The sequence below is a fragment of the Emys orbicularis genome, chromosome 22 (assembly GCF_028017835.1).
Source record: "Emys orbicularis isolate rEmyOrb1 chromosome 22, rEmyOrb1.hap1, whole genome shotgun sequence".
NCBI lineage: Eukaryota > Metazoa > Chordata > Testudines > Emydidae > Emys > Emys orbicularis.
Genome location: NC_088704.1, coordinates 6,699,083 through 6,840,741, shown reverse-complemented (window position 1 = coordinate 6,840,741; position 141,659 = coordinate 6,699,083). Strand labels below are relative to the sequence as shown.

At 49.5% G+C, this 141,659-nt stretch overlaps 3 protein-coding genes across 3 annotated transcripts in view; all 3 read left to right on the top strand.

The window, feature by feature from the left end:
- LOC135893482 (protein-arginine deiminase type-2-like) overlaps positions 1 to 41,010 on the top strand; it is an 81,675-nt gene extending 40,665 nt beyond the window's left edge. The window contains exons 5-16 of the mRNA XM_065421310.1: positions 1,457 to 1,574; positions 3,026 to 3,151; positions 8,984 to 9,162; positions 12,782 to 12,885; positions 14,196 to 14,307; positions 16,059 to 16,166; positions 29,622 to 29,773; positions 30,633 to 30,777; positions 33,787 to 33,880; positions 37,075 to 37,160; positions 39,345 to 39,473; positions 40,777 to 41,010. Coding sequence (XP_065277382.1) covers positions 1,457 to 1,574; positions 3,026 to 3,151; positions 8,984 to 9,162; positions 12,782 to 12,885; positions 14,196 to 14,307; positions 16,059 to 16,166; positions 29,622 to 29,773; positions 30,633 to 30,777; positions 33,787 to 33,880; positions 37,075 to 37,160; positions 39,345 to 39,473; positions 40,777 to 41,010 — 1,587 coding nt within the window. The remainder of the gene's footprint in view (positions 1 to 1,456; positions 1,575 to 3,025; positions 3,152 to 8,983; positions 9,163 to 12,781; positions 12,886 to 14,195; positions 14,308 to 16,058; positions 16,167 to 29,621; positions 29,774 to 30,632; positions 30,778 to 33,786; positions 33,881 to 37,074; positions 37,161 to 39,344; positions 39,474 to 40,776) is intronic.
- Positions 41,011 to 54,641: 13,631 nt separating this feature from the next.
- Positions 54,642 to 70,712, top strand: SDHB (succinate dehydrogenase complex iron sulfur subunit B). Its single transcript, XM_065421185.1, has 8 exons — positions 54,642 to 54,792; positions 56,063 to 56,214; positions 57,894 to 57,979; positions 61,216 to 61,352; positions 61,733 to 61,849; positions 65,285 to 65,386; positions 66,860 to 66,982; positions 70,501 to 70,712. The coding sequence occupies exons 1-8, from the start codon at positions 54,718 to 54,720 to the stop codon at positions 70,576 to 70,578; spliced, it is 870 nt and encodes a 289-aa protein (XP_065277257.1). The 5' UTR covers positions 54,642 to 54,717; the 3' UTR covers positions 70,579 to 70,712.
- Positions 70,713 to 73,842: 3,130 nt separating this feature from the next.
- On the top strand, positions 73,843 to 141,292 carry ATP13A2 (ATPase cation transporting 13A2). The gene is made up of 29 exons (XM_065421129.1): positions 73,843 to 73,963; positions 94,946 to 95,016; positions 96,957 to 97,124; positions 98,241 to 98,299; positions 99,608 to 99,719; positions 99,806 to 99,885; positions 104,326 to 104,403; positions 106,047 to 106,116; positions 107,963 to 108,097; positions 109,210 to 109,276; positions 112,128 to 112,259; positions 113,324 to 113,491; positions 114,689 to 114,799; positions 114,903 to 114,949; positions 115,831 to 116,019; positions 116,122 to 116,328; positions 128,791 to 128,904; positions 129,999 to 130,155; positions 130,660 to 130,780; positions 131,398 to 131,522; positions 131,943 to 132,103; positions 132,880 to 132,990; positions 133,897 to 133,976; positions 137,064 to 137,216; positions 137,989 to 138,085; positions 139,171 to 139,394; positions 139,801 to 139,952; positions 140,079 to 140,251; positions 141,119 to 141,292. Exons 1-29 carry the CDS (start codon positions 73,843 to 73,845, stop codon positions 141,290 to 141,292), a joined length of 3,657 nt encoding a protein of 1,218 aa, XP_065277201.1.
- Positions 141,293 to 141,659: the final 367 nt, after the last annotated feature.

Sequence of the window (141,659 nt, the reverse complement as noted above, 5' to 3'; positions counted from 1 at the left end):
CTGCTAGAGTCAGCTGAAGCTGTGCGAGGAATTCACATAAAATCAATCATTTTACCTCCTTGGGAAAGACTGGGACATTCCGTGCCCACGGGGACCCCTCCATCACCTAATCCCCACCTCTCCCATACCTCCGACCTTCCCTGCTGAGTTATCCATCTGTTGCAGCAGTCGTCCAAGCTGTTGTTCATGGACTTACATCCTTGGTCAATATCTCTGCTGGGCTACAGTTTATCACTGGGTGGGGATTAGCAATGGGCTTCCACTGCAGAATTTGAATCTAGATTTTGGACACGTGAAAGTCCAGTGGTGCTTGAATCATGGACTTTTGGTTCTGGTCTGTCTCATGTGTTTAAGCCAGGGGTTAACTAACTCTCTCCGTTAAAATCCACACTCTAAAAGCGTAGGTATATTGGTTTTAAAAAAAATAATCTGTGGCCTGCAGAAGACTAGGCGGTGGTCCCTAGAATGATGCATCTTGAGAATGAAGCAGTAGGGGATCAGGGGGGATAATTCATAACAGGAAAAACAATCCATTGTGGCTAGTCGCTTCTAATGATCCACCACCATAGCATGTAAGCACAGAGCCCTTCCCGGCAGGTTGTTTGCAGCCCTCGTCTCGAAGTCATTGCATCGTGAGTGGCAGACAGTTGAGTAGATGTCACAGTCCCCCAGGAAATGTTTCCATAGCTACCTAGTAAAACAAATGCTAGAGCAGAGGAATAATGCAAACAGGTGTGTGTGTGGGGGGGTGTCTCTGTCCTTGTATCCCCCTCCATCTCACAGGAAGCTATGCTCACACACAAGTCACCATCGCAATGTACATGTCACGACAGAACAAGTATAGTGCAACCAAGTCAGCAAGGCAAATCCATTTCCTTATCAGCCGAATCAGAGCCGCTTTCTCTCTATTGCGAGAAGGCCTCCGCATGGTGCTATCAAGCCACTCGGTCTTGGGTTCAAAAAGCATTATATTCTTCCTAGGCAAGTTCTTCCTTGCGGTCTCCATGCAACGCATGTGTAGTTCTCCAACTTGTTCAGAGGGCACATCCTTTCATTAGCTAGAGATTCCCTTTCCCTCGCACACACCATTTTCCAGCATTGCAGAGCAGTTTAGGACCGGAAGGGATTATAAAGATAGATGACTGCGGTGGCTGGCGATCGTAGCATGGAGGAGAGAGTTTCTCTGCTCACCTAGGCTGCTATGGGTTTTTGGAGATGCTCTTACTAAAAGTGGCCTTCGATTTGTTTGGCACAAACTGGGGGCGCATGTGTGCAGACACCATTCTTATCAGTGAGGATTGAATGCACAGCCTCGAGCACTGAAACCACAGGCCTCCAACCCCGGGAGCTAAAGGAATTATTCTTTTCTATGAGTAACAGGCTTATAGTCACTGGGGTTGGCCACTAGAGGGAGACATGGGAGCACACACCCTAAGCCAGAGTGTTATATTTTCAGGGAACATGGACGTGGGGCCCAGACGGGCAAGGAGCCATCCTGCTGGTGAACTGCGACAAGGACAACCCATTTATCTCTGGACTGGATTGCGACGATGAAAAAATATTCAGCAAAGAAGGTATAAGCAGACCCCTGTCCTTTATAACTCACAGCTGGGTTAAAACTCTTTGGGGGGGTGTTGGTTTGTTTTTAAATGTCCTTTTCTTTGTTGCTAATAACAACGCAGGTTATCAAAGCAGGGAGAATTTTTAAAAGCTAATTTACCTTTCACTTTTCATGCTGCTGTCGCGTTAAAGTTTCTAGACACTAAACCTGCATTTGGGGCCAAATTTGACCCTTCAGTGTCCTCTTAAAGTGAGGTTCTATCCTGGAAAGCATTGACTCTGGACTCTGCATCCCACGTGTTTGAGGCAGGTCAGATCAGTTTAGGGCTGAGTAAGTTGTACTTTGTTTAACAACCCAGCTGTGAGTGAGTTGGCTTCTCTTCTAGCTCCTGCATCACAAACAGAATCCTTAACTCAGTTCCAAGGGCAGGACCAAATTCCCTTCTCGGTTTGTTACATCCGTGTGAGCCAGTTGCCTCGGTGAGGTTGCACAGGGGTAAGAGGGCAGCTCCTGAAGACAGTGGAAGTTACGCTGATACCACTATGGGCAGAATTTGGCCCGCAGAGTCTTTATGACACATGACGATGTGAGAAAAGGGAAGAACCTGGCCACACTTTCAGAGCCCAGGGGGAGTCTGCGTACAGAGCGCTCCCACCACAGTTCTGGTGATTGTTTCTCCAACATACGTGAAGATTCACAGGCCAGTAACACCAGGGAAGGGCAGCATCTCCCCTGCACAGCAACCAGAGAACTTGTGAAGAGCAGATGCAACTCACTGGTTCCACTTACTCCAGTAATAACTGGCTGGTGTAATCAAGGGGGAGACCACCCATTGCCTACCACCCGCTGTAGCCCACATGTTGACCTACCGCTCACTTGTGCCTCGTTACACTGGACAGATGTTACTGTTTTTATTTTACTGTACAGCAGGCTTCTCTGTGAGCGAGCTACTGGCAGTCTCCCTCTTATTACTGGCAGCTGTTTACATCAGCAATGCTGAATTACGACACTCAGGCAATGGAGCTGTTGCCCAGGCTAAAGAGATTGGTCTGCCCCTGTGTGGTTCTCATCCTTCGTTTGGGGGCTTCGCAGCAGGACGGCCGCGTGTGTGACCATGCGTCTCCAAACCAGGGATCGGATGCATACAGCAGCGTTGCCTACCTCAGCGCAGTAATGCTGTGATCGCCGGCTGCCTCTCCAGAGTCATCTGTGCAGAAGCAAGTGGTTTGTGAATCCTCTGAAGCTTTGGGGGTCTGCAACTGTCCTTTGCTATTGGTCTTTTCCTGGATCACCTCGGGAAGGTGCTCTGGTTTTCCCAGTCTGACCCAGGCACCCACCTCCGTATGTTTCTTGTTCATTAATGTGCCACACACGGTTGTTAGTCGATAACTTTAATAACCTCGGGAGCGGTGACAATGCTGGATCCAATGTCCTGCCTTCATTTGCCTTTGTTGTTGTTTTTAGATTTGCGGGACATGTCTCGGATGCTCTTGAGAACCGAAGGCCCCCAAAGACTGCCTGCTGGGTATGAAATGGTTCTCTACATTCCTATGTCTGACTCTGACAAAGTAGGAGTCTTTTACGTGGAGAGTAAGTGGTTCCTCTGTTCTTTTTCTTCTCCTTCCCCCTGTTTCATGATGCTTGTTATCCCTCTCTGGTGCTGCAAACTCTTCTTTTCCTTTTCTCTTGTTTCCTGTATGCACTTTGTTGAGGTTTTCCAGGCACACCCCTCCCACTAAAACAATCGACCCTTTGGGAATCACTCACCCAGCGGGCAGTAGTTCACTGCCCCAGCGCTTCTCTGGTGGCGCCATCATTTCCCTCAGAATTTAAAGTTTACTGTCTTGTAAAAGAATACCTGATTCTGACCTTGCTCAGGCTGGTATCAATCAGGAGTCCTTGGAGTTACACTAGTGACAGACTAGACTGCCGCCCTAGGCTTCTAGCATTATAGTTGCAAAGATAGCTTTCCCAATGGGGACCCTGAAGCCATGCTGTCTGTCCGATACTAGAGATGTGCCTGTCTCAAAGAGATGTGACAGAACCAACAGCTCTGGGAAGTGGGAACTGCCTCCCCCTTCCCAATGGGGTGTTAACTCTGAAGCGTTATGGTGAGCCAAGCAGTGCGGACGTTTACGTGTTTCACCGCTCGTTAATGTAGCAAAGCTATCCGACGTCTCTCAGTTTGTGGGTGGAGTTTGGGAACAGTCCCTTCCTTTCTCTGCCTCCATCGGACATATTGGGAGCAAAAGCAGCACAAGATGTTTTGTTTCCTGGGATCTCATGTCTGCTTTCCCTGAGGGTGGATTTCGCCCTCAACGAAAGTGAGGGCCTAGGGATAACACTGTTGGACACAGACATGGTGAAGGTCTGTGTAAGATTCCCCCCCACCCCACTGCTCGTACCCTGTAGTCTCAAGCTGTAGCACTGCTGTTGTCCCAGTCAGGGCTGGAATCCTCACCATGCCAAGTTAATCTACTAGACACTAGGGTTACTGTTATTTCACAAAAACAACAAGGAGTCCGGTGGCACCTTAAAGACTAACAGATTTATTTGGGCATAAGCTCTCGTGGGTAAAAAAACCTCACTTCTTCAGACTTTATTTCACACTTGTCTATGGTGTGCATGGTGCTTTACACGTGTGCATGGTGCTTTACACAGCAAGGAGACACACTGACCTTGTCCCAGTCTAAGCTGATCACAAGACAAACCATTGCGGGTAATAACAGGCAATGGGGATAGACAGATGGAGGAATGGACTCAGAATCAGGTTATGGGGTCCTTTGGGTGACCAGGTGTGTATTATGTTTATTCTTAGAGGGTTTTGTTTGTCTTCTAAGGCAAACGGTTGGTTCCTATTAAATAACCAGCATGCTTTGCTATAGCCCGGGGTGGCCAAACTGCAGCTCGCGAGCCACAGTTAAAGTGCGGCTTGCGGAGCCCCCAATACCAGCCTCGGTGGGGACTTGGAGCTTCTGCCGTACGGTGGTGGGGCTAGGAGCTTCTGCCCAATGGCGAGGGGGGTCTCGGCGCTTCCGCCCCACGGGAGGCACCTGCCGGGGCTTGGGGCAGAATCCCTAGCCCCACCACCCCACTGCAGGGCGAGAACCCAGGCAGGTGCACCCTACCAGTCTGAAGCCCCAGTAGGCACTCCTGGATCTTGAACTTCTGAAGATTATCATATGTAGCTCAGAAAGCTTGGCCACCCCTGCTATAGCCTTTGGGTGTTGCTGGGCCGTCTCCCATCTACTTGAACAACCAGGCTCTGTGCTGCTTAGCTTAGGAGAATTGAATGGATCTTAGCATAAGGCACCACCCACCCAGCTCACCCCCTTCACCTGTGCTAGCACCTTATCATTCGATGAGCAATCCTGTGGTGACATGAATGTATCTCCCACTGTCACACAGACGGGGCAATGCCCGCCGGGCATGCCAGGCTTAAAGCCGCCAACGACCTTCACTTCCTATTGGAGCTGGGAAATGGTGAGGCCTTTCCCCCCAGGGACGTATTCTGCCTTAGCTCAGTGCAATGCAGAGCCAGCGTCCACCAGGCCAACTACCTGCCCACCATTGAGAGCTGCCAGGGGAGTGAATGAATGAGTGATGAGTTGATCCCACTCCCTTGCCAAAATTCCACTCTGAGTCCCCTGCCAGCTCCCATTGATGTGAGCACTGGTGAGCACTATGTGTTCTCTCTCTGGACATTAATTAAACACGGCAGTGTTACAGAGAGCAGGGCCGTTAGCATCTCTGGCAAGTGCCTATGTCCTAATGTTTCTCCCAGAGCTGGCCGTTAATACCAGGGCAGTGCAGTCAGTTGCAGATGCCAGAGCATATTTGACTTGGGCTTTGGGCTGATTTAAAAAAAAAATCAGTGTCTGCATATGATTGGGTTCCAATTAAGAGCCAATGAGAGACTTATCTACCAGATCGTTAACTGCCACGAGCCTTATCACCCAGATGAAATTGTATTAGATTGGAAGAAATAATCTAGCAAAGAGGCTTTAAGAAAATCATTGCCAGGAAAACAACAAGGAGTCCGGTGGCACCTTAAAGACTAAAGATTTATTTGGGCATAAGCTTTCATGGGTAAAAAACCCACTTCTTCAGATGTTGTTTTTGTGGACAGAACAAGGAGTAATGGTCTCAAGTTGCAGTGGGGGAGGTCTAGGCTGGATATTAAGAAAAACTTTTTCACTAGGGGGGTGGTGAAGCACTGGAATGGGTTACCTAGGGAGGTGGTAGAATCTCCTTCCTTAGAGGTTTTTAAGGCCCAGCTTGACAAAGCCCTGGCTGGGATGATTTAGTTGGGGATTGGTCCTGCTTTGAGTAGGGGGTTGGACTAGATGACCTCCTGAGGTCCCTTCCAACCCTGATATTCTATGATTCTGTGATCCAGACTAACACGGCTAGCCCTGGTACTTGATTGTCAGGAAAAAGTCTCACCATGATAATCCCTTTTAGGTAGCACATTTTCATTCATAGATCTTAAAGTGCTTTACAAAGAAGGTCAGTATGAATATCACTCTTTTACAGATGGAGAAACTGAGGCACAGAGAGGGGACACAACATACAACAAGTCAGTGACAGAGCCAGGAGGCGAGCCCAGGTCTCCTGAGTGCTAGCCTCGTGCTCGAGCCACAAGGCCAGGCGGCTTCCTTCTCAGAGCTTTCGTTCATTGGGACCTTGCTAGAAAGCCAGCGCCTGTCCATTAAAACAGGACCCATGCATTCTGTTTGAAATGCTTGTCCTGGCTGACCTCAAATTCTCTGGTGCTTCTGAGTAGTTCAGACATGGAGTGAAGCTGGCACAGGTGTTTCGCAGGGTGTTGAGTTTCTTCCATGTGCATTAGAATCATTTCAAAACAATTGAATAATATAATACGTGAAAGGAAATCCACAGTGTTTTCAAGGCTGGCTCGTTGCTCTTAAACTTGCAGTTTTGAAGTGCCCTTTCTGGGACACGGGATTTACCCAATCTTTATTATCATTTTGATTTGCTTTAAGGTAAGGCCACAGTGCTGGGGCATACATGTAATGAGTTAGCCGCTGGCCCAAAAGAGAGGATTATCATTCCTATTTTAGCGATGGCGAACTGAGAGGTTAAGTGAGGCTTCCCAGGACACACAGTGAAGCTGTGGCAGAACTGAGATTTGATCTGAGTAGAGCTGGGCAAATCACTGATTTTTTGATTCGGTGGCCGAAACCAACCCCCTCCCCCAAAATTGTTTTGGGTTGAACAAAACATTTCATTTCAGCCTAGGGTGTTTGTCCTCCTTTTCTGTGTTTGTTCATTAAATCTAGCTGCCTTTCTAAATGCAATGTGGTGTTGTAATGTATCGTTTTGAAAACAAAATGTTTCGAGGTGCCTTTTTTGGTGAATAATGTATTCACCGGAAAAAAATCCACCCAACTCTAGGGCCAGTGCCTTAACCACAGGGCCATGCTTCCTCTCTCTACGGCTCGGTCCAAGATTCCATAACTGGCTCACCGTGGTTGGCTTCCATGTCCGGTTGCTGGGTGGGGCTGATGGCCTGTAATATACAGGACAGACCAGCTGATCTGGCAGTCCCTTCTGGCCTTAAACTCAGTGATGCTATAAGAGTATTATCCTAAATACCTGAAAGGATAAAATGCACGCCCTGGTCGCAGCGAATTAAGGAGTAGCCACAGTGGCTTCTCTTGGGCAGAGAATCATAGAAGATCAGGGTTGGAAGGGATCTCAGGAGGTCATCTACTCCAACCCCCTGCTCAAAGCAGGACCAACGCCAACCAAATCAGAGGAGGTTCTAAAGCTGAATTTGGTGGTGTCATCTGGGACCAAGCCTGAAACGTCGCTGGGATGCGGCTTTGATCCTGCCTTCGAGAGGCCACAGAGCACAATCAAAACCCTGGAACACAAAGTGCCTCTAAAACCTGGCAGTCGCAATGCTGAAAGAACAGTTAAAACAGAGACGGGGTTTTAACTCTGCAGCTTGTAGGAAAACGTCTGTATGAGGCTGGGGCGTATCAGCACATGAGCAAACCACAGCTCTCAAGGGTGCGGAGAGCCCTGCCTCTCTGGGACTGAAATCGAAGAACTTGTCTTGGCAAGATTGCGTGGAGCCATTCCCTTAGCTCAAATGACAGTGCACTGGCCTGGAGTGCTGGATACTTGGGCTCCTAACCCCTCCACTTAATTAACTTATATTAACTGGCTATTTAAAAGACAAGCGACGGTCTCTGGTTGTATCTGTGGAGCACAGGGATTTATTCCTGGGGGAATTCTGCGCCACAAAATTAAAAATTCTGCGCACAATATTTTAAAATGCTGCATATTTTATTTGTCAAAATAACACAATATAATCACGCCAGTTTCAATTATTTCAAAATACCTGTCAGCAAGTATGTCTGTAACAATACAGACAAAAAAAAATTCAGGAAATGTTTTTGGACAAATAGCTTTCTTACTAGGCATATTAATACAGAACTTTGAGTTCATTTAAACTACAATACAGAAATGTATTTCCTGCACCCCTCAGAAGCAGTGCAAAGGCTTGGGGGAGTCAGGGGTAATGGAGGAGCTGAGGGAGAAGGAAGTAATTACTGGGAAGAAGCCTGAGAGTGAACCAGGAGGGTTGTTGGGTGTGGGTGGGAGAAGTATGGAACAGCGGGTTTTTTTGGGGGGGGGGGATTGTTAGGGAGGTGAGGAGCCTCCCCCATGCAGACCCTGGCAGACCCCTAGCCTCTCCCATTCACTATGGCACATCTGCCCTTGTCCTCATGTGGTCCTGCATCCCCACTCCCCTGTCCCCATGTGGCCCTGCAGCCCCGTCTCTACCCCATCCCCTTGTATCCCTGCACCCCCCTGTCCCCATGTGGCTCTGCAGCCCCCCTCCCATTCAGCCCCTGGCTCAATGCTGTCACCTCAATAGCTCTTGAGCCCGCACCCCAGTGTGTCCCCCCACTAGCCCTTCTGAACCCCATTCTGTGTTCCCCCCGCAACCCCGTGTGCCCCACTCTGTCTGTCCCATGCCTCCTCACCTGGCCCCACTGTGAGGACTGCAGCCTCTCTGCTGGCTGGCTGCCCTCTCTTCTGGCACCACAGCAGCCTCTGCTGGGCAAAAGGTGTAACTGCAGCATCTCTCCAGTAGAATCTATATTCTGCGGAGAAAAAAAAATCTGTGGGGGACATGAATTCTTTGTGTCTGCAGTGGTGCAGAATTCATTCAGGAGTAGCAATTGGTCTCAAATTATGGCCTGGAGCCACCAGCGATCCCCAGAGTGTTGCCATGCGGGTCATAGAACTAAAGATGCAAGCATGGACCTCTTAATGGTGAGAGGGGAAGGGAGCCCCACAAAATTACATAGCTGGAGAGAATGTGCTACAGGAAAGTCCCATTTTTCTAAACATTCCTTCTCCCCCACACCCTTTTTCTTCTAGATCCTTTCTTTGGTCAGCGTTACATCCATGTCCTGGGTAGGAGAAAGCTGTATCATGTGGTGAAATACACAGGTGGATCTGCTGAGCTGGAGTTCTTCGTGGAGGGTCTCCGCTTCCCAGATGACACCTTCCCTGGGCTGGTCTCCATCAACATCAGCCTTCTAGAGTCATTAACTGAGGTTGTTGGGCATGGTGTGGGGGGGGCATAATGTCACCTGGGAACAGGATGTTTAATTGCATGGGTTTAGCAACACTGCAGACATAGCAAGCTGTGAAATATCAGTTGACTGGCATGATGCATCCTTAGGTAACTCAGTTGACATCAGGGAGATTAATTTATTTCAGTAACCATTGGAAGCCCAAGAACAGGTCAAATGTGCTAAACCCAGGGATGTTTGTGAATTACATTTTCTTCCAGATGCACTCTTGTGCCACTCTTGTCTTACAATAATCATTGCATGGGGACTGGATGTCTCAAGGAATCAGTAATGGGATATTGAGTCTTTAGCCTGTAGGTTGCTTCTTCAAATCCAGTCCAAGTTGGTAGGGCCTGAAAGGTGTTACGCAGACTTTTCAGAGTCCCATATGAAGTGAGTTTGGTGTGGGTCTCAGTTCAGTTTTTCATGAATAGACTCCATATCACATATGTCACCATAGTTGGCACTGGTTGGCTCCCTCACTGGCAGCCTCACCAGAGAGGCCAAGGAGTGACTGGGCCCTAGACATTAAGTCGCTGTTATCCCAGCCTTGAAGTGATCATTCCAACTGAGCTTTAATGCAGTGGTTCTCAAACTAGGGCCACTGCTTGTTCAGGGAAAGGCCCTGGTGGGCCGGGCCGGTTTGTTTACCTGCCGCGTCCGCAGGTTCGGCCGATCGCGGCTCCCACTGGCCGCGGTTTGCCGCTCCAGGCCAATGGGGGCTGCAGGAAGCAGCGCGGGCCGAGGGATGTGCTGGCCGCCCTTCCTGCAGCCCCCATTGGCCTGGAGCGGCGAACCGCGGCCAGAGGGAGCCGCGATAGGCTGAACCTGCGGACGCGGCAGGTAAACAAACCGGCCCGGCCCCCAGGGTGCTTTCCCTGAACAAGCGGCGTCCCTAGTTTGAGAACCACTGCGTTAAAGCACATTGGGTGGACAGCTTGTGGATATCACTTTAGACCACGGCCTTGCACCGTGTGTCATCATTTATCCCCCAGATAAAGCAGACGCAAAATGCTACCAAATCAGGGTTTGATTCTGACCACTGCCCCCCCGGGTAAATCAGGAGCACTTCCACTGGAGTCTTGCCCTTGCAAAACTGGCGTGAGGGAGATCAGAATCAGCCCCCAAGAATTCTCTGCACCCACGGCCGGCTTTAGCAGGTGCGGGGCCCCACGCCGGGGTGCGAATTGTCTCGCGCCCCCCCCTGCCCTGACTCCGCCCCCTCCCTGCCCCATTGGATCCCTCCCCAAATCCCCGCCCTGGCCCCGCCCCCAGCCCCGCCCCCTCCCTGCCCCATTGGATCCCTCCCCAAATCCCCGCCCTGGCCCCGCGTCTTCCCCAAGCACGCTGCATTCCTCCTCCTCACCCCTCCCTCCCAGGCTTGCGCTGATCAACTGTATGGCGGCGCAAGCGCTGGAGGGACGGGGGAGAAGCAGGACACAGCTTTTTTTTTTTTTTCTCTACGCCGGCAACCCCGGACGTTGCGGGGCCCTCTTAGGCGCGGGGCCCCATTCCGGGGTATCGGCCGAATTGGCTTAAAGCCGGCCCTGTCTGCACCCTCACACCAGCGGCAGAGTTCTGCAGTCACTTTGCATAAGGCGGGGACGAATCAGGTTTTCAGGCTCCAAGGCTGCTGTGTCCTTCAGCACTAAAATCTCACCTGGGCAAAGCAGATAATGTCTCTGCAAAGCAAAGGGCTAAATGTGTAAATGTAACGTCATGAAATCTGTGGTGGGAAGGGGAGCCTGCACTGGTTCTTAACGCTCTGCTGTAGGAGTGTTTCTATTTTAGAGGGAATGATGATCCATGCCAAGACCACAAGGGATTTAATGTTCCATGTCTCAGTGGGGTTGCGACAGGAGCGGAGGGAGATATATAACCTCTCTCTCCAGGGGCTGCACCCCAGTAGTAAACTCCTCCTCCCACCCTCCCTTTGAGACTTACAGGCATTCAGGTTAATTTGGGGTCTTCCCCAGCTGGGTTCATCTAGACGCTGGTGCGAGCCATCGTCTTCCCCAATAGAGCTGTTATGTAACAGAAGAAGGAGCTGGTGATGTTAAAGCTCAACACGTCACTTAGCACATCTAATGTGCCAGCTCTAAATTGGCCCGGGCCTGAGAGATTTATTTCAAAGTCCCTTTTTTTTGTTTTAAGTTGTCAGTGTCTTTTTGGAGCATGCTGCACCTGCTTTCCAGTTATTTCGAGTGAGCTGAATTTTATGGAGACACAGACCATCTAATGAAACTTTACCTACCGCCAACAGGCTCAGCCTTTCTCGGAGATCAGAGTGTGCCGCTGCATGTAATATGACATGCATAGGGGGTTGGCTCTGTGATCTCCCTGCTAGGACCTGGCTGTGATGATTTAGTTGGGGTTGGTCCTGCTTTGAGCAGGGGGTTGGACTAGATGACCTCCTGAGGTCCCTTCCAGCCCTAATTTTCTATGATTCTATGACCTCACAGCTCACAGAATTGGGTTTACAGAACACAGCAATCATGGGTGTCTTTCTGCCAGGAGGTTAGTAGAGAAGCATGAGGTTAATTCCACTAGGGATGTAAAATGTTAACTGATTAACCTGTTAACAGGTAAGCATTAGTTTTACCGGTTAACCTGCCTTAACTGTTAACCTCTGGGCCGGCCAGCCTGCCAACCCTGCGCCAGCTGGAGCAGCCCCAGCCGCACCTGCCGGCCGGATCGGCCCCAGCCCGAGCTGCGCCAGCTGGCCCTTTAATCGCTTAGCTATTTAACTAAAATATTTTTAATCGTTTAAATGGTTAACTTTTTAAACAATATCTACATCCTAAATTCCACTGCCCACATTCCAATTTGGGCAAATCTGAGGTGCCACAAGCCAGCTGGACCTGGGAAATCTCTCCCTAGGAATGTGCGCTTCCCCGGAATCTCAGTACCCAGACAATATCAGTGCAGAGCGTACTGTAGCTGCATAACACAAATAAGCAGCCGCCTGTGGGTTAAGGAATTCCTAGAGTGCAACGTAAGATCCCAAATTAAAAGGGTACCCATGACATCCCTGCATCTCTTCGCCTCACAGCACATCTATTGTCCTCATCTCGGTCATTCAGCTTTCCACCGTTTTTGCTTTATGGCTGCATTGATCCGTCCAACTTCCGGGTTACATTAGGACATTTTCCCACAGTTATTCCATGGTTCCTGGAGATAGGGTCCAAAGGAGCCGTGGAGAACGGTCTGAGATAGTTCTAAGGCCAGATCTGCAGCTCAGGTAAATCAGTGTAGCCCTGTGGAAGCCAATAGAGCTACACCAATTTACACCAGCTGCGGATCTGGCCCGTTGACTCCTCAGGGCTGGAAGTGGGCCTCATCTCGCTGTACCGAGGTGGGGTTGAGTGAATTACTCTGAAGCTATCCCTAGCAGATGTCTCTCAACTCTGGGAGTAAGAGTTCAGCACTCAGCAAATCTTGGTTGACCTGTTCAACTGCCTGTTTCAGCCGCGGCTGTAGGGACGCCGGCCTATGCATCCATTGTCTACCCTTTCTGTTCACCCACCCATGCATTGTTACTGTTGAGCTTTGCAGCCCTATGAACGTGCTGATCATGTACAATGTTCTGCTTCCCCTCCAGGGGATTCCACGAGCTCCGATTTTCACAGACACGGTAGTTTTCCGAGTTGCTCCGTGGATAATGACTCCAAACACCTTGGCACCGGTCAACGTTTTTGTATGCAGGTAAAGAGCCAGTTAAGACGCCTCCCTATACACGTGCCAGCTTGTTGCCGGCATGACCACGCATGTCTTGGAACACGAATGATTGCAAGGCATGGTGCAGGTGCAGGCACCATGCCAACAGATTTTGTTGCTCTATGCCTGTCTATATACCCTATTAGAAACCCAACCTTCTAAAGACTTCAGCTGAGAGCAGTCCCATTGTTTTGTTAATCTATTAAGTACTGAGAATCAGGATGGCCAGACTCAACCAGCTGATTCAAAGTTAAGGATGATGGGAGCTCCAATACAAAGTTAAGGAACACTCATGATGGGAGTTCCAGTGCAAAATATTGCATAGCACTTTTCTTATTATGAGGATCTATCCACTAAGGCAAAGCTACTGGACTTCATTCATTCCTAGTTTTTGCAACATTTCCTGCTGCAATTCCACTGAAGTTGAGTTACACCAGGGATGATCCACTCAATTGGCTATATAAAGTCAAAGGAAGTTAGAAATACTGGCGTGGTTGGTCCATAAACCTACTGTCGTGTCCAACTGGTAAGGAATCTGTGCATGGTTATTACTGGAGCTGTGCAAATATCATCCAAAATGTTCTGAAATGTTCCAGGGCCATTCCCAGCCCAGAACTGTTTGTTCGTGGCATTTTTGGTGACAATAACCATAGTCCCATTCAAAAATGTGTGAGATTTCAAACATCATGTGTTTTCAGTGGGAAATGAATTTTCATCTGAAAGCAACTTGAAATCTTGAAATCTTGATGTGTCCTCTCTCAAGAACAGGTCTATGTAGGAGTGAAATCTAGACAAGAAAAGGTATAACACAATCCAGTGGCTGAAAGCTGAATGATTGTGATCAGCTAGTAGTACTCGTAGATCAAGAAGTCACCCCCTTAATCTTCTCTTTGTTACGCTAAATAGAGCTCTTTGAATCGATCACTTTAAAGCAGGTTTTCTCATCCTGGAGATTGTCCCAGTATGGCAGAGTTCCCAGCCCAAAATCTAAACCCATCCATCGGAACCCAGCTCGGCAATATGCTGCCAACAGCAGTCTGCTGCTTCAGCAGCCTAGCCCTATAGCTGTGGCCAGATCCATACACGTCACCTCTACAGCCTTACCACCAACAGCATTTAACTCCCTGCTTCCATGCCCTTCCCAGTAAGAGTTTGGAAGGGTTTATTTGCCAGGGACAATTCACTTTCGAAGGCCTGGGAAGAGGAATGTAATTTTCGGCCCCCTCTCCTTTCTGTGAGCTTCCCCCCCTTCCCCGCCTCCTCTTCCAATCTCTTCCCCTTTCCCTTTGTTTTCACAGTGTGAAGGATAATTATCTTTTCCTGAAGGAGGTGAAGAGCTTAGTGAGCAAAGCCAGTTGCGACCTGAAGGTCTGCTTTGGGTACGTGAATCGTGGAGACCGCTGGATGCAGGTGAGGTGGCGTGGGAGATGGCGGCCGATACAAAGACTTTTCCTTCCTTTAGTACGTTAAACAATTCCAGTGTTAAAACCTGCCAGCCATAAGCCGTTGTTAAATGAGGTTGGTTTGTGTTAGTCTACATGGCAGGGCTTGCCCAGTCTGGCTTCAGACACTGCCTCAGTTTCCCCTTCCTCAGAGCTCTCCCTCCAGGCTCAATCCTTTGCAGCCCTCCTAGCTGGGGCTTCTCTCCTCCTGCTCCTTGCAGGTCTCTCTCTCCCAGGCCTTCGACCTGGGAGCTCCAGAGAGTTCTCATCTGCTCTCTTCCCAGCAGCCTCATCGTCTCCTTGGCCTCACCCCCCTTCCTAAAGGCCGGCTGCCCTTATTCCTCCCAGCAGGCCTAGTTCACTCACATGACATCCTTGTCATGTGATCCCCTAAACTCGTACCCATCACCTGGGGAGCTGTGCAAAGCCTGGCACGGATGCAGCTTAGCCCCCACCCCTTAAAGGGCCAGCTCACCAGAGACGGAATCGTATAAACTACAAAGCTTCTCTTGATGATGGTCAGTTCCTTATTGGCTTGACTGTAGCCTCTGGGAGCCCTGCTGATGGACAGGGCCCCGTTGTGCTAGTGGTGTACAAACACTGAACACAAAGTGGGTCCCTGCCCCAGAGAGCTTACTGGGATCATCTCTGCTTTGGGGAGGGCTCTCTGGGGATGGGGGGAGGGGGCTCTGAATCCTAACCGAGGTTTGCTGGCAGGGCTGGATTGAGGGGCACTGTCCAAGTGGGGAGGAAGGCTTGCACAAGACACCTGGCTGGAACTGGGGGCGCCCCGCTTCTGAAAGCCAGACACTCGTTGTCTCCACGCGTCGAGGCCCCCCCAAATGAGCGGACGCTTGTGAAAATGTAACTCTTCCCCTCTCTGCGCCCCCCTCCCCATCTGTGAAATGGAGCCGATAGTCGCCAACCGGAGCTTGGGTGAAAGGCCCACATCCTCCACAGTAACTAGCTGCCTAATTCCTATTGAAATCGGTGGAAGTTGGGTGCCTAAATACCTTTGAGGATCTGGGCCTCAGTCAGTGCTGAGTGTAGGGTGCCCACCCATCCCATATTGGGTGGGACAGTCCTGAAATGCAGCGTTCTAGTCCCGGTCCCGGGCTGAATGACTCCAGGACAGCATTTGTCCCAGATTCCCTGCGGCGCCGCTCCGCGCCTGCCCATGGCTCAGTGGCAGTGCCAGCCTCATCCTGGTCGGGGGGAGGACTGAGGTGGGCCTTAGTTCCCCGTCACCACGAGGCCCCGCCCCCTTCTTCTCCTCTTCCCCTCCCCCCACAAGGCCCCACCCCTGGCCAGGCCAGAAGCCGGAGCCAGGCAGTAGTAAGAGCTGCCCAGGGAACCCAGGCCACTGTGGGGAGCCCCGGGGGGTGGAGACACAGGCTGGGGGCTGCTGTCGAGCACCCCGGCCCCCTGCCCAGGGCAGGTGGAGAGTCTGGGACTTCAGGGCTCCCCACATCAGCCCGTGCTCCCTGGGAGACTCTTACACTACCTGGTTCCAGCTTCTGGCCTGGCCAGGGGGTGGGGCCTCAGGGGAAGAGGAGGAGTGGGGGGCGGGGCCATGGAGGGGGGCGGGGCACCTGCATGTGTCCTGCTTTTGCCTTTTGAAAAGGTGGCCACCCTAGCTGAGTATGAGTGTGTTACTAGAGAGGGATAATGCTTCTCCATCGGCCTGTATGTAATAGATGGCTTTTCTCACTTGGACAGGATGAAATCGAGTTTGGCTACATACATGCTCCTCACAAATGCTTCCCTGTGGTTCTGGACTCTCCCAGAGATGGGGGCCTGAAAGAGTTTCCCATCAAAGAGATTCTGGTAAGAGCAGCCTATCTGTTTTGCAAACACGTTTGGTCTCTCTCGTACTGTCTCCTGGCAGAGGGAGAGGCTTGTGGTTATCAATGAGCATCTTCTAGGCCAGCTGACAAAAGAATAGGAGCCAAATACTGAGGCCCGCTATACAGGCAAACTAAGACCACAGGAATTTGCCTGAGTGGGACTGGGATCTGCCTAGCCTAGAATCCCATGGACGTCAGGGGTCTGTGTCATGGATCCTGAAGCAGGACTGGGCCCTGTGAAAGCACTTGGTGATTTCCCCTCCAGTCTGGTGGTGTGTTGTGCTTTATTGCTACAAACAGGAATCTGATGCCTAACCCAGTTCTGGGTTTAAGATCTGTTTAGACCTTTCTCCAAAGGCTGCCCCCAGCTCAATTTCCCAGTGCGAAAGGACATAATTCTGTAAGGGTAGCTCACGTGGTGTCAACATTTCCTGCTTTCCCGGGGACCAGGAAACCTGTCTGATGGTTTCCAAGCCTCAATCTCAAATAGCTCTTTATGCTAAATCTATATTGATATAATTAGATTCTCGGATTTTAATGTATTTCATGTTGATAATGACAAAACATATTATAATATAAAATATTAAATGTATAAATCTTAAATATATGTGATATTAAATATAATCTTGTAAATATAACATATCATAATCAATGTTTTATAATATAAAAGTCAAAGAGAACTGAAACAAGAAAGGCCGAATGAAAGACTCCATTTCAATTTTGAATTGTTTCAGTGGAAAATTCATTGAAATCGACACGTTCCCATGAAACATTTTGATTTTGCTGAAACAGCTTTTTCCGCCGGAAAACAGTTTCTGTCTAAAAATTTTTTTGCTAAGAACCAAGAGCCAAATTCTCCTCTGCACTGTGACCGTGCAGCCGCGTTGATTTCACTGGGCTCCCGAAAGCATAACAGAGAATGTGGCCCCAGTATTTACCGTTTCAAAGAACTAGAGGAAATGGGTAAAAGAGAAACCGTGGAGGCTGGCAGGGAGACTCTGGAACAAGTTGCTACAAGATGAGTTTTTAATGCCATTTATTCGCTGTGCCGGTGACCGAGAGCGGTAACTATCCCCGTCTGTCCACTTCCAGCTTGCTGAGGCTTTTAAGTCATAGGTCATAGTTTAGTAAAGAATCATAGAATTGTAGGACTGGAAGGGACCTCGAGAAGTCATCTAATCCAATCCCCTGCACTTATGGCAGGACCAAGCCATCAAGGGAGATGTCCCATGTCCCATCACCCTTTCTGCTAAATCCTTCCTGGTCCAGGGACCAGCTACTCTTCTGCTTCACGGAAACATTCTGATTTCTCTCAGCTGACCTTGAACCCAGAAGGGGAGGGAACATCCCCAGTTCGCCTGCCCAGGCATCCCAGATCGAGGTGGTCATGGGATAGCCCTAATATCTATTTAAATTGAGGTGCCACAGTCATGTTTTCTTGCCACTGTTCCAGGGCAAGGTGGATTCCTTGATCCTGCTTATTTGAGGCCAAGGGCTTTTTTGTGCCCCTGTGAATGTGTGGCATCCCCTTCATAAGGAGAGGAAAGGAAAACCTACTAGGAGTCACTTACTCACTGGATCGGGCGGCAGTGGGGGGTGGGGAGGGAGGATGCAGCCAGCTGCCACGTGGTTGTTTTCAGGGCTTATCACCAGGGCTGGCTCTGGCTTTTTTGCCGCCCCAAGCAAAAAAAATGTGCAGGGTGGCCGGAGCGGCGAAGAAAAAAAAAACAAAAAAAAAATCCAGGGTGCAAAATTTCGATGCCACTTACTTGGCGGCTCGCGGCTGCCTCCCCCTGCCACGCTGGCGAGCCTCTGGGCGGGCGGCAGCTGCACTCTGGCTAGCGGGACTCCCTGCGCTGCATATGTGCCCCAGGCAGCGGAGTGCGCGCCCCAGCTAGCGGGGGGGAGGGGGAGGGAACGGGGGGGAGAGAGAGAAGGGGGGCTGCCAGGGCTTCCTTCAGCTGGGGCGCTCGCCACTCGGGCCCTCCTGCTGCACCGCCTGCCGGGAGAGCTCTGCGCCGCTCCCGCCTGCAGGTGAATTGAAGGTCGGCGGGAAGGGAAGGACGCGGGCTGCCGGGCTTGCTGCAGACCTGGCACTGGCGGGGGCAGACGGAGCCCACAGTCCGCTCCCAGCGGGGCGCTCCCCTCCTCCGCACCGCCGCCCCCTACAGGGCGGCCAGAGCGGCGAACCAAAAAGAAAAAGAAAAAAAAGGGCGGCCGTGCCCCCCTAGGATTGGACGGAATGCCGCCCCTTAGAATCTGCCGCCCCAAGCGCGAGCTTGCTCGGCTGGTGCCTGGAGCCGGCCCTGCTTATCACTGCTGAATGTAAAGGGCCAGCTCTCAGGAAGATAGGCTGGGAAAGGTTCCCATCAAAGCAGGGACTCTAGCCTGGGGAGCTAGAGTAGAGAAGAGGCAGCTGTGTGTGCAGAGACGGGCTTGAATGCAAGGCATCTGGTTGAGAGACACCCCCAGGCTTTACATGCTGGAGCCCGGTGTCTTTTTTTTATTCAGATGGGTATTCTGGTTCTGTTATAAAAACTGTAACCCCCCTGCCTCTCAGTGCATCTCCTGAGCAGCTCTGAACCCTCTGACCCACCACCCACAGCCAGATCCATCCAGAGATTGCAACAGACAGCTCCAGCCGAGGGCTGGCAAAATCCTTGTCGGCATCTAGCAATGCTATGGCATGGGGGGGTCAAGCAGGGAGCTTTCCACAGCCATTCATTCTTGCTCGGTGGTTGGATTCCTATTTGTTCTATAGAAGGTGCCCAGATCTGAATTCGTGGGGGGCGGTTTGGATCCCAAGCCAATCGCAGCAGGCCCATCTCTCGGGGCAGCTGGTAACCGGAGAAGAGAGCAAGGCACCACAGAACGAACACAAGCGGCTCCCTTCGCTATGGGTCCACTCTGAGAAGGTTAATCGCTTTTAAATGCATTGAACTATATCATTTACTGTGCCTCCAATGAGTACAAAGTCCTGGAGTCATCATGCAGGATGGGAATAGCACATTGACCATCTTCTTTGCAAATAACCCAGGCCACTACTTATCTCTGCCCCCCTGGATAAATTCTTTCCTTAGTATTTAGAGAAGCAATTTCAGCCTTGGGAGCAGCTAACATATTATATTCCCATCTTGTGCTTTGAAGCCTCACCTAATCCCCCTTCTATCTCTCCAATCTCATTTTCCAGCTGGCACGATTTAGCCCCACACACTTTCCCCCCCGCCCAGCGAGGCGTGTGCCTTGCCGTGAGCCTTCGGGGACCCACACCACGAAAAAGAGATGAGAGGGAATTAGCCTCTCGGAGTGAAACTGAGCTTTGCTGGAGCTGATAGGGCTTGAATGCTCCCGGGGCAGTGGGGATGAAATGGCCGTGGGGAGGAGAACGATGGTGTACCGGAGATTGGAGCCTTGCGGGCAGCATCCCTTTCCACTGGGCAGTAAAACAAAGAGGGTTAGCACCTCTTACAGACCCAGTCCCTTCCCGCAATAACTGAGCAATTTCATCGGGATGAGAGAGGATGGCCAAAGCCACAGAGCAGGAGTTGAGCCGCCCCAGAGTCACTTCTCCAATCTAGGATCTGGGGGGAGACACACACACACACACACACACACACTAATGAGCTCCCCTTTGGCAGGGAGGGAAGAACTGAATGAGCTACCTGGTGGTGGATCATCTGCCCTGGCCATCCCCAAACAAACAGAGTACAGGCAGCCCCAACCCCTGTCCCTTCCCACCACCCCCACAAAGCAGATCTGTGCTGGTTCTGCTGCAGGTGGGGCCCTCTGAACCCGTTGTATTAGCCCCCGAGTCTCTTGTGCCATTTTAACCCACAGCTGAGAATCACACACGAGTGATAGGTTTCAGAGGGGTAGCCGTGTTAGTCTGTATCAGCGAAAAGAACGAGGAGTCCTTGTGGCACCTTAGAGACTAACACATTTATTTGGGCATAAGCTTTCATGGGCTAAAACCCACTGCATCAGATGCATGCAGTGGAAAATACAGTAGGACGTTATATATACACAGAGAACATGAAAAAATGGGTGTTGCCATATCAACTATAACGAGAGTAATCAATTAAGGTGGGCTATTATCAGCAGGAGAAAAAAAACGTTTGTAGTGATAATCAGGATGGCCCATTTCCAACAGTTGACAAGAAGGTGTGAGTAACCGTAGGGGGGGAAAAATTAGCATGGGGAAATAGTTTTTACTTTGTGTAATGACCCATCCACTCCCAGTCTTCATTCAAGCCTAATTTAATGGTGTCCAATTTGCAAATTAATTCCAATTTTGCAGTTTCTCGTTGGAGTCTGTTTTTGAAGTTTTTTTGTTGGAGTATTGCGACTTTGAGGTCTGTAATTGAGTGACCAGGGAGGTTGAAGTGTTCTCCGACTGGTTTTTGAACGTTATAATTCTTGACGTCTGATTTGTGTCCATTTATTCTTTTGCGTAGAGACTGTCCGGTTTGGCCAATGTACATGGCAGAGGGGCACTGCTGGCACTGGGGGGAAATACCCAGGACACAGCTGAACGCAAATGGCCTTATTAGTCTTGCCTTTCGTTCGTTGAAAACCCACTTCCTCCCCCTGCCAAAATCAGCGGCTGACTCCTTTGATCGGACCCGTTGTGAAACAAAATGGATGTGCAGGTGATGGAGAACAGTGACCGTGCCCCACACAAGGCATTTTTTCCAAGCAGACACATCCAGGGCATATTTTTTCTCCACTGTTTATATTTTAGAATTAGATTTTCACTCGGCAATCTTATAACATGCCACGTACAGTGATCGCCAACATGCTAGAGCCATATGCCTGTGGGCTCTTTGCAAGCCAGCGCCTATAGGATCAGCTCTGATCAGAGACAGAAATGCCATACGGCACCTCTGCCGTTTTCCAGCTGCTGGGATAAACCACTAATGGGATTTCAAGACCGTTCTATCTCCGGAAGTTTGAATAGCATAGCTGAGATTTCAGCAAAGCTTAGCTCCCTTTTATAGACCCCATGAGAGACCTTGATCCACTAACCTCAGTCAAGCAATATCCATTACTGGGGCCATCAATGAGCCTTCTGCAGCTCCCCCTCAAAAATGCAAATCTAAGTGAGGTTGTAAAGAAGGATCTGGCAATGACCAGTGCTTAGAGCACAGGGCTGGGAGCAAGGACTTTGAGGTTCTATTCCCAGTTCGGCCCTTTACTCATTTGGGATAAAACGTTCAAGTGGCTGCTGATTTTGGCTGCCTTGTTATTTGTCTGCCCAACTTGAGACCTCCAGGGTCTGATTTTCAGAGACACTGAGCCCCAGCACTTCCCACTGATTCCATTTGGAGCTAGGTGCACTCACAAGCTTTGAAAAGCAGGCACTGGGGACCAGATAGTCCAAAGAACTTAGCTCCCATTTAGGGGCCTAAATAAAGAGGTGAGATTTTCAGAAACACTCAGCCCCCTGCGGCTCCCTTTGAGAACAACAAGAGGTACCAGGTGCCAGGCAGTTATGAAAATCAGGCTGCTTAGGGTACGTCCACACTACCCGCCGGATTGGCGGGTAGCGATCGATCTTTCGGGGATCGATTTATCGCGTCTCGTCTAGACGCGATAAATCGATCCCCGTCGACTCCGGAACTCCACCAGGGCGAGAGGCGGAAGCGGAGTCGACGGGGGAGCCGCGGCCGTCGATCCCGCGCCGTAAGGACGGGAGGTAAGTCGAAATAAGATACGTCGACTTCAGCTACGCTATTCTCGCCCACAGTGTAGACCAGCCATTGTAGGCACCTAAATGGGAACTGAGCTCTTTTGGAAATCTGGCTCTAGGCGTCTCGAGTTGGGGAACCAAAACCTTGTGGCATCTCAAACCAATAGCCCCTTTGGCAAATGTTGGTCTTAACTCCTCGGTGTCTCAGTTCCCCCATGCATAAACTATATCATTTCCCCACCTTGGTAAATCGCCTTGAGATCCTCAAATGAAAGGAATGGTTGGTGCCAGGTGTTATACAAAGCAGCGGAAAGGCTAGCTGAGCAGGTTATGAGACCATGGTTCAGACCAGTGATCTCAGTGGTTCAGGAGCCAAATTAGCGACCGATATGACCCAAAAGAGCCCCAGTAGTGTGAATTCATTGTTTCATTTACTATAGTACTGTTCATATTTCCTCTCCATGGATCACCACCTTGTACTGGTGGAGAGGCTTGCGTGTCTCAATGACCCCAAGAGCGATGCTGCCTGGAGTCATGTACTCCCTTAGGGCTACCCATGGCAGAACGGTCAAGGGCGAGGTACCAGACAAAGTGTGATCCAAGAAGTCCCTAACGGCAGAGCAGAGGGAGGATAACTGCACAGTGGAGGTGAAACTGTTGTGTAATGTTACAACGGCTGTGAAGGTGGATGAAGGCTGCAGCAGATAGAGGATCTCCAATCATCATGGTGTCCATGCCATTGGTTTCAAGTCCTCTATCTGTCAAGGGTAGTGTGGTGCCTGTTGTGCACCAGTCTCCCCACTTTAAAAGAAGTCCCTCACAGGCATCTTCCAGTTTTTGGGGAAATAACATTTGCACAAGTCAAAAGTCTGGTGGCGATCGGCGAGTGGCGACGGGAACAGGACAGTGAAATCCGGAAGTTCCTAGTTACAGACCGACACACAGGTGGTGTGTGTGTGATACAGTCGTCTTGCTCGAGGATTGAGGCAGGTCGGTTTAACATCGATATTGCTGCTTTGTCCGAAACTAGAAGAGCTGATGAAGGACAGGTGAGGGAGGAGAAAGAAGGATACACCTACTTCTGGAAGGGAAAATCAGTGGTTTGAGCATTGGCCTGCTAAACCCACGGTTGTGAGTTCAATCCTTGAGGGGGCCACTTAGGGATCTGGGGCAAAATCAGTACTTGGTCCTGCTAGTGAAGGCAGGGGGCTGGACTCGATGACCTTTCAAGGTCCCTTCCAGTTCTAGGAGATGGGATATCTCCATTAATTAATTAATTAATTAATTTATTTATTTATAACCCCCGATTGCATGGAGTGGGCTTTGCTATAAAGAACAGGCTTGTAAGGTGCCTCTCTGAGGTACCAGTTGGCATCAATGAGCGGTTTATGACACTCCGATTGAGGCTCACCAAAAATCAACAGGCAACTATTGTGAGCGTCTATGCACCAACACTGGATGCCGATAAGAATGTAAAGGAAGATTTTTATTCTCAGTTGGAAACCATTTTATAAGATCAGCCTTCTGGGGGATTTCAATGCACGTGTTGGATGAGACTCAGATCTGTGGAAAGGAACAATCGGGAAAGAAGGAGTTGGCAAAAGCAATTCAAATGGAATTCTGCTCCTGACCAAGTGTGCTGAACATGAACTTATTATTATGAACACTCTTTTCTGACAAAAGGAAAAGTTCAAAACATCTTGGAGACACCCACGGTCAAAGCACTGGCATCTCCTCGACTACGTCATAGTTCGTGCCCGATATCGTAGTGATGTACTTCTCACAAGAGCAATGACAAGTGCTGATGACTGTTGGACTGATCATCGCCTTATTCGATATACAATGAAAATTAAGATCGCTCCCAAATGGAGGCTGCAAAAGAAGCAGGTCAGGCGCAAGTTGAAGGTTCAAGATTTGAAGGACCCTATTTAGCGTGACCACTTCCAAGCCATCTTAGAAGAAAAGCTCCCATCAGAGTTTCCAGAAGAAATTGAGGAACACTGGAGCCAGATGAAAGCAGTAATCATCAATGTCTGTGAAGAAACCATAGGCTACCAACCAGAAAACATCAGGACTGGTTTGACAAGAATGATGCTGAAACTGAGCAACTCATCAATGAGAAGAGAATGGCATTTCGTGCTTGGCAGAATGACATAAATTGTAATATAAAGAGAGAAGCCTGTGCCAAGGCGAGGGCGGAAGGCCAACGTAAAACCAGAGAACTCAAGAATAAATGGTGGACTGAGAAAGCGCAAGAACTCCAACTTCTCACGGATATCCACAATACATGTGATTTCTTTAGTGCCACCGAGGCTATTTATGGGCCAGTTTGCCATGGTCTGAATCCTCTTCGCGCTAAGGACGGAACCACACTTTTGAAGGACGACAAAGCCATCAATTCTCGCTGAAAAGAACATTTTGAAGATCTCCTTAACCGTAATTCTATGGTTGCAGATGAAGTCCTTGAGCAAATCCCTCAAGGACTATTTAGGGATGAGCTCGGAGACCCTCCTAATTTGTATCATAGAATCATAGAATATCAGGTTTGGAAGGGACCTCAGGAGGTCATCTAGTCCAACCCCCTGCTCAAAGCAGGACCAATCCCCCTTGGTGGCATTGTGTATGAGGTACACAATGCCACCAAGCAGATGAAGAACAACAAGGCAGCAGGTCTAGATAGGATCACCACTGAAATCTTTAAAGATGGTGGACCAGAGCTAATTTGGCAGCTTTACCTGCTTACCCTTAAAATCTGGATAAAGGAGGCGATACCCAGTGAAATAAAGGATGCCCTGAATTGTCACCCTCTTCAAGAAAGGAGATAAAGTGGATTGTGGAAATTATTGTGGTATCTCCCTCCTAGCCATTGAAGGCAAAGTTCTGGCACGGATCCTTGCAACCCGCCTTCTGCCCCTGTCCGAAGAAATTTTACTGGAATCACAGAGTGGTTTCCGACTACATTGTAGAACTGCGGATATGATCTTCACAGCATGGCAGCTGCAAGAAAAGTGTCAGGAGCAAAACCGACCACTGTACATGGCTTCTATTGATCTAACTAAAGTCTTTGACTCAGTGAATCGCCGTGCCCTCTGGACTGATAAATACACCAATGTCCTAAAATTGCTTCATGCTAACATGAAAGCGACTGTTCTGAGCAGCACTGGCTCCCAGAGTGAACCTTTCAAAGTACAAACAGGAGTCAAACAGGGCTGTATCATGGCTCCAACCATGTTTGCGGATTTTATTGCCGTCATTCTTTACCTAATTGCTGGGAAGTTTATAGCTGGCGTTGAAATCATTTACTGAATGGACAGAAAGCTGTTCAGGTTTAGCAGGCTGAAAGCCAAGAGTAAGATTTCCACAACATCTGTTGTGGAACTTCAGTCTGCTGATGACAACGCAATCTTTGCCCACTCTGAGAAAGATCTTCAAACTATCTTGAACGTGTTTGCCGATGCTTACGCATGTCTTGGTTTCACTCTTAATATCAAGAAGACTAAAGTGCTCTATCAGCCCTCTCCAAATGAGGTATTACATGCCCCATCTATCAAAATCAATGGAGTGGCACTGGAGAATGTTGATCATTACTTCTACCTTGGAAGTCATCTTTCATCCAAGGCAGATATTGATGCAGAAATTCAACATCGCCTGAGCTGTGCCAGTGTAACTTTTTCTCATTTACGGCACAGGATTTTTGAAGATCACGACATTCAAACAGACACCAAGCTTCTTGTTTATCAAGCCGTCATTCTCCCCAACACTGTTGTATGGGTCCGAAACTTGGACAACCTATAGATACCACTTGAAAGTCCTTGAGAGGCACCATCAACGCTGCCTTTGTAAGATTCTGAAGATCAAATGGGAAGACAGGTGCACCAATATTAGTGTTCTGGAAGAGGCAAAGACCACCAGTATCGAGGCAATGATCATCCATCCGCAATTCCGCTGGACTGGTCACGTTGTCTGGTTGCCAGACCATCGCCTCCAAAAACAGGTCCTGTCCTCTCAGCTGAAAGAAGGGCACCGTATCGTGGGTGGACAACAGAAGCATTATAAGGACTTGCTGAAGGACAACCTAAAAAGGTGTAATGTTGACATTGACACTTGGGAGACACTTGCCCAGGATCGCTTAAAATGGAGTGAAGTCCTAGATGGTGGTCCCCTGCATTTTGAACTTGCTCGCCGACAAGCTGAAGAGGACAAGAGGCGCAGGAGGAAGGAGACTGGTTTCCAGTCATTGTCAACAGCCTCCTGCTGAGCCTGAAAACATCTGCCCTCATTGTAATAGAACTTGTGGTTCAAGGATTGGCCTCATTAGCCACCTGAGGACCCATAACTCCCATGGAAGATGATCATACTCGGTAACGAGCGATCGCTCATCATTCATATTTAAACAGTGTGACTGGGAAATATTTTAGTTTATATATTATTCTCACAGCAAATAAGTTAATAACTTAGTGCAAGTTGATAACTTCATTGGTTAATAACACAGGAAAAGCATCCTGATTGGTTAATAGTTAAATTACACTGTGTTTTAATATCATGTGCTGCAAAGAGCCGCAGGAGAGGCATTAAAGAGCCACTTGCGGCTCACGAACCATCTGAGTAGCACTGGTTCAGACGGTGCTTTAGAACCTGAACTGCTTAAGCAAAAATAAAGCCTGAGCTCCCGCAGGAAAACCCTGGCAGGGGAAGGATTTCAGGCCCTTTCAGAAAAAAAAAAGTCCAAACAACTAATCTCTGGAAGTCTGCGAGAGGCTGGAAAGAGAAAGTGAGAGTTTCCTCTTCCCTGTAGTATAAAAGCAGGCTCCCTTCTCATGCTTCTAGAGTTAAATGTGCCCAGAACGTTAGGAGGAGTAAGCAGAAACCGGCCTGTTAAACCGACACGTCCGCATTCTCGTGTAAATCATTTTGATGACCCCCCAGAAATGGGGCCTACGGTGCGCGTGAAGGGATCCCTTTTTGCCAAGCGTGTCTCCCGGGCATAGTGTAAACAAGCCTGTGACCGTTCCAGAAAAAGAAAGAGATCCCGGAGGCACATCTCCAAGTGCGTATCCCATTATAACCAGCACTGTCCAATGTGTCCTCGTCCGCTCATTCAGACAGAGGCTTCCAAACTTCCGACTGTGTCTCACATCCTTGCCGAGTGCCCACAGACTTATTTCAACGGCAGGCTACTGGCTCTCCACCTGGCTGATGACGACGCCATCAAACGGCTGGCACCTTGCACAGAGGCTGGTATGCAGTCGTGGCAGTGAATGCAGAGCACTCCTCCTGGTTTAATGTGAGTGTAGAATTCTGTATTGGCAGCATTTTGCACAGGTGTCAATGACTGCACAAGATGCAAAGTAGTGGAGAATCAGTCCCCCCTAGCTGCACTCAACTAAGTGGCCCAAATTTATCCCTGGCATAAGTATAGAATCATAGAATATCAGGGTTGGAAGGGACCTCAGGAGGTATCTAGTCCAACCCCCTGCTCAAAGCAGGACCAATTCCCAACTAAATCATCCCAGCCAGGGCTTTGTCAAGCCTGACCTTAAAAACCTCTAAGGAAGGAGATTCCACCACCTCCCTCGGTAACCCATTCTAGTGCTTCACCACCCTCCTAGTGAAAAAGTTTTTCCTAATATCCAACCTAAACCTCCCCCACTGCAACTTGAGACCATTACTCCTTGTTCTGTCATCTGCTACCACTGAGAACAATCTAGATCCATCCTCTTTGGAACCCCCTTTCAGGTAGTTGAAAGCAGCTATCAAATCCCCCCTCATTCTTCTCTTCTGCAGACTAAATAATCCCAGTTCCCTCAGCCTCTCCTCATAAATCATATGCTCCAGCCCCCTAATCATTTTTGTTGCCCTCCGCTGGACTCTTTCCAATTTTTCCACATCCTTCTTGTAGTGTGGGGCCCAAAACTGGACACAGTACTCCAGATGAGGCCTCACCAATGTTGAATAGAGGGGAATGATCACGTCCCTCAATCTGCTGGCAATGCCCCTACTTGTACAGCCCAAAATGCCGTTAGCCTTCTTGGCAACAAGGGCACACTGTTGACTCATATCCAGCTTCTCGTCCACTGTAACCTCTAGGTCCTTTTCTGCAGAACTGCTGCCTAGCCATTCGGTCCCTAGTCTGTAGCAGTGCATGGGATTCTTCCGTCCTAGGTGCAGGACTCTGCACTTGTCGTTGTTGAACCTCATCAGGTTTCTTTTGGCCCAGTCCTCTAATTTGTCTAGGTCCCTCTGTATCCTGTCCCTATCCTCCAGCGTATCTACCACTCCTCCCAGTTTAGTGTCATCTGCAAACTTGCTGAGGATGCAATCCACGCCATCCTCCAGATCATTAATGAAGATATTGAACAAAACTCGCCCCAGGACCGACCCTTGGGGCACTCCGCTTGATACCGGCTGCCAACTAGACATGGAACCATTGATCACTATCCGTTGAGCCCGACGATCTAGCCAGCTTTCTATCCACCTTCTAGTAGGCTGAAGTCAATGAAGTTCCACCATGGAGTTGCAGCCCATGTTTGCACAGCTGCCTGCCAATTCTGCAACACTGCACTGCAGTGCATTAGCCAGGGAAAATGTAACTTCTTTATACCTAAGCCCGAGCAGCCTCTTCCATTGTCAGCTTTTCCCTTTCCCCTAGAATTTAAACCGTAAAGTTGCAAATCAGATTGTTACTCACATATCACATCGATGCTGACTTAAATGTGTGAAAGCAACGTGTATGCATATCAACGGCTTCTTGTGTTGTCCTTCGTAAACCACTTGCCACACATTCTTACCATACCTCTGGAATAGCAGTGAATGATTTTACTGCACTGTTAGCATTTATTTCCCTTTTCAATACTGCCGTGTTTCCCTGGTGCATTTGACCCAAAATGTCAGCAAATTATTGCGGGCAATGCAGATAGTGTGAAATTCAACCCCTGCAGAGCGTCATCCCAAGGCCACTTAAGTGCCACTTCCAGTAAGCCCTCAAAACAAGATGTAAGTGGGGCATAGACCTTGGCATGACTCTCTGCACAAGCGTGAATTTCATCCTTCGTGACCACATTGTACCATGGACATTTGCCAGCTTTCATCAAGAACTGCTCATTCACAGGTTTTCATCTTCCCTCTGCTAACACTCTGGGTATTTTGACCATCTGGAAGTTGGAGCAGTGTTGAATTGAGCAGGAGGACCTTTTCCCCTCTGCATGTCTGATTTTTTACAGTAAACCATTTTTCTGTGAGCTACAGCTGATTTGGATAGTCAGTAAAGGAAATCACAGCCACATGTACAGTAGGGAGAGCCAGTCTGGTTGCACACCACCGCATGCCAAGTGTCTGGGCCACTTGTACTTCCTTCCATACCTAAACAGGTCTGCTCACTTGTGCGGAGAAGAGTGAGGGCATCACGTGGAGAGAAGAGGGTCCCTTGCCATGTAACCCCCTCATCATATATCCCTGAAGGTTTGATTGTGTCTGCCAGTGCATGATGTCAGGGAGGCAGTTAAGCCATTGTATCTATGAGCATTGTGTGCGTCAAATGCCAAAGACAGAGCAGGTCCACCATTAATCCCTAGTGCAACATTAGCCCAGTCTATGCCTACTGCTCTAATTTTGGTAAATTAATTTTATTCATCTATGCTGAGTTCAGGAACTTTAGGAGCAATGGGTGTGTCTGGTAAAGACCACATGGGGTTGGGGCAAGGAAAGAGAATTCACTATAAACACTTGTGCTGACTGCTGTGTTCCCAGGGCCCGGACTTTGGCTACGTGACTAGGGAGCCTCTGTTCGAGGTTGTCACCAGTCTCGACTCCTTCGGCAACCTGGAAGTCAGCCCTCCGGTGACCGTCAACGGGAAGGCGTATCCCCTGGGGAGGATCCTCATTGGAAGCAGCTTCCCCACGTAAGAAAGAGTTAGTAAGATGGCATGTTTCACAGCAACCGGGGGTAGTAAGGATACCACTGTTCTCTGCTAACTGCCCATCTGTCTCCACACAGCTGGGTATATGGTGTGGGTATTTCTAGCCTGGGTAGTTCTAGATCTGTCTTGTAGGGTGATCTGTTAACACCTCATCAACAGATTCGGGGAATTGGTTTGGCCCGTTATAATTTTCCATCACTGGCATTTTTAAAATAAAAAATGGATGTTTTTCTAAAACATCTGCTCTAGTTCAAACACAAATTAATTCAGGGAAGTCCTCCTGCCTGTTTTACACAGGTCATACTAGATGATCACGATGGTCCATTCTGGCCTTGTAATCTATAAATCTACAAAGCGATGTTTGCAAAATCCAATTTGCCATTGGGTTCAAATCGTCCCTCACAATCCCCTCCAAAGAGCAACAGTGTTCGGACGCCTCTCCAGTCGTCAGTGACTGTGGTTTAGCAAGGTCACAGGCTGACTTTTCTTAGATGTTTTGGCCTGGCAATCGTTAGTTTCCAAAATTTTGCTATGAAATTTTATCAGCATCACCTTGGGGATGGATGTGTTAAGTGGGGCTTGGGCCTTGGGCTGTCTGTCTGCACAGGAGCGGACTGACCCTCATGAACATATTTGTTGGTGTCTTTAGAAAACTCTATTAACAAAGGAATTGTTAGCATCACCACAATCTCTATCTCTGCCGGGCCGGATGGGGATCGACAGGGCAGTCACGTTTTTGATTGCATCACTTTTTTCTTCAAACCATCGTCATCGTCACTTTGTCTCCGTTCTGAAATATATTTTCTTTATTTTTTTTGCTCTTTGGACAATCAACCATTAGATCTGCTGGGAGGAGGATGACCAAGGTGGTGAGAGACTTCCTCTATGCTCAGCAAGTCCAGTCACCTGTGGAGCTCTACTCTGATTGGCTGACCGTGGGTCATGTGGATGAATTTGTGACCTTTGTGCCCCTTCCTGACAAAAAGGTGACCTACCAGGTGGCAATTTTTCAAAGGTTACGAGGGAAAGGAACAAGCTTCAAACCCGTTTTTGTTGGAAATTTATCAAGCTCTTTGGGCATAATGTTTGACCCATCTTTGAAAAAATAAAACTGAAATGGAAAACTGCCCCTATTGTCTCAGGGCAGGGAAGGATGCAGTTCGTTGATCTATTTGCTGTGAGTGGCATGGGCTGATCTTTTCAAAAGCACCAGTCAGAGTTGAGTGTCTAAAGCCATGCCTACTCTACAGGGCCCATATGGTACTGCTAGGCAGGCAGAGACCTCAAGTGGAGATGCACTGTAAGCCATCAGTAGACGTTCTGCCAGTGTAACTACACCACCTCCTGGAGGACATTAGCTTTGCCAACAGAAGCACTCTTCTCTCATCATGGTCACATCTACACTGGGGGTTTTGCCAGAATAGCTGTGTCGGCTAGGAGGTGTGATTTCCCCCCGCCCCATATTCCCAGCCGACATAGCTCTGCTTGCAAAACTTTGTAGTATAGACAAGGCCTTTGTCCACTAGATTCCTTTGATCATCCCAGGCATTGTTCAGTCTGTGAGGCGCTAAGTGATATAAGACAGATGCAAAAGAAAACTCAACCTACTCATTTTTGAATGAACGAGAAAGGTCTAAAATGTGGGAGACTAAAAGCAGCTAGTAGCTAAAGTGGCCTAGGATTAATTGAGCATTTCCTGTGGGCAAGATGGTTTCAGTGGGTGCTGCAGCTGCTCAGCACCTCTCAGGATGCAGCCCAGGAAGAGAATAGTTTGACTGCAGTGACATCCAAAGAACGAGCTCATTGACCGACCAAAACAGAAACAAGTCAGGCCAGAAACAAATGACCAGAAATGTTTGCATCTAGAAATGTGTTCGATTCTTCTGCATGTGAAGTGAGTGCACGAGTGGAGCGGGTTCGCTGAATTTCCCTTGCTCTAGGACTCATTGCACTATAGGCGCCGACTTCTGCTCCCGCCGGTGGGTGCTCGACCCCGCTCTGCCCCTAGCCCCGCCCCCACTCCACCCCTTCCCCCAAATCCCCACCCCCGCCCTGCCTCTTCCCTCCCCTGCTCCGCCTCCACCCCGCCCCCGTTCCACCCCCTTTCCCAAGTCCCCGCCCTGCCTCTTCCCACCCCTGCTCCGCCTCCACCCCGCCCCCATTCCACCCTTTCCCCAAATCCCCACCCCCGCCCTGCCTCTTCCCACCCCTGCTCCGCCTCCACCCCGCCCCCATTCCACCCCCTTGCCCAAGTCCCCGCCCCGCCTCTTCCCACCCCTGCTCCGCCTCCACCCCGCCCCCATTCCACCCTTTCCCCAAATCCCCACCCCCGCCCTGCCTCTTCCCATCCCTGCTCTGCCTCCACCCCACCCCCATTCCACCCCCTTCCCCAAGTCCCCGCCCCGCCTCTTCCCACCCCTGCTCTGCCTCCACCCCGCCCCCGTTCCACCCCCTTTCCCAAGTTCCCGCCCTGCCTCTTCCCACCCCTGCTCCGCCTCCACCCAGCCCCCACTCCACCCCTTCCCCCAAATCCCCACCCCCACCCCGCCTCCTCCCACCCCTGCTCTGCCTCCACCCTGCCCCCATTCCACCCCCTTGCCCAAGTCCCCGCCCCCTCTTCCCACCCCTGCTCCGCCTCCACCCCACCCCCATTCCACCCCCTTCCCCAAGTCCCCGCCCCGCCTCTTCCCACCCCTGCTCTGCCTCCACCCCTCCCCCGTTCCACCCCCTTTCCCAAGTTCCCGCCCTGCCTCTTCCCACCCCTGCTCCGCTTCCACCCAGCCCCCACTCCACCCCTTCCCCCAAATCCCCACCCCCGCCCCGCCTCTTCCCACCCCTGCTCTGCCTCCACCCTGCCCCCATTCCACCCCCTTGCCCAAGTCCCCGCCCCCTCTTCCCACCCCTGCTCCGCCTCCACCCCACCCCCATTCCACCCCCTTCCCCAAGTCCCCGCCCCGCCTCTTCCCACCCCTTCTCTGCCTCCACCCTACCCCATTCCACCCCCTTCTCCAAGTCCCCGCCCCCACCTCTTCCCACCCCTGCTCCGCCTCCACCCCACCCCCATTCCACCCCATCCCCAAGTCCCCGTCCTGCCTCTTCCCACCTCTGCTCTGCCTCCACCCGCCCCCATTCCACCCCCTTCCCCAAGTCCCCGCCCCCGCCCCGCCTCTTCCCTCCCCTGCTCCACCTCCACCCCGCCCCCATTCCACCCCCTTCCCCAAGTCCCCACCCCGCCTCTTCCCCGCCTCCTCCCTTGACCGCGCTGTGTCCCCGCTCCTCCCCCTCCCTCCCGGAGTGCCACCAAACAGCTGTTTGGCAGCAGGCAGAAGTGCTGGAAGGGAGGGGAGGAGTAGGAACACGGCGTGCTCAAGGGAGGAGGCCAGGGAAGCTTGGCTGCCGGTGGATGCGGAGCACCCGCTAATTTTTCCCCGTGGGTGCTCCAGCCCCGGAGCACCCACGCAGTCGGCACCTATGCATTGCACAGCCATTCTAATGGACAGTTCAGTCCTCTTTGCCACAGCTGCTAAGCAGACACCTCCTTAGTTCGTCTTTTGACAGAAGCGGCACGTTGGCCTTAAGAAGATTTAGCGCAGCTGGTCTTTACAGATGACTCTTGAGAGCTTTGTAACCGGTGTTAGCGATTCCAAGGCATGGGAGGAAGTGTATCGGGTTCAACGCAGGCTGAAAGGCTCTGGGTGCTTCTTAGCTTGGGAGGATCCGAGAAACGGCACCAGCGATCTGTGGGTGAGGTACAATAGGGAGGCTGTGCCCAGAGGGGTAAAGTAGAGGGAGTTAGAGTAACCTGGCTCTTTCCCATTAGCTCCCTTGGCTCTTAGGGGCAGTCCCTGACCAGGAGCAGTTTGTGTACGGTGTGGTGGACCGACTGCGTGTTTGTTACTGAGTTGTAAGTTATTATGGCTGCTCTTGAGTATAGTTATTTAGTGCTTTCCTCTTCGCGAGTCCCTTCCTCACCTTCCTCCCCGCCTTTCTCCCAGCAATTCCGGATGCTCATGGCCAGCACGTCGGCCTGCTACAAGCTCTTCCGAGAGAAGCAGAAGGAGGGCCACGGGGAAGCCACCATGTTCAAAGGTAAGTTACTACATACCTGCTTCCCGGCAAAAAGAGGCAGTCAGTAATGGAAGACAGTATGGCCTAGTGGGGAGAGCAAATAAGGGCGCTAGCAGACCTGAGTTCCATTCCCCACCCTACTACTGACTCACTGTGTGACCTAGTCACTTAGCTGCTCCCTGCCTCAGTTTCCCCAGCTGTAAAATGTGGCTACAGGTACTGGCCCTCAGTGACTGGTGCAGAGCCATATATTACTGCACACCCCCAGGCTCAGGAGACTCTGACTGTAACCCAAAACTGAAACATTGTGTCATCAGATAGGCCTTTCTGTCTGTGGAATAATTACTTTGAACGGCACATTCTATCGGAAGTGTTCCAAAGTATTTTTTTCCCTACAGATGCATCTTATTTCATGGGGGTAGGCAACCTATGGCACAGGTGCTGAAGGCGGCACGCAAGCTGATTTTCAGTGGCACTCACAGTGCCTGGGTACTGGCCACCGGTGCAGGGGGCTCTGCATTTTAATTTAATTTTAAATGAAGCTTCTTAAACATTTTTAAAACCTTATTTACTTTACATACAACAATAGCTTAGTTATATATTATAGACTTATAGAAAGAGACCTTCTAAAAAGGTTAAAATGTATTACTGGTACGCGAAACCTTAAATGAGAGTGAATAAATGAAGACTCGGCACACCACTTCTGAAAGGTTGCCGACCCCTGTTTCGTGTCTTTATTTTCTTTGTGCTTCAGGACAAGCTAAAGGAATTAGCACCCCTTTACAAAGAAGGGGATCTACAGAATGTTGATCTGGCACATAGAATGTACTTGTGTTTTTGTTTGAAATGTATCCAAAGTACTGTCGTTTTCATCAGATGAGAGAAATCAATTAGGTCTCCAAAAGGGGCATCTAAAGTGCTGGGGGGCGGGGGGGTTCCCCAAAGAGAGGAGAAGATTTGCCACACTGGATGAGGTGATTCAGTCCATCAAGACAGACATCCCGCCTCAAGATGCATCAGTGGGAAAAGCCCACGATGCACCTGGCCAATTCATCAATGATTTCCGAGGGGGAGTAGGAAAGGAATTCTTCCCTAATTCCGGAAGTGATTGTCTTACGCTTGTCAGCACGCATGCCGGTTGTTAATTACCATAAGTTATCCAGCCCCCGGTATTTGACTGTCTCTGACCTCTGCAGCAGCCGATCCCACAAGATAACCACCTGCTGAGGGTGGAATTCACAAATGTCCCACTCAAGCCCTATTTTGAGAAGTGGAGTGGGACTTCGGTGAGGCATATGGTTTGAGTTGGCCCTCTGCATGGGGTGATTTTCCCCCTGGGTGAAATGCCATTAAATCTCCGGATTACTGTGTAACATGGAGGCCCTGAGACAATGATATATGGACCCATGAACAGTAGATATTTTAATGCTTCTGCTGACCCAGCTCTTGAAACTTGGTCCATAGTTTGCAAACTGCAGATTTTTTTTGTCCAGCAGCTTTTCTCCCATATAGGGCCTGAAGTGCCTTGATTTATTTTGTGCCGGCTCTGCCAGGGACTTAATCTCTCATTTAAAATGAGGAAGATTACCGAGATGGTGCAGCTGTTGAATAATGTTCATGAGCAGTAAAGGCGTTAGATGGCTCATAACACACAAAGCAGCACTGACATTTCAGATTCTTTGGACTGAGCAGTTGGCTTGGACACCTTCTAATTATGAGTTCTTCCCTTAGGATGAAATTCACCCTACTGCCAGGGACAAATCAAGTGCACCACTTAAACTCTTCAACCCATCTCTGATGCAGGCCTAGGTACTGACACAGCTCCCATCACCATAGTTACTGAGCGTTTCATCCTCACAACACCCATGTGAGGTAGAGAAGTATCATTAGCCATGGGGGGAGGGATAGCTCAGTGGTTTGAGCATTGGCCTGCTTAAACACAGCATTGTGAGCTCAATCCTTGAGGGGGCCATTTAGGGATTTGGAGATTTAGTTAGGGATTGGTCCTGCTTTGAGCAGGGGATTGGACTAGATGACCGTCTGAGGTCCCTTCCAACCCTGATATTCTATGTGAGGCCCAGAGAAATTAAGGGCAACATTCTCAGGATGAGCACAGCTTTTAGGTGCCTCTGGTTTTGAGGACACAGCTTTAGACCCTGCTCACCTAATTTTTCACAATTGTTTAGCTCCTACAGCCCCAGACGAAGTCCACAAGAACCCTGGGTGCTCAGCACCCCTGAAAATGAGCATCTCCAGCCGGGCACCCAAAATCACTGGCCACGGTTGGGAACTTTGGCCTCGTGGGTTGTCTACATGGGGGGGAAAGCCCAGAGCCACCAGCGTGCGCTAATTCCCACGTGAACACTTCGGAAATATATTAAGCTAAAGTGCACAAAGAGTGTCCACACAGGGAGTTAATTCACAGTAGTTAATGTACTTTAAAGTCACACCCTATCTTACTCCACACTAACTTCCCTGTGTAGACAAGCCCTTGATGACTTGTCCCAGGTAACATAGTGAGGCAGTGACAAAGTGGTACCAGATGACAGAACAAGGAGCAGTGGTCTCAAGTTGCAGTGGGGGAGGTTTAGGTTGGATATTAGGGGGAAAAAATTCACTAGGAGGGTGGTGAAGCACTGGAATGGGTTACCTAGGGAGGTGGTGGAATCTCCTTCCTTAGAGGTTTTTAAGGTCAGGCTTGACAAAGCCCTGGCTGGGATGATTTAGTTGGAGATTGGTCCTGCTTTGAGCAGGGAGTTGGACTAGATGACCTCCTGAGGTCCCTTCCAACCCTGATATTCTATGATTCTATGAAAGTTAGAACTGACTCCCGATCTCCTGAGCTGCTGTGCAGTGCCTTGACCACTGGACTTTCCATCCTGATTCCAGAAACCTCTGCTTATATCAACTGTTGTAAAACAGAAGGCATGGCTCACCTGTCACTATGGGCCTGCTCCAAACCCATGGAAGATGGGGGCAGGGGGGAGTTGTTCTGTTGACTTCAGGATCAGGCCCTGTGTCCTTTATAATTATTGATGGACCTGAAATAAATTCCAAGTTCAGGGTGTTCTTATCCAGGGGGTTGGTTTGACTCAACTTTATTCATAATTTTAAATACCTTGATCAAGGCCCCTGAAACCATCATTCTATTATAGAGTGCTTGCTTTGGCTCTCATTTCATTAATCGGATGGCTGATTTTGTTTTCTCTCTATAGGTTATTCTGGGACAGACACAAAACGGGTCACCATTAACAAGGTCCTGTCCAATGAGGTCATGGTGCAGGAGAACCAATACGTACAGGTAAATAGCTACCGAGGGCTGACCATGGGGCTGTGGCATGTGGAGGACATCCCAAAAGGCACTTAGGTGCTGCTGGAGGGCAAGGGGAAAAAAGAGAGGTGATATTGTCCCATTGAGCAAATATAGATTCATAGATGCTAGGACTGGAAGGGAGCTCGAGTCCAGTCCCCTGCCCTCATGGCAGGACCAAATACTGTCTAAACCATCCCTGATAGACATTTATCTAACCTACTCTTAAATATCTCCAGAGATGGAGATTCCGCAACCTCCCTAGGCAATTTATTCCAGTGTTTAACCACCCTGACAGTTAGGAACTTTTTCCTAATGTCCAACCTAAACCTCCCTTGCTGCAGTTTAAGCCCATTGCTTCTTGTTCTATCCTTAAAGGCTAAGATGAACAAGTTTTCTCCCTCCTCCTTATGACACCCTTTTAGATACCTGAAAACTGCTATCATGTCCCCTCTCAAGAAACATAGCTGGCAAGGTTGAGCTAGTGGAAGCACAGGGTATCATTGCGGGAGTTTGCAGAGGCAGCATTTTCATTCCCTAGCGGGAGGACTGATGAAAGGAAACCTTCCTACTCTCTTGGCTGGCAGACAGTCACTGCAACGGGGTGAAACTGAATGTCCTGCAAAAGACAGGAGATCAGAATGGATGATTCATAGAATCATAGATTAGGGTTGGAAGAGACCTCAGGAAGTCATCTAGTCCAACCCCCTGCTCAAAGCAGGACCAACACCAACTAAATCATCCCAGCCAGGGCTTTGTCAAGCCTGACCTTAAAAACCTCTAAGGATGGAGAATCCACCACCTCCATAGGTAACCAATTCCAGTGCTTCACCACCCTCCTAGTGAAATAGTTTTTCCTAATATCCAACCTACACCTCCCCCACTACAGCTTGAGACCATTGCTTCTTGTTCTGTCATCTGGTACCACTGGTAATAGTCTAGCTTCATTATTTTTTTAAACCCCCCTTCAGTAGTTGAAGGCTGCTATCAAATCCCCCCTCACTCTTCTCTTTTGCATACTAAATAAGCCCAGTTCCCTCAGCCTCTCCTCATAAGTCATATGCCCCAGCCCCCTAATCATTTTTATTGCCCTCCGTTGGACTCTCGCCAATTTGTCCACATCCTTTCTACAGTGGGGGGCCCAAAGCTGGACACATTACTCCAGATGTGGCCTCCCCAGTGCCGAATAGAGGGGAACAATCACTTCCCTCGATCTGCTGGCAATGCTCCTACTAATGCAGCCCAATATGCCATTAGCCTTCTTGGCAACAAGGGCACACTGCTGACTCATAGATTCTAAAGCCAAAAGGGACCATTATGATCATCTAGTCTGACCCATGTATAACACAGGCCAGAGGACTGCCCCAACATAATTCCTAGAGCAGATCTTTTAGAAGAACATCCAATCTTGATTTTAAAATTGTGTGTGATGGAGGATCCACCATGACGCTTGAAAACTTGTTCTAATGGTTAGTTACTCACACCATTAAAAATTGACACCTTATTTCCAGTCTGAATTTGTCTAGCTTCAACTTCCAGCCATTCGATCAGGTTATATCTTTTTCTACTAGATTGAAGAGCCCGTTATTAAATATTTGTTCCCCATTTAAGTACCCTGGTAGGTCAAGTCACCCCTTAACCTTCTCTTTGATAAGCTAAATTAATTGAGCTCCTTTAGTCTATCACTGTAAGACATCTTTTCTAATGCTTTAAGCATTCTCGTGGGTCTTCTCTGATGTAATGAACCTTCTGGCCTTAAACACCAGGGACAAGGGAGTGAAATAAGCGAATCTTCAGGTCTCTAAGAGGGACCTGGGCAATAAGTCTCCAGGCTCTTTTGGGGTCTCCCTACCTGCTTCGAGAGTCGAGGCCGAAGATAAATGTGGTGATCCTGTGTGCCAGCTGTCTGGAAGTTTTCACGCTGCCTCATTCCTTGAATTTCTTGTGGGGATCTTGCACTGCTAATGCAACTGCACCTTAATCATGCTAGAGAAGCAAGCCGATTTCAGTAGAAGTTGAGGTCATCTAGTCCATCCCTCTGCACTGAGGCAGGACCAAGTACACCTAGACTATCCCATACTGCAGTTCCACTTGTTGGATCGACTTGTGCTTGCCCATATTAACCCTCTGATTATCCTTCTTCTCTTCCCCCCTTCCCTCCCCCCCCCACCCCAGCGCTGCATCGACTGGAACAGAGACATCCTCAAGAAAGAGCTGGGGCTGACTGAAAAAGACATCATAGACCTCCCGGCGCTCTTCAAGATAGACAAGATGGGCAAAGCCATGGCGTACTTCCCCAACATGGTGAGAGAGGCCCGTCCCCTGGTACCAGTTGGCTCAGTGCCCCACCCATTCTGTTTCAATGTGCATAGGGCGCCAGTCATGATTGCTGCAGAGGCACAGGCAATATAAATTCCACGATATGTGCAAAATGTCCACAGACGACACTGAAATGAACCACCAAACCCAAACCACCCTTCTCCTGAGAAGAAACCCTAGGGCCAACGTTTTCTAAAAGACTCCCTGGTTTCTGGGTGGCCAATTTGGGACTCTGTGGGTCTGATTTTCAGAGCTACTGAGTACCTGCAGCTCCCACTGACTTCATTAGGAGTCCCAGGTGCTCAGCCATTCTGAAAATGGAGCCCATGGTGTCTCCTGTTGGGCACCCAACAGTTAGTGATTTTTTTTTTTAATTTAGGCCTAAATAAATAGACTGACCTGGCCCCTTGCCCACAAACTCAGCAAACGAAGGGTCTTGCAGACCAAGGAAAGGGAAGCAAATCTCAGAGTTAAGAGCCCCCTGTTCAGAACACGTTAGCCTTAAACTCTGATGTTCAAACCCAACTTGAGTAGGCCAGTGATCAACTGTCAGGGTAAAGTGCAAAGGAAGGGACAGAGTAAAAGATACCATATCTGTGACCTGAACCATAAAGTGCTAGATTTATAGTGCTAGATCAAGACTATGTCTGGTTGGGAATTTTCCGATGGAAATTTTTAAAAATCAGAATTTAAAAATGGTCCATCGATTTGCTGAAACCAAAACTGTTTGTCGGAATGTAACAGTTTCTACTCAACTTTCATTGGGAAATGTTTCTCATGTCCAGAATGGAATTTCTGGTCAAAACCAGAGAGACAGCCGCATTACCAACTGGTTAGAACAGGGATTTTTCCCACATCCAGGTGAGTGCCATAGCCACCAGGCTATTCTGGTCTCTTTTGTTTTTTTGCAAACACTTCAAAAGGTCACAGTTTCATCCTGACCCTGAACAGGAAAAAAATTTAAATCGTAAACATTTTCGCAGGACGGGAAAACCGTTTCCCGCCCGTCTCTCATCAGCACCTTGCATTGCACCCGGAGGCCAATGGAAAGCAATGCAGTCTCCAAAGCACATGAGTCATGTGCTCTATGGATGTTTGTTTTGACCTGTAAGTTCCTCAGGGAAGTTATGGAGGGACAGCAAGACGTCAGTTTTACCTTTGCTTCCTACCTCGGTTACTAGCCTTTTTTATTCCATATGTTAAGGTGACATTTCAATCAAAACCCCACACATGCCTTGGCATTGGCTCACCTGAAATGCAACCCTTGATCTCCTCCCTCATTGCACAGGTGAACATGATTGTCCTATCTAGAGACCTGGGAATCCCAAAGCCATTCGGGCCAATCATCGAGGGAGATTGCTGCTTGGAAGCACATGTCCGCTCTCTGCTGGAACCACTCGGGCTGATGTGCAGCTTCATCGACGACATTTCGTCCTACCATAAGATGCTGGGAGAGGTCCATTGCGGCACCAATGTCCATCGCAAGCCCTTCTCCTTCAAGTGGTGGCACGTGATTCCCTAGCCGCCGAGCAGGTTGAGATTCCTGCAGTCGAAGCTCACTTGGACATTGCTTTTTTTATTGGTTGGTTAGTTGGTTGTTTGCTTGAGGTTGGTCAAGTTAATCGCTAGAACTTTGGTATGGAGTCTCGGTGCCTTGCTTTGGCGGCTCTGTGTGTGATGTGTTTCACCCATTAGATGGGAAGGTCCTCCAGCTACCCGCCATTCTAGTTTGCATGCTGCAGGTCCCAGCCCATTCCATCCTTGGTTTTTTCAAGCCCTTGGAGGTTATGGCAGCTGGAGGTTGCACTGATCAGGGGCATTATACCAAAAAAATATTTATAGAAACTATGGTAGCAAAAGCCATCTTCTGCTGAGTTCTGATGGCAATGATTTGTAATCATGATAATAAAATGGAAAAAGTGTGGAAATCTCTTGGTCTTGTCTTTAAATATGCACATCCTGGCTGCACTAGTTCTCTGCATTGCACCGTTCAAGGTGTGGTCTCTTCATTAGAGACACAAACCAAGACTTCTGCTACCGAAAGGTGCGAGTGCTGATCTAACGGGTATATTTCACAGCACACAAACAGAGAAGTGAGATCAAAACATAAAATGCTCTTGCTGGGAGGTTGCAATGTAACACGACTTTATTTCTGAGAATTCCGTATGCTAACACACAAGAATGCAAAAAACAGAGAAAGACAAAGCAGGCTGCTCCCTACGGCAGTGAGGCACAACTCATCCCGCCTTACTGTAGGCTGGCTAGCTGCAGAATGACTGCTGCTAGACCCAGCTCACATACTTCCCCACAGAACCCCCTAGCAAGGAGGACCAGGTACCCCTCCCTCCACTCTTAAAGTGATACCTTGCAATTCCAACACAGTCCACAATACACCACACTAATCATCACTTCTGTTAATTTGGAAAGCAAGGTGTAAAGGGAAGAGGAGTTAAAGGATGAAAGGAATGTAAATTCTTTTATAATCTGGCAATGGAATGTTACTTTTATTTAAACTTTAAACTGCCAGGGAACACACTAATACAGAGAAAACATGTTTGCTGCTGGCATTCAGCAGTATTCTTATGTCTGCGAAGGATGCTTAGGGCAAATGAGTTGATCTGTTTCCAGTTAAGGCTATAAGAAGTTCTGGCACAGCAGTTAACCAATAACCATTTATTTCAAAAGTCTAATTTCTTCCCTTTCTTGTTCCATGTAATCCAAGACATTGTTTTACTGGGTTTGAAAGTCTCACATCTGCTGCTGAAAATTAAGTATCAGTGGCCAAACTTATTCACGGAAGTCACTGGAATCACAGCAGGGGTGAATATGGTCTGGTTTTGTTCCAAAAGCAAAGTTTTGTTTATAAGCTTTCCTATGAGGAACCACCTCCCTCAAGGGCACCGCGGTCCCTCCTATTCTCTGTCTGTGGCACATAGTAGTTTAGTCTCCTGTGGGCTGTGATACTTTGGTCTGATTTTGGTTGTTGGGTTCACTGTGCAGATGCTGGGGGGTGTTGGTGGCCTATGATCTACAGGAGGTGAGTAGATGATCTGATGGTCCTTTCTGGATTTAAATTCTATGGCTCTATGTCTAAGTGGACAATTTAGGGATTACCTCCATGATCCAAAAAAACAGGACATTCCTGCATGTCAAGTGGATATGGAAGACATGCTTTGTTTACTCTCTGGAGTCAGAGTTCAACCCACGTGACGTGAACCCTCGATTAAGAGGAATGTCTTGTCCATGTATAAGGCTATCAAGCTGCCAGACTTGGACTGGACGTCAGACCAAAAGCTCTTGAGTCTCACACCTTTTGTTCCATGAATTAATAGAAATTAGAGTTAGAAAAGCCTAATAGATCATCCATTTAGTATATTCCCCTGCTACTGTAGTATTGTTTTCAGCATTATGTGTGGTAGTATTTTTGTCTAGTCTACTTTTAAATCCCATGAGATGTGGTTTCCATAATTTTCCTTGAGAGATTATTCCCTAGATCTCGCTGTGACGGGTTCCCCCCGGGGTGGCACCTGGAACTGGGGTATCACTGAGCCCCCTGCCCCACCAGCCTGGGCTCTTTCTCACACTGTGCTGCTGTGACAAGTTGACAAGCCCTACAAGCTTGCACTTCCACCAGCATTCACACAGGTCGGGACACACCCAGCTGCAGTCACATGCGGGCTCTCTGACCACCACCCTCCCAGCCTAGGACCCCAGAGCAGTACCGTCGTGCCCTGGTCAAATCTGGCCAGTATATGGGTTCAATACCCGGTCCGCCTCTTTCTCAGTGTGACGAGGACCATGCACGCTTGTGGTAACCAAGCTGAGATGTTCCCCAGACACCTTAGTCAAATGCACACAGGTTTGGATTAAAACATAAAATAAGTTTATCAAAAACAAAAAGATAGATTTTAAGTGATTATAAGTGATAGCAAACAGATCAAAGCAGATTACCTAGTACATAAACAAAACCGCAAACTGAGCTTAACATACTAGACAGGTAGGATATGAATTAGCAAATTCCCACCCAGAGTGATAAACAGGCTGGCAGATTCTTAAGGCACAAGCTGCCTTGGCTTTGCAGCTTGGGTTTCCCAGGTTTTCATACACAGGTTAGCAATCCCTTAGCCTGGGACCATCACTTCCTCCCTGTTCAGTCTTTATTCCTCAGATGTTTCCAGGTGTGTTGTTGTGGGGAGAGTGAGGACCGCCTATGATGTCATTTTCCCCCTTTTATATCTTCGTCCCACTTGCTGGAAAGCTCTTTTGCTGTGACCTGGGTCAAACAGTTCCCACGGTGTAGCGCTATCTCTGAGAAGTTTCTATTGTACACAGTTCCTGGGGTATTCTGTGAGTACCTTGGATTGTATATTAAATAATGCCTTTTTGTGCTTGAAACGTTACTTTTCTATGAGGTTAGATTTCACTACTGAAAACTCTTCCTTTTCTCTCCCTACACTATGCTCCATCCATCTCTCCAACCAGCATTTCTGCAGGTTTGAGTCCATTCTACTAATGTGTCTAAAATGCAGATTTTAGGGACCTCATTTTCCACTGCCTTGCACCTCGGGCAGTCATCCACGTTGATCCAAAGTGGGTAGAAAACTCCACTTTTCTGATCTGGTAGCACTTCTCCCTGGTGTAAATAATGCGTCGTGAAGAAGCTGGACTCTATAATAGAGGATGCAAACTGACGTATCGGCTGATTTCTCTGAAGCACTAAGCACAGTGCCCAAAATCAGACCTATGTCCTCTGAGGATCCCAGAGTTCAAATGCAAACGTTATCGCTTCTAATATTTTATTGTGAGTTCAGCAGCCTGCAACACCAAAAATAAAGCTGGAGATGAGAGCACGGCCTCCTCCAATCTATAGGCAGGCTTCAGTTACAAGCCAGTCCAGGCAGCAGAGTGGCCAGTGTTAGATGAGCGAGACAAGCAATGACCACACACAATACTATAAAAAGCAACACAGACTATTAGAAGACACAGGGTTCCTTCAATGGGGGCAAGGTCCCAAAACAGACCTCTTGTAAATGGCAGAATGCATTTTAACAAGAGGCTGCTCGGCCCTTTCCAGGCTAGTGCTCCGGAGAGGCAGAACAAGAAGCGTGCAAAGGATGAAAGGGTAGAAGCGCCATGAAAAGAGTCAGACGGCTACTCCCTGCTCCCCTCCCCTCCGAAATCCCAGTCATTGGGAGATTGTTTGGGGATTAGCATGTAGACAGGAGACAGCGTTATATAGCTGTCTGGGGGGATATTGTGAAAGCCGACCTCACAGAACCAAATCCTTCTCATCTATTATATGGAGTGTCAATGGCCTGCTGTAGCCACAGCGTCTTTGGCTTACATTTGATCGTCCAGTGAAGGTGGGACCCGCTCCCATCAGCAACGTGCAAGCTGATGCCTCAGTCAGACCCAAGCAGCTAGTTGTATGCCAATTCTTACACACCGTGAGACCCCGAGACAAGTGCCTTCCCTGCTCTGTGCCTCAGTTTCCCCATTTGAAAATTGGAAATAAGGCATGCCTAGGGGTGTAGTGAGGCTTGCCTCACCAGTGGTTGAAAAGTGCTTTGAGATCCATGGATAGAAGGCACAATGGGCCCAATCCTGTGAAGGGTTGAGTGCCCCCAACTCCCCATGCCTTTAGTGGCTTGACATTTTACAGGACCAAGCCCCCATATTGCCAATTACATACTAACTCTGAGCAGGAGAGTCTCCTACTAGCCGCGGAAACCAGGAACCAGTCCTCTTTTAGCACAGTTGCTGAAGGCAGAGCAAGGGGGCAGTTAACGACAATGGCAGAGGCAGCAGCTGGAGTTGGAATAGGGCTCCAACCAATCAAGCTGGTGACCCATAAGTTGCTTGCTTGGTGGGAGGAAGTTAAATTGAACAGCTTTTAGCTGTGTTCCTATGGAAGATGTTTACAGCATTAATTTGTTGGGGGCAGATTGTTCCCTACGCAGAAATAATCTGAGCTGGGGCTGGAGACCCCGTGAGGTTCCCCAGCATCATAGGAAGAAGTTGCCTCTCTGTGGAACTAGCAGGGAATTTGATCTCCCGTAGACCAACAGCTCCTTTGCTTCCATGGTGGCATCCAGCTCCCTCTGACGCCAGAATCCCCAGGCAAGGGGCCCAAATCATAAAAGCAGAGGGTGCATAAGTTACTACTGGCCCAGTTCTATGCCCTATTCTGCCATTGATTCCCTCTGTAACTTTGGGCAAATCAATCTGTGCCTCAGTTTCCCCAGCCAGGAGGCTAGCACTCACCAAGGTGGGGAAGTGCCTTGAGAGGCTCAAGTGAAAGGCACTATTTGCATGTTCAAAGCATTCTCAGCCTATTGGACTGAGCCCAGAGCCTCCAGCAAGGATATCGGGTTAGAAAAAGAGCCGTAGCAAGGTTCTGTGTGACAGGAGACGGCTGCAGTCCCCATAAAGCCGGGGCATTCGCTAAGACAGTGTCACCGCTGATGCTAATACCACCGCCACCCTGGCCCAAGATTAAATTTAGTCCCAAGTGGCTCAAAAGATAATCAGTGGCTCGTAGGGGGCGAGACTCCCAGTAAGGACAGGCCAGCCAGCCGGCTGCCAAGGAGGGCCATCTGATGACATCGCTGTCTCTTCTGAGAATCTGCCAGCTGGAGGAATGGAGCGTGGAGGCTGGAGAAAGATAGACAGCATAACTGGTGAGCTCCAAACCTGCCTGGCTTTGTTGTGATGCAGGATAGGGTTACCGTCCTGCTACAGTGTTTAGAACTTGCAGCAGCTGAAGTTCTAGCCTCCAACTATGTGAAATGCAACCCAGGCGAGGGGGTGCATGCCCTCTCGCTCCAAATGGGGCTGGGCCATCACCCTGCTACCGGGCGGCCCAGGTTGGGCATGCCTGTTGCCCCTTGTCCACCTGTCCTGGAAGATGGAGTCCACAGCTGAAGGAAGCTTTAGTCAGACATTCTTTCTCTCCCAAATGAAGGGTCTAATTATGCTCCTCAATTTGTGTGAAATGTTTTCGGAGGTCTTCGGCCAAAGCAAACAGGAGAAATAGCTGACTTGTGATGCAATGGCATTGCTGATTAGATGAGGACATCCACTTAATGAGCCCCGGTCAAATTTCCACTGTGTTTAGTAACAAGTGGCCGTAACATATACGTCTACATTTTTAACACCACGATTATTAGATTTTCCATCCGCAATGAATGCAGAGGCAGATCAGCTGCTAAGACTTCTCTCAGCCGAATAAACTCCTGAGTCTTTTGATGCTCTTCAGTGTCATCTCTGAGCAGAGAAATCAACTGGATTCTTTCTACACATTCAAGTCTTGGCATTGTTCTCCCACGCAGAGTTTGCCGCTGAGCAGGCCAAAGGACTTCTCCGTTCTGCTTGTAAGCGACAGTGGGCATATGACCCCCCAGCCCTGATTCTCTCCTCCTTTCCTCAGTGCTGTAAATCAGGAGTAACTCCATTTTCTTCTGCGGTGTTGCATAAGTGTGAGGAATGATTTTATTATGTATTTGTATGACAGCAGCACCTAGGGGCCCCCATCGTGCTAGGCACTGTATGTGCTCATAGTAAAAGACAGTCCCTGCCCTGAAAGACAGCCATAAGATGGAAGAAAGGACGTGTTACCTCTCTTTTACCCAAGAGGTTAGCCAAAATTCAGGGTGTTTTGCTTAGGAGGGAAAAACGGATGAGGGAGTCAGGTATTTCTTTGATGCATTCCTGTTTATTTACAAAGAACATACAAAGCCCTGTTTCCCTGAACACAGGAGGACGCAAACAGTAGGTGACAGTTTGTTTGCTCACAGTACCAAGCCGCTTTATAGCCAGTATTTAACCCCAAAGCTCTCTTTCTAGGCTGTCCTCAGTGGCATGTTCCCACTTGTTCTGGCTGTGTCTCCTGCTTCTCTCTCTCACACACAGGCACAAAGCTCTCCCGAAACTCCTCCACCCACAAAGCTGAGGTTTACATGTGTCTGTGTTTTGGGTGGAGGTTCCTATTGTTCTACAAAGGCGCTTAATTGTCGCTTACATTTATCCCAAATGAAGGGCGGCTGTCACTCCCACCAGTTGCAACAAGGTTTAACTCACCCCTAACCAAGGGCTTATTCTCATTTCACAGATGGGAAGTGAATCTCGGAGATTAAATGACTTGCCCAAGGAAGAGTGGCGGAGTCAGGAACCGAAGTCAGCTCTACCGCATCCCCGTCTAGGGCCGTGGCCACAAAGCCACCCTTACTCAGAACCAGCGCCTGTATGTATGCACCCCGGCACATCCAGCTTCATCCACATGCCATTGTTACCCCAGGTCCCTAGAGATGAATGGATCAGAAAAGACAATGGCATGTGGATGAAGCTGGATGTGCCGGGGTGCATACATACAGGCGCTGGTTCTGAGTAAGGGTGGCTTTGTGGCCACGGCCCTAGACGGGGATGCGGTAGAGCTGACTTCGGTTCCTGACGCTGCCACTCTTCCTTGGGCAAGTCATTTAATCTCCGTGTGACACCCAGTCAGGTGACGGATCCAATGGGAATGAATGAGGTTAAGAATGCCCAGGATTATAGCAGATGGACATTGATTTAATGCGTCCCCACCAGAGCTTTATAGAGTCTGATGAGCCCATGGGAATTACGACGTAGCCAGTCATGAGGGGAGCAGAGCTAGGGCCAGGTGAACTGTGCTGTCTAACATGGTGCCCTGCCCCAGAGGCTCCCTTGGCAGCAGAAGTCTGAGGGCAGGGAGCAGTGGCAAGAAAGAAAATGGTGGAAGAAGTGCTGAGCCACCTGCCCCTCCCCCTGCCGCCAGCAGGCGTTGTGAATCCCCTGCCTGTCTCAGCGTCAGGCCCTAAATCAGGAGATGGGAGGGGTGAGAATGGAGGTGAGCCACAGCTGATGAGCGACCAGAGCAACAGAAGATGGTGGGAGGGAAGACCAGGAGTTTCGTTGGCATGAACAAAATCGGTGACCCACCCCTCAAACGATCCTCACACCGGTGACCCTCCATAAGCCAGTGCTGGAGTGAAGGCAGCATTGCCGGCGACCAGCTCACATCTGTCATAACGAAAGGTCCGTTGACTATCCAACAGTGGATCTGCAGTCTCTACTGTGGCCTTGTGAGACCTATCCTGCCCCATCTGTTCTCCTGCCGGACGAGGCGTGTTTGTGTTCCATAGCATGATAACTAGTGACAAGACTGGCCTAATTTTCACAGCTAATGAGCAACCCCAGCTCCTAAGTAGGTCAATGTGCCTGCAAATGCTCTGCACCTTTGAACATCAGGCCAAAAGTGCCTGTACTGCTTTGAGATCAGTTTAGTTAGACCTTCCGATTGCTTCCTAGTGCTCCCTCTGCATCTGAGCTGCGTGGCCTCTGCAGTCTAGATTGTAGGCTCCTCGGGCAGGGACTGCCTCCTCTTCTCTGTTTCCTGTCACTCACATGGGATCAATAACTGATCATTCCAACAAGGCAAGAGATGAGGCAGCCCTGATGCCTATCATGACCTAGATCAATTAGCCTAGCAGACTATTAGCAATCCCAGGGGGTGATGTGTTAAGGGTAAATATTGCGGAAGAGGTTCTACAAGTAACGGCTGCCAATGCACACAACAGAGCCCCATGGCCCCTTGGCATTGCTTTCTCTGCCCGGAAGGAAACAGGGCGCGCCAGCTCCTGGTCACCTCTCTGTTATGCAAAGGGCACCTTGTGTTAGCGACCCTGGCTTGGGAGTGGGTATGTAACAGTGGGAATGGAGTGCTGTAATCTGCAGGCAGGGCAAAGGGTTTGAAGCCGAGTCACCGACAGTGCTCTGGGGCTGGAGTTGGGGCACAGCTGTGGAATGGGATGCGTCTTGGGACGAGGGAAACAGGAGCCCGATTGAAAAGGGAAAAGTGCCTGAAATGCCTCTGGAGGGCAGAGCTATGCGGAGAGCACAGAGCAGCAGGTCTCCCCCATCTGCCGTCTTGTGACCTCTCCCCCCATATCCTTTTACCCGTGGGACAGGTTCTAACACACCTGTCCACAGGGCCTGCAGGAGTGACTTTGAATTCTATCTGCCACTTAAAAGGGAGAACTCTCAAATTCAGCACATCTAAGGAGATGGGGCAATTCTGTCACCCCCGGAAGACGCACTGTTTAAGTGTTAATGTAGCCGCAGCTTCTCCAAGTTGGAAAGTGAAATATTAAGAAGCCAGGCAAAGTCATGGGGCCAGGTCTTTGCCTGGTGTAAATTGACAGAGGGTTAGATCCTCAGCTGGTGTCAATCAGTATCGCTTCAAAAGACAGGAGTCAGGTCTAAAATTCTAATATGGAAATAGTCTTAAGGAAAACCTGATGTGCAAGAGAGTGGGTCAGACGTAACCAAGAATTATAGCATGGCTAACATAGGTAAAGCTACTGAATGCCTTAAACAATGTTTCTTTCCTGTAACTAAAGTGAGAAACCCCTTGCAGGAATTTCCATACTAACCAATTCAGGCATGTAAAATTTAACAGAATATTTAATTTGCTGTTTTCTCGCCAGTAATCTTTATGATGAACATTGCTTTGACGTTACAGGTATTAACTCAACTGTCAGCATTCCAACCGTTTGGGTTTTATTATTTTTAATAGCATCAGTTTTCATTAAGATCACTGCGAAAAGCAGACCAGAAGATTTTGTGCCCGAGCAATTCTCCCGGATGCCTTTGCAAAGCTGTAATGGCAATTGCCACCCGGTTCACAGGTGGGGATATAGGACCTGAGCCAGTGCCCACTGAAATCCATTGAATGTTCCCCCCACATCGATTTAATGGGCTTTGGATTGGGCCCATAGGGCCAAACGCTGCTTTCACTTACGCTGATGCAATTGCACCCGGGTAACAGAGCAGAAAATGGTCCATGTGATCCGGGCCTGTCATTACTAGTCTTTAGTTCTGCAAATGGTCAGTAGAACAGACAAAGGTATTTATTGCCTAGTTGCTGATCTGACAGTGAAGGGATCAGGGAGGAACGACGCTATAAAAACTGGCCTTGCGCAGCCTAGGGGAGTCTAGGCACTGAAAGGGACCCAGACCAAAAGCAACCTAATGGCCCAATTCTTCTCCCATTGAAATCAATGACATAACTCCCATTGCCTTTAATAATCTTTAATACTTGACAAAGCTATTCTAATCTCTAGAGAAAAGGTGACCTTTACCTAGTGTAACAACTGGTTTTAAAGCTAACTGCAGAACAGAGGACGTACTTTTCAACATCTAAGAGCCCTTTGTCTGGTGATTAGGTTGCTCAATGTTTAAAGCAGAGGCATTCCGCTCCAACAACTTCAGTTCAAATGCTGTTTTAGATCAGCTCATAAGTGAAAATGAGTCACGTGGTTTCATCCGAGTCCTCAGTGGACATCTGCCCAGCTCCTAAAACAACCACACATTTTGGCACAATTGAGCACGATTGGCAAACTCATGAGAGGCCCAGGACTGAAATAGCAAGGGGTGCTCAGGTCAGGAGTGAGCTGCAGCTGCAGTACTGTGGGGGGGCCCAGGACAAGAATAGCAAGGGTTGCTACAGGTCAGGATAGAAATGAATTGTTTGAAGGTGTCATAAGGGTTTAAAAGGCCATTCCCCTCCCCACTGCACCTCCCAACACGGAGGGCAGGAATCTGCTCCTGTAGGTATGCGTTTGTAGTGAGGGGAGGACGATCACTGGCAAAGACTGACTTGCAAGCTGCAGGAGAGGGTCAGCTTGCTTAGCAGCCAAACAAAGTAATTCACCCATTCAGGTTTTTATTTGCTAGTCTTAAATATCATGTATCCTACCAAAAATACCCTTTGCTACCAACAGGTGTCAGCAAAGAGTGCAGCTGATCACACTGCTCAGTGTATGCAGATTTTCAGCATTGTTAAAACCGTGTATAGTAGAACCTCAGAGTTACGAACACCTTGGGAATGGAGATTGTTCAAAACGCTGAAATGGTCGTAACTCTAAACAAAACGTTATGGCTGTTCTTTCCAAAGTTTACAACTGAACATTGACTTAATACAGCTTTGAAACTTTACAGAAGAAAAATGCTGCTTTTAATCACCTTCATTCAAATGAAACAAGCATCGAAACAGTTTCCTTACCTTGTCAAATCTTTTTTTAAACGTTCCCTGTATTATTTTAGTAGTTTCTGTTTAACGCAGTACCTTACTGTATTTGCTTTTTTTTTTGGTCTCTGCGGCTTCCTGATTGTGTACTTCCGGTTCCAAATGAGGTGTGTGGTTGATTGGTCAGTTTGTAATTCTGGTCTCATAACTGTGAGGTTTTACTGTAATGCATAGGTTCAGGAGTGTGCTCTGTGCTGACACCTGTTGTTAACAATGATTCTTTCTGTAGTGGAGGCAAGCGTGCAGGGTGCCGAGTTATAAGCAAAGAAACAAATGAGAAAAACCCACTTTGGGTCCTACGCCAGCTTTTTGGCAACTGCGGGGTGAGTGAGTTCTACCTCTCTCTTTTGATGGTAGCTGTTTTAGTAGGGCTCATTTTATAGATGCTAACAGCACCCTGACACAGCAGGTGCGTATGAATGGCAACTTTCTCCATCTCATCCCAGTGTCTCCCTCTGTTTGATCATGCAGCAGAGTCAGAATCCATCAGTATTTAGCACATCTCAGCCTGATGGCTGCAGAAATGACTGATGGGCAGGAATGGTGTCCCTAGCCTCTGTTTGCCAGAAGCTGGGAATGGGCGACAGGGGATGGATCACTTGATGATTACCTGTTCCATTCATTCCCTCTGGGGCACCTGGCACTGGCCACTGTTGGAAGACAGGATACTGGGCCAGATGGATCTTTGGTCTGACCCAGTAGGGCCATTCTTATGTTCTTAAACTCAGTACTATGACGTTGCTGCTCCAGTATGTGGACTAGATGCAATGGAGGGAAGAACATGCCTTTATGAGCATGTGAACAGAATTTATCCTCAGCAACAAGTGCCAAGGAAAATTATAGAAAACGTCCAAGACAAAACACGTCCAAGTTTAAATCTGACGTTGTTGAAAGTTTTCTCCAGTGCAAATATCCTTTAAAGTATTAAAACAACCCCATAGTGTCCTAATCTTATCTTTTCTGTTCTAGTCTATATAGGTTCTTATACCACGCTCAACACCGTGGCATTTGATCACCTTCCAGCAGGGCATTAAGTAATCTGACTGACATCTGTCACGTTTGTTCTCTCTTTCTCTCCCCAGGGGGAGATGTATATACAGTGGAGTGTCTTGTTTTGGATTATTTTTTAATGTTGCTATATGTTTAAGTTAGAGAAGGCAGGTCAAAGACATGCCCCTGGCACATGGAGTGGGGAAGGTGATGGTTTTTAGTTCCTGGGGGATTTTATTCAAGTCTTGGACCAGCCCCAAAGAAAGTTCTGTCTCCCATACAGATGGGGTTTACCCTTATTGTAGATAGTTCCGTTGTGCCAGAGAAGTGAAGCTCTCACCCACAGTCTTCATCCTGGAGTCCTTTTCCAGTCTTCTGGAATGTCTCCCATCTTCCATGATTTTTCAAAGATAATTGCTAATGGCTCAGATATCTCCTCAGTCAGCTCCTTGAGTAATTACTTGGTCTATCCAGGGTATTTTCAGAATTCTTCTATAGCATGATAGCTCGAAGGATTGTAATGTCTGTATTATCAACTGTTTGAACGTCCATGTTTCACAGCTGTAATTCAACACAGAGCAAATGTACATTTTTAGGAGTCTGATTCAGATTTATTAGGGTTACCATATTTTAAAAAAACAAAAATAGGACACTCCACGGGGCCCCGGCCCCGCCCCAACTCCGCCCCTTCCCCGCCCCTTTCCCACCCTGGCTCCACCCCAACTCCGCCCCTTCCCCAACGTCCCCGCCCCAAATCCGCCCCCCCCCTGGACGCTCCACCCCCCTGCTCCTTCCCCTCCCCTGCTTCCCGCTAATCAAATGTTCGCGGGAAGCCTGAAACAGGCAGGCAGCAGGTAAGCTGGGGCTGGGGCGGTGGCGGGGGGGGCGCGAGGAGGCACGGCCCAGTCCGGCCCCCCCAGCCGAGTGGCTCTGGCCCCAGCGTCTCCGGCCCGGCTCGGGCCCTGGGGCGCCGGCCCCGGTTCCGGCCAAGCACGCCGGCCCCGGCGGCTCCAGCTCTGCTTGGGCCCTGGGGCACCAGCCCCGGCCGAGTGGCGCTGGCCGGCGGCCGAGCAGCCCCAGCCCCGGTCCCAGCGTCTCCAGCCCGGCTCGGCTCGGGCCCCGGCCCCAGCCGGCGGCCGAGCACCCCCAGCCCCGGTCCCAGCAGCTCCGGCCCGGCTCGGCTCGCGCCCCGGTTCCGGCCGAGCAGCTCCGGCCCGGCCCCGGCCCTGGGCGAGCGACGCCGGCCGGCGGCCGAGCACCCCAGCCCCGGTCCCAGCGGCTCCGGCCCAGCTTGGCTCGGGCCCCGGTTCCGGCCGAGCAGCTCCGGCCCAGCCCCGGCCGAGTGGCGCCAGCCCCAGCGGCTCCAGCCCGGATCCAAGCCCCACGACCCCTCCCTATTTTCCCGGACATGTCCGGCTTTTTGGAATTTCCTCCCGGATGGGGATTTGAGGACCAAAAAGCCGGACATGTCCGGGAAAAGCCGGACGTATGGCAACCCTAGATTTATGTACCGTCTCATCAGACGTTTATGCTTCCAGAATGTCTCTTTCGCTCTTGCTATTCCAGAGCTGGCTTCAGGATCCCGATCTTCCATGGGGATGCGCCCTAAGCAGCAATAATGTCTGATTACTGACCCGCCGTGTCGTTCACTGTGATCTTTTGTGGTTTCCCAGGATCCTTACAAACCAATTCTAGACCCTGTTCTGCCATTCTTAATCTTCTCCATTAACTTCATCACACCTTCTTCTGAGCCAGCCTCATCCGCCACTCCCAATATGGCCGCCTGTTGGCGCTATCTCTCCTGAGCCTCTCCCAATATGGCTTCCCATTGCGCCCCTCTGGCCTCAGTCACTCCCATTGGCACCATCTCTCCTCTCCACTCCCAATATGGCCTCCCATTGGCTCCTTCTGACCTCAGTCACTCCCAATCTGGCTTCCCATTGGCTCCATCTCACCTCAGCGGCTCTGCCACGCCCAATGTGCCCTTCAAGTATCTCCGTACTTAGCCACTCCCAGTATGGCCGCCCAGTCGCTGCTCTGTGGTCTTTAGGGAAAGTAGCGTCCTTTCCTGTTCCGTCGCGGTGGCCTGTGGGATAGCGGCGGCCCGTGTCGCCGTTGTTGTCAGCGCCCAAGATGGCAGCGGCCGTAGTCGGTGTCTCCTTGAAGCGCAGCGTCCCCGGGGTGACCCTCTGGGCGGCCGCGCGACAGGTGAGGGGGGGCCCGGCGGGCGGTTACATCAGTGAGGGGTCGGGGGCTGGGCCCGCGGGGGCGGCTTTGGGGAGGAGGTGGGGGAGCTGCCGGGGGGCTGTGGAGGGAAAGGGGGCGGGGGGGGTCTCTGAGTGGAGCAGGCCGGGGAGGGGCCCCCCTGGGCGGAGGGAATCTAGAGGTAAAGAGTCTCCTGGTGGTGCCCTGCTTGTCTCCTCCCAGCACCCTGCCCCCATCGCCCCACCGAGGGGTGGCTAGCGGGCCGGGGGGCGCCGCGTCCCCCGTCATCGCCCCACCGAGGGGTGGCTAGCGGGCCGGGGGGCGCCGCGTCCCCCGTCATCGCCCCACCGAGGGGTGGCTAGCGGGCCGGGGGGGCGCCGCGTCCCCCGTCATCGCCCCACCGAGGGGTGGCTAGCGGGCCGGGGGGGCGCCGCGTCCCCCGTCATCGCCCCACCGAGGGGTGGCTAGCGGGCCGGGGGGGCGCCGCGTCCCCCGTCATCGCCCCACCGAGGGGTGGCTAGCGGGCCGGGGGGCGCCGCGTCCCCCGTCATCGCCCCACCGAGGGGTGGCTAGCGGGCCGGGGGGCGCCGGGTCCCCCGTCATCGCCCCACCGAGGGGTGGCGATTTGGGGGGGGGCGCCAGCTCCCCCCTCATTGCCACTGATTTAGTGTCTGATCTTGGGCAAACCATTTTCCCTTTCAGTGCCTCAGTTTCTCTCTCTGTGAAATAGGGGTGGGTGTTGTGAGGCTGGATAGATTTGGGGGCCACTAGGGACACTTCGGTGTCTTAAAGTGACTTTGGTGACAGCTGTTCTGTTTGGCTTAAAATGAGTTTTTTGAGAGGCACGTGAATCATTTTGAAAGTCATCTAGAATTGGTCATGGTCCTCTCTACCTATTTATCCCAAAACATATGAGTAAGTAATGGAAATCTAGATAGGCTACACCCTGTAGACTTTCTATGTGGCGTTTACGCTAGCCAAAATTGGATCTGCAATTCTCCACTGATGTTAGCGGTGTTTGAAACTGTAGCAGGTATGTGGGAAGGGGTAAGTATTATCTCTGTTTGTTTGTTTAATTATAAAATTCAAATGCTGAGGTTGACGCTTGTTGAAGGCAACACAGTAAGTCAGTGGTAGATCCTGGACTCCTGACTCCAGATACCTTGCTTTAATCACTAGGCAACAAAATAAATCTCTTCCCAACCCTACACGTGTTGTCTAGAAAAATACACGAAGGAATCTAAGGGGCTGTGTTGTCATTGTTTGAACGTAGGCCTGCCGTGGAGCACAGACAGCAGCTGCAGCAGCAGCACCCGCTTCTCAAGCAGTAGCACCACGTATCAAGACATTTGCTATCTACAGATGGGATCCTGACAAGCCTGGGGACAAGCCGCACATGCAGACCTATGAAATTGATCTGAATAAGTGAGTATGCATGTAAAATTATACGCATGCTGACCCCAGAGAGCTGCTCCACAGAGATGCCTTTTCCTCTGTCAGCTTTGGACTGGCGTAAATCATTTAAGGTTCTGGATGTGGATTTAATTTAGCCACTCTGTAGCTGTTGTTTAAAGGTTGTAACCGCACTATTAGTTTTACATGATCATTCAAGCTATGTTAGGATGATCCATTATTGCACAGACGTGTCTCAGTCATGTTATAACAAGGCTTGGTTTTGCCAGCGTAGATGGGACCAGATCGTGTTATCACCAGGTAAAGGAAGCCTAGTACAACCATGTAGTACAATTCCTTTAGCCTGATGATAACACAGGGACAGAACATGACAAGTAGAACTGTGTCCGGGGGAGTCCAACACAGCTGTCTCTTAAGATGATTAAAAGGATAGTTCAATTTCAGAATGTACACGAGACCCTAAAATGTCCCCAAGCCATACTAGAAACACAAACACGTCCAAGGCTTTAGCATGTTTTGGAATACGTGATAAAGTTTCCATGTGCATTCCAAAGTGGAACCGTGCTGCATGTGCAGCTGGTGCTGGTATATCGAGAGAAGGATCCAGCAGAAATGATGGAGGTTACATCAGCTCCTCTCAAAGTGAGCGTCTGTGCCTGCCGTTTATCACTTGGGTTTGCAGCTTGGGGTCGTATTAGAGATGCTCAAGTGGTAGCTGTGGCCAAGAGCACTTTTCCCCTCTGCAGTTAGCAAGAAGTGTGCAACCTTTTCTTGGGGATGTAGGAAGGAACCTTGGTTCAAACCCTGTGCCTCTGTTTCCTCAGGATCCATTGCATGCTACTTGAGGTCCATCTTAAGTCTATTCTGAAATTTTAAATTAATGCAGAATGTAGCCACATGCTTAGTGAAAAACATCTTGCAGAGAGAGCTGACTGTATTGCTGCTCTGTAGTCTGCACTGGCTTCTGACTAGTTTCTGGGTGGAGTTTTGTTTCTTATCTATTACATAAACCTTGAATGATTTGAGACCTGGCTACCTGAGACTGCCTCTTTCCTTATGTATTATCGCCTCATTTATGATTAATGACGACACTCAAAACTCATAATGCCTTGATTTAAACGGGAGGAGCCTTGTAGCAAGATATTTACAATGAAAGCCTCCCCACTGTCCAACCCAGCCAGAGTTATTGATCTTTGGGGCACAGTGCAAAACTCATCTGGGTTTTTTGTGGGCTTTTTTCCCCCCTCGGGAATTTTGGTGGGGGTGTGAATTAAGGCACATGGGGTAATATCTGAGTTTTATTTGATTGGGTGATCTATATTTTGTCACTTGGGATTGGCTTAGATGGTCAAGCTATTGTATTTAGAATTTTTATCATTCATATAATTTGATAGGCACTTCCTAATAGAAATATGAAGAACAAAAATTCCAGTTTTTGTAAGATCTGTGTTCTGTAGCAACAGGCATATAGGCCGATAGCTGGGGGATGCAGATACTGCTCCTCAAATAAGGAAATGAATCACTTTAGAATTTCAGCAGGAGCAAAGGGGGAGTTGTTGTAAACAAGGTCAGACAGTAACTTTATTTCCAGAATCTAAGAGGGTTTCACAAATGCGTGAGAAGAGTGGACAGGAAATAGTTGGGCTGTGGGGAATATGCAGGCTTATTAAAGTGACCATTTTCCATTATAGGTGTGGGTCTATGGTACTTGATGCTCTGATCAAGATAAAAAATGAGATGGACTCCACTCTGACCTTCCGCAGATCATGTAGGGAAGGTGAGGTGCTCTTTTTTTTAAGTTAATTAATTAATCTGTTATTCTGAGGATCATTTGACACACTGAGTTCTGAGAAGATACTCATCTAAACCAAAGTAGATGATGAGAGTGAATATCCTATGTCCAGCAGAACATCTCAGGATAGACCTTGGTATACTATATTGCCTCTGACGCTATTAAGTACAGGGCACTTGACGTCTGTCAGGTTCAAGTGCTAGGCTCATTCACAGATCAGTTATCAAATAACTTTGTTTCAATCTCAGTACATCAGTCAAAATTATTGCTCCTGAGTTTTGTTTTGTTTTTGCTGGGAATGATTGAAGGATTTTTCAGTCTGTTTTCTCTTGACCAGGTTAAATGATTAGTGTTGGGGGGGGGGAATCAACCTTGGTGATTCTAAAAGCCACTTCTGTTGTGTACCTTTGTGTGTGCTAGAATGCAGGAGGGTAATTTGCAAAACCAGAAACAATTCTTGGCCAATATTTTATATACTAAAGGACGGCAGGGACCACTGTGTTCATCTAGCCTGACCTCTTTTAGAATACAAGCCATAGGACTTCCCTGAATTAATTCTTGTTAGAATTAGAGCAGATCTTTTAGAAAAACATCCAATCCTGATTTTTAAAATGTCCAGTGATGGAAAATCCACCATAACCCTTGGTAAATTGTTCCAGTGGCTAATTGCCCTCACTGTTCCATATTTGCAGATTATTTCTAGTCTGAATTGTCTAGCTTCAACTTCCGACCATTGTATCTTGTTATGTCTGTGTCTGCTAGATTGAAGAGCCATCCCTCTAATATCAAATTTCTGTTCCCCATGTAGGTAATTACAGACTTTAATCAAGTCATCCCTTAATCTACTCTTCGATAAATTAAGTAGATAGAAGTCTTTGAGTCTCACTATAAGGCTTTTCCCCCCCAATCTTTCAGTCATTTTTGCGGCTCTTCTCTGAACCCTCTCCAATTTTTCAATGTTCTTCTTGAAATGTGGACACCAGCACTGGACAGAGTATTCCAGGAGCAGTCACACCAGTGTAAAATACAGGGGTGATATAACCTCTCTACTTGTAGTTTTAATATTCTCCTGTTTATACATCCAAGGATTACAGTAACCCTTTTAATCACAGTGTTGCACTAGGAGATCATGTGCAGCTGATTATCCATCATGACCCCCTAGTCTTTTTCAAAGTCCCTGCTTCCCAGAGTAGCCCTTTAGCCTTTAAATGTGGCCTAGAGACTCTTGGTTCTTAGGTCATTGATCTGGCTGTATTGAAACACACACGTTGTTCTCCTGCGCCCAGCTTACCAAGTGATGCAGATCGCTCGATATCATTTACCTATTCTTGTCATTATTTACCATTCCACCAATCTTTGTGTAATCTACAAACTTTATTGGTTATCTCTTTTTCTTCCTGGTCTTTGATAAAAATATTGAATAGTATTGGGCCAAGAGACCGTCTCCTGTGGGACCCACTAGAAACACTCCCAGTCGATTGGTGATTTCCTATTCACAATTACTTTTTGAGACCTATCAGCTAGCCAGTTTTTAATCCATTTAATGAGTGCCATGTTGATTTTGTAGCTTGTCTGCTATCCAGCTTAGCTTCTCTTGCTCAGTCCCAGGGTGAGACGATAATTCTGTTGATAGTGTCAGTGTGCTGACTTGGGAACAGTTGTCCTATGATGGCACGGGACAGAAAGATGGGTTGAAAGGGGCAGAGTCCTCATTTTTAATTCATTATACAAGGTTGCAAATAAAAACCAGAAACATGGAAGGGGAATAGACTTCTGTTTAGTCTCAAGTACTAGAATCTTTTCCCCAGAACTGTCTGAAAGACATCTTGTTTTAAATGTTGTTGCCCATTATTGACTCTGGATATCACAAGGAGGAATTTCACACTGTGCAGTTGCTTTCAGAATCTGGTATTGAGGAAACAAATACCTGAGAAGTGGTGCTTACTCTCAGTTCAGTTCCCTATGCATTTGGAAATAGTTGCTTTGAATATTTTTCTTTAAAAGTGTAACAGTCACGTATCTTGTTGGGCTGACCTAATATATGTCCTCTTCTGCCACAGACATTGTTTGCTCTTCAGTCCCTATTGATAGCTTGCTGGGCTGTCAGAGGGAGTAGGAATTTCACACCAGATCCACCTAGTGGTCCAGCTAGTCCAGTACCCTGTCTAAAAGTGGCCAGTATCACATACTTCCACGGACAGTTCGAGAAACCCCATAATGGAATAAACAAAGGAAGCTCCTTAACCTGTTAGTTACTGGTTGGCTTATCCCCTAAAGCAGGGCTTTACGTCCCTTAAAATTTTTGTGTCCATATAAAAAGCGAATCCCTCTTTGGAATGCTAAATCTCTTCATCTCGGTGATAGTTGGGACAGGTTCCTGTTACCAGTGCAGAAAAGTGTTTCCTTTTGTTAGGCTTAAAATGGTTGCCTTTCCGTTTCATTGGCTTTCCCATTGTTCTTCAATTGTGGAAAGATAAATAGCAGCATCCAATATACCTTCTGTATACCATTCATTATCTTATAATCTTCTGTCATGTCTCTTCTCTAAGCTACGCCGTCCCAATTGGTTTCAATCTTCTCCTTTATGGAAGTTCACTGTGCCTTCAGTCATTTTTGGTTTTTGGGTCAGCCTTTCTATTTCTGCTACATCCCTTTAGGGATGAAGTGACCAGTTCTGAACACTGTATTCCAGCGAGGTTGTGTGATGGATTTTATATAAAGCTATTATAAACTTAATAGTTTCCATTCCATTCTTTGTAGAGCCTCAAATATCTTTTGCTTGCTTGAACACTACTCCACATTTCACAGAAACTTCCAGGGAGCTGTCCACAGTTACACCCAGATCTATTTCCTGCATGGCTGCAGCTTGGTAATTGGAAAGGGTAATCTGAACTACTCGTACACATGTGCATTACCTTTGTCAACCCTGAATTTGCCAGCTACTGCTGCAGACCCAACGTAGTCAACTCTTGATGGAAGTCTGATGGAGCCTGTTTCATTGTTAAACAGTGACACTTCTGGCTGGCACAAGAACTGCTTTGAACGAGATCCCAAGAGAATTCTGATCTTTCTTCTGGTAGAATAGTGATAACTACACTAGCTTTTAAGATGACATTATGGCTTGGGGGAAGGGGGTAGTTTGGGGCAATAAGGCCCCCCCTCCCCCAGGAGGGTGAAAGGATACAAGTCAGATGCTCCATTGTCTCTTCTCTCCTTCTCAGGCATTTGTGGCTCCTGCGCTATGAACATCAATGGCGGGAACACCCTGGCCTGTACCAAAAGAATTGACACCAACCTTAGCAAGGTCTCCAAAATCTACCCTCTCCCCCACATGTATGTGGTAAAGGATCTCGTTCCGGTGAGTTTCTGTCTCTGTTGGGGTTTGTGGGACTAAGGATGACAGTGTTTCAGACTATACCTTGGTTTTCAGGGACGGCGCAGCACCCAGCTGAGAGATCATTCCAAAATTCATACCTTTATATAATGTCTTTCTAAAAACTTTTGTGACAGAACAATGAGAGCTGGGGCAGAGAGAGCTGAGGAACTGATTCCTTATTCCTGTAGCTTCATAGCCAATGGTTACACCTGTTACTGTTAAATAGGAAGTGGGAGGTTAAAGGGGCAAATGCAACACTTTCTGCCTGAATGTGTGTGCAGAACGTCTGATCTCTTGCTAGTACAAACCCTAGTAAATAGTCAGTAAAATATTTTTTGTCTTTTTTGTTTGTTTAAACTCAGGACATGAGTAACTTCTACGCTCAGTACAAAGTCATTGAGCCTTACCTGAAGAAGAGGGATGAATCGAATCAGGGCAAAGAGCAGTATCTGCAGTCTATAGAAGATCGTGAGAAACTGGTTAATACTTATGTTTTATTCCAACCCCCCGCCCCCCGGTGCTTTAATTTCATCCATATAAGAATTAGGTTAGATATGTTAAAATATCTGTCATCACGCGTAAGTCAGGGCTGTTCCTTAGAGGTAGGTGCAGAGTGGAATGTGGAATCATTTCACCATCCCTGCTAGAATCCTTTCAGAGATTTCCCTTATGTGGTGGGAATTGATTGGCTGGAATGTGGTGTAATGTTCTGTGGGTTTGTCTGCATGGGGAAACTAACTACATGGTGTTAGGTTTCAGAGTAGCAGCTGTGTTAGTCTGTATCCACAAAAAGAATCGGAGTACTTGTGGCACCTTAGAGACTAACAAATTTATTTGAGCATAAGCTTTTGTGGGCTACAGCCCACTTCATCAGATGTAGCCCACGAAAGCTTATGCTCAAATAAATTTGTTAGTCTCTAAGGTGCCACAAGTACTCCTGTTCTTTTTACATGGTGTTCGTTACCACAACTCATGGGTTGTATTCTAACGTGATGGAAAACAAGCAATATAGACAGGGACTTAAACATCAGATCAGTTGTCTGCACTGAGGTTTTTGTCTTCACTGTCCAAGAAAAATGTTGTTCTTGTTTTTTATATCAAGATAACAACATGCATTAGAGCTCTGTGATTTTTACAGCGATAGGAGACAAGGCTTTGTAGTTACTACTTCGAATAGCTTGGTGAGGTCAACTCTATACTCCACCATCCAAGTTAGACCTCATCTGACTACATCATGGTAAAAACAACAGTGCCTTGTTTCCCCTCGGATTTTACAGGGAAATAACTAATGCACGTTAGCTAGCTCAGTGTGAAAACACACGTTTTTGGCATTGTGGACATCGCCATGGTGTTAAGCCACAGTTAATATTGTATAAGGTACCACGAGTCTTTGTTGGTGATGTTTTAACACACTGTTGTTTTCCCAGGTAAGTAAGCCCTTTGGGGGCTTTATACTGTTGACAGCTAGGATAGAAGACTGGAGGGCCTTTAAAGAGATTTGCCCACTGGAAGAGTTTTGAAGGGAAAAAGAAAACATTTTACATTGCCAGTAACTTTGTGTGTGTTCCCCTTTACACACACACCAACTGTAGCAAAATACAGGTTTTTCTCTTCACACCCCAGCCTGTCCAGATAGATCTTGCAGTCAAGTTATAGTTCTGTGCTAGGGACATTGGTCTCTTGCTATGGCCAAAACCATGGTGTTGCAAATGCAATATCATTGCAGTATCAAGGAGGAGCAGATGAGCTAGGTCGTCCAAAGGAATGAAAGAGGGCTTAGTTTGAACCGCAAACATGCTTTTTTTTTTTTTTTTTTTTTTTTTTAAATAAACAACCTAAGAAACTGTTTAAAAACGTGTGAGAAGTAACAGGATATAACTTTCTAAAGGAATAGCTGAAAATTTCCAGGGTGAGTCTCAATTTACAAAGTGTTTCTGATGTATGAAGGCATCATATGACTGCTAAAAATGTCAGTGGTGCCATAAAATACCAGTACAGTAACAGCTGTGTTATCCAGCCTTGTACCAACTGGAAAGCTCTGTAAACCGGCATTTCTAATCTTCATAGAAAGTCCGGTTTATAGTCCGGTTGGCGCAGGGCTGGCAGGCTCCCTACCTGGCTCCGTGTGGCTCCCCAGAAGCAGCGACATGTCCCTGCTGCTCCTAGGTGAAGGAACAGCCACAAGGGGTTCGGAGTGTGGGAAGGGGTGCAGGGCTGGGGGTTGGAGTGTGGGAGGGGATGCGGTTCCCAGCCAATGGGAGCTGCGGAGCCAGTATTCAGCGCAAGGCAGGGGCAGCACGCAGAGCCGCCTGCCGCGCCTCCACCTAAAGAGCAACACTGACAGGTCGCCGCTTGCGGGGAGCTGCCCAAGGTGGGTGCCCCCAGATCAGGCACCCCAAAACCCCTCCCGTGCCTCTCCCCCTCCTGCACCCAAACTCCCTCTCTTTTAGTTAACTGGAATTTTTCACTTACCGGCACCCCCCATTTCCCCAACATGCCGGATAAAAAAAGCTTTTACTGTACCTTTTTTTTTTTTAACAAAACCCCAGAATTTCCCATCCGATGGTCTGAAAGTCTGGATTAGGGTATGGAAAAGATGCAAAGGAGCTAAATGTATGTTGGATGATTATAAAAGGAAAACAGGACTTTAAATTAAAAGTGGCATCCATTTGAAATCTCATCTGTTTTTAAAAAAAAGAATTAAAAGTAGTTTCAGTTGCTATACAGTGCAGGAGTGTGATACTACCAATGTTTCTGATTTTGCTGTTTTCTAAAAAAATTCTTACCTTGCTTTATGAAAACCCACACAAAGTGAAACTGACCAGGCACAATGTGGTGTCAAATGCACAAAGTAAATTGAGAAAAAGGGTTTGTTTTTTTCAGATCTCTTATTTCTTGTAAGCTCAGGTATTACTACTAACTGGTAAAAGTTTTGAGATAGAAGCTAATTTCAGTTTGACTTTGTCCTTTTAAGTCTTCCAAAAATACATTGAAGCCTTTTCTCCTGTCATACAGCACTTTTGCCACAAACTCTGATTATCTTCTTAAAACTTAAGCTTCGATTTTTTTTTTTATTTTTTTTTTTTTTTTTTTTTTTAGGAAAATGTAGTTGAAGTATTGAAAGTGAGTTTCATATACTTTGTACATTTGGAAGGATTTCACTGCAGTACAACCCATCTCTTCTCCTGCAGATTTGTTTTATTGCTCCTTTTCGCTGACAAATTTCTTCTTGTATTTTAATTCAAAACCTTCAGAATTGCAGTCCTCTACAAATAGGGTTCATTCTTTAAAAGGGGAGCCTAGGTAGAGTGTATCTCCAAGAAGCAATACTCAGAAATGAAGCCTAAATCAAATCAGGCAACACCCTTTAACTTGGGGGGGGGGGGGGGGGGGGGGATGGGACATGGAGGACCCTCTTACCTTTTTTTTCCCTTACGTAACAGGGTCATTTTTGTATCAGAGGATGCGTTGTGACTTAACCGTGCTCATCCATAGTCTAATCTTGAGAGTTCTACTATGAAATAATGGACTACTGTTGATGCATCCATGCTTTTCCTTACAAGCCCACTGGGGCCTGCTTGAAACAAGCTCTTGGAATATAAGCATTGTTTTCTCATCCACTTCTCCTACTCCCCCAGTGTTTTCATTGCACCCTCCCTCCACAAAAAACCCTGTTACAGTACAGCCAGAAGTAAAGGATCCCTGGTTTCCTGTTTTAAAGCACCAACTGATGGGAATCTCTCTCTACAAGTGCAGAAACTGGTCCTTTAGCACACCTTGCATATGAACATATCGAAGTAGGAAGTCACAAGGGGGAAGAGGGTGGACAGGGAAGCACATGTCACCTTTCAGAAGAATTGTTTCCTAGATAATGTCTTGCATTGCTGGCTGTCCTCTCTCCCATTTGTATTCAGGATGGGCTCTATGAGTGCATTCTATGTGCCTGCTGTAGTACCAGCTGCCCCAGTTACTGGTGGAACGGAGACAAATACCTAGGCCCTGCGGTGCTTATGCAGGTAAGAAGACAGTAACTGCTGTGGGGGTGGGGGCACTGCAGTGTGATGATGTTTGATAAAACAGGATTGTTGAGTTACTTTCTGGCACTTCCCCTTTTTCTGAAGCCAGTGGAAATGTGCAGCGTGGCACTGTACATCCTTTTAAGGGGGTCTTGTTTACTCAGAGCTCAAGAGCAAGGGGGTTTAGTAATAACCTCAAATAGATTAAAATAAATAATTTTGAAAAGTCAGGAGCCCCACACAGGGATGCACCTCGCTCTAATCCTGTTTAATTCAGGGCTTTGGAGGGAAGCCCAGAGCTGGAGCACGGAGCAGCTCCGGAGCAGTGGAGCTGCAGGTTTTTGCCTGGAGCTGGAGTGGAGCCAGAGCACAGCTCCAAAGCCCTGGTTCAATTCCCCCCCAGTGAGTGTTGGTTATCCACTCTGAGCCCTGCTTGTTGTGGATAGTGTGGGCAGGGTGTAATACAGATGTTATGAAAGGCCTTGTGATACGACAGGGGTTAGGTAACAAGCGTTTTTCATTATCTAACAGCCTGAAAAGCAGTAAGGCACAAAAAGAAAGTATCCTGTTTTTCCACTGCTTACCAGAGACGGGCTTGCTCTTCTGGATGATACACATAGACTAATTGGGTCATGTTCTTTGCTGTCCTTTAGAGATTTTCCTTTTTTCTCACCCCAAAGAAGGGCACCAAACCCACTTCCTGGCTTGTTCCAAAAGATCAGTGGATCAATTTGTAGAGAGAGAGACTGAGCACAAGATAGAAAGTCAGGAATTCCTGAGTTCCAGTTCTGAGACGCTTCCTCTGTGACTATGGTCTTTTCTCTAATTTTTCTCCCTCAGTTTCCTTGCCTGTGGTATTAAAATGCAAATACTTGCCTACCTCACATGGGTGTTCTGAGCAAATAACACTTTTTAAAGTCCCTTTTTATTTTATTTATTAATAGGATATCTCTATCTCCTAGAACTGGAAGGGACCTTGAAAGGTCATTGAGTCCAGCCCCCTGCCTTCTCTAGCAGGACTAAGTACTGATTTTGCCCCAGCTCCCTAAGTGGCCCCCTCAAGGATTGAACTCACAACCGTGGGTTTAGCAGGCCAATGCTCAAACCACTGAGCTATCCCTCCCCCCTTGAAGATGAAAAGTACTAAATAGTTTTTATTGCATCTTACCTGTCATGCTAATGCATTGAGCATATTGCACTGGCAGAGGAAGCAAATTAATCACTGTTCCATTGATGAAAGATCACATTAGCTATTGCAACAATTTACAGATATTTTAACTAATTACTTGTAGTCACAGTTGCACTCAAGATTTTAAAGAAGTAGTTGGATTTTTGCAGCATATTAAAGGAAGTGATTTAGACTCTGCACTGAAAGCCTTAAGTTAAATCATGCTTTTGATATGTATCTTTAATCAAATGCTTTTTTTCAAGTATAGAAGGATACAGCATGCCCAGTAACACTCTGCTTTTCAGGCATATCGCTGGATGATTGACTCCAGAGATGACTACACAGAAGAACGTCTGGCACAGCTTGAGGACCCATTTTCCCTCTACCGCTGTCATACCATCATGAACTGCACAAAAACTTGCCCCAAGGTATGTATCCCTCTGTGACCGCGTGTACCCCTATGTTCACCCTTTTTTCAAGACTATGATAAATTTCGTACAAAGTATGCCCTGTGAGGTATCATTTGAAAACTCATAATTTACTGATCATTATTGTTCTGGTAAAATATGTGTGGTGATGTTGTATGTAAAGTTATAGGATTCTGCTGTATGATATTACCAAAGGAATGTTCCAAGTCTGGGGAAGAGTCACAGACCAGTTCCCCAGAGATACAAGTTTAGCCGATACCTCAGCCAGATGTCAGCAAGATCAAATGGACTATCACCTGGTTAAGTGGCCACCCTTTGGCAGGAAAGAGGATGTGGGTGAAAATCTACATCTTGACAAAGAAACAGCTGGGGGTTCTGTCCACACAGACTTTCCGTCTCCTGAACCTCAGCTGGAGATGATTCTCAAAGAGGAGAAAGAGCTATAAAAAGAGATAGGAGATGACCCAAATTATCTGTTCCTCCTTTCTCTCTCTCTCTACCCATGGTTTCCACAACACCTGAAGAACAAATGAAACAGCTCTGGACTGGGGGGAGGGATCCTGACTGAAAGATTCAGGCTTTGTCTACACTGACAAGTGAAGGACAAAACTTTTTGTCATTCAGAGGTGTTTAAAAAAAACACCACCACCCCCCGAAAGACACAAGTTTTGTTGACAACAAGCGCCAGTGTGAACAGCGCTTTGTCGGCAGGAGCGCTCTCCTGCCAAAAATGCTAACGCCACTCATTGCCGACAAAACTTCCACCCTCAATGAGTGGCGTTAGCATTTTTGGCAGGAGAGCGCTCCTGCCGACAAACAGCAGCTACACTGCGCGCCTTTTAGCAGCACGGCTGTAGCGGCACAGCTGTGTCGCTAAAAGCTACGTAGTGTAGACGTAGCTTCAGTCATTACCTTCTTTCTGTAGTTTAATAAACTTGTCGTATTGTTTTATCTAGACCGGTGGTTCTCAACCTTTCCAAACTACTGTTCCTCTTTTCAGGAGGCTCAAGCTCAAGCACCCTGCCTGGGGCTCAAGCATTATCTTAGCCTCGTGGGGCCCCCGGCAGCTGCCGTGCTTGGCTCGCACTAGTGCAGGCCCTGCACTTGCAACCCCCCCACCCCAACCTGTCATGTGTCCCCCAGGTTGAGAAACACTGATCTAAATGAATTGACATACCCCCTGGAAGACCTCGGTATACGCCCAGGAGTACACGTACTCCTGGTTGAGAACCACAGTGACTGGAGTCCCAGGGGAGCCAACCGAGGTCACTCAATCAGGGTGAACTGCAAAGAATGGGGCAGACCATCCCCAAAGCTGGTGGATATTCCAATACTTAGATTTACCAAGCCAGCACCAAACAGCTATATAACACCTCACTGGTTACCCAGAAGCCAACAACACAGTTCCCTTAAAGCGACCCAGCCTGAGGCCTCCACCCAGACACCCAAGTCAAATATGATAAGGATCACTGGAAATCTTATTCATCATATAAAAAAGTTCTACCAATCCCAAAGGATCAGACACATCACCTCCCAGGTTAATGAATATTCCAGTTCTTACCCAACTACACGCTTACAGCCAATCCTTATTAACTAAACTAAAATTTATTAAAAAATAAGAGTATTGAGTCCAGTCCCCTGCCTTCACTAGCAGGACCAAGTACTGATTTTTGCCCCAGCTCCCTAAATGGCCCCCTCAAGAATTGAACTCACAACCCTGGGTTTAGCAGGCCAATACTCAAACCACTGAGCTATCCCTCTCTCCCCACCTCTTTTTGAAAACAACAAAGAAATTGCTTCTAATCAGATCCTTTACAACTGAAAGCCCCCTGCCTAGTAGGCATGAGGCAAATGCCTGCTCCAGGAGTACATAACTCTTGGAAGTAAGATTCTCAGGGATCATCCATCTCTACAAGCGCAAATCACTAAAACTCAGTGCTTCTGTGCATATTAAATTGGGATTTCAAGTTACATTTATTGATGACTTCTACAGAATATAGGTAACCAGTTACATCTGGAGCTAGATCATCAGCTGATGTGAACTGATGTAGTTCCATTGAAGTCAGTGTTTATCTATACTGGAGAGAGGGAGAGAGAGAGGGAAAAAAAAAAAAAAAAAATTGTGTGGGCGTTATAATGAAGCAGCACATTATGGGTCTATGACTGATTAGTTAATAATCACCATGTTTCAACCCAGACACTATAATCCTGGGTCTTCCCTTGATCATATCTGAATTCTCCATGATTAGCTGTCTGGCAGGGTGCTTGTGATTTTTTTTTTTTTTCCCTTTTATGTTGAGATTAAGCATACTCATTAAGTTAGGCAGCACGACAGGATTATATAAAGGCCTTTCACAGCATGAATGGTGGCTGTACAATACAACAAAAAATCCTTTGGAAAACTGAAAAGCCAGAAGCATGATGTTGTGTTAGAATCATTTTTGTGTTGTAGCCTGAAGTGCTTTTGCTTTCTATCCCTCAGGTCCCATTTAAGACGCGGCTCTTGCTTTTCTCCGAGTTTTTAAATAAAACATTAGGTTTTGTATCTTGACTCCAATGAAACTTATACAATGGACCATCTGTATTAGGCAAGCTCCTGCCTTCGGAGCCCATGTGAAAATCCCTCCAAATGTGCTGAGTACAGCTCTGCTCCAACTTTATCAAGAGATCTTATCTCTGAGCAGTTAGGTTTGTTGTCAGTCCCTTGAGTGGCTGCTTGTCAGGTCTTGCCATATTCAGACCAAAAGATAAAAGAAATCTTTTCGTTTCTTAAAATGACACAGGCTGGTGCTAACAGATATATATATATTGTGGCCCAGGAAGGGGCTTCAAACATTTGAACAAGGGCCCTTTTTGAAGATTTTAGCGGGGTCAGAATTGGCCACCTGTTGCGGAGAGGCAGCTACCTGCTGGATGTGTCCCCACTCACCCCACCCTGACTTGCCTCTTCTCCCCCCCGACATTGTTCCACTCCTTCCCTTGAAAGATGGAATTGGGGGTGCAGTGACTTTGCATCTTCTCACATCATCGTATGCAGAGACATCCAGGACATTGCCTGTCTTAGATCATAACTGAGTGGCTCCCCTGTGCACCATATCATCCTATCCTATCTCCTAGAACTGGAAGGGACCTTGATAGGTCATCGAGTCCAGCCCCCTGCCTTCACTAGCAGGACCAAGTACTGATTTTGCCCCAGCTCCCTAAGTGGCCCCCTCAAGGATTGAACTCACAACCCTGGGTTTAGCAGGCCAATGCTCACACCACTTAGCTATCCCCCCCTAAGGATCATGCGAACAATCAAAAGGAGACCCCATACTGGGGCTTGCCATGGGAGCAGGTGGACACTATCTTTATTTTTCAGAATGAGAAGGGGTGGATTTTGCAGCCCACACTTTGCCAACGTGTGGGGCCGGCATGGCTGTGAGCTTACAGCACCGACCCACGTTAATGTAAAGGAAACTCTGTCAAGTGTAGTGTTAATTTCTCTGTCCGCTAACTGTTACACTTTGTCTTTGTAGGGATTGAACCCTGGAAAAGCAATTGCCGAAATCAAGAAAATGATGGCAACTTACAAAGAGAAGGCGGTCAGCGCATAATTCTGTTTCTTAATAATAGGTGTAAAACGCACATACTGTAGCTGAACGTAATTTATATCTGATTTAGAAAGAGGGTTCCAACAGGGACTCACGTTTTCCAGAGAGATGCATGTACAATAAATACTGTAAAGAACAAATAAGAGCTCCTACTTTATTAATATAATTGAACCAACTTCTCTCTCCCCTGTGCCTCCTGGATGAATTTGTAAATTCCAGCTGAAGTCTGAAATTGGTTGACCTCTGGTGTGTGCAGGTTACAGGACTGCTACACCTCAGACTTTACTCCAGGATTCTGGAACTGGATGTGGGGAAGTCGTCTGTTTCCACGTTGGCACTACAGCAAAGTAGTAACCCGAAGACAATAATTCATCTAATAGCGTTCATTCAAATATAGCCATAGCTGAGGTTAAAGGTATGGGAGAAGCTTTCAAGGAAGGTGTGTGGGTAGAAATTACATGTGATGTGGGAATCCTCGACCTGAAGAAATTTTGGGGGGTTTCATGGGAAGAACCTTGCCTGACAATGAAACTGTAACTACTTAAGAAAGTGCCATGATATCTCAGACCAGTGGTCTATACCCAGCCCTGGCCGGGGAACTTAATGATCCAACCAGCGCAACAAATTCAGCGATTGAATCCTGGTCACATGCTGCCTGAGGCACATTGCGCATGTGCTAAGAAGTCCATACCAGATGCTTCAGAGTGCAAGAAACCCTGTAATGCCAAACTGTGGAATAACCTACTTATACTGGAATGTTATTTATTCCCCTGCTACTTACTAGTTTGCCCTGAAGCATGAGGCATTACATCCCTCTTGAAGCATACTTATATCTAATGTAAACCTGGGTGTTCTTATCCATATAACTATCTGCTCCTTTTTTGAATACTTAGAACTCTGGGGTGCTCTCAGATCTTGTGGCAAGGAGTTCCATAGGTTGGCTATCGATTGTGCTTAAATCAATTTTCAATTTGCTTCCTTTTCGGTCTCATTGAGCGCCCCCATGTGCTACATATTTCACTCAGTTGCAGCTGACCTGTGGTTAATAGTTCTTGAAAGCCATCAGCACTGGTTAACACCATAATAGGATACAGATCCACAAGACTCCATGTGCAAATATTTTAATGGCTTTCAGCTAACTCCAGGCACATGTCCCTTTTAACTTATTGTAATAGAATACAGACATCTCATCTTCCCTTCTGCAAAATCTGATAATCTCTCCCATCTATGGGAAGAATTTAGTTTCCTTATGAATAATTTGATACCTTATAAAGATGCATTCTCTATGCTCCCTATATCTAAGAGGCAGAGCAGCGTCTGAGTAGTTGTTCATATCTTCATCCCATACTGTTCCTGGAGCCAAATGAATAATCTCATGTTAAATTCTGGTGAAATTTATCAGTTGGAAAGTTTAAAAGCCAACTAAGTATAGCTTGATTTAAACAACAAAGGGAAACTATAGAGTCCTAGAGTTTAAAACCCATCATCTACACTGACCTCCTGTGTATCACAGGCCACCCACCCACCCTGCACCCCACACTGAACCCAGCAACTGAAATTAGACCAAAGTATCACAGCCCACAGAAGACTAGACTGTTTTGTGCCACTGGCCGAGACTAGGAGGGACCAAGGTGCACCAGTGCCCAAGGCCCCTGTAGTGATGGGAAAATTATTAAGTGAGATACACCCAGGTAGTCCTAGCAAGTGACCTGCATCCATATGCTGCAGAGGAAGGTGAAAAATCTCTGAGGTCACTGGGGGAAATTCCTTCCTGCCCCCACCTATGGTGATCGATTAGATCCTGAGCACTTGAGCAAGAACCAGCCAGCCAAGCACCTGAGAGAGAAAATGCTGGGTGCCACCTCAGAGCCCTGCCCCATCCCATCCAATGTCCCATTTAAAGTCATGGCCATCCCTGATGCTTCAGAGGAAGGAGATTTAAAAAAATAACAGAATACTTGGGGGGGAATCCCTTCCTGACCCCTGTAGGTGGCCAGCTTCAACCCTGAAGCATGACCTTTTTGGATAATAAGGTATACACTAGAAATGAGCCTCATAGCTGGTGAGCCTGCCCCCTACCACCAGATATAACTAGAAGATGAGAAATAAAATCCCAGGGAGGGAGAGGAATTGTTTATGGTGCCCATGAGGTATAATTAGGATTAATTGCCCCACTGAGAAGGTCAGTTCGCATAAAGGATAGTCTACAAGGGGAGATGGTGGAAGCCTCAGTGAGTCATTTAAAACCAGGCTTCATGGCACACTGGGCAAACAGTGAGCGGAACCATCCTGCATTGGCTGAGCAGAATGGACTAGATCAGTGGTCTCCAAAGTGGGGTGCGCAAGAGGATCCTTCGGGGTGCACGGCAGGAGGAGCGCCGCCGGAGCAGCGCCGCTTCGGCAGTACGGGCAGCTTTTTGTTTGCTTGTTTTTTGCTTGGGGCGGCAAAAATGGTAGAGCCGGCCCTGCGGCGCGGCAGGGGGTGCATGCTCATAATTTTTTACTGATGGGGTGCGTGATCAAAAAAGTTTGGAGACCACTGGACTAGATAATAACCTACTAGGCCCTTTTCTCATTCAGAAGAGTGGCATGGTCAGCGTAAAAGGGCATCACAGAGACTAACTAGGTGGATCACAGAAGAGAAAGAGAGAGTGTGTTACATAGATACAGGGGTATAGATAGTGTGTGTATAAGGAGTGGAAGTCAGGAATTGACTTTGGCTCTGCCACAGAAGTGGGTTACACCCTGCGTAACCTTGGGCAAGCCCATTCCTCTGTGTGTGCCTCAGTTTCTCATCTGTAAACCGGGGTTGCTGGGGTGTGTGTGTAAGACCCTGGGAAACCCTCCCAGCGTTACCTGGGCAGTCCTGCCGCAGGCGGGCTCTTACCAGGGCTCAGAATTGGGGCTGGGACTGGGAGACCTTCCGCATGTCATGATCTGGGGGTGTCGTGACACCTGCCCGGGTGTCCTGGGTCAAGGCAGGGCCCTGGCACCAGAGGAAGCCGGGTTTGCTATGTACTCAGGAGCCCTCGGCTGGACACAGCCCCCCACTGCAGCTCCCCCTTGCCCTGCAGCGTGGGGAACTCAGCCCGGGCAGAGAGAAACTACAACTCCCAGCCGCCCCTGCGCGGCCGCGCCCCGCCCCGCTGACCCGCCCGCGGCGGCTCCTTTGTGTCTCCGAAGCAGAGAGCGAGGCTGGCCGCGGCCGGGGCGGCGCGCGCGAGTTCGGCTCCCGGGGGGCGCCGGGTGCTGCTGACGCGCGCAGCCATGAGCGCAGGTGAGCGGGAGCCCGGGTGTCCCTGCAAGCTGCGGGCCGTGCACGGGAACCCCCGAGGCCAGGCGGGGCTGCTGGAGGCAGCACTTCGCCCTGCCCGGCTCTCGCTGCAAGGCGGGAGCTCAGCCGCCGGGGAAGGAAGTTGCGCTGGCCCCAGCTAGGGTAAGAGCCGGCGCACCTGGCGGGGCTGTTCGGTGCATCCCTCTCGCGCTTCTGTTCCGGAGCTAAGGGCACTGCCTGCTCCCAAAGCCTGGGCTCTGCAGCCCTGCGCGACGCTGACAAGGATGCTGGAGCCAGCAAGCTCTTGGGGCGCAGCTGGTGGGATGCTCCTGGGGAGAGGGGGGGTAACATCCTACTGTGGGCATTGCGGGGCGGGGAAATGAATAACCTCCGAGTTATGCGAGGCCGTTCCGATTCTCTCCTCCCAGCCCTTCCTGCCCCACTGACTGGGGGGGTTGGCTGGGTTTGTTTGGTGGTGTTTGATGTGCAAACAGTTGGGAGCCTTTGGGAACAAGGTGTATCTCTACCCGCCAAAGAGGAGAATCCGTGTCATTCACACACACATGCCTTCCCCCCCCCCCCGCCCCCCCGCGGCTCTGGCAGTCTGTCCTTTGAATGATCTACTTGTCTGTCCTCTCCCCCCCCCCCCCCCCCGGCTTTCTTAAGTGATGTAATTTGGGCATGCCCGGGGTTAACACACCGGCCCTCTCAGGCGCGCAGGCTGCTTTGCGGGGCAGGAGGACTCATGCCACAGCGTTACCAAGTCCCGGAGATGGCACACACCTGCTTGGTTTGCGTTTCTGGGGCTGCTCCACTCAACAGCCCTCCCTTGCCAAACGGGGGAGCAGGGAACGGTCAGGTGTCTTGGGCTGAGCTGAGTCTCCCACACTTCTCTGAGCAGCAAAGTTATTTCCCAGGACTGTCTTGTCCCATCCCTTGCGTGTCTTAGAGCAGGGGTTGTCCAGCTTATGGCTTAGAGCCTTCCTATCCCCTTTACAATCACACACTGACCCTGGGGCTGCTACCGAAGTCACTTAGGCACCAAACTGACATTAGGATAGTCTTGATGTATTTTTAGCTGTGTTCGAATATGCGTTCCCGGCTCCTGGAGGGAAACGGTGGCCAGTCAGCCCGCCAGGGATCTAGAGAGCGTTCTGCAGCAGGTCCTTAGATGACAACCTAGGATCTTCCACCCTGGAGTCTCTCTTCTCGAGTTGGAAACTGCTACTGAGAGCAAAAGGGGAGGTGGCAGCTGAGTCCTAGAGCTGTGACCCTTGCTGGGTGGTTTAGCACTTACTGTTTAAACTAGTGGATCTCATGGCATGGAGGTGACCCCAGTGCACCGTTTGTGATCAGGCGCAGCACTGCTGGTGAGCTGCTGCCTCAGTTTCCCCTCACCCAGGGTATAAACAAGTCCAAGCAGTCCTTTCTAGTAGTAAAGAGCACCCTCTTTGGAAGGTGTTGTTTATTTAACCAAAAAGGACAACAGGAAAATGAACAAAAGCTTCAGTCAGCTACTCCATCAGGAATTCCCGGCCATTTGATCGGGGCGTGAGAGTGCTCCAGGGCTAGTGGGGTGAGATAAGACTGAATTCCCTGCCTGGAGCTTGGGCCTCTGCTGGGCGTCTTCCCCAGACCGTGCACTGCTGTTTACTGAGCTCCCCAGGACATCCCACACCCAGTTCATTCTCCTGGGCTGCTCCAGTGCCTTGCCTGGCAGCCCTGTGTTCTGGGCCTGTTCCTCTGTCTGTGACCCTCGCTCTCCGGGGAGATACCCCTGGGAGCAGCTGCAGGCTTCCAGCCTGAGCCCTCCTAAGCCTTTATTAGGCCCAGATGCTCATTACCTAATTAACTGCCACCCAGCTATGTAGGCAAGTAGCCCCAGGGGGATCTGGGTTGGCTCATTCTCCTAAGTGGAGTCTGTCGTATGTAGGCTGACCTCCCAACGCGCATGGCAGGAGGCAATCTAGCTATAACTGGTCCAGGAAGGTGGGTTCTAACACATGTACAGCTTAGTCTACACTTAAGTTTAGCTATTTCATTTGGGGTGTGACTTTTGTATCTCTGACGTAGCCGTACTGGTGTAAGCCCGAGTGTGAACATGGCAATGTTGGTATAACTGACATCGCTTGGGCCAGGTGTATGCAACAGACTCTTGCTAGAGTAAGTTCTTCTAGCAAACGTGCAGTTTTGTCAGCATGTGCTGCATCCACACTCTGCCGATACAGTATATTGGTATAGCTATACTGGCAAAGCCTTCCCCGTGCAGCCCTGGTTTTATGCCAGTCTCCCAAACTGGCATAAGCTGTACCAGTATAAGCGCTCATAACTATATAACTGCATCCTTGCTCGGAGGGGTTTGCTGGTTTAACGATTAACTATCCTGAGAGAATTATACTGGACAAAACCTTCCAAGTGTGGACAAGGCTTACCCAGTTGGATACACTGCAGCTGCAGGCTTTAGGAATGCTGAAGAAAACCAGATTTGGTTTTGTTGCTTTCAGTTTTAAAGGGCCACTGCCAACTTTATTATTTATTTTATTTATTTGCTAGTTTTTAAAAAATTCCAGTATCTGACAGAATCCTCCTATAAATAGTAAGTCCTGGAACTTTTTAAACATGCTCTTCAATGAGAGAGAAATTGTTCAGCCAAGGCCCTGATCCTGCAAAGACTTGCATGCTGGACCTTAAGCACCTGCATAAGGCTTTCCAGATGGTGGCCGGAGTAGACAGGAAGCAGTGAAACTGATGATAAAGTTCTGTTGAATGCACTGAGGTAACAGCCTGGAAACAAATCATATCAGTTTCATAGATTTTTTTTTTCTCATTATGATCTTGTAGTCTGACTTCCTCCATAACCTAGGCCAGAGAATTTACTCCGTGAAATTAAAGGTGTCCCCTTAAAATCTGAATTTTCTTATGCTAATCAGGGATGCAGTGATAATCTATGATAAATGACCTCTGGATCAGGGAGCCTTTTTACTTCTGTTACACTGGAAACATCCACTGCGTTTTACATAAATGTACAGAAAACAGGGTTCCTGCCCAAAGCGGAGCTGGTACCCAGGGTCAGATTGGATGCACCATTCTGCAAAAACTCCTACTTGGAAGTCATGAACCTCAGTCAGAATTTCCTCTTTGCAAGAGGAATCAAAACCAATAATGAACCTAAAGTTCCCTTTGGAGACGTTTCATGTGCTGCATAGAAAACAGCTGGTCAGGGTTATTCTTGGGTTCCGCCCGCCGCCCCACTCCTTATACCAACTGACTTTGGCAGAACTGAAATCTTGTAATGAGAGAGGAAATGGTCACCCAAAATGTACTACTTCTGTACTTCATAATGGGTTTCAGTTCTTAGCTTCCGCGTAGCACATCAGAACAATGATGTGAGAAGGTAAATGATTTGCATAGATGCCTGTAGTCTTTATGGTAACAGACTATGTGCATTAATATTGTTATAAGACAGGGACACCGTGAGCGGGAATTTGTCTTCTGCTGTTCTAAATGAGCCAGTCAAATGCGCTTTGAGTGAATAAACCACTAAGTGCTGGTGAGACCCCGAAGGTTCCCCACAATTACATTAATCCAGTCAAGACTGGTGAATCAAGGAATGTGCCTTGTAAGTGATTGGGATGAATTTGCTGCTCCTGGGAAAGAGGGAAGCTGATAGCAATGGCAGGGACCAGCCTTACTAATGACAGGTCCTCTATAAACTTCCCAAGTGGTGCTTGACCAGTGCATCTCAGTGCTGAGCGGCAGTGCCCAGTGTAGGATGTGAATACAGGGCGCTCTGGGTCGCAAGCGGGTATCAGCATGTTCTGAAAATCCAGGCCTCCTTCATGGTGTCTAAACTTGGGATCCAGAATTCTTAGTCTTGGAAATCTTGGCTGTAGACAAGTTGAGGTAGGGGCTGTTCTTGGATGTTTGCGTGTGTGTTACTCAGAACATCTGCAGTAGGGAACACGTGTATCTACAGCACAATCTCTAGTGCGTGGTCCAGCGGTTAGGGCAGTATTTGGGAGACCTGGATTCGAGTCCCTGCTCTGCCACAAACTATCTGGGTGACCTTGGGCAAGTCATTTAGTCTCTTTGTGGCTCAGTTCCCCGTCTGTGCAATGGGGATAATAACCGTGCGTTGCCTCACAGGGGTAGTGTGAAAACAAATATATTAAAGACTGAGGCACCCCCACATCCTGTGGTGAGGGGGGGTGCCTTATCCCTTAGATAGCTAGAACATGCTGGATCATTCTAATAGAGATGGGGAAAGGTCTTGTTTTAGCTGGTGAAACTGAGGGAGGAACCTAGGTTTCAGCTCAACCAGCCAAATTGAGGGATAACTCCAACTTGCCCTGTTTGCACTAAGATTCTACAGCGTGAGAGCAATCATGGTGCAACCCCCCTTACTTTCCCTAGGGTAGACCAGGCCATTGAGTTGTCTGTTTCAGAGGCAGGAAGCGACTGGTTCCTGCATGGCTCAGATGCAGGATCAGAGTCCTGGTATTGATGTCCTCCTATTCGAGCTGATGGCTGTGTGACGTACAACAAGACCGGCAGGTGTCTTTCTGCAGCAGATGCATGGATGTAGTGGGCCCCGGGGATGAAAGGAAACGGCTCATGGGTCGTCATTGTCCTTGTGTTCGTCCCGAATGTACGTGTTCTAAACAGCGTGGTGAATTTTGACCTCCGGCTCGATTGCTGTCGCTTTCTGTATCGAAGAGTGAAGCCAAATGGCCTGGGAAAAGCTTGAACTGGTACAAAGCTCAGCAGATCAGCTGGTTAACAGTGCTGTGAATTCATTTCCTACCCCCGCAGTGCTCTGCTTCTGCACTGACTGCCCGCTGTACACAGAGTCCAAGTCAGGGTCTTTGTCCTAATAGCCAAAGCCCTCCCTTGGGTCTGGCCAATGCACTCACTCTGCAACCAAGACACCCACGTTCCACTGGAACAATGAAACTGATTGTGGAGGTGCACGGGGCAGTACTTGCCCCTTGAAGCTATTGTTTCAGGCTCTCTCCAGACTCTGGCATCAGGTATGCTTGGTTTGTGTTTTCAAGGTTTTCTTCTCGCCATAAGGGTGAGAGTTGAGATTCTGGAGCACAAAGGAATGAAATACACAGGGTCCTGGCCTTGAGCATATGCAGTAGCCCCCAGATCTGTTGCAGAGGGGGAGGATAATGTTCAGTCTGCCCTGCAGGTAATGGTGGTGTTGATTCAGAAGGGGGCGCTCGTACCTCTGAATCAGTACTGAGCCAGTGCCTCAGTGCAGGGCTGGTGGGCTCTGCTGTAGGACCCATCTTCGGGATAATGCATAGACAAGGTCCCAACCACTTGTGTTTGTCTGAGATCCCACAGGCCTCTCCGCTCAAGAATTGGCTGAATTGCATCTCTGGTTACTGCATTCTGGGTGATGCCTAAACTTCCCCTTTAATTTTAGCCGGTTAAGATATTCCTCACTCCTCCCACAATGTATGTGGCTGGTTAAAACCAGGCCATGTTCCAGCTGTGAGCTGACATGATAGAGCTGCGTCTTGGGGTCTGGATCTTGCAAATACAGTAGAAGAGATTATCCCGACTTGACCAGCAGGAGAGAAATGGTCTTTAAGGCCGTGCCACCAGCCCCCCCATCTTGCCATGCCACCTAACCCAGTACTTCTGTTTGAATAACCCTTCCTATCACCCTACAGCTGAGGATCTCCAAACACTTGGCAAGCATGAATGGATTAAAGCCTCCCGCCTCCAAGACAAGTATTACCCTCCCCCCTTCTGTAAAATAGGGATATCTCTCAGTGCCTCGGAGGCATTAAAGGTCAGGCAGGAAGCTTGCGTTCGAGCTGGGAACAGAGCCCAGATCTCTTGATTTGCAGCCCTGGGGCTTTAACCACGCAGGCATTCGCCCTCCCTCCCTCCTCCCCGCTTATGAGAAGAGGCAGCTCTTCCCAGGGCTCTAGAGCTGGGTTGCCGTTGGAAAGCCCCAGGGCCGAGCCCCGCCCGAGGAGTGTGCTGAGCCTACAGCTGCAGGGCGCTCTGAGCTCGTGGCAGTGGGCATGCTCTGTTGGGACTTCCCTTCCGCAGTGGCACTGCAACTCCCACCCCCACCAAACAGGACCTGAACTGCCTCCTGTGTGCCAGCCCTGCCTATTGCCCCTCCTTTAATGGGCAATCGTCCGTCCCCCCCCTTCCTGCTAAACAACTCCCGGGTGCCTGACCCGCGCCCGGGTGCACTGCGTGGGCCACGCACGACCGGAGCCCCTGCCCTCAGGTGGGACTCGGCCAGTCTTAGCCCCGGCCCGCCTTTGGACAGGTCGTGGAAGAACAAGAGAGAAGCCCGAGAACTAAGCTGCCGAGGAGCAGGTTCTCTGGATCCAGCACCCCGTGTGCTCCTGCAGACATGCCTCCCCTGCCTGGCAGCTGTTTTGCAGGCCGTGCTACGTGGAAATCATGAGATCAGCAAACAAAATGACCCCGGTTTATTTTTAAGGAAGGCTTTAAAAAAAAAAAAGTCCAGTTGCAACGTCCCGAGTTTCCAGTATTGACCAACGCAGAACGGTGTCTCGGACACGCTCCGTACATTCTCCTGCTCAGTCCTTGATGCGAGAGCAAAAGGGAAGTAAGTTACAGGCAGGAGGTCACGTGTGGAAACCCCAAGCAACTGTGGGCCGTTTGTGAAACCTCCCTAAGTAACAGCAGCTGCTTCTGTTAAAGTGCCGGCTCCGTCCGCAGCTATTCTTGGGGCTGGCAGATGTGCGGTTCCTTGAGTCCGGGTCCATGTGACGCCTAACCAGTTATTCCTTCCAAAGGATCTAAATATCCTCAGTCAGCCTTGTCTGAGGCTCATTTGCTTGTGAAATATCTGTCGGGGAGGTTCCTGCAAAGTGTCTCTGGAGCCTTCAGAATCCTGGGCTATGTGTTACCGGACCCTGGCCACTCCGCTGCTTCCATCATTACCCATAAGCCTTTGCTCTGATCAGCTGATGCTAGTCTCCATGGCTTGCCTGTACCTAACTAAGGCCCACAGCCAGAGGCTTGGGGGTGTTGATCAAGGTGGAGGGCTCTAGGTTCTGGTGGTGGTAATTCAACACTTCCCTTTGCCTAGCATTGGGAAATCTGCTTTGAAGCGCCCCCTGCCCAGGAATCCGGAGTCCAGGACTTGCGGAGTTAAACCTTTTACCCTCATCTCCTGCACTAATTAACTCGAGGGGAGTTTCCCCTCACTCCAGGCCTGGCCCTGGTTGGTGACTAGGTTATCTAAAGAGCCACCCAGTGCGAACAAGAGCTCAAGGTGGGATGAGTCTGGCTCAATATCGTTAAGCTCCTGCAGCTATAACGAGTAGCTGGGCGATGCTCTGAGCCTTTCTAATCCAGAGGCACTAGACTGATTGTGCAGCTACACCAAGTCTGGAGGCATCATGGGGCCTAGTCTCCTTAAGACCGACGTGCTGTCCTTGACTGTAAGGATCTGTGGGACGATTGGGGTGAGACCCAGATACAGCATGGTCCTGTTTTATTGGTAGAGTTGGGTGCTGAACCAGGGCCAGGACAGCTGGGATTTCCAAAGGGATGTAGGGGAATTAGGCACCCAAGTCCTATTGCTTTCTTCTTCTGCCCAAGGCGTTGGCGCCGTTCGGGGACAGGGTTTAAAGTCGTGTCTGCGCAGCAAAGCAGAACTAACCAGCATGGCGAAGGTGGTGTTTTCAGCCTTGTCTGCGCTAGGGGATTCTTACAACAATTCCCCGCCGTCGTTATCTCAGAAGCTGCCGCAAGATAGGGTGCTCGTTGAGTAATACACGGCGTGGGCTTTTTTCATAGTCCAAGCTGCCCAGTAGAGGGCACCCTTCTGCTGAAACAGACGGGGGGGGGTTGGCTTCTCTGGTGCTTGGCTTCTCTGGTGCTTGTGGAAAGGGAGAAACCTTGGTTTAAAGTTCCACTGAGCCTCGGCAAGTAGGTTGGAAGGACTTGATTGTAATCAGAGGGCTCGTGCTGTGTGACCCACGAAAAGGAATGGGAGGGGGGCGAAAGAGCCTCTTTGCTCTCCAGGCAGGCTGCCCACGCTGGGTTACAAAGCGGGTAGGGAAAGCGGGCTGCCCCCAGCACAGGAGTAATGAGTGGATGGAGCCTTCGCTCCGCCTACTCCACATAGCAGTCCCTGCAGCAGAGCTGGTGTGGAGTGGGACGTGAGCAGTGCGGGGGAAAGGAGGGACACGGCTTAGTACCCCCCACTTCAGAGCAAGTGGAAAGCAGACACCGAACGATTATTTGTATTGCAGTAGGGCCCAGGAGCACTAGCCACGGAGCAGGCCCCCATTGTGCTAGGCGCTGTACGAACACAGAACAAAACGACGCTGCCTGCCCCAAAGAGCTGACCGGCTTGTGACCGAGTCTCCTGGGCCAGTCCAGCTGCATGCTGCCCTTTGTGCTGGGCAGATTGCAGCATTACTATCCCCAAACAATTGTCAGTAGCGGTCAGTTTATCCCTCCACCCATGGCGGCCAGGAACACCACTAAATTCCATGTTAAGTCAGACAGCGAAAGGGAGAGTTAAACATTTGCTGGGTTGCCCGTATCAGCCACAGCCATCCTCTTTGGACTGTTCCTTACCTGATAAGGAGACGGGAATGTGCTGAAGTAACTTTATTGCTTTTTATCTCTGCTCCTGCCTTGGTTAGGTTTGAAAACGAGGGAGTGTTTGGGCTTTATGAACTTCCTGCTAGCGCAAAGCTCTGTCCACTAGTCCCACCTGGGAAGTAAACAGCCGTGTCTGTAAGATGTTCCCATACCCTGGTTCCAGCCAAGGTGTCCAAATGTAGCTAGGAAGCAATTAGGCAACAGAGCTGAAATTGACAAGCCTGCTGGTAGAGAAATACTTCCCCACCACCACCCTGAAGTACTGCTGGAAATCACGGGCCCCCCGCGAGTGTCTGAGCACCTCGCCAGCCATCACTCTTATTCTTTTACACACACCCCCGCGTGAGATGGGAGTTTTATTATCCCCATTTTACAGAAATGGAGAGCATAGGGGCCAGATTTGTAAAGGTATTTAGGCGCCTAGTTCCCATTGATTTCCCTGGGCGTTAGGCAGGGCCGGCTCTAGCTTTTTTGCCGCCCCACGCAAAAAAGAAGAGTGCCCCCCCCCCCCGCGAGCGCCACGCCGCGCCGCCGTACCCCCCCAGTGACGCCGAAATCCCCGCCCCCCCAGCACCACGCCACCTGAATCCCCGCCCCCCAGAACGCCACGCCGCCCGAAGCCACGCCCCCTCCGAGCACCACGCCAACCCCCGCCCCTCCTCCAAGCGCCAGCCCCCGCCCGCCCAGCGCCGCACCGCGCCAACCCCCGCCCCCCCAGCGCCACGCCAGCCCCCGCCCAATAAATAAATAAATAAAAACCTGAGCGCCGCCCCGGCCCAAGGTGCCGCCCCAAGCACGTGCTTGGTCGGCTGGTGCCTGGAGCCAGCCCTGGCGTTAGGCGCCTCCGTATCTTTAAAAATTTGGCCCTCGGTGACTTGCCAGAGGTCACAGGGGAACTCAGTGGCAGAGCCGGGACCTGAATCCAGATCTCGCGTCCCGCCCCGCCCCCAGGTCTGGTGCTGTAACCCGACAGCCCCGCTTTCCTCCTTGTTCCTTTGACTCAGAAACACAGGCCTCTTCCAGCTATGCTAAGGCAGCGTTTCTGGTAAGTCTCATTGCGTGTGAACGTTCCGCCGGAGGAGAGCCTGATCTCTCGCATGCATTCATGTATCCCTCCTTTTCTCCCCCCATTCCCACTGCACCCTGGTTTCCCACCTCTCCGCGCACAGGGCATGGGGCGACCGAATCGGGGACACCCGAGAGAGCTTGCTGCATAAACAACCCGACCAGACAATGAGCATTGCTAACTTGCGGGGGTTGCTGCTCACCCTCCAGCTGAAATTTGTGCTTTTTTTCCCATCCCGGTAGCTCTCGTACCCTGTGTTCCCTTTGTGGTGGGGTGCCGCTGGTGTTTCGGTCGTCCCGACAACGCTGCGTTTTGTTTGGTCTCCCACAAACGAGGGCTGCTGATAGCAAGCCCAGCCCTTTAAATTCTCTCTTAAAAAGCAAGCGCTGGATGCATCTCGCATCTCCCGCCTACTCCTGGCTCTCCCCATCTTCTCCAGCAACAATTGGAAAGAGGGTCGTTCCCCTTGGGATACTTAAAACTCTGGGTGATCACATGGCAGCAGGTGCAATCACAGGTACAAGGACTTCCCGCTAAGCAAAGATCATCTGACCTGGATTGGGAGAGGAGAGGGAGCTTGAGAGTTAATAACTTAAAAAAAAAAAAAAAAAAAAAGAATAGGGTGACTCTTATTTTAAATTAGGGTGCTTTAAAAACCATTTAGCTGGAATGCCCACATGTGGAGGAAGGTGATGCCCGAGCCTAAAGGCTAATCTTGTGTTTAGAGCCTGGCGCTGGGAGTGGGGAGATCTGGATTCTTTTTCCAGCTGACGGTCACTTCCCTCTCTGTGCCTTAATTTCCCTGTCGGTAAAATCTATGTTAGGTCCCATGCAGCCTCCATTACCATCGAATCTGAGCATCTCATGATCTTGAATGGATTTATTCTCTCCAGCAGTGTCTTTGTAAAAGAGATGTTGTCATTTGACCGCAGGTTATTGGACTTGAGGCAGGAATCTCCTGGGTGGAATTCTCTGGCCTGGGCTATACAAGAGATCAGACTGGATGATCATAATGGTCCCCTCTGGCCTTTAAATCTAGGACTCCCTTAGACAACCCGCCCCCCCCCCCCCCCAGGCTTTTGTGTCTCCTTGCCCATGTGCTGCTAAGCCTTCCCTCCCTCTGTGTATATTTAGTCCTCACTGCTTTGAGCGGAAGAGTCTGAACGTGGCAGTTTAAGCTGCAGTGAACCTGCATTAGATTCCCTCTTGGACTAGTTTTTCCCGATAGTGTGCAGGAGTGACCCGTCTGGGCTGGCTTTTCTGCAGTTCGAAGGATATTCTTCCTGCAAAACAGGTTTCCTGAGGTGGAGCTGGTTCTGTCACCTGTAGAACCAATGCACCGACCTGAGCTGGTAGCAGAAGTAAGCTGTTATCTGCTACGTGGGTCCATTGCTAGGGAGAGATGGATCACACGCCTTGCAAGTGTTATATGTGCAAGGTTGCCAGTGTCCAAACTGTGGGCCCTGCCTTGTGCACACTGCTAGGGATGAGTCAGTGGGGCAAATTCCCGCTGGCTGGCACTAAACCCAGGAAGCCCCAGGGTTTGTATCCACTGACTGGTGATTTTGCACTTCCCTAGGAGAGCTGCTGCTGTAACTGGAACCAGTCTGGGTGCGCTCTGGTCGCTCAGTGCAGTGAAATGCTTGGGCTACCTGCAGCGGTTGCTTAGCGCAGCCAGTCACTTAATAAAGGAAGGGTCTTTAATGCATTTTCCCTGTATTCATAGAACCGTACGACTGGAAGGGTCTTCGAGAGGTCTTCTAGTCCAGTCCCCTGCACCCATGACAGGACTAAGTATTCTACCATCCCTGACAGGTGTTTGTCCAACCTGCTCTTAAAAATCTCCAATGATGGAGATTCCACAACCTCGCTAGGCAATTTATTCCAGTGCTTGACCACCCTGACAGTTAGGAAGTTTTTCCTAATGTCCAACCTAAACCGCCCTTGCTGCAATTTAAATTTCTTGTCCTATCCTCAGAGGTTAAGGAGAACAATTTTTCTCCCTCCTCCTTGTAACAACCTTTTATGTACTTGAAACTGTTCTCATGTCCCCTCTCAGTCTTCTCTTCTCCAGACTAAACAAACCCAATTTTTTCAATCTTCCCTCCTAGGTCATGTTTTCTAGACCTTTCATCGTTTTTGTTGCTCTTCTCTGGACTTTCTCCAATTTGTCCCCATCTTTCCTGAAATGTGGAGCCCAGAACTGGACACAATACTCCAGTTGAGGTCTAATCAGTGCAGAGTAGAGCGGAAGAATTATTTCTCGCGTCTTGCTTACAACACTCCTGCTCATAGGTGCTGACTCCATGGGTGCTCCACCTGGAGCACCCATGGAGAAAAATTAGCGGGTGCTTAGCACCCGCTGGCAGCCAAGCTTCCCCCTCTCTCCCCTCCCAGCGCCTCTCCCCTGCTGGCGGCCCTGTTGATCACTCTTCCCCCTGTCTCCCAGCTCCTCCCATCTGCCACAAACAGCTGTTTCGCGGCATGCAGGTTGGTTCCTGGAGGGACAGGGACGGGGCAGGAAGGGGTGGAGTGGGGCTGGGGCCTGGGGCAGAGAGGGCATCAAGCACCCCCTCACCCCACCCCTCGGTAGAGGGGATGTCCACGCCTATGCTCCTGCTAATACATCCCAGATGTTTGCCCCCTTTTTTTTTTTTTTTTTTTTTTTTTTTGCTACAGTGTTTTGCTGTTTATTCATATGTAGCTTGTGATCCACTCTGACCCCAGATCCCTTTCTGCAGCACTCCTTCCTAGGCAGTCCTATTGTAGAGAACAATCTCACGTTGGCAGGGAGATGCGCTAGATCTCTGATTCCGAGAGTGAAAACCCAACAAGCGTCTCTTCTGGAAGGGTCAGATTTCTAGCCTGAAATCAGTGCCTAGGTAGGGTATTGCTGCTGGACAGGCTTCTGCACACGCACAGCTGGGGCACTTTGCAGCTTCCCTGTGTATCACACCTTTGAGATCAAAGAGCCTCCTGTCTCCTTTCCCAGGCTGTAATTAGGCAGGCTGTCAATCACATGCCATTGTTCTGGGCTCCCCTGGCTGTAGCTAACTGAGAAGTTCTGATTATTAGATTATTATCCACAGCTACTTACATGGCTCTGTGAACACACAAATAACTGGCAAGGGTGGGGGAAAAAAAGAAGTGTTGACGTGGAAGGGGGTGAGAATCTTCCCCCCCTTCCCTTGGGCTGTGTTTGGGCAGTAGGTGTGGTTGCTTTGTTTCTTACTGGTAGTGCAGGCCTCTGAGGCGGAGCATTGTTATTACCCACCCCCATTCCTCCCCACCCCACCCCGAATGCCCAGCTATTACCTGTCCTACAGCAGACGTGTCCCTGTGAGGCAGGGCTGTGATTTACCTGCAAGAGAACAGGAAATACCTTGGAAAGGGGGAATCGCCACCTGCTTTGAAACAGGTAAGCAGCCAGGAAATCCTCTCTAGAATGCGCTTGTTGGAAGGCAGCTGGCGTGAGAGGGGGAGGTAAAAATGCAGGTGTGGTGGTTTAGCAGATAGCAATGACTTGAAGCTCTGTTACTCTAGACATGCAGCCAAATAAAAATCATCTGGCTGTGGACTTTTGCGGCCTGGATTTCTCGGTTCTGTGTAAACGAAAGGCCTAAAGGGACCCGGCAGGATACTGAAACAAAGCTCCTTCTCTTGCCAACACCATCTTTTTAAAAGGAAAAGACATTTTAAAATGCTAATGTTCTTCCTGGTGTTTATGTGGAGAGATACAGACAGCAAATTCATCACTTCCACATTCCTTTGGGTGGTCAGTTTCTAGTTAATTTCATTTGCGATTTCACATGCCTTAGCTGCAATATTTGGGTTGCAAAGGCAGCTAGGGAAGGCTTGTGTTTAAAAAAAAAAACCTCTTTCTCCCCCCGCCCCCCCTCCTTAAATGCCGACAATGTTTTTCTGTTGATCTTAGGTTTTCAGAATACAATCGTAGAACCAAAGGGTTAGAAGGGACCGCAAGGGTCATCCAGTCTAACCCCCTGCCAAGATGCAGGATTTGTTGTGTCTAAACCATACAAGACAGATGGTTTCAACCTTGTTTTCACCCAACTTGTATGCATAGCTGACCTCCCAAAAATGCACGTATGGCAGACCCGCTCGTTCCATGGCGTTTGGTTGATAACTAACAGATCTGGAGCATGCAGTTAACCCAGCTCTCTCCCCTGCTTTTCACAAACTTTCTGGAGTTCTGCCTGTGAGGTTTGACTTTATTTGATGAAACTGTTACTCAGACTTGTTCCCCGTGATTCGGCGACGTAGCCAGTAGGAGATGTTTGTAGTCAAACAACAGGAACAAACCCAACTGGGTTGTGTGAGTGGAGAAAGCGACCAGCTAGCTTTCCCCTTGGGAGGCCAGATCTTATCAAAGAGCTCAGGGCCAGATTTCCAAGTGCTTAGCACCCACAACTGGGGCTGGATCTTCAAGCATGCGCAGCGCCTAATGTGCACCCAGCACCCTGGGCTCTTTAGAAAATCGAGCCACTTATTGTGGTGCCTAAATGGGACTGAGCCCTGTTGTCAGATTTTTATCAGCTGCCCCTCTGAATTTTAATCAGGCTGCGTCTACACTAGAAACTTCAAAGCGCTGCCATGGGCATGCACCCAGCGCTCCTGGTAATCCACCTCCACAAGGGAAATAGCTCTGAGCGCTCCTGTCCACACTAGTGCTTTAAAGCGTTCAAACTTGCTGCACTCAAGGGGGTGCTTTTTCACACACACGCACCCCGAGCCAGCAAGTTAGAGTGCTATAAAATGTAAGTGTAGATGAGCCGTCCGTTGTAAGCTCCCTTAGAACAGACTTCTCGCCATGGGATGTGTGTGGCCTGTTTGCAGTTGGCTGCGACACCCCTTTGCTGTTGCTGGGGGGAGGGAGCTCAGTGGTTTGAGCATTGGCCTGCTAAACCCAGGGTTGTGAGTTCAATCCTTGAGGGGGCCACTTAGGGATCTGGGATAAAAATCTGTCTGGGGATTGGTCCTGCTTTGAACAGGGGGTTGGACTAGATGACCTCCTGAGGTCCCTTCCAACCCTAATCTTCTATGATTCTATGAGAAGGGAGAGGGGCACACAGTTTAAATGTGGGACCTGTTTGTGAGATGGTTCCACTTCAGATATTCAGCAGAACACCTTGAAAATCCGTGTCTGTTATCAAAGCTGACCCGTGGATTTAGCTTCCTGGCCGTCACTGACAGGAATGTGGGCTGTATGGCTCAGATCCCCTTGTCATCTCTGAGATGCTAAACTGTCCTTATCGCCATGTTAATCCCTAAACCTGAGCCAGGGTGAGTCTGTCTACCTGGGTTGAGAGGCTGGCCCCCAGCTAGAGGGGAGAGCTAGAGGGGAGACATACTCTTAGGGCCATTTTCCGATATCCTTTCTCATGCTGAATAGCACCATCCTTCCCGAACAGTTCACCTGAAATCAATGGGGCTGCTTTCGGAGCAAGGTACGGTTCTGTCGATCAGAGTCTGGCCCTTTAGTTCCCTTTCAGTTCTATCCGCCTTCCCCTCAAACTGGATCTCAATCTTCTAATGCACCAAAGACCCAAGCGCAATACGACAAATGAAACTTTGCGCCTGTGTAAGCTCAAGGATGAACATAAGAACGGCCCCGAACTGGGTCAGACCAAAGGTCCATCCAGCCCAGTATCCTGTCTGCAGACAGTGGCCAATGCCAGGTGCCCCAGAGGGAGTGAACCTAACAGGCAATGATCAAGTGATCTCTCTCCTGCCATCCATCTCCACCCTCTGACAAACCGAGTCTAGGGACCATTCCTTACCCATCCTGGCTAATAGCCGTTAATGGACTTAACCTCCATGAATTTATCTAGTTCTCTTTGCTTCTTAGTCTTTCCCTTCTGCCTTCTTCTGAGCCTGCTCCAGAATCAGCAACCTCACACTGGAGGTCCCCAGCACCCAACTTTCTTTCTATCTTCAAGGTGTATTGGTCTGTCCTGGGTACAAAAGGGGAAAGTGCCTCTCTGAGGGCCGTGCCGTGTAGCTAAACAAGGAAGCTAGAGTTCAAGGCTGCTGCCTCATGGCCTCCCCACATGCTCCATTTAAAGGTGGGTCTTAAAGCCAGGCGAGGGGGGGAAATCCCCTTCCAAACTGCTCAGCCTGCTAAACACCACAATGCGGGTCTTACCCTGTTCATGCAAAGAGAAGGGAGAGGGGCACACGCACACAGTCTAAATGTGGGACCTGTTTGGAAGATGGTTCCCACTTCAAAACTACAATGGATCACCCTCTCCCTTGAAACGCCCTTTTCCCCTCGCAGCTGCCGATGCTGTCTGGGGGTGTGTGAACACAATGAGCAAACAGCCGGCAGCAGGTACATCTTCAGGGAGGGCTCTGATGGCTCGCGTTTTGCAAATGACCGGTGGGATGGGTTTGAAAGCCATCCGCGTGTTCAGTGGAGAGCAGGTCGCAGCTGCCCCTTCCCTGACGGAGCCGCTGGGACCAGCATCGCTCTGTGGCTCGCAGGTGGATTGGGTTACTGCACTTGACACTTCTGGAGTCTGAGAACATCCAATCCAGCCTCTATCTGAGATCGATCCGTGGCTATCTGGGGCTGGCTGTCCGTCACCCTGGCTCCTTGTCCCTTTGTACATAACCCTCTAGATCAACCCCCCCCTCTTGTTTTACTCTGCCTCTCTGGGAGCTGTCCCCCATGCCCACGCTTAAAGGGACATACCAGCATGCCCTGTTTACCCTGGGGATTTGCCTAGGTTATGGCCAGCAGCAACCAGCCTCCGCTATAGCTGCACAATGCAAACCCCTGCTATAGACAGAGGAGACCCCTAGAAGTTGCCCCAGGACTGTTTATACCCATTTCAAGCAGGGGTAATCGGCACTGGTACATGTAGCAGCTTTGGTTGCCTGCACCAGCTCTGATACAGCTGGTGCCTAGGGCCTGGTCTAAGCGGCAAAAAAATCACACACTCCTCTAGCTATTCTGGCTATGCCAGCAAAGCCGCAGTGTAGACACAGCTTCCGTCGGCTTAGCTAATGTCGTCTGGGGAGGCAATGTGCCTACACGGACCAAAAAACTCCTCCTGTTGGCACACGCTGCATCTAAACTAGGGGCTCTGCCAGCCAAGGCTCTGTAATGTAGACATGGCTTTAGCCTGGCCTCCCCGTGTGCTGGCCTTTACACAGCACCGTCCTAGCACTATCTCCATGTGTTCAATTTCATGGTCCTGGGTGGTAACTCTATCCGCAGCTTTCCTGGCCCAAAGTGCCTTGTAAGAGACCCACAACCGTGCTGGAAACGTGTATCTGGACGGCTGTACGTTCTTTCTCATGCTAGTTACCCACTGAAAGCTGTTGCTCTAGGAGCTGTAAAGATAGCATGCTGGATTTCCTTGTTTTTGGGTGGAAGAGGCTAATCGCATCAGGAGGACACCAATGTATTAAAGGCTGCTGTGTCTTCATTCCTTCGGGGCTGGAATTCATGTCGGCCTCGTTCAGAAAAACTGTGACAAGCTGTGAAGACCTGGCACAGCCGTAAACAAGGAGAGAACAAGTGCAGAGATTTCATGCCGCTCGGAGGACACTGGATCCATTACTGAGCAGTCTTGAGAACTGATATGGCTGTTGAATCCTTGTGGTCTGACAGGCTTGGCTTGTGTGCTGTGCTCGTCTGTCACTGGGAGTACAGGAAGGGCAGGTGCTGGGAAGCACGACGCCGTTGTAGACACTGCTTTACAGTGTTACGTAGCTAGGTACAAATGCTCTTAGTGAGGCATCTTGTTCTTGTCAGAGTTGGGGAACTGGGATCCAGCTCCTGGGTGCCCAGTCCTGCTGTGCCACTGACTTCCTCTGGGACTTTGGGCAAGTCTCTTAGGCCTTCTGTGCCTCAGTTTCTCCATCTGTAGAAACTTTCCTGCCTCATGGTGCATCTGAGGAATGACTGTAAAGCTGTATATGGGCACTAGCTGTTAATAGTGTCTTGTCTCTGTGTGTGTGTGTGTGTGTGTGTAACTGAACATACACAATATGCAGCTGTGTTTATATAATATCTTCAATGCAAACTGTATCACTAAACACTTTATAAAGTTACATGGTCACAAATCGGAGAGAGCGGGTGTAAAAAGATGTGGAGCGTAGCAGGGGACTGAAACGGTTTGGAGCGTCGCTGGAGGCAGAGATGGCAGGAGATGCAGCGGAGAAAGCTCTTGCAATGAACGCGCTGAGAACGTGAGGGCAAAGAGTTGGAGGATAGTTTTTAAAGGCCATTTTGCCTTGAACCCTGAGATGAATGGGAAGCCAGTGCTGTTTGCATGGAGCTGATGAGCTAAATGCAGTACAGAAGAGCGGAGGGGTGGACATAGCAAGCGACTGAAGGCAGGTCTGCACTACAAATTCACACACGTAATGCGTCTGGTGACGACGCTCTCAGCCAATGGGAGAGAGCTCTGCTGTCGGCTGAATAACTCCACCTCTGTGAGAGGCAGTGACTGTGTCGGCGAGAGAAGCTCGCCTGTTGACCGAGCGTTGTCTGCACCGGAGGTGAGGTCGGTCTAACGACATCACTCAGGTGTGTGGATTTTTCACACCCCTCAGCAACGTCGTTACGCTGCAGTAAGTCCGTAGTGGAGACCAGCGGTTCTCAACCAGAGCTCCGCAAGCTGGTTTCAGGGGGCAGCGGGGCCCTGAGCCCGAAGTGTGGAGCCCCGAGCCCTGGCGCCTCCAGGAGCAGAGCCATGGGGAACCCCAAGACCTAGAGCTCTCCCACCCGGGTCTAAAGCCCTAAGCCCCAGCACCTCCTAAGGAGCTAACGTCCAGAATGGAACCATGGGGCTGAAGCCCCAAGCCCCGGCGCTCCCTCCAGGTCCAAAGCCCTGAGCCCCGGTGGCTCCTGTGGGGCTGAAGCCGGGAGCGGAGCTGCGGGGAGCCGTGGGGCTCCCCCAGGGTCTAAAGTCCTGAGCCCTGGTGCCCCTGCGGGGCTGAAGCTCTGAGCTCTCTTCACCCCATGGCTGAAGTCCCAGTCCCCTGCCTGGTGGCTGAAGTCCAGAGCCCTGAGGTCCCCCCGCTCGGAGCTGAAGCCCTGAGCCCCACAGGGCTAAAGCCCCATGGGCCCCCCCACACTCGGTGGCTGAAGCCAGGAGCCCTAAGGCCCCCCCCCCACCGCTGAGCCCTGGAGTTTTTATAGTATGTTGGGGGTCGTCAGAAAGAAAAAGGTTGAGAACCTCTGGTGTAGACCAAGCTTGAGTGAGAATATTGCCTCCGCCTGTGGTTAGAGACAGCCCTTGTGCAAACAGCGTCGCTCCTGAGCATACAGAGAAAACGGATGTAGTAGAAGAGAAATCCTGGCTTAGCCGGTGGTTTCAGCTAACTAGAGCTGTTTGGAAAATGCTCTGTATTGTACACGCACGAATCTCCTTTGAAAATTTTCATGGAAGTTTTTTGGTTTCTCAACAAAAGCAGGCGTGTGTGTGTGTGTTTCCCCTTTTTCTTTTCCTCTCCCCTTTTCCCCCCATCTCAGAAAAGGGGGAGGGGGAATGAAGTTTTCATTTTTGTTTTAAAAGCAAACAGAAAATTTCAACCAAAATGTTTTTTTTTTTTTCCAAAACAGTTTTTTTTCCTTTAAGTCAAAAAATGTTTTGAATGAAAAACGTTCTTCGGTAGCTGGGTTTATGTCCGGAGGCTGGCGTCTCGCTTTTCTGAATGAATCCCACTGCTGGCCCCCATAATCATCACCATCCCTACCCCACCGAGGGCAGAGTTTAATTCCCTGATATCTGAGAAGCTCTTTGAAGATCCTTGGCTGGCAGGTGTTAGAGAAACGCTAATGATTACTTTGCTGTTGCGCTAGGTTTTAATGCCGCTGTCTGCCTCTGTGCTAATGGCCGGTTTTATATGTCGTTTCTAAAGCCAGATGAGATCTCTGTGATCGTAGCCTGACCTCCTGTAGAACTCAGTCCAGAGAGCTTCCCTGAAATAATTCCTGTTTGAACTAGGAAAGCATCCAGCCTTGATTAAAAATGTTTTAAATGCTTTGTCGTCATTGCATTTGCTTTCATTGTGTGTTTGTCTCTGTGAAAAGTCCTTGCTGAATGCCCCTGCTGCTGTAAAAGGGAGGCACCGGGAATGAGAAGCTTGACAATGAATAAAACAATAAAGGAAAGTTGCTGATGGGCAAAGCTGAGGCAGCCAGGGGAGTGGTGACTAGAGAAGTAGCTTTGAAGTGAAACACCCCTTTGGACAGGTCTTGGCAAGGCCAGGAGCCCGGCCAAACCAGCAGATCCTGCTACCTTTCCCACATAGACATGAGATCGCCTTCCTGCCCAAAGGCAGGGGTACGTGGCCTTGCAGACTTGGTGAATCTGATGCTGTGTTGCTAGTCAGGGTCAGGTGAGGAGAGCTGACCCAATGGCACAGCGATGGATTCCTGGATGGTTTCTTGCATCCCAGTGCTGATTTGTTTCGGCATCATCGGGGGTTCGATTTTCATCTCTCTGGCTTGAGGGGTTGTATTACTGCGGTGATGGGCAGCATCTGAGCTCCTGCTATGTAAATCGAATAGTAATAGTGGACTGGGTAATCTCTGGCGCTTCTCCCCTTTCAGGGTCAAAACTGCTTGGAGTAGATTTTTTTTTTTTTTGGTGGGTTTGGGGTTGGTTTTTTAAAAGATTTTATTAATTTCCCTTTTTTTTTTTTTTTTTTTTTTTAAGAAGAAGTCAGTGATTCATCTGAAGTTTCTTGCTTGTTCCTCGCTTGTTACCCGTTTGTTAATATAGCTGTGTTGCTCCAATCAAGTTGCAGGAATAGTACCATGTGGCTACAGTATGGTCAGGTGGGATTGTAGCATGTGGCCAGACTCCAGCTAGCTTTAATCTACCTGCCTCGATTAACAAGAGCAGCGACGCTGCATCGGCACTGACTTCAGCACAGGCTGGCCTTCCGAGTCCGTCCCCAGGGTCCCGGGTGGGCTTGTACAGCCCGTGCTGTCCCGGCTTCGCTGCTGTTGGTACTTGTACCAGTTAGATCAACATGTGCTACAATCCCCTTTCCAGTTGCAGTGTGGACATACCCTTAGACAACCCATCGGAGAGTGAAAACAGTCTTCAAAGCTAACAGTTCTACCCATTTGTGGGCTGTAACTATTTGGCACAGCTGTTCCCTGGGTGCTGTGACTGCTGTCTGCCTCCATGGGGAGCCCCCTTGTGGTCACCGTTCCCCTCAGTCAGACCTGGGTACGTCCCAAGACCCCTCACATGGCTGGCCCTGGAGGCACCGGCTGAGAATCGCTGCTCTAAGCCATTAGCAGGATCACCAGTGCAGCTGTCGGGATCCACCGTGTGCTGGAGCTTTTTCCAATTCTGGGGAAACGGGGAAATACGACCAACCCGTCGAGTAACCTGGTGTTCCTCTGTTTGCATTCGCAGATAGCAAGTTGCTGGGAAACCATCCACCTGTCTACGGGACGCTTCTGCAGGGCCCTGGTAAATCCTGCATGGTACGTAGGAGGATTTGGGGCGGGGAAATACAAGGACATTTGCAGAACGGATCATGACAATATGTCCATGGTTATTTGCAATGCCAAAAATGAGAGGGGGTCTTTGCAAGCGAATGGCCATCGATGGGTTCTCTGTAGGGCTCTTTCTAGAGCTAGGCGTACAACTGTCCTAGGGGAGCTGGTTTCAGGCACAGAGGAGTTAATATTTTCCACTGCATTGTGCCATGCTCAGTGAAGGACTGTGTGTGTGACATTATGATACAGGCGTTGTGAAAGGAGACATCTGATTGGCTGGTGTGCGGTTCTGATGCTGCCTCACTCTCAGGCCGCTCTGCCTGCGCTGCATCTTCAATCCGATTGACCTGATTTATCCAGCCTCTTGCCGTCGTGCCCTGTGGAACGGTGCCATAGAGGCACGTGGTCCGCCACGCTCCACTGGTGTCTTGGGTCCTCACCAGCCTGTTAGCTGAGCGGACGTGAGGCCTGATCTTATGCCCAGTGACGTCAATGGCAAGGCTCCCCTTCTTTTCAGTGGATACTGTATCTGGGCAATGGTTTCCAAAACTTGGTCCTGGGATGTCTTTGTTTCCCGCCAAAGCAGCTTTGGTCTAGTTAACCCTGTTTTCAGTCCACCAGTGCCAGGAAGCTGAGTGACTTAAGGCTTTTATCAGGAGGGGTTGGATACTTTTTTAAGTAAAACAATATCCCACTAATGATGGAGTGAGCCCACCTCTGAGCAGCACACGGCACCAGCCTCCATCGCCCACTTGTTCAATTTTCAGACCGTTACCCATGTGGTTTGTCCCAGGCCGCCCCTCAGGCTAGGAAGCAGCTCCCCGTAAACATCTGCAAAGGTTCCTCTTCCTCCCAGCCCACCGTAAAACTCTCCTTTGCTGTGATGCCAGTGCAAAATACTTCAGTTAGGCAGCTGGTGTGCAGAGCCCACTGCCTGTCATGCTGACCAATATCGTCTCGTTCTTTCCTTTTACTCCCCTGTTGGTTGAGCTGTATCTATTGTCTCTTCTACTTAAACTGTCAGCCCTTTGGAGTAGGGGCAGTCTGTGTTTGTGCAGCGCCTTGCACGGCGGGGTTCTGGTCCGTGACTGGGGTTTCTACATGCTAAGGGGGAATACAATCATATAATAATTCATCTATTTCTATTTTAAAGTCCACTGGCCTAGTGTCTCTCATCTCTACCCTGTGATAGCTAGAGCAATTGACCTCTCTCCTATAGGTGTATAATTGGAGCAAAAGGTAGGAAGGAAGATCTGATGGTGGCTCACCATCACTTCACATCTTTAAATGAAAAGTGGATTCTTGCTAAAAGATCTGCTTTAGACCAGCCGGTTGTGGGGCTGATGCAGGAATCACTGGTTGAAGTTCTCTGGCCTGGGTTGCACTGTAGGTCCGGCTAGAGCAGGGTTCTCAACCTGTTTATCGTTGTGGGCCACACATGCGGCCCACAATGTGTTATGTGGGCCGCATCCAATACTACCTGTATGGCCCTGAGGATGTCACCTGAGCCACAGCTGTGTGCTGATTGCGCCGCGGGTTGAGAACCAGTGGGCTAGAGGAACAGAATGGTCCTTCTGGCCTTGGAACCTGTGCAAATCCCCCATCGCAGGGTAAACGGGTAGAATTGAGAGTACGATGGATGTGAGTTTTTCCCCATAAACTCTAAGCAGCAAGACCCGGGGATCAATGTTACGCGTGTCCAATGAGGCCGTTGTGTGGACTTGTCAGGGGTGGTGGGACCCATTAGCAGTTCTTTAGGTGACCCTTGGAACCCAGTGGAATCTTTGAGTCCGACACGCCTGGACTGGCAGGTTATAATGTCGGCTGCTGCCCGTTGCTGCAGCCGTCTCTTGCTCGCTACCCTTGAGAGCAGTGACTCGGTCTGGACTGAGCTCTGAACTCTCCCGCCTGTGCTCTCTTCCCAGGAGGTTAGCGGTTACCAAAGCAGAACATGGCGGATCATCCTTTGCTACATGTTCTCTGTGCTGACGGCAGGAATCCTGTTGATCGTCTTTCGCTGGAAACCGAGCCTGGAGGTCCGAGCAAAGTGCAGGCCGTGCGCCCTGCGGCACGCCGACTGGATCATCATCACCGTGAGTAAATGTGGAGAGGGAGGGCGGATCTGGTGGTGATAGGGTGACCAGACGTCCTGATTTTATCGGGACTGTCCCAATATTTACTTGTTTGTCCCCTGAACATCGGTCGGGATACAAATTGTCCCGATATTTTGCCCTCCGGCGCACAGGCGGTGGAGGCTCGTGCCCCCCGCCCCGGCCCTGCCCCTCCCCCCCATTGGATCCCTCCCCAAATTCCCACCCTTGTCCCGCCCCCAGCCCCGCCCCCTCACTGCCCCATTAGATCCCTCCCCAAATCCCCGCCCTGGCCCCGCCTCTTCCCCAAGCACGCCGTATTCCTCCTCCTCCCCCCTCCCTCCCAGGCTTGCGCTAATCAGCTGTATGATGGCGCAAGTGCTGGAGGGAGGGGGAGAAGCAGGACGCGGCAGGAGGCGGAGTGGAGGTGAGCTGGGGGGGCGGGGCATGGAGCTGCTGGTGAGTGCTCAGCCCCCACCAATTTTTCCTATGCTCCGGCGGCTCTTGGTTTTGTTTTTTTTTTTTTCCCTCCATCACCGGCTCTTGGGGGTATTTTTGCTTTTGTTTTTTCCTGGCTCTTGGTTTTTTGTTTTTTGTTTTTTTGCTCCGCCGGCACACTCCTTCCCTCCCGATATTTCACGTCTCTCATCTGGTCACCCTAGGTGGTGAAGACACTGGACTGGGAGTCGAGAGATCCGGGTTCAGTTCCTGGTTCTGCCACAGACTACCTGCATGACATCTGTAATTGGGCGTGATAATACGCCTTTATTCCCACCCTCTGCCTTGCTTAATTAAATGTATAAATTCTTCAGGGCAGACGCTCTCATCCAGGGCCTAGTGCGGTAGGGTCCTGATCTCCATGGCAGCTGCAGGTGCCACTGTGATCCATGTTATCAGCCAGTTACCAGAGACTCTGCAAAGCGTAGAAGCAGAACTCCCATAGCATGAAAAGTTAGGGGGAAAACTGAGGCACGAAGAGACTGAGTGACTTGCCCAAGGTCATACAGTGATTATGTGGCAGAACAGCGACTTGAGCCCTGCACTTATTTTTCCCCAGCAAGCCCCCGAAACCCAGGGCCAGCCTTTCTCAAGCACTTGTTTTGAAATTGTGTGTTCCAGGATCGGTTCGGGCAGTGCTTCGTTACCCAGGTGCAAACTGAACAGCTCGGCGAGGGCCGGTAAGTGGGGCCAGTGGATTCACTCCTTCCTGAGTGTTTGGGTCAGTGCTCAAATGATCCCATTGTGATTTTGCCAAGAGAGTGACTGATCCCTTCGGGGCTTGCTGTGTGTTCCGCTGTGGAATGAAACACAATGAAATTGACGTGAATGGAGCTGTGCAAAACTGAATCGCTTGAAGCCATGTAGCTTTTGTTCCATTTCACACACCCAGAGTGTTGATTTGCGTTTGGGGTAAGAACAAACTCACCATCCCACTGAAACTCAATTAAATCCACTGAATATACGATTGATTATTACTCCGATCTCTGTGGAGTCCAAAAGTCACCATCTGTTTGAAAGCCAATCAGCTCGGGAAAAATTGGATTGTTTTATTTTATAGTCCTAGCAAGCACCCAGTCACGGACCAGAACTCCATTGTGCAAGGCGCTGTACAAAAATAGCTTCAGATATTAGAGCAGCCCCTGAATCCATCTGACAAGTGTTTTACAATCACATTTTCCCGCTTTTCAAGGTTTTTTGTCTTCTCTCTCCCTTGTTGCTGTGTGAAAGACCCAAACAAACAAACGAAATGGGTAATACACAAAGCAAACAAACTGGAAAATAGGTTCCCCCCCCCCCCCCCCCGCTCTGATCTTTCAGTTATAGTGATCTTGGGTATAATAAATAACAATGGTAGGTTTCAAAAAAACAAAAACCCTTTCAGACAGAAGTATGATTAAGTTGAAGGTGCCACTTTAATCACTAGATTACCTGGGTGACATAATGTTGCATCCTGCAGGGCTAACAGGAGTGAAAAGCAGTAGAATACGTTTCTAGTTACTAAAGCAGGCAGACGTGATCCTGAATATGCACAGGGTGCAGATTGGCTGCATGAGAAGCTGCCATTTCTACATAGTCATTTTTCAGAACAGAACCACACTTTACACCTGTATAGCGTTCTGCATCCCCAGAGCACTTTATAACAGCTCACGAGTTCTCACCTGTGCAGGGATTGCTCTGGGAAGCCCTATAGATCATGGATAACCGGAAAAGACCTTGGTTTTATTTCAGATTACAATTGTTCAGCTGTTTATTTCTTAGTGGAGTCAGAGCCAGATTAACTCCCCATCCCATGGATTGCCTGCATGCGTCGTTGGCGTAAGAGGCGCTGCAAGATGGGCTTGCGTGTAGTTGCGATTTGAAAGGCTCTTGGAGTTCGCCAGGGTTCCCAAAGCCCTTGCATACTGAAGCTCTGTGCTCAGAGTAGCACCTAGAGGCCTTTATTCGGGAGCAGGGCTTTTTGACCTCTCGCTCTTCTTCCTGAGAAGCCTCGAGCATCATCCTGGGGCCAGAGCCGATGATGGGAGAACCAGCGTCGCCGTTGGAGTGTTGGACGAAGATGACAGCAGAGACACCGTCCGGCTTCACAGGAAGGAGGAGGTAACGTCCTCCCTTCTGCTTCCTGTTGGGTCCTGTCCTTGGGGCCATCAGAACCTCCCCCGTCACGTGTTTCTCTCTGTGTTTAGAAAAACGTCGTGCGCTACTATCTCTTTGAAGGGTCGCGCTACGTCTGGATTGAAAGACGGCAGGCGTACTGCAAGGTCAGGTACGGCATCCATCCTCTCGGCTGGAAGAACTTTTCCCTTCTGTGCTCTACTGACTGTTGTTGTCTGTGACCCTAAGTAACTTTATTTGCACGATAGTAGCATCTGGAGACCCCAGCAGAGATCAGGGCCCGCTGTGCTGGTGCTGTAGAGACACCCCAGGTCTGTCTTCACTGCAGAGTTAACTCAGGTGAGCACACCGGGTCGAAGCACCTAGGCTATCCTAGCTTGGGTGTGAGCAGCCAGATGGCAAAGCCCTGCCCGTCCTCACAAGTGTTACGCTCATGCATGTTTGTTGCTGGGACTTCTGGGGGCACACTCTGTCCCTGGTGCTTTTTGCTGTAGTGAGCTGAGCCGCTCTACAATTCTTTCCCAGTGAATTGTGGGAGAACTTGTCTGTCCTTGTGGGCACCCGGGGAATGGTGGGAAGGCACTGGAGGACTGTCAGCGCTCGAGGGATGCAGCCGGTGTTGTCACTGCAAAGCGAGCAGGCTACCTGCCCACATGGAAAGTGGCTCTTGATTTCTAATCCACGCCCCCAGCCAGGCCCACTAGCCTGGGACGAAAGCACCACCAAACTCGGGTGAGAGGGTTTTGTGTGTGGATGGGAGAGAGGCTGGGGGCAACAACTCAGTAAGAGCCCAAGTTAGCTCTGCAGTGAAGACCGACCTGCCCCCACCCCCAAGGAGCTTACAGGCTGAAGCCCTGATTCTGGAAAACATCCCCAGTCAGGACAACATCTAAGCCACTGGTGGGCAACCTACCGGCCCATCAGGGTAATCTGATTGTGGGCCACAAGACATTTTGCTGACGTTGACCGTCCGGAGGCTCGCCCCCCCCCCCCCCCCCCCCCCCCCCCCCCCCCCGCAGCTCCCAGTGGCCGCGGTTCGCCGTTCCCGGTCAATGAGAGCCGCAGGAGGCGGCAGGCCACAGAGACGTACTGGCCGCAGCTCCCATTGGCCAGGAACAGCCTGGATGGGGCTAAACTGACTTGCTCAATATGGGGTATGAACTCATCTTCTCCATCTCCTCACCTGGTTTGGTGATGCCACTGGGCAAATAAACTGTTGTTGACAATGGGCGTTAAGAGCAGGTCTCCCGTACCAAGGTGGGAAACGGTTTAGCAGCAAGTACCATTAGGATCAAGTTTTCTTCATTGTCCATTGCAGAAAGTGTCCCAGAGACTAGAGGTGACCAGTGCACCCCACCCCGCGTGTCTGTTTGTAAGACAAAGGAGGCTGGGGACTTCTAATAACAGCAGATCACTTTTCGTAGTGTAGATTCACCCTTAGCAAATGTCTTGTGGGTGCCGCTGTCCTTACTTAGGTCCATCCATTTAGTGGCAGAGGGTTCAGAGGAGAGGTGTGATTTGGTTTAGTCTAACGGCGATTGACTCTAGATTGTAATCTCCCTAGAGAAGGAATGATGGTATTTTCCCTCCTATCTGTTTCCATGGGGTTCTGATCCTGGATTGAGGTCTAAAGTGGTTATAAAGGGGGGGAGGGATAGCTCAGTGGTTTGAGCATTGGCCTGCTAAACCCAGGGTTGTGAGTTCAATACTTGAGGGGGCCATTTAGGGATCTGGGGCAAAAATCTGTCTGGGGATTGGTCCTCTTTGAGCAGGGGGTTGGACTAGATGACCTCCTGAGGTCCCTTCCAACCCTGAGATTCTATGATTCTATGATAGGTGAAACCAAACCAAGCCTACCGGAGCCGTGCCTAGGCAGAAAGAAAGCGAAGTGGCTTCTTGCATGCAGCTCTGCAATTCTGTGTGCTTATGTAACAGGAAGCCCTTATCGGGAGTATAGGGATTCGTCCTGGTCCAGCCCCCAGAACCAGGCCGCAAATCTGTAGAGCGTTCACGCTGCCATCTCAGATGTTGAGGCTCCCAGCTGGAGCGTGGAGAAGGAAATACATGTGGAGGGATAATTCTTGTTGACTCAAAGCTTTGTTTCCCCCCTTTGTGTCACGTATATTGAACTCGAAGCGGAGTTCTTCTCCGGACAGTAATGCCAACAAACTTGGCTGGCCTGTGCAATGCAGGAGGTCAGACTAGCTGATCGAATAGTTCCTTCTGGCCTTAAAAATCTTTAAGCTGTACTTTGGTTTGTTTGAAGTCCAAACATTTTGAAGCTATCGGACCGTGAAATAAGTCTCTGATGTAACCCCTGAGGCCAGGAGGTGAATGTTCTGGATCTGGGCACAGAAAAGCACATTGCTCCACCTCTCGGGGAGGCTTTCTGACTGATCCCCTGTTGGCACTTTTCGTGGTGTGAACTTTCAGAATACTTTTTTCCCAAGCTCACGTGGGTAGGGCTTCTATAGAGGCTGTTGTGCCCACAGATCAGTTGTGACAACACACCGATCACCCCTTCGCCCTTGTGATTCGAGGTTTCTCGTGATACTTCCTGACGATGAGATGAAAATCCTGAGCCAAGGGGTGCTATTAAAAAAAAAAAAAAATTCTTAATCTGGTTAAAATGATCAGAGAAAAATGAAACCATTTAGTTTTGCTAGACAGAATTTGTGAGCAGCCAAGCAGTACTATTTCTGTGTGAATGCTGGGTTCTGGTTTATTTTCTTACCGTAATAGAGTCTGTGTCGTCAATTGTGATTGTAGTTAGGTTTTATTGTTCTAGGTTCTTGATTGTACCTTCTGTAGTTAAGAATGGAAAATAATCCAGAGAAAAGTAGCGTAGCCCAGCGAAGAGATCACTAGACTGAGACCAAGGAGCCCTGGGTTCTATTCCTTCCTCTGCCACTGGCCTGCTGGGTGACCTTGGGCAAATCACCTCTTTGTGCCTCAGTTTCCCCATCTGTAAAATGGGGTAGTGATTCTGACCTACTTTGTGCAAAATATATAAATATCTTCAAGCAGAATCTGAGCATGGAAAATATCAGCCCCAAAGGTGAATGTTTCAGAAAAAAGTTGAAAATTTGATCAAAAGTCAAACTTTAGTGATCAGAACTTCAAAAATATTTGGAACATGGCACGACCATAGTCCTTTTGGGGTTATTGTCCTTGCTTGGTTTGGGGGCTGGGACAGAGGATTGGCTGCGATTTAGCACTGTTGCAGCCATGTGACAATTTGAGACTGCACGGTAGACCGTTCTTTTTAATCAATAGGTGCGCACTAAGAAAGATGTGTTCTTGTGCATTTATCTGAGTATATGCCTCGTGATTCAACAGCCTAGAAATTCTGGTAGCACTCCTCCGATATCTGTTTAAAAAACAAAAAGCCACACCCACCACTGTGGAAATTAAATGCAAAAAGCTACAGTGAATGCAACACGAAGATTGAGGTGGGGGTTCACAACTTCTTCAGGGTAATGGTTCTTCAGAAGACCTTTTCATTTGGTTACACGGCACATCTGTAGTGTTGGTTTGGGTGGCCTTTTTTAAAACTCCTTTTTCCTGTGTTGAATTAATGTTTTCCTCTCTCCAAATACATGCTATAAAATATGCAGCAAGCGCACAGTGCCAGAATTAATGTTGCCAGAGCTGCCTTAGGCCAGATTGTGAGCTTTCTACTCCAATCGGTGAACAGTTTCTTGATTTCTTACTGCTTGACCTTGTAACCGTAATGATGCACTTATGTTAGCGTTTAGCATTAGAGCTTTAATTCAGCTATATTTACCGGTTCGTCTGCTCTGTCAGATCAATTGATCTGAAAATGTATTATTTCAGTTATTGTACTGTTGAGATCTGCAGGTACTGACAAATGTTGAAGCTCAGTAAGAATCCGGGGGGGGGGGGGGGGGTGTGCGTGCGCTGCATAGGTCTATAACGTAGAAATGTAGGGCTGAAAAGGACCCCGAGCGGCTGTCTAGTCCAGACCCACCCCCCCAAGCCAGGACCAAGTATACTTAGACCATCCCTGAGAGGTGTTTGTCTAACCTGTTCTTTAAAATCTCCGGTGATGGGGATTCTACAGCCTCCCTTGAAAGCCTCTTCCAGAGCTTAACTATCCTTAGAGTTGAAAAGTTTTCCCCAATATCTAACCTAAATCCTCCCTTGCTGCAGATTAAGCCCATTACTTCTTGTCCTACCTTCAGTGGACATGGAGAACAGTTGGTCACCATCTTCTTTGTAACAGCCTGGACATATTTGAAGACTGTTCTCAGGTTCCCCTTCAGTCTTCTTGTAGATCTCATTGTAGGAGGCTAACAGTTACAACCATCTTTGCACAACTGATTGGTATGTAATGGCACCAGCTTAGTAGTGTTTGGATGGTTATTAAAACTAAGGGACAGGTTTACATGTTGGGCTCTTTCTTTTAAAATGAACCCTACCCCTCATAATGAAGGATGCTTGAGATAATATCCACATGCCCCTGAGTGCTGGTCGCCTTCGCTTCTATCCACGTACCCTCACCTGGATTTGGCTATTACTGGCCGTGTGTAAATCCAGGTGTCTTCTTTTTGGTGCATATATTTTTCAGTGTCTTAGATGACGGCTGGACCTGTGCAGACATCCATCTCTCCCGGTCAGGCCTCAGCCAGCAAGACCACAGCACCAGGCAAGTACGCCATGGCTTTGTTAATGATTGGGGATGGGTCTGGCTGCAGATTGGGCTGTTTCAGGGAGGGGCGAAGCTGGTTTGGACAAGCAAACGTAAAAAGCTTGGCGTGTAGTTAACCTGTGGGACGGGGAGCAGAGCGGTCTCAGATCAGTGCAGGATTTTAATCCCTCCATGCCAACAGTCTGTGCCTTGTGCATTGTGGCTTGCTTCGGCCTTCCTAAAGTCAAATGCAAAGCACGTGAATTTGGAACCTGGCTGATCAGCTCGGAAAGCCCACGCGGGTGTCAGTGCAGTGCAAGGGACAGAAAGGGAAATCTGAATATGGTCACACAAGGGCCCAGGTTTGTGCAAAGTCCCATGGACAAGTGTTCACGGCCCCTCTCAGGTCTTCTCCGAAAGATTTCACCTCCAGCAGGACGATGTCCCCAAATGCCCTGCCGGGGCTCTATCCTCCATTCACCACCTGCTGAATCACCAGCGCTAGCTTCGGAGGCTTTCCCTCCAATAGCAAACCAGGCACGACCCTATGAGATCACTGCCTGGTGCGACCACGTGCACCGTAGATCGGCTTTCGGGTGACTGATGGCACATGCGAGAACTAGCAGGTGGGCTCTGCAGTGTTTTTCTGCCGAGGCGGCACAGTTCTGAGCCGCAGCTCCTGCTATCCCAGCTTTGTGGATGCTGTCTCATGTAGACCCTGATCCTGCACCGTTAAAGTCAAGCAGGGGCTTTGTCGTTGACTTAAATGAGCACAGCATCCAGCCCTGATCCAGCTTTATTGTTACTTGTATGGTCCCCCAAAATGTGCCCAGGTACTTTAGCTGTCAATAGAAAAGCCACATTTCTTGCCCCGAAGAGCTCGCTACCTGCTACCTCGCTGTTACGACCAGCAACAAAACTTGGGTGGGGAGAAGGACGGTTATAAAAAATTAGGGGATGAGGCTATTTATGACTGTAGAGTACATGCCTTGATGACTGGCTAGCGATACAGATGTGTGTCTGGAGGGAGGGGTGGGAGATGTCTAAAATGTTCATTCAACTTTCACATAAGGGTTTGTTTTTTTTAAAAATGATGCAATAACTTGGGTGATGTGAATAAGAATTCCCTAGCTATTCTGTGGAGACCACAGTGTTAATTTCACTTGTATCCTAACCTACCCTGAGAGTGACCCCCCCCCGAGGTCAAAGGGCTAGTGACCACTCTATGTGCCCCTTTGCCCAGCCACCAATTGGCATCCATCTTAACAGCTGCCTGACTGATCTCCTGGCGCGATGTATTATGATGGCTCGGGGCCCCATTGTGCTGGTGTTCCCCAAAGATGTCAGATTCTCTTCTCACACCCAAAGAACTTATGACTTAATAACCAACTAGATGCCCTCATGAGTTTAACCAACAGTAGGAGGGGATGGGGGCCAGGGTTATAGTAAACACCAGGAGGTCGCTCAAGGCATGTGTGCACACAGCCAGCTGGTGAAGACACTTCCCTAATGGCGGTAGACCGACTCTCCTACGCTCCGCTTGAAATTTATACCGCGAGCCGGGGGTGAGGTCTGGGCAGTGTGTAGCTCATTTCACAGGCAAGTTTGAAATTCCAAGTCTTCACCTAAAACCTCTGGCTTCTGTTCTGTTTCCTGCACAGGAGAAAGGTGTATGGGCCAAACCTGATTGATGTGCCGGTCAAATCCTACCTCAGGCTGTTGGTGGACGAGGTACAAAGCGACACCATGTAACGTGGCTGTTGTCTTCTGCAGAAGGGAAGGAGCAGCTTTTCCCTACTCAGACCTGGCAGAAATAGACTCCGTGTCAGCCAGGCCTGGAGGGACCAGATGGGGCCCGTTGTGAAGCCCCTTGTTAGGGGAAAACCCTGCTAAATATGTGCTAGGGCACAGGGGCCTAGTGGTTAGGGCTCCGGACTAGCTGTTGTGAGTCCTGCGTTCTATTCCCATCTCTGGGTTGACCTTGGACGCGTTGCTTCCTGTGTCTGTCTTGTCTGGTTAGAGTCCCTGCTCCAAAGAGCTTACAAACTTCCTTACTGTGCGTTTGTCCAGCAGCCACGCAATGGAGTCCTGACCTCAGTCAGGGCCTCTAGGTGCTACTCTAATGCATTCTTCTTCCTATGTCCTTCCGCCACAATCCGAGGGTTTTCCAGCATTGGGCACGTTGATATGGCCCAGTCTGGAGCCCTGGCAAGATCTCCCTTGGTCCACGTTTCCTCCAGGAGCAGGCAGACGAACAGATGTTCTGTGGTTTGCGTTTCACCGTCTGCGAACCCAGCTGAGCACCTCCCCCTACTCTAAGACAGTGACACGTAATGTGGATTTTCAGAAAAGACCTTTGAAATACACCCGTCATTCTTCCCGTGTCTCCATTCAGTGGCTGGGCTGGGGTGGATCGGGTGAACTGTGTGGTGTTCTCACTCCCCACCCCCGCTCTTGGTTTGTAATGCATTGCCAGGTCAGGTCTTTGCTGTTTTCTTGGAAGACTGGGGAAGTCCCTTTCTGAACTCCGAAGGGGTGGGGATATTGACTCGCCAGCAGCAGGACGACGACCATTTTAGCAGATGTCGTTTGGCCAGACTTGCTGGGCGTGGGTGAGGCAGGGGAGCCAGGCCAGAGCTGGTTACGGTTAATGGCCGGCAGGCTGCAGTATCTGCCATGGACAAGGGCTGTAGCATCCCCTAGCCAGGGCCGGCTCCAGGCACCAGGCAACCAAGCTGGTGCTTGGGGCGGCACCTGGAGGGGGGCGGCGCGGCGCTCGGGCTGCCGGGGAGAGCGGGGCCACAGCCGGGCTCGCCGCCCTCCCCCCGGCGCTCTGGCCGCCCTCCCCCCCGCGCCCTCCCCCCGGCTGCCGGGGGGAGAGCCGAGCCCCCACCGGGGCTCGCCGCCCTGCCCCCGGCGCTCTGGCCGCCGGGGGGGGGGGAGAGCCGAGCCCCCGCCGGGGCTCGCCGCCCTCCTCCCAGGGCTCCGGCCGCCCTCCCCTCCGGCGCCCTGCCCCTGGCCGCCGGGGGGAGAGCGGAGCCCCCGCCGGGGCTCGCCACCCTCGCCCCGGGGCTCCAGCCGCCCTCCCCCCGGCGGGAGAGCGGAGCCCCCGCCGGGGCTCGCCGCCCTCCCCCCCCCGCGCCCTGCCCCCGGCCGCCGGGGGGAGAGCAGAGCCCCCGCCGGGGCTCGCCACCCTCGCCCCGGGGCTCCAGCCGCCCCCCCCCCCGGCTCCGCCCCCCCCCACGGGGGGGGGGGGCAGCCGGAGGCTTTTTTGCCTGGGGCGGCAAAAAAGCCAGAGCCGGCCCTGCCCCTAGCTCAGACCGGGCCACGCCCGTCAGTAGGTTGCGGGAGATTGTTTGAGCTCCTCAGGATGTGGAGCCCTGTGCGCCCCACCAGCAGGCGAAGACCCAAGGGCTGTGACATGCTCTGTCCACCAGCTTTCCCAGCACTGCCGGTAACCCCCTAATCTCCCTTGTCTTTCAACAAGCTGCCATGTACTGAGTCTGAGATGTTCTTTGTATACTGATTGCATCAGCCGCCGTGCCCTAAAGGCCCCCTGCTTTTTCTCTCTTTCCAGGTGTTGAATCCCTTCTACATCTTCCAGGTTTTCAGCATCATTTTGTGGCTCTGTGACACCTACTACTATTACGCTGCCTGCATATTCGTCATCTCTGCAATATCCATAGGGCTGTCGCTCTACGAGACTAGAAAGGTGGGTGTCGGGCCTCTTGGGAGGGGAGGGACACAGGGCTGCGTTCTGTTGTCCGCTCCGCATTGCAGGGTGACTCCGGAGATGCTGAGCGACTCCAGCTCTGTACCCGTGGAACAGAAGACCGGCCAGACTGGGTCGGACCAATGGTCCATCTAGCCCGGCAGCCTGTCTTCTGACAGCGGCCAGTGCCAGGTGCTTCGGAGGGAATGAACAGGACGGGCAATCGAGTGATCCGTCCCCTGTTGTTCGCTCCCAGCTCCTGGCAATCAGAGGCCAGGAACACCCAGAGCATAGGGCTGTGTTCCTGACCACCGTGGCTAAAAAACACTGGGAACAGTGGCTCGGGGACTAAGAGCTCTAGAGAAGTATTCCTTCCATTTGTCCCCATTCTTCCTGCAGGCTGGCAGTCTGCAGCATGTGCGCTGTTCACAAGGGCGTGGTTTGTTTGCATTCCTTGTGCAGGGGCGAGCCTTTTTCCAATAGCCTTTTCCTAGCCAGGAGGGACAGTGAGGGGTGGGATGGGCCGTCAGTTATCAGCGTGCAGCCAAATCGAGCTCTCACGTTTTCAGCCACAGCACAAGTGCATTTAAAGCGTGTGACGGCCTATTGCGTCCCCTGGCTCTTGTCCCGGCCGCACTGCCTGGAAATAACCAGGCCTAGCAATCCAAGGGTGCTTCGGGGGTTTGTATCCTCCTGGGCGCAGTGCATCTCTGCTCTGTACTGGAGGTCCTTGTGCCTTTATTGCATGAAAGAGAAAGGAGATGTTGAGGGGGGGGGGTGGTGAAAAAGGAAGAGGAGAGATGAAGGAACGAGACGAAGATGGTACAGAATAGAGTCAGATCTGGTGGATTCTCCAGCAGTGAAGTCTGGAAATCAGCACAGGGGGGCTTACTAAAAGATTCGCTCTAGCATAAGCAGAAGTTATGGGCTTGGTGCAGGCATCACAGGCCGGTGGAGGACTAGACTGTCCCTCCTGGCCTTAACATCTATGAATCCTGGGGGGGTGGGTCCCGTCATGTGGTGCCATTTCCATTCTGGACTAGCCCCTGCGAAGTGCTGGTGTCAAGCCCTCCCTGCCCTGCTAGCGGATAGCTCTGTTTGATTCCTTGCAGCAAAGCGTGACGCTGCAGAGCATGGTGAAGATGGCCATCGGCGTGAGAGTCCACCGAGCCACTGGAGGTGAGCAGCAGCAGTAGGTTGTAATTCTCCACTGCTGCCTGAAAGGCAAGGCAGACGCCACGCGCTTCTGCACCATCAGCGCCTAGGTAAATGGGCCTTTGTTGGCAGAGCTACGAGGGGGAAGATCACGCCGTGCCTGTGGTGCCATCGTCCTCGCTCTGAGCAGCCGGGTCAGTTGAGATGGCAGGGGTTGAGGGTAGCCTGGACTGGACGCTTCACAAGGGTATTTTTGCAGTTGTCAATCAACAAAAAGGCGGCTGGCTACACTCTTAGGCCCTGATCCTGGAAATGCTACCGGGCATGTATCCTTGCTCCTATGAGCGCTTCCAGTGGGAACGGTTGGAGTATTAAGATCCTTGCTCATAAGCTGAAATTCACCCATGCACGAGGTCCATGTGCCACTCCAGTCTCCCTGAAGCCTTTCAAATAAGATTCAAGTGACGCGCCAGCCTTGTGCTGGCTGCACGGCTGTGAACTTGACCCCGTCGGGCCTTGCACTCCCCCTGAGCTGACGACGTAGTGAAATCTCGCGTGTAAACTGCCAGGCTTGGTGAGGGTTAAGGCACTGTGAAAAAGTGCCATGTGTAAAGACGCTGTTAGATAGAACACACCATTTGCTCCCCCATGATTGTGGAGGCAGTGTGGTCTGGTGGCTAGAGTACAGGACTGGGACTCCGGAGACCTGGGTTCTATTCCCAGCTCTGCCACTCACCTGCTGGGTTTGTGCCTCAGTTTCCCCACCTGTAAAATGGGGGTGGTGATACTTTGTAAAGCACTTTGATTATAGAGCTTCAGCATTCCAATGAAAACAGCATTTGGCATTTTAACTTTTCCTTCCGACGGCACCAAGGCTGTGAACATTTAAGCGGGCTCCACCCACCTGAGCAGCTCCATTCATGTGAGGAAAGCCCATGCCCAGGTCTGTGGGATCAGAGCGTGTATGTTTGCAGTGCACATGGAAACGCCCTTGGCAAGGAGAAGGGGAACATATGAGTTTATCTTCATTGCCCAAAAGGAAGCAAACGGCAGAAAGTAACACCGTATAACTAGGGAAAGGAAAATCCAATTTTTGAAATGCTTTTCATTCTAGCACGCTAGGTGCTGTTGTGAGGCACTAGGGATGGTTATTATTATTTAGTATCTAGCGCTTTTCCATCAATAGATCTCAAAGTGCTTTACAAAGGAGGCCAGGATTATTATTCCCATTTCACAGATGGGGAAACTGAGGATGGGGCAGTGCAGTGAGTTGCCCAAGGTCACCCAGCAAGCTAGAGACAAAGCCAGGAATAGAAGCCAGGTCTCCTGCGTCCCAGGACAGCACTCTAGCCGCTAAGCCAGACTGCATTAGGCTTTGTAAAACCTCTAACACAACATCTAAACTTGGAACTGAGGCAGGTCGTTGCTGTCCCTTTCTAACATGAAACATGTACCTACTGTTTAAGAAATGTCGCATATGTGTTCTCTTGTAAATCAGCCCAGTTGAGCAGCTTAACCATGCTCCATTAAGCAGAATTTCTGACGACTGCCTCTCCGCTGAGCTCCAGTAAGCCACTTTATTAGTTAAAATTAAATTTTCTCAGCAGATAAAAGGCTGGCTTCTTTTTTTTCCCCTTTTCTAAGCAGCTGTTTGCCTGGGGTCTAGCACCCTGTGATCACAAGATTAAAGTTAAAAGGTTAAAAATTACATGAGACTTAAAGAACTGATTCTCTCCAGCCCCTGCTGACTTGTCTTTTTGTATCTAATCTTTGAAAGGTTCTCTCTCACACTGGCGGGGATTTAGTTTCGCTATCTACCCAACGCGGGATGGCGTCGCCTGCTGTGTGCGCCTATCAAGGCGATGCTAACGTTATATAAAATAATTGAGCAGCCCCTCGGCGCACAGATATTAAATGCACCACAGCACATCCTTTTAAGCCTTTAAAGTGGTAATTACGAACCAGTTAGCTCCAATTTCAGCCTTGATCCTAGGCAGAGCGATCCGCGTAAATTCTTTAGTGGGGATTTGGACTTTAATGCGTTAATGATTAAATGGAGGCTGATCCATTGCTTTAAAGCAGTGGTTCTCAACCAGGGGGTACGCAGAGATCTTCCAGGGGGCACGTGAACTCATCTAGATATTTGCCTAGTTTTACAACAGGCTACATGAAAAGCACAAGTGAAGTCAGTGCAAATTAAAATTTCATACAGACAATGACTTGTTTATACTGCTGTATATACTGTACACTGAAATGCAAGTACAATATTTATAGCAGTTGATTTATTTTATAATTATATGGTAAAAATGAGAAAGTCGGCAATTGTTCAGTATTATGTCTGATTTTGTCAGCAAGTTGTTTTTAAGTGAGGTGAAACTTGGGGGTACACAAGACAAATGGGACTCCTGCCAGGGGTACAGTCGTCTGGAAAGGTTGAGAGTCACTGCTTTAAAGTACCGCAGGGAAAAGTTGGAGGACCGAATCTAGAAGGGCTTATCCCCACGGTGTATGCCTGCAGTGGTATGGCCATGTTGTCTGTCAGTGAGCAGAGGAGGAAGGTACAAGACACACTCGCCCACATACACCCGAAGTGTATGTTGCTGCGGCGATATTTGCTCATGATCCATGGCCTATGTTGCGTTTCCTGGCTCCTAGTCCAAGGCCCTGGGTTCTGTTCCCTGCTCTGCTGCTGACCTGCTGCGTGATCTTGGGGGAGCCCCTTCCCTGGGCTTCGGGGTCCCCCCTCTGTTAAACGGCGGCAGTGCTATTTAACTCCTTTAGAAGCCGCTGCGAGATCGGCCGGTACCAAGCACCACATGCCTGCTTGTTACAGTGGGAGGAATCTGAGTGCGCTGTGGCTTGCCTGCCTTTGCAGAGGAGGCGGTGGTGAGCTCTCTGGACTTGGTGCCGGGTGACTGCATCAGTCTCCCCTCCGACGGGTTCGTCGTCCCCTGCGACGCCGCGCTGCTGACCGGCGAGTGCATGGTCAACGAGAGCATGCTGACAGGTGAGCAGGGGCGGGAGCGGGAGAGCGGTACGTTGTGGGAGGCAGAGATCGCCGCTTACCCAGGCCTGACTGTCCCCCTCCTGCCATTAGCCGTGCACACGCTGCTGGCGGGGGAGAGGAATCGGAGTTCAGCTGTCTGCCTGACCCTGTGTTCCCTGACGCCAGCAGGCCGGGCTGTGAGCTTCACAGCTCAGATAATAGCAGCGCAGGCTAGCCCCTGGAGTGTATACCCGGGGCCTGGGCGGGCTTGTCCAACCCATGGTGCCATGGCTTCCCTGCTGTTATTGGAGCCAGCTAGATCAAAGCTAGTTCAGGCAAGTCTACACGTGCTACGCTCACACCTCTGAGTGCGGTGTGGACGTACCCGAAGCCTCTTTTGGGATGAGAGGGGGAAGCTCTTTAGTGACCCCTTCTGGCCAGCCATTGGAACTGCAGGGACTGGCTCCACAAGGAGACTTGGTCCTGTGGTTAGGGCATGAGCCTGGGAGTGGGGAGATCTGTGTTCAATTCCTTGCTCTGCTACTGACTTCCTGCATGACCTTGAGCAAGTCACTTAGGGCCAGAAGTTTACAGGTATTTAGGCACATGAAGATGCAGGCACCTAGTTGGCCTCGGTGCCCAGCTCCCATTGATTTCAGTGCTTGATTTCAATGGGCGTTTGACACCCAGGTAGTCTGGAAGATCCCACTAGGCACTTGTCTGCATCTTTCGGCACTCAGATCCCTTAGTGTCTGTGCAATGAGGAGAACTGCCCTGCCCTGCCGCACAGGGGCACTGGGAGGATAAATCTACTTGTAAAAGATTGTGAGTTGCTCGGATACTCCAGTAATGGGCCCCAGATCAGAACACACAGCCCTCTGTGGCTGGAAGGGTGGATCCATCCAGCAAGGGGGCTTTTGAAGCATGCGTTGGGGAAACTAAGAGCGTGGATGGTGGATCCTGAAGGATTCCCTGTCTGCCCCACTCCTACGCGGAGAGAACTCAAACACTGGCTGAATATGAAGGCATGTTTGTACAAATCTGTCTGTCCATAACCTCACTCACTGGCTGATTTTCTCCTGTAGGGGAGAGCGTCCCAGTGATGAAGACGCCTTTACCCAGCGGACCCCAAGCTGCCAACATGATCTATTCCCCTGAGGAGCACAAACGGCACACGCTGTTCTGCGGGACTCAGGTCCTCCAAGCCAAATCCTACGTGGGCAAGGAGGTCCTGGCTGTGGTGACACGCACAGGTAGCTGCATCTGGAAGCAAACCCAGAGCCCCCGGTCCTTAGTTCCCAAGGCCAAGACTATAACAGGGTTCAAAAAAGAACTAGATACGTTCCTGGAGGACAGGTCCATCAATGGCTATTAGCCAAGATGGGCAGGGATGGTGTCCCTAGCCTCTGTTTGCCAGAAGTTAGGAGTGGATGACAGGGGATGTATCACTTGATGATTACCTGTTCTGTTCATTTCCTCTGAAGTACCTGGCATTGGCCACTGTCAGAAAACAGGATACAGGAGTAGATGGACCATTGGTCTGACCCAGTCTGGCCGTTCTTATGTTCAAGTATCATTCCTCCCTGCATGTGCCACATGGGGCTGGTTCTGTTTTATCCTGGCCAGATAAGAATTCTCCTTCCATCCAGATACACCTGTACTAGCAACTTCGCTGTTGGTTCAGCTCTGGTCCATTTAACAGAATGTTCTTAGAAGCCAAATTAAAGTGTATTGTCTCCTTGACTAGCCTGGCACCATGGCAGAGCCGTTCTCCTGCTGAAACCTGTAACGTTCCTAGGCTGCTGGCTACTCCTCGTTCTCTGTAGTTAGCCTGTTACCCCCTAGCGTTCTCTGCCGTGCCCTCCTTGGGGCCCTGCTGCTCTGCGGGGAGAGCCGTGTGGAGTGTAACGTGGTCACTGACCCTGCTCTCTCATGGCTCAGAGCACCCACCCAGCAGTGTGTTCCCAACGTGTTTCACTGCCCCGCAGGATGAGTGCAACCGGCGAACGCTGAGCGCTGCAGAAAGGGGATGGAAAACCTTCCCTCCTTTCTTTCAGGGCCAGTGGAATACCAGCTAACCTGGACGGACAGACAGACACGCACTCACACACCCCATGTGCACAGGCGCTATGGGGATCCCATTCGCACCGCGATTACGGCCTGTCCGTGTCGCTGCAGCCAGGCTCCTGACCAAGGGATGAGAGATGCTACATCTCCACAATCAGGAGCTCTGAGCTGATCCTGTTGGGTGTGGACACGCCCTGCTTTTGAATTCCGTGATCCAGCTGTGTTGGAAGCGCCTCCGCTCTGAGATGAGCGGTTACGTCAAAGGGAATCGCAGGACGGCTTCTCCAGTCCTCCCCCAAAGCTATGGCTTTTAATGGCCACAATTCACCGTGTGAGTTTCCAAGTCCCGTAAGCATCACTTTTCCTTTCGTCCCCTCCCCCAGGGTTCTGTACAGCCAAAGGGGACCTGATCAGCTCTATCCTCTACCCCAAGCCTGTGAGCTTCAGGTTCTACAGGGATGCGGTGAAGTTTGTCCTCTTCCTCGCAGTTCTGGGTACGTCTGAAAGCGGGTGGCATTGCAAGCAGCCGTCGTCTGGTGCTGAGTGTCTTATGAACTGACGAATTCCCTTTACAGCCGTCCCTTCTCTCTCTTGCAGCTCTTATCGGCACCACGTACAGCATTGTGATTTTGATTAGAAACCAGGTGAGCTGACAGTGATGGGAAAATCTCTCTCTCTCCTCCCAGCTCTCTCCCTTCTGCGCCCCTCCTTTGATTTGGATCCAGGGCTTAGAGCAGGAATGGTCCAGACAAGTTTGGTTCTGTTAAAGACGTTGGCGTGGGAGCAAACCTAGGCATTGCTGTGCCAACAGTTTTCTCTAATGGCCAGCACTGCAGACTCCACCTGGGATCTGCTCTGGGTTCCTTCTGGCTCTCTCCTCCCTACTAGTAACAAACATCCTGCAGCTGCGTTGGCTGACACAGAATAAACCCCCCAGTTCAACTCTCCTGGGCCCTGCAGGCTCAAGGCAGACACAGCTTGTCTTTGCTGAGGAAGGAAGCAGAGACAAGATTTTAAATTTAGAGAGAGAGCAGGGGGGAGACCTGCAGAAACGCTTGGGTGCAAATCATCAGGTATTTGATCATCTCATCGCACCTGCAATCGGTATGCTTGTGAAAATGCCAGGGCAAATCATGCTCCCCCAAAAGGGAGCTGGGGCTTCTGAAAACCTGGATCACATTCTAAGTTGTTTTCCCTTTCTGCGCTGTCTGGGGGTGCCGGGGGCATGGTGAGTTTGTGTGCGTCTCCGATAGGGAAAGATCTGGGAAATCCCAGGTGCTCTCAAACCCAGGCGAAGGCTGCCGGTGAAGAGCCGGTTTAGCTTTATTAAATACAGCTGTGCAGGTTGTTGTGGGCGTTTGTGCTCCATGGTCCAGCTCCCGGCGCTGCTCAGATGACCTGCGGATCCTGATGCTGCACGGTGGGTTCATGTGTCCTCCGCCCCGGAGACCCTACACCCAATTGAAGCTGAGCTCTCGTGTTCTCTCTCTCTCCTCCCCCGTTCCTGGCTGTCGCACGTGGACAGGTTCCTCTCCGGCAAATCATCATCCGTGCGCTGGATCTCATCACGGTCATCGTGCCCCCGGCTCTCCCTGCTGCGATGACCGTGGGCACCATCTACGCCCAGAACAGGCTGAAGCGGCATGGCATCTTCTGCATCAGCCCTCCCCGGATTAACCTGTGCGGGAAAATCCGCCTGGTCTGCTTTGATAAGGTGAGTCCTCGGGCTCCTGCACCGGGGCATCCGCGGGTGCAGCTGGCTTGACAGCCTGCCAGCTGGTGGGCTGAACAAGTTGTCTTCTCCCCCTCGCTGCAGACCGGGACCCTCACAGAGGAAGGCCTGGATGTCTGGGGCGTCGTTCCCGTGGAGAATAACTGCTTCCTGCCCATCGTCCACGAGCCCCGCTGCTTGGCCGATGGCCCCTTGCTGTACTCACTGGCCACCTGCCACAGTGTCTCTCTGCTGAGGGAGCAGCCCATAGGAGACCCCATGGACCTCAAGATGGTGGAATCCACCGGCTGGGTAAGAGGGAGAGGAGTCAGGCGGGGAGCCAAAAGGCTTTGGACTGATTTTTGGGGGTGCAGGGGGAAGTTTGGAAGCTTCCAGGGGAGTGTGTGTTGGCTTCCGTCTTTGGGTGGTTTGCGGAAGAGGTGAGATAGCGGCTGGCCTTCTGTATCCCTCCGAGCTCTAGGGCCCTCTCCCCACCCGTTTCCTTCCTCTTTCCACCCCACCCGACTTCACAGGCTCTGCATCGCAGCCTTCATCCCTCTAGCCAAAAGAGACCAGAAGATCCACCTTGGGGAGCCCATTCGTGCTGCAGAGAGGGTGCTGTCGAGGTAGTGACTGAAAGGGAGAGCCGCTCCTTGACTCTACTGGGGAATGTTCAAGAGACCAGATAACTGAGCTCAGCCAGATCTGTTGTCTAAAGACAAAGCAATACGGTACAGGGAAGAAAGAGAGCCCCTTCCCAGGAAGCGAATTCTCGCGGTGTGTTCAGTTCAGCTGACACAGGAGATGTGCTGCCCTTAAACTTGCCACCATAGTATGGCTGTTTACAAGTTACACAGCGCTGGTCAAGTCCCTTCACGTTTAACTAACCAGCTGGTGCCAGCTTTGTCTTTGGTGCCTTCCCAGCTCTTGTTTTGAATTGGAGCTAGAAGATACCCCTTAAAGCAGTCCTATAATCAGAATATCAGGGTTGGAAGGGACCTCAGGAGGTATCTAGTCCAACCCCCTGCTCAAAGCAGGACCAATTCCCAACTAAGTCATCCCAGCCAGTGCTTTGTCAAGCCTGACTTCAAAAACCTCTAAGGAGGGAGATTCCACCACCTCCCTAGGCAACCCATTCTAGTGCTTCACCACCCTCCTAGTGAAAAAGTTTTTCCTAATATCCAACCTAGACCTCCCCCACTGCAACTTGAGACCATTACTCCTTGTTCTGTCATCTGCTACCACTGAGAACAGTCTAGATCCATCCTCTTTGGAACCCCCTTTCAGGTAGTTGAAAGCAGCTATCAAATCCCCCCCTCATTCTTCTCTTCTGCAGACTAAATCCCAGTTCCCTCAGCCTCTCCTCATAAGTCATGTGCTCCAGCCCCCTAATCATTTTTGTTGCCCTCCGCTGGACTCTTTCCAATTTTTCCACATCCTTCTTGTAGTGTGGGGCCCAAAACTGGACACAGTACTCCAGATGAGGCCTCACCAATGTTGTTCCTACATCTTACATGATTCCTTGTACTGCGTTGTTCCTTTCTTCCAGATATTACATTTTGGTGCATGACACTCTTCCGTGTAACTCTTGACCGTTTCTGTATTTGCCTATACCAAGTGCTAAGCTATACGTGACCCAGGGCATCGTGGGATGTACGCCTTAGCATAAGTGAGCAAGAATAAGCATAATACAACTTAACATGATTATCCAACACATATATCTCATGTTAATACCTTGCAAATAGTACCTAGTAATGTGACGTTTGTATAACCCGTATGCGTTGGCTAACAGTCCCTCACTTGGCAGTGTAATAATGATATCAGGGTTACACCGTAGCCAAATTACTATGAGGCAAAGATAAGAGCTTTCATGGCAGATTTATACTGTTTTAGCAAACTGCCTAAGCAGCAATATTAGTACAGTTAAAACGAATACACCTTGTAATAGACGCAAAACCTTCAACACAACTTCTGCCCAAGTGCGGAGAAGTACACCTCTACCTCGATAGAACGCTGTCCTCAGGAGCCAAAAAATCTTACCGTGTTATAGGTGAAACCGCGTTATATCGAACTTGCTTTGATCCGCCGGAGTGTGCAGCCTCGCCCCCCCGGAGCACTGCTTTACCGCGTTATATCCGAATTCGTGTTATATCGGGTCGTGTTATATTGGGGTAGAGGTGTATTCCCTCCAGATCACTAGAGGGATAAGGTTTGGGCTGCTTTAAGAATGCCACTGCTAATCTGAAACCAGTATCTTTTTGTTCGAATAAGGTTTTAAAATGTAGTTAGGGGATCCATATATACACTAAAAACTGGCACATATATATTTTGAACTTCGTCCTAGTGCTGGGACTTGCTTTGAATTGTGTATTTATTCTGAAAAACTGGGATAGGCATTAGTATTGGATGGACACCGTACCGACCTACACGGGGAGTAAAACAGACGTTTGGAGTCGTGCCAGCACAAGTGATACATTTCTTATAATTAGTCACTATACAGTGCTGCCTATTCATATGATAGGTTACCCTTATTGCTGGGGGTTGCCTCTTAGCCGCTACTGTCTCTTGCTAGCTTTGCTTTCTCATTATACTGATCCAGGCCTGCAGGGACACACACTGAAGATGCAATGTCCAAAAAAATATTACACATGTATTGATATCCCTTAACAGAAAAACAGTGATTTCCCCCCCCCCCCCGATTTGCATTGAAACGAGTAGCTGAGGTAGATCCATTTGTTCCTTTTTTTTTTGTAACCTACTGAATGCACAGTAGCTAACTTATCAAATGTTTCAGTGTCAGTATCTAGTATTTGTAACAATACCATAAAAGAAATATACATAGAACCAGACACTGAGCAATATGGGTTTAGGATGCATTAGGACACGGTATAACTGACCCCAAAGTACAAATTGTGCTAAAGAGAATTTGTTTGCACAATGTAGTGCATTGCCAATTTACAATAGTTCTACACAGAGAGCAATACCACCTCACTAATTGCTCATCATTAATAAGTAGGGCCCTACCCAATTCATGGCCATGAAAAACACATCATAGACCGTGAAATCTGTCCTTTTGTGTGCTTTTACCCTATACTATATCAATTTCACAGGGGAGACCAGCCTTTCTTAAACTGGGGGTCCTGACTCAAAAGGGAGTTGCAGGGAGGTCGCAAGGTTATTTTAGGGGGGGTTGTGGTATTGCCACCCTTACTTTTGTGCTGCCTTCAGAGCTGGGTGGCGGAGAGTGGCAGCTGCTGACTGAGGACCCAGCTCTACAGGCAGCAGTGCAGAAGTCAGGGTGGCAATACCATACCGTGCCATCCTGACTTCTGCGCTGCTGCTGGCGGCGGCTCTGCCTTCAGAGCTGGGCTCCCGGCCAACAGCCACCGCTGCTCTCCAGCTACCCAGCTCTGAAGGCAGCGCCGCCACCTGCAGCGGCACAGAAGTAAGGGTAGCAGTACCACGACCTCCCCCACCTCTCTACAATAACCTTGTGACCCCTCCCCCCCCCAACTCCTTTTTGGGTCAGGACCCCGACAATTACAACACCGTGACATTTCAGATTTAAATAGCTGAAATCATGAAATTTATGATTTTTTAAAAAATCCTATGGCCATGAAATTGATCAAAATGGACTGTGAATTTTAGGCAGATTAGGCAGTTTTTCCTTTGGAATGTTATGGTCGTTAATGCATAACTCCCATTAGCAGCTCTTTTTATTTTTTTTAACCTACACAATTTTTCCTTATTAGCTTATTATGTTTTGTGACTAATTCATAAATTTGTTCTTGTTTGGTTAAACAGTTTAGCAATGTTATGTGTATTCTATACCACATACCCTTTTTTTAGTAGCTAGGTCCTCAGTGTCACAAATGATCAGTTTAGAGACCGTTTCAGCTGCCTGATGTTCAAAATAGTTAGTGACTTTTTTTATTTTCTATAGCAGCCCTGTTCCAAATAGACATTTTAGATCCAAATAATCCTGAAATACAATCCATAATTCCGTCTAACTTTTGGAGGCTTCTATTCGAAAGATACCAGACTGTAGAACAGTCTTTTGCCCAGCTATTGAGTCTTGTGCATGATCTTGATAAGATGCTATTATACTAATTAACAAAGACATAGACAACAATGATACATTTGCTTTTAAACAAAAAACAAATTTAGCTATATTCTAATGAGAGAGAATCCAAACCACAGGTGTATGCATAAACTCACTGTGCTTAATAATGTACAGTTTAAATAACACTTAGACCTGCCTGGACTAGTGGTCTCTGTAATGGTTCTATAGTCGATTGCTTACCCAGTCATCCATAAATGGTAGGCTGAAGTGTAGTTGGCCAATCTGTAATTTATAAAGCACTTTCTTTTCTATTTCTTCTGATGCCTGGGGGTTTCTTCGATGTTCACTGGTATATTCCTATCTCTGGTTTGTGGGATGCACTTTTCAACAGCTTAAGTTGGCTAACGTGATACATTTCTCCACATTTCTTTTGTTTCCAGTAACCCAAATTTATACACAGATGAGCTCAGTTTATTTCCCATGTAATAGGGACCAAGTCATTTATAACACAAGTTATGCTTTGGTACAGCATATGACAGAAGCATGACCTGGTTTTTTATTCTTTTTTTTTTTAATTATTCCTTTGTTATATATAATTTATTTGTACTTCCTTAACATGGGCATTACTAGTTTTCCATAATCAATATAGTACTTGACAGCTAAGTCTGATGCTCACAATCTTCTGTGAGAAGATGTACAGAAGCTCCCCGACTTACGCAAGCGTTCTGTTCCGGAACGCCTTGCGTAAGTCGAATTTTGCGTAAGTCGGGAACGTGTCTCTGACAATTACGCAAAAAAAAGCTTATAGGACTTTTTCCATAAGTCCGGATTTCCGTAAGTCAGGTTTGCGTAACCCGAGGGGCGCCAGTATTGCTCTTCCTCCTGCCGCAAGCACTCTGTTTTAAGAAGAGAGTTAGCAATAGACTTTTTACCCAAGCTTTTGAGAGTTAATTTGGTTGTTGTAGCAATTAAACTTTAGGTAACAAGGAGTCTGGTGGCACCTTAAAGACTAACAGATTTATTTGGGCATAAGCTTTCGTGGGTAAAAACCTCACTTCTTCGGATTGAGGTTTTTACCCACGAAAGCTTATGCCCAAATAAATCTGTTAATCTTTAAGGTGCCACCAGACTCTTTGTTGTTTTTGTAGCTACAGACTAACACGGCTACCCCCTGAAACTTTAGGTAAATATTTGAAAGCACAAACTTTAATAACCAGCACTTTTGTTAACATAGCACAAAAGAAAATAGTGTAAAAACTAAAGCAAAAAGAAGTTTAAATGCAGATTTACTCAAACACGTTGAGGGTAATAAACTTTTATGACATTTGCTGATGCTTGAGAGAGACCGACAGAAACCTGTTGCAATTTATTTGATTAGCTGTCATGTTTTGCAGTATAACCAGACATAATGTATATTGTTATATAGCTATGACATAGCTATAACTATATTTTAATACTAATAAAGGCACAAACAAGTTTATAAAGCCTTTAAAAAGTGATGGTTTTAGGAATATTTTTGCATCAATATTGAGGTTTTCCCCTTCAGGTTTCTTTTTTTTTTTTTTTTCCTTGAACAAAAAGGTTTTGATTAATAATAAAAAAAGAAATCTTTGTTTGCAATTGAATTATTTGGTGGGGCAGAAATATATGTACATACGTCAACCACTGTGGCCTTTTTGAGCTTTGCAAAAAAATTGAATTGGTATTCTGATAAGATGGTTATAACCCAACCACAATGTTAAAATAGTGCGGCACCACTAATATATATTTGATGATGAGTGCAAAATTAATTTTTTTTTTCTTGCAACAAACAAAGTCAAAACAAAGTCATATGGCACACACACTATGCATAACATATAGGACAAACTTACGATTAAAGACGAGTGGTACCAAAATTGTATTTATACCTATACAAGATAAGTCATTAAGAACTTAATGTTATTAAGGTAATGCATTTTCGAAAACAAACATTCAAAGCATTGACATGTAATGTGGCAGGTTATTTGTTTTGTTACCTTTTTATTTAAAACTTGTAATAAGAATTGATAAAAATCCCTATGAAGTTATTTGCTTACTTCCTTGTATTAGTTTGTTTAACTTAAGGCATTTTACGTTACTTTTAGCTTAAGAATACTACTGTATAGAAATAAGAAAACCCCCATGTATCATATATTAGTGGCTAGGATTAGAAGAAGAATTAGCATTTTTGTTTCTTGGCAACCATATCTTCAAGAAAGTTAGGAGTTCCTTTAGTTGTTGCATTCCTGAAGGGTTAAAACCATTAGGCTTACAGGACTTATTTAAAGTGAAGTTTTTATTTGAAGTATTTTGATGATTTCTTTGCTGATATTTTTCAGTTCCCCCATCTCTTTGTGCAATGGGCGTTTTTCCTTAATAATTATAACCCTTAAAACAAAGGGGGAGGACAGAAGTGGAGGAAGCAGTATAGGAAGGGAGGGAAACATAAGCCAGTGGAGATTAATTAACTTTGTGAGGGCATTTTAAAGTACAGGCCACAGCAGCGAGTGTAGCAAACGGAGCCGTGTGAGTCGTACAAGAGAAGAAAAGAAAGAGGGAGGGTTTGGACAGAGAGAGGGTGTAAAGGAAAAACTTGAGCCAAATGTAAAAACGTTAGCGAAAGAAGGTTATGCCGTTAGCTCTGTAGCCAATGACTTCACTTTATCTTTCATTTATTGTGTGATGTTAGGATTAACTAACATGTCATGTCATATGTAATCATTGTATGCAAAATAGATTTAAGTTGTAGGATTATAGAAGTGTAAGATTGATTAGTAGTTAGAAGGGAGAAGTATGCATTAGGTATCTAAGTAAGGAGGGCCAAAATGCAAGGCCTACAGGCTTAGTCCTGTAAAATGCAAGCTTAGCCATACTAAGCCATAGGCTTAAGAAATGTTTGACATAAGTAAGTGACCAAAGAATGACCTGATGCCACAAGATTATGGGAAAAGATGTGCCAATGCGTGGTACTGCAAAAAATTAACAGTAAGAGTCATTTTTTGCTTAAAAGATACCCAGTGTTGACATGGCCAGTTCAGTCTGGGTGGATTAATAACAAGAATTTTTGTTATAAATTGGGGACTCATCAGTTGGAAGTAACAGAGGAGGAGAAGGATCTTGGAGTATTGGTTGAGCACAGGATGACTATGAGCTGCCAATGTGATATGGCCGTTAAAAAAGCTAATGCGGTCTTGGGATGCATCAGGTGAGGTATTTCCAGTAAAGATAAGAAGGTGTTAGTACCGTTATACAAGGCACTGGTGAGATCTCATCTGGAATACTGTGTGCAGTTCTGGTCTCCCATGTTTAAGAAGGATGAATTCAAACTGGAACAGGTACAGAGAAGGGCTACTAGGATGATCTGAGGAATGGAAAACCTGTCTCATCAAAGAGCTTGGCTTGTTTAGCCTAACCAAAACAAGGCTGAGGGGAGATATAATTGCTCTCTATAAATATATCAGAGGAATAAATATCAGGGAGGGAGAGGAATTATTTAAGCTCAGTACCAATGTGGACACAAGAACAAATGGATATAAACTGGACATTAGGAAGTTTAGACTTGAAATTAGACGAAGGTTTCTAACCATTAGAGGAGTGAAGTTCTGGAACAGCCTTCCAAGGGGAGCAGTGGGGGCAAAAGACATATCTGGCTTCAAGACTAAGCTTGATAAGTTTATGGAGGGGATGGTATGATGGGATAGCCTAAATTTTGGCAATTAATTGATCTTTGATTATTAGCGGTAAATATGCCCACTGGCCTGTGATGGGAGGTTAGATGGGTTAGGATCTGAGTTACTACAGAGAATTCTTTCCTGGGTGCTGGCTGGTGAGTCTTGCCCCAGGGTTTAGCTGATCGCCATATTTGGGGTCGGGAAGGAATTTTCCTCCAGGGCAGATTGGCAGAGGCCCGGGGGGTTTTCGCCTTCCTCTGCAGCGTGGGGCACGGGTCACTTGCTGGAGGATTCTCTGCACCTTGAGGTCTTTAAACCACGATTTGAGGACTTCAGTAACTCAGACATAGGTTAGGGGTTTGTTACAGGAGTGGGTGGGTGAGATTCTGTAGCCTGCGTTGTACAGGAGGTCAGACTAGATGATCATAATGGTCCCGTCTGACCTTAAAGTCTATGAGCCTATGGTCCACTCCAAATAATTGATAAGGAGGTGTCAATACCAAGAGAGGGAAAGTTGCTTTTGTAGTGAGCCAGCCACTCCCAGTCCTTATTCAAGCCCAAATTAATGGTGTTAAATTTGCAAATGAATTGTAGTTCTGCAGTTTCTCTTTGAAGTCTGTTTTTGAAGTTTTTTTGTTGAAGGGTGGCTACTTTTAAATCTGTTAATGAATGTCCAGGGAGATTGACGTGTTCTCCTACTGGCTTTTGTATGTTACCATTCCTGAGGTCTGATTTGTGTCCATTTATTCTTTTACGTAGGGTGCACCATGTGTGTAAATGCTAATGAGGTGTAGTTAGAATCACGTTATAAAAAGAGGGTGCCCAGATTGGGTAAAATGAGTTCCCTATGGGAAACCTCCAGCAGGAACCATCCCTCTACTGAGGCTCAATGGGCAAGGCAGGCATCAGAGTTTGAGTATCATTAAGGATGTGAGTACTGCATAACTACATTTGTAGCTCGTGCCTTGGTCTGTATAGGATTTCTATATGCTTGGGGAATTATAAACTTAATTGTAACTTTAGTCTGTTTTATCAATTTTATAAGACCTGGTACTTGTGAATGTCAGTGTGTTGGTCACTATCCTTGATCTTTGTGTTCCTAGAGACTCTAAAACTGAAGCAAGGAGCAGAGGTGACTTTCGCTCTTCTGAGCTGGAAACTGTAGTGACCCACGGTGGTGTCATACCATATTACTACATTCCCTTTAAATCAAATAAAAAGTTACAGCTTGGAGAAGGGAGTGGGATCTGGTGGGTTAGAGCAGGGGGGCTGGGAGCCAGGACTCCTGGGTTTTATCCCCGCTCTGGGAGGAGAGTAAGCACGGCTACTGTCCCTGCACAACCTGAATTTGTTCCCCAAGTCCCTGTTGCTTGTGTCTGCACTCCTAATGCTCTTTCCTGCTGCGGTGAACTGTTTCTGGGCCAGTTAATACATGTTTTAAGGCTTTTTAACCTGTCTTTGCCATCCTAACTTCTGTCCCTCCTGTTGGCTGTACCTCACCTGACAATCTCCTGGTCTTCCCTTCATTTCTTGAAAACTATAAGCAAGGTACAACTGCAGAACAGTGGCTGATATTGTCCGTTTGCTGTTTTAATTTCCAACTTTGATCTTGTTCTAGCTTTAACCCTCCTTTTAGTCCTTTGACTTGTTTCCTTATTTGTTTAACTTTCATTTCACAGAAGGAATCCCGGGTTGTGACCCGCGTGGGTGAACCAGCCCAATAATTAGTTACATGTTTTCATACAAAAGATTTGAGAGCTCTTTTATGATGATTTTCGTCCATCATTACTGCTAATTCTTGGGGTTTGGCATTTTGCTGTTTTAACGGTTGCTGTATCTGGGCATTCAGCCCAGAAAAAGAGTCCCTTGTAATTAGTCTTTATATATTCCTAAAGTATGGCTTTATGCCCAGAAAAATAGTTTGCTTTTATTAGTTTAACTGGTTATTTAAGGTGTTTTGCCAATGTAACACTTATTATAAACTCCCCTTCCCTCCCAACCAGGCTAGCCTGCTGCACATGTAGTTAGGACCGCTAGCCCCCAAAATCCAACCACTATGAGATTACTATCCTGAATCCAAATGGCCCATTGCCCCATGCCAAATTGACTTAGCTAATGGCTCCTGCCTGGCTTGCCAACTATTCACTGAAAGGTGTAGCCAACTGTCAAGGCTGCTTCCCCACTCTGAACTTTAGGGTACAAATGTGGGGGCCTGCATGAAACTTCTAAGCTTAACTACCAGCTTAGATCTGGTCCGCTGCCACCACTCCCAAAGTGCTAATTCCCTTCCCTGGGTAGCCTTGAGAGACTCTTCACCAATTCCCTGGTGAATACAGATCCAAACCCCTTGGATCTTAAAACAAGGAGAAATTAACCATCCCCCTCCTTTCTCCCACCAACTCCTGGTGGATCAAGATCCAAACCCCCTTGGATCTAAAAACAAGGAAAATCAATCAGGTTCTTAAAAAGAAGGCTTTTAATTAAAGAAAAAGGTAAAAATCATCTCTGTAAACTCAGGATGGGAAATAACTTTACAGGGTAATCAAACTTAAAGAGCCCAGAGGACCCCCCTCTAGCCTTAGGTTCAAAGTTACAGCAAACAGAGGTAAACACCCTAGCAAAAAGTACATTTACAAGTTGAGAAAACAAAGATAAAACTAACACGCCTTGCCTGGCTGTTTACTTACAAGTTTGAAATATGAGAGACTTGTTCAGAAAGATTTGGAGAGCTTGGATTGATGTCTGGTCCCTCTTAGTCCCAAGAGCGAACTCCCCCAAACAAAGAGCACAAACAAAAACCTTCCCCCCACCAAGATTTGAAAGTATCATATCCCCTTATTGGTCCTTTGGGTCAGGTGTCCGCCAGGTTACCTGAGCTTCTTAACCCTTTACAGGTAAAAGGATTTTGGAGTCTCTGGCCAGGAGGGATTTTATAGTATTGTACACAGGAGGGCTGTTACCCTTCCCTTTATAGTTATGACACCAACTAATTGGCTACGCTTGTGGTTCAGTATTAATAACGTTCAAGAGCCCCAATAAATCTGGCTGGACTTGGTTATTGTCTAAAGACAAAGAAATATGGTACAGGAAAGAAAGAGTTAATACGTCACCAGTCCTTCCCAGGAAGTGAATTCTTGCAGTGTGTTCAGTTCACCTTACGCAGAAGACGTGCTTCCCAAATGTCCCCTTAAACTAGCCATCGTTTATAGCATGGCTGTTTACACAACGCTGTTCACGTCACTTAAACTTCATGTTGAACTAGCCAGCTGGTACCAGCTTTGTTTGGTGCCTCCCTGTATCTTCCCCTCTCTCATTTTGAATAATAAATGCCAGTCATTACGGGGCTTAAAGCTACTCCCTAAAGCGTTCCTACATCTTCCACTATTTCCTTGCATCGCATTGTACTTTTGTTCCAGATATTGCACGTTAGTACATAACGCTCGTCCATCTAACTCTTGACCGTTTCTGTATTTGCCTATGCCAAGTGCTAAGCTGTACTTGTCCCGGGGCATTGTGGGGTATACGCCTTAGCACAGGTGAGCAGAAATAAGCACAATTCAATTTAATATGATTACCCAACACAGACACAATATTAATACCATGAGCATAATACCTATTAATGTGATTGTGTGTGTGTGTAAACTGTATGCATTGGCTAACAGAGGGCTCCCAGGGCATTTTCCCCCACCCCATTCCACACATGGTGCTTTTGCTCTCAAAGTGCAGGACTCTGGCACTCAACCCCAGGCCTCCTTTGTAGCAAAGCAAGAGGTCCCTGGATGGCCTCACTCTCCATGTTTGTTTGCTGCCCATATCACCTGTTCAGGGCACCCGCTGGCCTGAAGGGAGAGATGGAGACATTGGGGCAAAGAAGTGTGTGCCGCCTGCTTAGTTTGTAGCTGGGAGCGCTTTGCCTCTCATGAATTGTCTGTGCATTGAACGGTCTGGAGGGTGTCCAGCCCACGTGACTTCACTCAGGGAGGCATGAACGTTGATCGTGGGAGTTGTAGTGTCTAGAATAGCTCCAGAACCAATAACACCGATGAAAGTCTCGTGTCTCACACAGCAACGATTTGAGCCAGGTGGTGCCCTCGGTTGGGAAAGTCGAGAAAAAGCCACTTAAATCGCAGCACTTTGTTTTTCCAACAACACATTTGATCTACGAGAAGTGTCATAAATATGGGGCAGAGGGCGCTGTAACAATGCTGTGCAAGTACTGTACGTCAAGGAGGCCATAGCAAAGCCCTGAAGAGGATTATTCATATGCACTGGGTCCAGTAACAACACACAGACTGGTAGGTTAAAAAATCTAGTTATTTAGGCTACAGTTTAGGGAAAGCTTCCAAAGATTCACGGGGCCCCATTCGTGAGAGGTGGTCAGAGCAGTTCCTGGAAATATTCAAAGAGACGTTAGATAAGACACAGTCTGTCCCCACTTGCCTGCCTCCTGGATCACGTGTGAATGAATGAATGAATGAAACAGGCATTCCGCTGCCGGCAGGAGCTGTGCCCAGGCCACTCCTGCAGCTGGGGAGAGCTGGGTTTTTTTTTTTTCTTTTTTAAACATCATATCAGTAGATCTAAAATGTCAACATGTTTTCGAGTTACTTTCTCCTCCATCCAGCACTGTCCCGACTCCTGTGTCTGTGCATTAAAGCCATGGAGGCTCTAGCTCCGTCAGCAACGCTAAGGGTATGTCTACACAGCAGTCTGGAGCCAGGTCCCAGCCCGGGGGCCGATGGATTAAAGGGGCTTGCGCTAGTGCTTGAAAAACAGCCATAGAGACACTGCTTTGAAGTCGCAACTTGGGCTCTGAAGCCAACCCCCACCCAAGGCTTCAAGCACTAGCACAGTCCGTCGACCCTGGCTGGGAGGCTCACTCCAAAATGCTGTGTAGACGTATCCTAAGAGGCCGCATCTGAAATGCAAATCGCTGCCTTTGTGTAGAGAGCCCGGAGCTCAGCTGTTGGCTTGCAGAAAAGGGGCTACTTCTTCTAAAGTGCCCGACTTTGTTGGTTTCAGCTCCTGGAGGAGGCCACGGGGGAGGAGGCCAAGCTGCGCGCGGTCCAGCACTTCGGGACAGAGGTCCTAGTGGTGATGAAGCCGCCCCCTCTGGAAGAACAACCCCACGGCATGGTGAGCCCCTGCTTAGCTGGTGTCCTGATGCACAGTGATGAAAGTGCCGTGCTGGAGTGGGAGGGAGGGGATGTTTTATACTGTATTTCAGAGAGGAGCAGCCCTGTGCAGCTTAGTTTCCCTGCCGGGCTGGCACCTGCTGCTGGGGTGACAGAGATTCCCAGGAGGGGACCATTGTGATCATCTGGTCTGACCCCTGGATAACACCGGCTGGAGAACTGCCCCAAAGCAATTCCCAGCAGGTACCTCCTAGAAAAACGTCCACTTCTGATTCCAAAATAGAATCCACCATGATAAATTGTTCCAATAGTTAACCCCCTTCACTACCAAAAATCTACACCCCACTTGCAGTCTGAAATTGTCTCGGCTCAGCCTCCAGCCGTTGGATCGTGCCCATGGCTTTCTCTGCTACACCAAAGAGCTCACGTGGCAGAGGCACCAGAGCTGAGCCAATTCTTTTGGTTCAGAGATCTCACCGAAAAAACCAGGGGGGGAAATCAGCTCTATTCGAACCAGACTGAATTTTTTCAACATTTTTCATCAAATTGAAAACCCGGAAACCTTTTGTTTCAGATCAACCAAAACCTCTCGGGTCGATTCAGAATGAAATGTTTCCTTTTGTTGTTTCAAGTGGATCAAAAGGTTTCAGTCAACACAAAATGAAAAAATTTTTGAGTTTTTTCATTTTGATTTGGCCATTTTGGGGAGGGTTCCCCCCCCCCTTTTTTTTTAATTGGCCAGATATGAGTTTGAAACACTGTTCCCAAATGAAAAGTTGAAATGAAACATTTTAACTTTGAAAAATAATCATTTTTCAGTCTAAATTATTTAGTCAAATTCGACCCGAATTCGTCATTAGTTTCCGAGCCCCCCAACATGCATTTTTGACACCCCCTCCAAAAAAAACCAAAAAATCTCCCACGGCTCCCATTCCGATGTGCCATTCCTAGCACCCCGAAAGCAAGCACTGCCTCTGGTGGGTGGGTATGTGCCACCGTATGGCTGGACCCCTGCCACCCACAGCTGATGTGCCATGTCATCGTAGCGCCGCTTGGCACTGTCTGGGCATCTCACGGATTCCATTCCCTCCCCAGAAACACAAGGTGTCCGCTGGGATTCTCCGTCGGTTCCCGTTCTCCTCCTCCCTGCAGAGGATGAGCGTCCTGGTGAAGCTGCCTGGCGACGCCCCTTCAGAGGCGTACATAAAGGGGGCTCCAGAGATGGTGGCCAGTCTCTGTAAGGAAGAAACAGGTAAAAGGCAGGGACCCACATCTCAAAGCTAGGGATGTCTGACCCGCCTGCTGGGTTTGGCTGTCGGCAGTGGAAACCACCCATTGGCATTTCCCTTTGCTGGCCAAAGACGACCTAGAGAGGAGGACAATAGTGACACCTCTGTTTATGGCAGCCGGATGTTGGAGCCCATTGGTTGCTCCAGGAGATCAGCTGTTAGGACTTGGGGGGGCGGGAGGGGCAGGTACTCACTGAACAAGGCTAAGAATCTCTGCCACCCAAATCTCTCTAGGTCATGTACCTTTGATTGCCAGCTATTTCAACTTCCTGGCCCCTTATCTTGGGAGCAAAAGGGAGGGGATCAAACCACCATGTGGGCAGTAGATGAAACAAGTTGCCTCTTGAATTTCCAGTAGCCCTGAAAGTGCTGATCTGCACTAGATCAGCCATTGTTCCCAGACTCGTTCTGCATGTGGTCCCTACCTTGGGCGTAGTCTGCGTTTCTGATACAGCCCTTTTTTGCAGTCCCTCTGGATTTCTCCCAGTTGTTACGACACTACACTACAGATGGTTTCCGGGTCCTGGGGCTCGCCTACAAAACGCTACCTACCGTCAAAACCTTTGAGGAAGCTCAGCAGCTGACGAGGTGCGTGAGCCTTTATGACGTTTTCCTTCCTTCTCACTTTCCTCTCCTCCTTTCGTTTCTTTTGTGACCCTTGGGGCACTTCAAGTTCCCTGAGTCAGCTAGAGCTGGGCAAAAGGTTTTGACCAAAATTCTTTTCTGAGAAGAAAAAAGTTGCTTCGGCGACACTTCACCGTTTCACAAATGTGTGTCTGTTTCACTGAATTGTCTCAGCTGGGGGGGGGGGGGGGGGGAAGAACCATAAATAATCATCAAAAAATTGAAATGTTTTTGGGGTTGTTTTTTATTTTATTTTATTTTTTAATCCAAGACTTCATTTTAAAATGTTCTTTGTTTATTAAACTGATCAAAACTGTTGAAAAATGGTCAGATGTTTCATTCAACCCAAAGTGATTTGTTTGTTTGTTTGGAATTGTCGGCAAACAGAAAATCACTTCTTGGCATAGCTCTAGGGTCAGCATTGGTCACAATGGTCCCTTCTGACCTGAATCTATGAATATTAGGAGATCTAAATGGCTTTTAAAGAATCAGACACTAAAGTAACTGCCAGTCTAATTCACTCCCCTAATCTTGTGCTGGCATCTGACACTTACGCCAAGTGCCCTGTTGTGTCCTGGCAGAGATGCCGTAGAGAGTGGAATGACTCTCCTTGGCTTCCTAGTGATGAGAAACGTCCTCAAGGCAGAGACGGCCCCCGTGATCCACCTGCTGAGGAACGCAAACATCCGCACCGTCATGGTGACAGGTAACCGGCAGAGCTGCTTCTGGGGTGGGGACAGGAGAGGCCGGATCTGTGGAAGGGATCACGTGTTTAAAGCTCATTGCAACTGGAAAGGAATAAGCAGCCTTTCTAATAAGTGTGGGGTCTAGTGGTTAGAGCAGGGGACTGGGTGTCAGGAGTCCTGGGTTCTATTTTTGGCTCTGCCACTGACTCTGACTGTCCTTGGGCAAGTTGCTCTGTTCCTTAGTCTATTCATCTGTAAAATGGAGCTAGCAAACAGACCCCTGTGAAGGGGACTGGGAGGCTCATGTGTTCGTAGTCCCTTATTTATTAAAGGCCTAGGGAAGATCAGCAGTGTTAAGTCTGGTTCCGGTTGTGAAACCATGAGCCAATGCAGCGCTGTTCTGAGAGGTGTGAACTCCCCCGTTCCTCTCCCCTTGCCAGGGGACAACATGCTGACCGCGGTGAATGTGGCCAAGAGCTGCCGGATGGTGGAGCTGAAGGAGCGGGTGGTGTTCGTGAACGCCTCGCCGCCCAGCCACGACAAACCCGCCGCCCTCAAATTCATCCTCTCCGACGACCCCCAGGGGCAGGAGCAGCCACAGGTGCGTCCCGGACGGGACTGCAGGAAAACCCAACAGCCTTGCGTGTGAATCCCTTCCCCCTCATGCAGTATTATGGGTTATGGAACAAACAGGGCCATGCGAGAGCCCTTTTCAGCCTCCATCCTCCCCAGCTGGGCTTGTGAGACATCCAACTGGTGCAGTGGTGAGCAGAGAGCTGGATGCCACACGTCCCATAGCATAGGGACTCCAGGGCCCTGCAGTGGGGCTCACTAACTTGCCCTCGTCTTTTCCTCTTTATTATCTGCAGTGTCATGTTGCCCCGAGGCCCCTGTCAGGAGCTGGGCCCCATTGTGCTGGGAGCTGTACAAGTGTCCTGTATCTTGCTCCTGCAGACAGGCCAGTTTCCCCCTCCCCAAAGAACATACTCATCCCTGAGCTGTAGCTGACCCCCTTACGCCGGAACAGGCAGGCCCAGACGGGAGCATGGCAGGTGTGGGCTGCTCCGAACTTCCGGCTGCGTTAGGCAGTGGGATCCGATCTAGCCTGCGCTTCCTCAGCCAGGGCAGGGCATCTCCAAGGAGCCGCCTCTCGGGCTTAGCGAGCTGGGGACTGGGTCGTGGATCAGGGCGCGACCCTGATTTGTGGCCGACGGGGTGGCCCAGCTTGATCAAAACCCCGCTCTTGTTTTGGTGTGGAGAGGGATGATCTCCCTGCTCCCCCCGCCGCCGATCACAGACGCTGGGGCTAGGTTAGACTGTGGGAAGAAGTGAAGTCAGCGAAGAGCTGAGCGGCTGCTGGTGTGGTTTGCTCCGCAGGGCCTGTACCAGCAGGACGGCTGTTTCCTCGAGCAGCAGCCCTGCCACTTGGCACTGAACGGGAAATCCTTCGCTGTGGTCTGTGAACACTTCCCCCACCTCCTACCCAGGGTGAGTCCTTCCCTCTCCCGCCTCCGCCGTCTCATGGAAGCAGCCTGCTGGTGGTGAAGCCTGCATTGCAGCTGCTGGGCAGTGGGGACGGCGAAGGTCTCCTGCCCACCACCAGTCTGTGCTTTATGCGTCTCCTCCTTGTTTTCTGCCCATGCCTGGCAGTAGCAGAACAGAGACGCACAAGCTGCAGCGTTCCTGGGCTGCCATGAGTTTGTCTCCCTGCAGATCGTGTAAGGAGGCCGCCCCTGCCTTGTAGGATTTCAGGGCCCTGTGTCATTGCCGCTAGGAGCATGGGTGATGCGTGAACTGCTGGCTGGGGGAGCTAGCTCCTGGCCCCACCCCTTCCACCCAAGATCCCGCGGCTGCCGGAGCCCAGAGCCCCCCCCACCGCGGCCGCCAGCCTTTCCCCCCGGCTAGCACCCCCCAGCACCAGGAGGGCGGGCGGCCCAAGCCAGGGCCGCCACACGGGGAGCCGCAGAGGGGGACCTGGAGGTGGACCATGGGCAGGGCCATACCTGGCTGTTTGGGGAGGCACAGCCTTCCCCAGCCTATGATGCCCGCCACCCATGGCTAGGAACCTCTCCTCGGGGTTCCCACCATCATTGGTCATTTATGAGGCGTCTCCTGGAACAAACGCTCCCGAGTCCCCATGGGATCCAGCAGTGGATACTACATAGCCACATTGCTTGCCACGATCCACCGCCCCGACCTAACCACTGTGGAAGCAATCCAGCGAGGAGAGTCACACCAGCGAGGAGAGCGGCCCTTCTCTCGGGCAGCAGCCACTCCCGTCGTCCCTTTGCCTGTGGTCCATTAGTCTCTACTCCGTAGCCCCGCTGGCTGTTGCTTTGCTTAAGTGCTTCGGATGCCGTGACTTACCTGACCGTGAAGCCCTTTCCCTTTCAGATTCTGATTCAGGCCACGATTTTCGCTCGCATGTCACCTGAGCAGAAAACACAGCTGGTTTGCAGCTTACAAGACCTCAAGTAAGTTAGGGGGAAGAGGAGGGTGACAAGACGGTTTAAGACCTAACACTTCCTTCCAAAGTGACCTCTTGTCAATGCAAAGCAGGACGCTTCCTTTCTCATGGGCTATTGGCAGCTGTGAAATCAACTTCCGACCGACCACGCCATTGGATCCATTTCCATCGTTTCCCTCCCCCCATCCAAAAGCTGGGGGTTACCCTACTTTCATGCTGCAAAGCCTAGATCCAGCCTTTTCCCCAAATTCACAGGTGTTTGGCCCTTTTATGGAGGAGGGGGTCTGAGCTGTGACGTTCAAATCGGCGTTTTCCCCAAGGTCTGAGCTTGTGGAGAGCCTGGCTTTTGATCCACACCCATCTCTGGTTTCTGAAGGCAGTGATTTTCTAACTACAGATTGCGGGGGAGAGATAAGTCGTCAGGATTCAAGAAACCCTTAGGAAAGTCCTAGAGGACTCAGAACCCAAATGCTCAGGTGCATTGGCTGTTTTGGAAGCGGAGATCTTGGGGGGTTTTTTTGAAGCCAGAGGGAAAGAAACTTTCTCTGGCAGCACTTGGAATTATAGATTTTCCCACACTATCACCGGGTTTAGATGTTTTTTTTCCTCCTTTGATCTGACCGACTGAGAGCTTCTAATTACATAAAACCTGTGTAAGCTACTGAAGTATCCCAGCTACAAATCAACCCATCTTCGAGGCAGACAGCACTTAGAATCATAGAATATCAGGGTTGGAAGGGACCTCAGAACTTCATCTAGTCCAACCCCCTGCTCAAAGCAGGACCAACACCAGCAGAGGCCTTGGCTACACTCGGGACTTCACAGCGCTGCCGCGGCAGCACTGTGAAGCGCGAGTGTAGTCGCGCCGCCAGCGCTGCGAGAGAGCTCTCGCAGTGCTGTATGTACTCCACCTCTCCGAGGGGAATAGCATGCAGCGCTGCAGGCACTGATTACACTGGCGCTTTACAGCGCTGTACTCACGCTCAGGGGGGTGTTTTTTCACACCCCTGAGCGCAGCAAGTTGCAGCGCTGTACAGCGCCAGTGTAGCCAAGGCCTAAATCATCCCAGGGTGAGACATTTCATAGAATCATAGAAGATCAGGGTTGGAAGGGACCTCAGGAGGTATCTAGTCCAACCCCCTGCTCAAAGCAGGACCAATCCCCAACTAAAGCATCCCAGCCAGGGCTTTGTCAAGCCTCACCTTAAAAACCTCTAAGGATGGAGATTCCACCACCTCCCTAGGCAACCCATTCCAGTGCTTCACCACCTTCCTAGTGAAAAAGTTTTTTCTAATATCCAACATAAACCTCCCCCACTGCAACTTGAGACCATTACTCCTTGTTCTGTCATCTGGTACCACTGAGAACAGCCGAACTCCATCCTCTTTGGAATTTGTCAGGGTCTCAGTACAGACTCTAGGCCGTGTTTCTCCTGCATCGTGTACTGACGTTACTAGCACTTCCAGCAGTGCAGGGAGCTGTGGGGTCTAAGGCTGCAACACAAAACTTGTCTGCCAAAAACTTACCACTGTTGCTACAACTGGTCCGTCTCCACCAATGACAGCTGGGATGAGAGTACTTAACCAGCTGTACTTCACACCCTAGTGTTGCCTCGCCCTGCGTGAGGCAGTGATTAGACACTGGCCCTTTGGCTACACAAGCGTTCCCATTGTTGTTGCTGTTTGTGGAGCTGCACCAGAGGTAACGGCAGGAAAACTTTGGCAAAGAAGTCCTGTGTAGACAAGACATGTGTAAACCGGCAGGAGAACCCAGAATTCCGGAACCTGTGCCTTTTGCAGATCAGTGCAAAGAAACCAATTCTAAGCTCTTTGGGGTAGGGACTGTCTCTTTGTTCTGGGTTTGTACAGCGCCTAGCACCAAGGGGTCTGTTCCCTGACTGCAGCTCCACTGTGTGACCCGAAAATAATAAAATCCAATTAATATTTTACACAAAGGACATGAATTTAGTTAATCTAAGTAATTGAGAAATTAGCGCATTTGTCCTTAAAGCTGAATCGACTTCTCTTATTGACTTGAGTCTAAACAGTTTTAAGTACAGAGTTATTGTGCGGGGGATGGAAGTTGTTTTTTTTTTTTTAATAAAATAAGCATTTCAACTTCTCTTTCAGGTTTGTTTTTAGTACCTACGTAGGTCCAAAGAAATGTAAGAAGCGACTTGATCACAGTCCACTAGTATGTATGCGGTGGTAGGCATTTCTGATGCTTTTTCATCTAGCAGCAAACGGCGCATAGCAAGCTCCAGTGGCTGGAAGCTGGACAAATTCAGAGTAGAAATAAGGCACAGTGAGGGCCATTAACCATTGGTGCAATTTACCTAGAGGTGTGGTGGATTCTCCATCACGTGAACTGTCTGAGAATGGTGTCTTCCTGAAAAATACGCCCTTAGCGCCAACAGAAGTTATGGGCTTGATACAGGGATTGGTGCATGAAATTCTCTGGCCTGGGTTATGTAGGAGGTCAGGCTAGATGGTCCCTTCTGGCCTTAATCTGTAGATTCTGTGAAATGCCGAGCACCCTCATCTTTCTCCAGAGTCAGTGCAGGCTGAAGTTGCTGCATGTGACAGGTGGACGCATGTGTTGCCCTTATTAATAGAGGCACTAGGTCCCTGCCCCGAGGAGATTACAATCTAAACGTTCTACCAGGTTGCAAATGTCTCCCCTCCTATAAGGGGATTTGAGTTAATCTTTATGGAATGGTTTTTATGGGGAGAAATGTTTCGTAATTAAATGGGGGCAGGGCAGGGAGTTGGACTCCTGGGTTCTACTCCTGACTCTGCCACTGATTCTGGGGCAACTTGCTCCCCCCCTCTCCATGCCTCCATTTCCCTATCTCTAAAATGGGATTGATGATCATTCTAGCCCATCTCCCAGTGGGTTGGTGAAGCTCGTTGCTATGAAGAGCTTTGCACGGGCCTCGCGCCTTTATCGGCAGATCTCAACGTACCGTCAGTGCTTTTAACGCGATGTGCCCAACGTTTTACGACCCTGGATCCAGGGCGCTCCGTTTTCTGGCAGGGAGGAGGTGGGAATCCTTTGGCTTATACTGTTCGTGTGTGCGTGTCTCTTGCCGCAGCTATTGCGTGGGGATGTGCGGGGACGGCGCCAACGACTGCGGAGCGCTGAAGGCGGCCGACGTGGGGATCTCTCTCTCTGAGGCGGAGGCCTCCGTGGCTTCACCGTTCACCTCCAGAATCGCCAACATCGAGTGTGTGCCCATGGTCATAAGGTGGGCTTCGTCCTCCAGGAACCACGGAATTGCATGTCGGGGTGGGGGGAATGGAACATGGAGTCGGGGTGGAGATGTGAACATGGCAAGGGGTTGGCAAATTGGCTGGAAGGACGTGTAGTGTCTGCCAGTGTGTGGCCTGGAATGCGGGGATTAATTGATATTAATTAACACAATCACTGAGATTCTCAGAATATTATTTTAGTGACCGTGGTCTCTGACTCCCCGTTCCCTGATCATAGAATCATAGAAGATCAGGGTTGGAAGGGACCTCGGGAAGTATCTAGTCCAACCCCCTGCTCAAAGCAGGACCAACCCCAACTAAATCATCCCAGACGGGGCTTTGTCAAGCCAGGCCTTAAAAACCTCTAAGGATGGAGATTCCACCACCTCCCTAGGTAACCCATTCCAGTGCTTCACCACCCTCCTAGTGAAATAGTGTTTCCTGATATCTTCACCCCTTGCCCTCTCTCCTCTTCACCCTGCCGGGCGTATCCATGACCTGCGCTAGGTCCTAGCCATGAGGCTGACTGCCGAGCTGCCATCACCCCTTCCCCTCACTCTGTCCCCTCCTCCTTGCCCCTAGCTCAGGGGCTATGTCACTTAAGGCTTTTGAACTATCCATGGAGGTGGCTGCTTGGCCCACAAACCTGGTCTTCCTCCCCGCTCCAAAATGGAGTCGTCGATTCATACCTCTCCCCCTGCACAGAACTGCCTGGCCCCCTTGTCCATGAATGGTGGGTCCGTCAAGTCTTTCTGATCTCTCTTTCAGGGAAGGCCGATGTTCTCTGGTCACCTCCTTTGGGGTTTTTAAGTACATGGCCCTGTACAGCCTGGTGCAATTCGTCTCAGTGCTTCTACTCTACACAGTGAGTGTTTCGGGTACCGTCATTTGTGGGTCAGAGGAGAAAGGGGGACTGGCTGGTTCTGGGAAGCTGTAAGGAGAACCTGGAGCCTCCCATCTCTAGACCCCCTGGTTTGAATCCCTCAAGGGCCTCTTGCTTGCCACTGTCTCACAGCTTCTGGCCAGGGCAAGTGAGGTGATGGAGCTGGCTGCTTTGGGAGCGTGGGCAGAGAGGCCAAGAGTCAAACGGGCCTGGAGACTGAGCTCTTTTGGTGCCCTGAGAGATGTCCAGTCAGGGCAAGGGCGAGGCGCACTGCTTGACTGGAGGGGAGGTAGCATGGCTGTTCCGGGTATAAACAGAGGCCCCGGATCGCTGAGGCTGTCAGTCGAGCCCCTTTCACCACAGTGAAAAGCCCCTTTCACCAGCATGCTGCCAGATCTGGGGGTCCCGAAGGAGGCAAAACACGAGCTCCCATGCTCCCCAGTGTCTCCGAGAGCCCCCGCTCCAGTGAGAGGGGACGGGCTTCAGAGGAGGTCTCCTCCGGGCCTCGGCTGCGGCATCGGCACTCGGCAAAAGTGGGGGGTGGTTGAGATGAATGGGCGGAGGGAAGCATGTGCGTCTGGGGAGTGGGGGGGCTCAGAGGTTGGGGAGGGGAGTGTCCTGTGATGGTTTTTGGGTCCTCTTTGTAAACTGGTGTTTGTAACTTTGAAGGACAGAACGATAGAGACCATAATGCACCACTGCCCGCTGGAAATGGAACTGCCCGACCATGTGTCATAGCCCCCTTTACTGCCAACAGCAAACTGGGATTCTCCTTTAGCTCACCTGGGCAGGGCCTGTGCTTTTCATAACTGAGCTCTCTCTCTCCCTTCAGCACCCAGTCCGGTCTGAGCAGCCACCGTAATATCCTAGTCAGCCACTGATCTGTTGCCGTATTTGAATTCAGGTCTTTCCTCATAAGATTCTGCTTTAGTGACTTTCTCTCACTGCTGGATTTGAACCAGTCACCTCGAGATGAGGCTCTGTACCCCACTGCCCAGTCCCCTGAGCCATCCCAGTCTGCTCCTGATAGAATATCCCATTTCTCCTTCTTTCCTGCCCACGCCCAGATTAACACCAACCTGAGTGACTTCCAGTTCCTCTTCTTTGACCTGGTCATCACTATGACCGTGGCTGTGCTGATGGGCAAGACCGGACCTGCCAAGGAGCTGGGCACAAAGCGCCCCCAAGGGGCACTGATCAGTATTGTTGTCCTCGGCAGCCTCCTCCTCCAAACAGCTCTGCTGATCACGGTTCAAGTCATGAGTTACTTCATCACAGTCTCACAGAGCTGGTAAGTGTCTGTCCTTGCCTGGAACCGGCTACGGTAGCTAAAAGGGGAGGACACAAAAGCTCATTTTGGCCTCGTGAAAGGTACCATGTTGGGAATCCCCAATCAGAGTTGGGGGGTATCCTGTCTCCTCCCTGGCCAGCACCACCTGCATCAGGCGCCGGAAGAGCAACCTGCCCCCAGAGGAAGTTCCTTCCTAATCCCGTCAGATGGGTCATGCCCTGAAGCATGGCGGTTCGTACCCTTTCTTGTCCACTAATCCTCAGCTGGGAACCAAATGCTGGTCTCTGCAGTGGCTCGCTCCAGGCCAAGCCAGCTGCACGTTGCAGGCAGGTCCCGCCGGATTGCGCCGCCGTCCGCGGTCAGAGGCTCGTGCCTGATCCCTGCCCCTCCCCTACTTCTCGCCCAGGTACGTCCCGCTGAACAGCACGGTGAGTGCCCCGCAGAACCTGCCCAACTACGAGAACACCGTGGTGTTCTGCATCTCGGGCTTCCAGTACCTGATCCTCGCCGTCGCCATGTCCAAGGGGTACCCCTTCCGGGAGCCGCTGTACACCAACGGTAAGAGCCAAGCCAGCCTCCTCTCCGCACCTCTTGTCTGTAGCAGGGGGTGGTTCCCATGGTCACTTGGCTCCTGTAACCGGCCCGGCGTGTCCTGGGTCCATGATGTCTTCTCTTGCCCCCCAGTGCCGTTCCTGCTTGTCCTTGTCGCTCTCTTCGGCCTGACGATGGGGATAACTCTTTACCCGCTGGGCTTCGTGAAAGCCGTGCTGAAACTGAAAGACATAAGCGACATGAGCTTCAAGATGCTGCTGCTAGGCATGGCCACACTCAACTTCTTCACAGCCTTCATGCTGGAGGTAGGAGGGCGGGGGGGGAGCTGAATTGAGAGTGAACGCCCGGCTATGGGGGCAGGGTTCCTGTGGGATCCCACCCTTACTAGTGCCCCTCACTAAGCCCCCCACGGGTCAATGTTCCCAATGGGCTGGGGAGTGCTGAGCAGAGGTGTGGGGCACGCCCCCCAGGGGAGTGTGGAGGACCGTCCGGGGGGCGTAGCAGGATCCAGGCTAGCCCCCCACGAAGGTGGGGGGGAGCACCACCCAGCCCCAACCTGACCCCAGCTCTGCTCCGGTCAGGCTCCCAGCCGCGGCCCCACACAGCCCTAGCCTCAGCTGCTGGCCACAGCCCAGGGCCAAGGCTGAGGGCAAGGCCGGGAGTGGAGCCGCGCCTGGCCAGGGGCCTGACTGCCGGCCCCCACCGCAGCCTGGCTGCAGCTCTGCTCCCGCCCCCAAACCCACTCCCAGCCTCAGCCCCCTTACTCCTGTCCGCATCTCTCCCTCCTCCCACACACCCCCAAGCTGCAGCCCCGCTCCCAGCCCCGGCTTGGTGGGGAGGCGCAAACAGGGGCAAGGGGGGTGCCACTCTCAAAAGTTTGGGGACCGCTGTTCTAGAACCAACCAGTGCTACAGAGTGCATCAGCCGGAGGGGACCCCTCTGGATTGGCATGAGGATGGGCTCCCTGCCTGGGCCCTTCTGACCTGCTCCCCAGCACAATCCTGATCCAGGCCTATCCTCCCAGCTTCTCCCAGGGACAGGTGGCCAATGAGCCGTTCCCTTCCACTGGAATGCTGTGGGTGTGTTGGGAAGGGAGCGCGACGCTGGTACGAGCTCCCCCCTCCCCCGTTCCCTGCCCTGACCCCACGTCCCTCTCGTCCTCCCCCCTCCAGGCCGCCCTGGATCACGGCATGCTCAACTGCCTGCGGCAGCTGCGCCAGAAGAGGGCCTCCAAGAAGCTGTTCAAGAGGCTGGAGCAGGAGCTCAGTCAGCAGCCGCCGCCATCCTGGCCGCCATTGAACGAGCCGCTCTTCGCCACGCCCAAACTGTCCATCTCCGGGAGCTAGCCCCGGCCCTGGAGAACCCTCGCTCCAGGGACAGTGTCCGTGAGTCCAGCAACAGCCTGGGGGAGCTTTCCGGCCTTCCCCGATCCAGCTCCATTTATTTATGTTCATCTGTCCGTCGCTGCCTTCCCCATGGGCTCTGGCTACTGCAGGGTTCTCGGTGCCCAGCCCCAGTGAGACGCCTCACGCTGATGGCCCCAAGGTGCTCGTCTCAGGGGATGGATGCGGGAGGCAGAGGAAGGGCCGGGGAGCCCATCTCCCCTGGGGTGCAAGTACTCAACCCGCCCTCGCTCTGGAAAGCAGGGCAGGTGGGGTTACCGCGGGGAAGCCCTCAGCAGCACTACCACAGAGCAGCTGCCCTCCGCTCGGA

Excerpts from the sequence above, each read along its gene's own strand:
- SDHB (XM_065421185.1), top strand. The coding sequence starts at position 54,718 with ATGGCAGCGGCCGTAGTCGGTGTCTCCTTGAAGCGCAGCGTCCCCGGG. Across the intron at positions 61,850-65,284 it reads TAGAAGATCGTGAGAAACTG|GATGGGCTCTATGAGTGCAT; the intron begins GTTAATACTTAT and ends ATTTGTATTCAG. Across the intron at positions 66,983-70,500 it reads GCACAAAAACTTGCCCCAAG|GGATTGAACCCTGGAAAAGC; the intron begins GTATGTATCCCT and ends TTGTCTTTGTAG.
- ATP13A2 (XM_065421129.1), top strand. The coding sequence starts at position 73,843 with ATGAGCGCAGGTGAGCGGGAGCCCGGGTGTCCCTGCAAGCTGCGGGCC. Across the intron at positions 113,492-114,688 it reads GGCTGTGGTGACACGCACAG|GGTTCTGTACAGCCAAAGGG; the intron begins GTAGCTGCATCT and ends CCCCTCCCCCAG. Across the intron at positions 140,252-141,118 it reads TCACAGCCTTCATGCTGGAG|GCCGCCCTGGATCACGGCAT; the intron begins GTAGGAGGGCGG and ends TCCCCCCTCCAG.